Source organism: Manis pentadactyla, chromosome 19 (genome assembly GCF_030020395.1).
Source record: "Manis pentadactyla isolate mManPen7 chromosome 19, mManPen7.hap1, whole genome shotgun sequence".
In the NCBI taxonomy this organism is placed as follows: Eukaryota; Metazoa; Chordata; class Mammalia; order Pholidota; family Manidae; genus Manis; species Manis pentadactyla.
In genome coordinates this window covers 548,780-692,958 of record NC_080037.1, presented here as the reverse complement: position 1 = coordinate 692,958, position 144,179 = coordinate 548,780, and the positions used below count along the sequence as shown (strand labels likewise).

The following is a 144,179-nucleotide window of genomic DNA, read 5'->3' as shown; positions in this document are numbered from 1 at the left end:
GTGAAAGAATCGAACATAACATAAACTTAGTTTTGGAAGCAGAGTAAACATCTCAAATAGACCCCAGTTCTGCAGGCTTTTCTGCCGCCTCACAAAAGTGTGTTTTTCAAGAAAACTGGCTGCAGCAGTTACCGCGACTGCGAATAGCACCAGGAGAAGTCAGGCCGCGTCTGCAGGGGCTCCGCACCCAGCCGCGCTCCGCACCCTCTCCGTGCCCGCCCGCAGCCCTGCGCCTACCCCGATGGGATCGGTCTCGTTCAAGGGCACAGACCAGGAGGTACCGGGGCTACCCTGTTTTAACGGTATGACGCAGGAAAGTTTAATTTCCAATTGATAGATTACAAATCAGATAAATATCGCTTCTAATGAAAGCAGCATTGAACCTCTGGAAATGTTATCTACAGGCGTCTGGGGTTTATCAAAAGTCAAATGTAGCTCTAATCACATCAACATGCTAATTACAGGCAAACAATAAAAGCTTTAAGAAATGATGGTGCGGCTTTTATTACTATTGACAGTCGTCGAGGTACATTCATTTCGGGAGGTAATTGTCGGAGGACTTTATCCAGAAAGACTTGTTTGTATAATTAAGTGCGTGTTATGCAAGCTTATCTGCTGATCGGCTCCCCTAGTGCCTCGGAACACAGAAACAATCAAAAACGGGGGTCCCGGGGAGGCAGTTTCTCAGTAGTTCATTTTGTGAGGCCTATCAAAATAAAGCCCTAATGCGCTCTGAAAACCAGAATGGACCGGAGTGAGGGATGCGATCCACCAGGAAATAAATGGATGAGACGGTAGAGGAGAGTTGGAAACCCTTCATGATCAGCGATTTAAGAACAGGAAAAAATTAGAACAGACTGTGCATGTTTTCATTTGGAGTAGAAGTTAGGAGGCAGGATTTTTCTCTCTGTGTTCAAAATATTCAATGGAATGGGGTATTCCAACCTGAAAATACATGTGCTGTGGAATGAGACAAAATGGAAAATAATAATAAATGGCTGAAGGGACCCCCAACACCACTGGTTTTATTATTTTACTGTGGGGGATTATGTAACAAATCCCCCAAAGTGCCTAATTTAAAGTAAGAGTGTAAAGGTTTGATGACATCTTTCCAAATCTGCCTATAGCCACACATGCTTTTCTGTCCAAATAAGCAACAAAGGCCAACTTATATTTGCTGCCCTAAGCATATTTTTTCATTTTTCTTTAGGCTAGGGCACCTGTAACATGTTTTTTAAAAAATACTTCCATCTTATTTTTAATGGCAAACTGTCTGCATTGTGACTGGACCAGAGAGGAAAAAATAAACCTCTCCAACTATAAACTATTTTTGTGCCATAAATAATCACTCAACTCTAAGAGGGAGAAACCCTAATTTAAAAAATATCATTATTATATCGAAAGGTGTTGGACTGAATTTAATTCTTTCCATTCCTAAATGTTGGCCTCAGTTCAGTTTCCATTTCGTTCAAAGCAATTAAAAATGTGGCAAATCCTTGATCAATTTTTTACCCTTAAACAGGGTCAGTTCTGAAGTTGTCACATTTTAATGGATTCAGAGTCAGTCTATGCAAGAGACAATCAAATGTTTGCTTTTAAAAGCCCTATAAAAAGTAAGAGCTTTTAGCCTTTTGAATGCATTAATAAAATGCTAATGACATCATGACCAAGACCGCATTTGGAGGCTCCCCAAAACTCCAAATGACTGTTGTGAAAAGAAAACAGAATTTTAATCAAATGATCTGTTATTTTAATGGCCACTTACAAAACAGGAGATTTATTGAGAAGCATAAAGTTTGTTTGCATGAGTGAAGGAAAAGCTTTTAAGAATTACCTTCTTCTGGGTTTTCCCCCCAGTTCCTTGCAACATAATACTACCAAATATTTGTGAATTGTGACTCAAGTCTGCAGTCTGATTTCTAGCAGAAAATAAAAGGCAGGCTGGAGAGAAAAAAGTGGTGCCAATTTGTCTGCCCAGCTCTGATTATTGAATGCAGGATTTTTTTTCTTTTTTTTTCCAAGGCAGAAGGATTTGGTGGGAATGTTTCTCCTTCAGGGTGAGATATCTGATATCCATCCTGAGGCCAATCATAAGGCCGAACTTTCATGTAAAACAGCACAAAGGGAAAAAAATAAGTCTTTGGGTAAAATTCTCAACTAAATTTGCAGCAGATCTCCAGTTTCTCCTGGGCAATTATGGCTCTTTTTACCATTTCTGACTGCAAAACGCATTGATTTTTTGAAAAGCTATTTCTGAAAACTTGAGAGCCTTCAACCTCCCACCCACCCTCCCCCAGCTCTTCTTCCTCTCTGGCACTTCTGTTCCTCATTTCTGTCTCTCCTGCCTACAAGTGCCACCCAGTGACCCCTGGTACTGATTAAAGTTTCTCGGGTGACCCCTGAATGCATTTTATTACACTGGCTGGTCATAAAACCTGCTTCAACTGTGCGCTTCCCCACACCCCTGCCTCTTCTGCAGAGAGCCCACAGACAGGCCGACCTCAGGCAGGGCAGACGCCAACAGTCACCCCGGGAAGGGCCGAGGGGGCTGGGGTACCGCTCGAACACGTGCGGGCTGCCTGGCAGAGGGGAGGAGATGGCTCCCAGTGAAGAGAGACGCCCACGAGGTTCTGGCAGGAATCAGCTTGACACCAGTGCAGGTGGGACATGGGGAAGTAGAGTGTAAAGAGGGAGAAATAATCAAAACCCTTGGGTGTTTTGTTCTCTTCTTTTCCTAAAATGATGTCACAACACTGAAATAGCTTGCAAGGTGAAAGCTAGGCATACGTAACACGGGTCAGCATAAGGCGCCTTGAAAACAACATGCTCCCAAGACGAATCCCAGGAACACATCTATTTGGGTCTGGAAAGCAGCGTGGGTGTCTGGAAGCCTTGGCATAGGCACGTATTTACTGCGTCGAGGTAAAAATACGTATTATTGTATTTACATGGCTCAGAAAGAACCAACTTACGGCGCGGCTCACCTGCTCGTTTTCCTGGGTGGCCAGGTGTCGCAGGAAGACAAAATCTATGAGAGTCACAGCCCTCCGTGGGTGGAGTTGCGTGGCCGGGAGAAGACATGGTGACTTGCGGGAGAGGCCAGGGATGTCGGCGTGTGAAGGCAGAACGATGCCGTCGGGAATCGAAGTCCGCCCGCGTGGGGCTTTCCCCAGCACGAGCACTGAATGTACTTGTGAGTCAGGTACGATTAAGCACTTGGAAATAGAACGTGTTTTGAGCCCCATTCCTATTGGCAAAGCCTGAAAGTAAGTCCGCAGGGTGGGTGCTGATCCCTGAACGGGCGCAGGACGGTCTGGACGTTTACCGGGAGCACGTCTGTTCAGTCCTGTGACTCAGAGGCAACTGGTTGCTAAGCAGGCGACATTTTAATTCATCACAATCCAATTCAGATTAATACTAATTTAATTCCAGTAAAATATAGAGACTTTGTTCTATTATAGCTCTATTCCCTCCCCCATACCTAGTGCTATTATTGTTATAGACTTCCATCTTTGCATGTTATAAACCAGTAAGACAGTGGCATAATCATTGCTACATACAATTTTATGTGTGTGTGTATCACTTTCTTATCTATAATGCATAAGATAGTATGTAGCAATAATTACACCACTGTATTATTTTGTTTATAAACATATACATATATACATACTCATCTGTGTGAATGTGTACCTGTGATCTATATGTATAAACAAGTCCTCAATATTGACCCACAGTTACCATTTCTGTTACTCTTCCTTTTTTTCCTGTGGATTTAAATTCCCTCAGATGCCACTTCATCTCAGCCTGAAAAACATTCCTTTATTCTTTCTTATAAGGCAGGTCTGTTAACACAAAATCCTTTTAGCCTTGGTTTACCTGAGAATATTTCCACTTGCCTTCATTTTCGGAGGACAGTTTTGCTGAATATAGAATTTCTGGCTGACAGTCACTGTTTCTTTCTACACCCTGAGTATGTCATTCACCTGCCTTCAGGCCTCCACCGTCTGTGAGCCATCAGTCCCTGATGCCATCGACGCTGCTCTGTACCTGGTGAGCAGCTCTGCTCTTGGTGTTTTTAAGATTTGCCATTTCTTTTGTCATTCAACGGTTTATGTCTGTTTGTGGATCTCGAATCCTTCCTACCTGCAGTTCATTGGGTGTCAATGTTTTTCATGAAATTTTGGAATTGTCTGGTCATCACTACTGCAAATATATTTCCTGGACCTTCTCTCTCTTGTTCTCCTAAACTCCCACCACACATATGTGTTAAGCTGCATGGACCCCATGTGTCTCTGAGACTCTGCACATTTTTATTTAATCTTTTTCTTTTCTGTTCTTCAGACTGGATGAATTGTGATGATCATTGTTCAAGTTCATTAAATTTTGTCTTCTACTATCTCAACTCTGTTCTTGAGTCACTCTCATTAATGTTTTCATTCCAGTTATACTCTTTAACTCCAAATTTTCCATCTGGTTCTTTAAAAAAATAGTAATTTCTATATCCATATGCAAAATCCCTGTTGATTCATTGTTGCCATCTTTTCTCTTAATTCTTTTAAAATTCTTAAACTTTAATTTCTCTTAATTAATTGATTTACCTTGGTTCTTTGAACATATTTATAATAGATTCTTTAAAGTTATTTACCTGCTAAACCCAAATTCTGGGAACATGTACAAACAGCTTCTAATGATTGCTTTTACTTTTCCTCAGTCGTCTGTTCTTCCTATTTCTTTGCATGTCTTGTGATTTTTAAATAGCAATTCTGGATTCTAATGTTTTTCCTCTAAAAGTTGCTGCTATGACTGATTTTTGATTGTTTGTTTCTTTGCATAATAATTTGCGTCAGCTAAATCTGTGAGTGGGACTCCCCCTGCCCCACCACCAGGTCTGTGGTCACTGTTGTCTTTGCCTTCAGCTGGTATTTTTTTAGTTCCTGATTTTTAAGCCTGGCTTTCTAGGGGTGGTCCTGCATAGCCTGAGTCAATGCCAGAGGTCATGCTCAAATGCCTTAAACCAATAAGTCTTTTGTCTTCTGCAGATGAATCTGTGTGTGGATAGGAGGGCATATTCCACATTCAGTACATTTTAAAGTCTGATCCATGTTTTACTTTCCACCAAGTCAGTCTTCTGAGTGCATATGAGCAGCTTCAGGCTCGGCAACGATGCAGGAATAACGTGGTCCTTCTAGTCCTCGCAGGGAAGTATGCAGCTCCAGCTAGGCGTGAGCTTGCCCACCGTGACTGCAAGGTCAGGCCCCTCTAACTCCCCTACCCCCAAGTCACTCACACTGGCAATGCCACTGGGTGTGGGCATCACCCACTGCCCCACATTGGCAGAAAAGGAATCAGTTCTCACAGCTGCCCCCATCCCACCCCCGGCAGAGCCTCCCTACTGACCGAGTCGGAAGGGCAGGATGGAGATCACCAGGCTAGAATGTCACAAATCCTGAATTCACCTGTTTTCAAGAAAAAATGCTTCTCAGATGGCTGTCTTCCTTTAGCTGATTTCCAGAGACTAAGTGGTTGTTTCTGTCGATTTTGTTCAGATTTATAGTTGCTTCTCTTCTGCTCACTTTACAATGGCTAGAAGTCAACTACATTTTCAAGAAATTTAAACACTAAAAAAAAGTCCTTACATTTATCTGAATTTTTATAATTCCCAGTGCTCTTTGTTCCTTGGTGTAGATCTTAATTCCCTCTGGAGTAAATTTTGAAGTGCAAGGATGCTGGTGACAAATTCACTCCATTTTTTATGTCTGAAGTGTTTTTATTTCACTCAAGGAGGTCTCATGATACATTTACCCTTAAATTGTTTTTGTTGTTAATCTCTTGTACTCTTTGAGGCTGATAAGTGGTCAGTTTTTCCAACCCTGCATGATTCCAAATTTATCTCCTCTCTGTAATCCTTTTAATTTGTTTACAAATTAGCCAATTTTTTTCTTCTGAGTTCACTGTTTTCTTAATAATGTTTTGACAAAAGCAATCAGCAATGGCCAATATTCACTTCTAATTGCTTCTCCTAATCTCCTCTGCCGCACACGTGATCTGGTCCAATGCCCACAAAGGATAGTTTTAACTTTGCTTTGCTTTTCGGTCACTGAATAAATTTCTCTTTCTTCCCTCTGATGTCGATTTTCTCACTGCCTGCTTCACACTGACGCAAGGCATCTATTTTAGATATTTTGTTTCAGCAATACCTCGTTCCAAAACATTAATCTCTGGATTAAGATAATGAATGTGGCTGCCATGAAAGGAAAATGCCAAAATATTAAAGACTTAGCAAAATAAGTTAATTTTTCTTCGTACAAACTTTAACATGGCTTGGTGGCCCTCCTTGTGCGTGTAGCTGTGCATCTGGGACATGCAGCCTCCAAGTGTTTCCAGGCCAGGGAAGAGAGAAATGCAGGAGGCACATTGCTTCTTAGCTGCTTCATTTGCACTCACTCTGCCGGCCAGAACTTGTCATGGCCCCAACCCAATGCCAAAGATAGTTGGGAAATGTTGGGAGACACAAGGAAGAAATTGGGAGAAATAGGAGATGTAATTATTAACTAATTGTCATTATTAACTAACTGTGCTAATGACCTAGCACAGTGTCATTCACATTTTCTCTATGGCCACATCCTTCTCTATATAAATGTATATATGCGCAGATGCCCATATATCTAAGCATCTTATCGTTGTTTTATAAAAATGGAAGCATATTGATATTTTCTGTATCTTTCCTTTAATTTAAAAACATCTACTGGAAATCTCTCCAAATAAACTGCTAGGCCTCAAATTCATTATTTTTGATGACTCCATATTATTCCATGGTGTACTGGTACCACGATTTATAGTTTCTTTACTTCATTATTTTATTTTTATTTGTATCAGTTGTGCTTCACAATATACCCAATCTTATAAAATCCATTTTTCAAAACTGATGGGCTTTTCCCCTGAATGTGCTAGATTTCCACCAGTGCAGTTTACTGGGTTTAAGTGTACATGTCTCATTAGTTTTAATGTTTTGTCAGATCAGTGCCCACAAAAACTGAAACTATTCACATTTCCCCAGCGATGTAGGAACCTATGTCTCCATGGACCTGATAACAGTAGATGCTTCAACACTTTTCAATTTTGTCAATTTAATGGGGAGTAAAGAGAATTAGGGGGATGCCTGTTAAAGTAAGAATATCTTCGTATGTCGGCCATCTGGCTGCCTCTTCATTTCCTTTGCTACTGGAATTAAATCTCATTTTTGTTGATGAGTAAGAGCTTTTTATTATCATAGTTAGTAAATGTCTGGTGATCTTCTGAACATATTTTTCCAAAATCAATTTTATACATATATTGCATATACTCATGTATGCACTATTTAATATTATAATTACAATATATGACATATCTTTTCACTCAAAAGTTTAATTTTTGTGTTATAAAAATGACATCCTATGCTGCTAAGCCTCTCCTACCACTAGATGCTACCCATCATGTATTAGATTTTCTTGCCATATTTTACTATTTTTGATTTATTTAAGGTTTCAACCCTTGGTGTGACCATCAGACTAACGGATCCTGGATCTGGCTTTTTTGCATGTAAATGACCCTGTAGCGGAGGGAGCTGCTGACGTAGTGATGATGATGTCAGAGGGATGAAGCATGACCGTGAAAAGATTTTCCGGAATTGCTTTTAGTGGGGCGAGCAGCATGTACAATTAGGAATTTTCTACAACACTGGAATGTTCTCAAAATCTCAACTGTTCAAAGTTTCTGTAGCAAAGCATCAGCTGGATGATAAATAATGTTTAGTGAGGAAGACAGGAAGTTCTGTCCCAACCCTGTGGACTTGAAGGTTTCATAGTCTGACAGCCGCCTAAATGGAAGTCTCGTCTAGTAGGTTGGTCAGAGGATGAACTCGGAACAATGGATTTTCATTATTTTCTACTTGCCAGGCTTCTCTAAGAGACTTTTTTAGAGAAAAGAGAGCAATGAGATTATTGTCCTGTATTTTACAAGCATAGAGTCTAAATGTTATAATGCCAAAGAAATAATTGAGATGAGAACTCCAACAGGACTCTAAAATTTGAGGGAGAAAGGCCAAAAATCCAGGCTTTGCATGCAAACCTACTTAATTCCCAACTGGGCTCTGAGGGTCTGCTCCCCGGGAACTCCGTGCTGACCTGGGCCTCACGCCCTGTGCTGGTGTCCCCAGAGGACGTCAGATGTGCGGGATTAATGGACAGTACCTGGCACACCACATAACAACTGTGGCAAACCTGTGTTCCCGCCACAGCATGGAGAAACACTTATTTTCTGGGCAGAGATATTAATGTCTAGACTTTCAAGGCTGCTGTTACTATTCTGGGGAAAAAAATGCATCATTCCATTGAATCAATAGGTTGTCCTGGACTCATCTTGAACCCATCTCATTTTACTCTCTAATTTTAAATTTCTTTGTTTATTAAGCTTCTCTTGCAGAGAGTTTGAAACATGAGTTTCAAAATGAACTTATTATTAACCTCAAAGAGCACTGGGTCCACTTATACATGATAGGAATATTGAGCATATAATAATACTACACATTTAGTTATAATCTGTCTACTTTCAAAGAAAGGGTTTGAGGTGTGCAATTCAGGGTAAATGGACGAGATTCAATCAGCCTTTTCTGTCTGGGAATTTGAGAATCTAAGTGTCCCCAAAGAACACCAAACATGGCCCTTTTCTCCAGGCTGTCACACTGCCCGACTCCCAACGCGTGTGACACTCGGGGAGCTCACAGCCGTGCTGTCACCGCAAGTTTAAATTTGATGCTGATGATATCATAACCAAGGGAAATAATTTTTTAAAATATCACAGCCGAGCTTTCAGATTACGTAAACTGTCGTTGAGCAGTGAGTCCCGTGGAGCTTGAACTACTGATATTAAAGGGTACGCAGCGGGGGGTGGTTTTCTTTACTGAAGAGTGAGCTGTGTCATACGCTGTGCAGGGCAGGACACATGTTACCCCATTTAACCTCAAAATAATCCCATTAAGTATTATTATCCTTGTTCCATACATGAGCAACTGAAGGTTTGAAGAGATCAAACACCTTCCCCCAGATCTCGCAGCCGGCAAGTGACAGGGCGGGGGAGGTTACTGCGTCTCCCTGATTCCAGATCACGTGCCCTTCCCATGACGACTGGAATGCTTGGAATTCAGATTAAGTTCCATTTTGGCCTGGATTGAAGACCCGCTCTGTCTCAGGCATCCCTCCAGAGTCGACTGAAGTAAAGGCTAATGAAAACAGCTGGTCCCTTCCAACAAAGCACAACACAGCAGCAAAACGCAGGGTCTCAGCGCTGGACAAAACGATGGGGAGATGAGAGCTCTCCTCCCAGACCCCCCTCACGGCCGCCATGATAACGGGAAGCCTGCCGCGACTTCGGTCCTTATACCTTCGTTCAAGAAACTCTCTGGAAGGACAGGGGAGGCTTATACATGAAAATAATTCGCACTCTGGTGTCTTGTAACTAACGCCTTCTCATGCGAGGAGAAGAAAGGCCGTCAGTACATTTTTGGTGGGTGGAAGGCAGTGCAGTAGAGAATAAGAAGAATAAGAATAGAAATCTGGAAATGAAAGAACAATCTATTTTATCTCCTGCTTGGGTCAAACCTTAGACACAGTACGTGGGGAAAAAGAAGAAACTAAGATTCTGGTGTATTTTTCTTTGGGCAATCTAAGTGTGTGCAATGAGTCTGAAATTCAGAAACCATGTTCTTGAGCTGTCTGAAGATAATCATAATGTTTTTATTCAATTCCACTGGCCACTGACGATTTGTATCATCTTAAAAGTTAAGCATTGGCATCAAGATCTCTTCTGAATTATTTGCTTTTATAATTTTCATAATTGTATACATAAAAGATTCACTGAAAACTAGGAGATTTCTTCCCCTCATCCTTGTGAATTTAACTTTTGAACTATCATTAAGTTTGAAACCCAAATTATGGATTTGACTAAGCTGGTACGAGACAGCAAATTGTGCAAAATTATAGGGGGAATAAAACCTAGTGAGTTATTCTGTCTTATTGACTTTCCTGCTCAACTGAATATTGGAAAATAAAGCGTAGTTAAATATAGAATGTACCACAGACCATAGGGGTTAAAAAACAAGAGCCCCATTCTGAGCCCTCCCCATAGCCAGCAAAACGCAAAGTTCCATTTCTAACAACTTTTTTCGAAGCCTCTAAAAATTGCTGTGCTCTTCAGGAAGCACTGCTGAGCCCTGTCGCAAAGACACAAGCCTGTGGAGTTGGCAGCCTTCTTGTGCATGAAAGACAAATGTCTGGCTCTGGGCCAAGGAAAGCTAACGTGATCGATATCACATTCTTGAAGCACCAATGGGCCCTTTGTCCCAGGACTAATGCTTCTGGGAGATGTGCCAGAAGATTCACGCGTGCACATATGTGCACACACAGCAACATGTTGATTCAGGAAACCCAGTCACATGGAAGATCAAAAGCACAGCATGATGGCCCAGACTCTGGCACTGGTCAGCAATACCTCAATGTCCACCTCCAAATATGAAGGCAGCTTAAAGAGTCTACAGATGGAAGATAAACAGAAATGAAAAAAATGTGCTCCACTGGCTCATTTTTCTCCCGTGTCCTTCACCCGCCATGAGCGGCCCTAGCCCTGGTGCTCTGCCCGTCACCCCCTCGCACACTTTGAAGTATGACTCTCCCGATCCCTGCAGAGTGGATGCCAGCCTGGCCTCATCTCACCGCTCCAAGCCTCTGCCCTCCAGCGAGCCCGCAAGTGTTTGGAGCCTGTACTGAAGGGTGCAAGGGAATGCGACCCTAGACCCAGGTCCAGGCAGCTACTAGAACGTGTCATGTGTCTGGTCTTGAGTGGGAGCACACTGCCTGTGTAAAGCCAGCTGAATGACCTCAGTTTCCTTGGGAGACAAGGGGCCCTGCGGCTGATGAGAGGACAATGACACACACGAGGATCATTTATCTGAAAATCAAGGCCATATTTGGGATGGAAAAATATGCATTTAGTGGAGATTTATCAGAAAGGTCCAATGAGGACTCTTGCTTCTGTTGTCCTTACAAATAAATTTTAAGGATACATGGAGCCAGGGGGGAAATGGGTATTCAATTTAGAACTTTTTCATCCGTTTAATATCTGCTGCTTTCCTGTTTGCACTTTTTACAGTCTTTGTTATGAATAGCTTCTCATCACATTTCTGTGAGGGAGATCATCATAACTGCAACCTTATGTTGTGGAACGGCAGAAAGAAGTGACTTGGCAAAGGTCACACGGCAGTGCAACGTCCTGGACGTATCTGGAAGTCGTTGTGAATTGTGCGCGACAGAAAGCAGGACTCGGCTTGCTCCAGCCAAAGCTTCCAGCTTGTTCTGAAACTTGAGTCCTTGATATGGATGTGATGTCACCAAGAAGAAGAAATAAAACTTTAGTAGTAGTGCTTGAACAAAATCTCACTGGAAGAGTTTTGAAAATTACTGTTGCTATTGAGAGCATTAGGAGTAAGACAGGGAAAGACGAACTGCCCTTTATGCTGGGGCATTTGAACTGGCATTTAAATTGCAATAATGTCTACCTTTAGCTGCAGTGTACTCTTTGCAAAATTATCAACTCTGTGTTCTTGTGTAGTCCACGTGGCTGTGGGATGAACCAAGTCCGCGATTCTAGGCTGACGCTTAGCAATAGGAGCTAGAGGTGTAAATAGTTTTACAATGAACGATCATGAAGTTCATAATTTCAGAATGAGAGTAAGCCTTTTTTTCAGATTTCTCCCCAGCTGATGGCTATTCTTTTCCTACCAAAGAGAAGAAGGAAAACATCATCTCCCACTGCAACACAGAAAAAAGACCGAAAACACAGATGAGAAGAACATAAAGAACTATACAGTCAATAATTTTCAGAAAGTACCTAAAAGTACCCGTTGCCAGGTCCATAAATATCCTTGTAAATACAGTTTTGATTTAAAAAACTTACTGTTTGAACTTTGAAATATTTGAAGTGGAAAAACAAGAACTTTACACAATTAATATTAAAATTCTGATGTATGGAAGTAAACATTTAAACCACGAGGTACAGGATAAAACCTTACTGGACACGGAAAAAGCGCCCTAAAGGGAAGTGTGAGCTGAACTAGACAAGCCACAGGCACGTCGCCCTCGGCCAGATCTGTGCAAACAGACTTCCCCAGGGGTCCTGCAAAGAGGAGTTAAGTGCTAACATTCTGCCTAGTTTGTGTCTCTAATATATTTTAAAAATCAATTCTTAGATATTTCAAACAGTATATAGAAAATGGTATGCTATCTCCAGCTACATTTCACGAACCTTAGGGTCTTGCCCTGTGTGCTTTAGGTCTAATATTTTATAAAACAGGAGACAGACCAGATACGCTGGAGACACACAGAGAACACACCCTGTGACGCGCGCACCGTGTCCTCCTGACTGAGCTAAGCTAGACCCTCTGACCTGGCAGCGACCTGCCCATCAAATGCCAAACCTGACGTGCCCGCGACGGCTGCATCCCTACCCTAAACAAGCTCGCCACGGGCTCCCTGCTCCTCCTCCTCTTCCTCCCTCCATGTCAGCGTCACGAGATCGGGGACCTTGTCTTTTTACAGCAGGACTGGCAGTGTTTTGGGGATGAATGAATGAATGCGCATGCCCTCTGCGGGAGCCCTGACGGTTGGAAGCCTGATTCCAGCACAGGTCTTCCTAATTAAAGTCCCGAACCATTTCCACACAATCACACAGCTACTCAGCCTTGGTCAGCCGTCCTTGTGGTTATTTCCTTCTCACGACGCCTGGAGTGCATACGGCAGCTGGGGAACCATGGCTCAGATCCGCCGGGCTTCTCCCAGGGAGGCCACGTCCCCTCCCCTGCACTCGGGTGGGCCTGATGTGTGCGACCTCTTGGCCTAGAAGACGGAGGGGCGTGCAGTTCCCACCTGCTGGCGCCCCGGCTCACGGGGGTCCTGGGTCACCAAGGAGTCCGGCTGCCCCGGGGGCTCCGTGCCGCAGGGAGACCCACCCAGGCGGTCGCAGGTGGGCGTTCCAGTTTACAGCCCCCACCGGGTCCGCCTGTGAGTCGTCCCGGGTGGGTTGTCATACGTGCGGCAAGTCCCCAGACGATTCTGCCCCTTGCTGTTCAGTCGCTCCCCGCCATTTAAGCCTCCAGCTGAGGCCACGTGCGGAGCAGAGGCAGAGACCACACCCACTGCGCTCTGCCCGGGGGTCAAAAGACACCTGCGTGGGGGGGGACGCCACAGTCACGTGTGAGGCCGGGGTTCCGGTGTTTAGAGTGATGGGTCGGATAAACAACATCGGAAAGTAAGACCTCTAACCAAGCTGACGATTATCTGGATTTACCACGGTTAAAACTCACCACAGGGGATCCATCATCCAAAGAAGAAATACTGCTTTCTATTCTGTTTGGCCATTATTATACTGCAAGAGGTCTAGAGGAAAAATAAAAAACAGAAGATTCCAGAAGATCTAGGCTCTTCTAAGTTTTCTGATTCCAGCAGATCGTCCTGGAGGACCGCTCGCCGAGCTGCCCGCCGTGACCGCGTTCTCCAGCCCAGAAGCCCCCCGGGGCCTGTGCAGTTTAGGCCCAAGACCTCCTTGCAAGGATAGACACTGACAGCTTATCAGCACCAGAATTCCCAGCAAAGACTCTTCGTATGTAAACAGGCGAAGAGTCCGTATAAATGGACCAATATCTGGGTTTTCCTGAGACCTCTCTGGCCTTTTCCTCTCTGTCTTCTATGGGCCACTTGTAGCAATGATCTTACTGTATTATTATATTCTAAGTAGTATTTCTCTATTTTCATTAAATTATATATTTCTTTTGGGCAGAAATAGTTCTCTTTATTTTTTTCCTTTTCTGCGGTACTGGGGTCTGGCATTTGGCATATGTCCAATAATTATTTGTTGAACAAATAAATAAATCACCAGGAATGACCCATATGGTTGATGGGGAACAATATTTTGAATGAAGGGAAGACCCACCAGTATTATTCCTGACTCTCTGCACATTTGGTGTGTCAGGTGTGTGGCTTTGAAGAATCCCATGGTTTATGGTGTATTTACCTTCATGTAGTCCTCCTTTCTGGTAGACCCAAGTTCCTGCCCTGTATCATTTTCCTTCTTTATGGACAAGTTTTTTTTAACATTTCGTACATGGCAGGTTTCCTGGCAATGAATTCCCTCAGTTTTTGTTTGAGAAAATCTTTACTCCTCTTTCACTTTTGGAGGATAATGTTACTGGACAAAAAATTCTAGATTCATAAGGTCTTTTCTTTAATCACCTTGAATATGCTCATCTGCTGCACTGTCTGCCGCTCATGTGGTCTCTGAAGGGAAGCGCGATGCAGTTCCTATCCTTGCCCCTCTGTAGGGGAGGTGTTCTTTTTCTCTGTTTTTTTTCCAAGATTTTCTCATTGTCCTTGATTTTCCAGTTTGATCAAATATGCCTGGGTATAGATTGTTGGTTTTTATCCTGCTTGGTGTTCTCTGAGCTATCTGGAGGTGTGTTTCATGTCTGTCCTTAATTTTAGGAAATTTAGGTCACGAGGGCTGCAAATGTGTCTTCTGCTCCTTTCTGTCCACCTCCTGGTGTCCCCGTTGCACAGCTGCACCCTCTGAAGTTGCCCCACGGTTTGTGGACGTTCTCTTGTCTTCATTCTTTTTTTCTCTTTGCATCTCGGTTTCAGAAATCTCGATTCCCCTTTCTCCAAGCTCACTGGTCTCCTCCTTGGCGCATCCGCCAGAGACCCCACCGTGGCATTCTTCCCCACTGGAGCAGGCTTCCCACCTCTTGTGTTTCCTCTTGGGTCTCTCGGAATTCCCACCTCTCTGCTGGCATCACGCAGCTATTCTCCATCCTGTCCACCTTCCCCAGTAGAGCTCAAAGCTCACTAACCACAGTTGTTTATCATTTTCAGTCTAATGACCCCAACATCCTTGCCATATCTGACTCTGATCATGACGCTTGCTCTGTGACTTTGAACTGCATTTGTCATTTAGTGTGTCTTGGACTTTTCCTTTGACCTGAGAGCTGGACATGACATCCTGGTAGAGGAGCCGAGACAAGCAGGCCTTTGGCGTGAGGGTCTATGTGCCCCGTATGTCTGCTGCAGCCATGGGCGTGAGGCTGAATCTCCTCTGGTTCCTGCATTTCTCTCCTGTTGTCTTTGGGTTTTCTCATAGATTTCCTCTTAAATAAAGTCTGAGGAATGCAGGTCTTTGGATCATACTCCCTGGCTGTTTTACAGGAGCCCTACTTTAGGGTTCGGGCAGGGAGCCGGTGGGGTTGTGCAGCCCTGTGGTTAGGCCCTCCAGCAAGCCTTGCGTCTGGGCTGTGACCTTCCGAGGGCTGCTGGGTTGGCCTCAGTTGGGAGTCTGGAAGCCTGCAGGGGCTGGAGTTGGACATTTCCCTTCTCCCAGGTCAGTCAGGATCTCACAAAGCCCCAGTTGGTTAGGTTCTGGTAGAATAATTTCTCGTGAGCAGAGCCTGGTTGAGAAGAACAGAATACTCTGGACAAATTTCTTAACTGTCAGTGTTCCTCTCTACCTGCTAGAAAAACAAGGATGTTTTTGCTGGATCTTCACCGTGAGAACCTGGTAGGGCTCCTGGAGGTAAAACTCACAGAATCATGGGTCTCCCGTTAGGGCGGGCCCTGGGCTTTTAGTGCTCAGACATGTTCCCCCTGAGCCCCCAGCGCTTGTCACGCCAGCCTGCACTTCCTTACCCTGGTCTTGTCCTCTGCTCCTGGGCTTCGGCTCCAGCACGCTGTGATTCTGTGCATTCACCTGCTTCTCCAACCTGGGGCACAGCGGTTTGCCCTGTGACCTCAATTTTCTGATGAATCTAAAAACAGTTACTGATTCTCAGTATGCTGAGCTTTCTGCTTGTTGTGGGGACAGGAGTCATGGGGTCCAGGCTCCTCGCATGCTGGGCCAGATGCTGGAAATCTAACCTGTGATGTGTGAAATCATAAATTCCATTGGCTAGTTGTCCCCTAAGGTAACAGTGAGAGCTGTTCACTCATCTGTGGCTAGGTGGCGCTGTTCCTGGAAGTGGGTAACTGGCTCCAAGGTCATCTGCAAGTTCACACTTAACTTCAGTCCCACCACATGGGTTGAGCATTGTGCTTCAGCAATAGTGCTTGTATTTGGTGCAAAATCAGAATAGAGATTCTAAAATCAGTAGCTGCTAAACAGTCTAAAGAGGGATCCCTCCTGGCGTGTCAAATGCCATGGGTAACTGTTTCAGGTAGATAATGAAGTGGCTCAGGAATGTCTGCCTTTTCTGGGGAAAAGCATGGACGACATGGAGCCGTCCCTAGAAGGCTGGCTTCCTTTCCTTAAGAACAATTACTTCTGAATAAGCACATCTTGCCTGGGGTAACTATAACATGCTGACTAGGACACGCAGGTCTCTGGAAAACCACTGCAATTTCCAGCAACTTTTTCTCTTTTTACCAGCAAACGTGATGTTTTGACAGAATAGAGAGTCTTCCATTGGTCCATCCTTTGCTGGCGCAGGACGTCAGTGATATACGAGCTGCGTGCGGGTTCTGGAGAGCAGGGTCCCCACGAGGCACCGGGGAATTCCAGAGGCACCAGATTCTAAACTGAATGGGTTTAGTTTATACTGTTCTCAGAAGATAAAAATAGCAATTGCCAAGGTTCCATTAGATCATATTTCACCAGTTCTTCCCCCAGCAAGATGCTGAAGCTGCTACTGGATACCTGGGTGTGGCCTCCCTGCTTACATCGCCTGCCTGTAAGTCTCGGTTGTCACTCAGGGTGTATGATGGCGTAACTAGCTTGAGGGACAGTTGCCTTAACTGGGCCTAGAATGATATTTTGTGATATTTAGTAACCTTTTTCTCCTTCTATTTTCCACCTTCCCTGCTCCGAATTCAAGGCTGGTAATCCTGTTCTCTTTGCCTCAGGAAAGGTGAGACAGGGCAGGGAAGGAAGCAAAATAGATCGAGAGTCATTTTGCATGTTGTTTTCTAAAAAGCCATGCTTTTGCTGAGGAGGCAGAAAGAAGGAAATTCAATAGCATGGACAAATGAAAAGGTTTCCACTAAAGTGAAAATCCCCTAACTCCCCACCCTGCCAAGGAGCCAGAGGGTAGGAAGAGCAGATAGAGACATGAGGCCCCTGGGGAGGGAAGGCCCACGTCCTGCTTCTCAGCAGCACAGGAATCAGGCTGAGACCTCCACGGGGAGACGGAGCCCAGGAGTCCCACCGAGAAAGGTTCTATGGCCCAAGCATGCACAGAAGCAGGGGTCCATGGGTGCTGAAAGGGCCATGCGGGCAGCAGGGTTTCAGTGGCTGTCGCGTGGCAGGAAGACTGAACGAACACAAACACCCCCTCAACACCTTCACCCCATGTAAAATCCAGGGGCTGGTAGCCCAGGATGGAGAAACCATGAGGACCTAAGGCTTCTTTATTGCCTTGTAGATCAAAAGCTTAAAATATGAGGCCAACTGACGTATGATGAGAGAAAAGGGAGTTGCAGCGTTTATTGGACCTGAATTATTTGTAGACATATTCACACTCTTACCAGATCCCTAAGCTCTTCCTGTGTAAAAGGAAAGGTACCCATGTAGCATTCAAATTATTTCAGAGAATTGTTTCTCTAACTCTTTTAATAAAATTTACCATCTTCAGAAAATTAATAAATATAAAACACACATGTCTTCAGAGAAATATACTTTGTTGCTACAAAAACCACTTTGGATGAAATCCAAACTAACTCAGTATGAAAACTGTAGGAACTCAACAGGAGCAAGAAAAAGCAATGTTGGAAGAGCTCAGAGGGGTCAACAGTGCAAATAATGAGGTGTCACGGTCCCCTGATTACGGACGGTGTCGGACTCGGCCTTGTTTTTATTATTTTTAAAGCCGTTTCTCCTCCAGCCTGTTCCTGCTCTTTAGATGCTCTTGGTGCAAATGTTACAGCTGCCGTGGAAATCACGTAAGAATTTGCTGCCATCATTAACAATTCAGCTTAGGAATTTTTCTGTGTTTTTAAAAAATCATCTGGGACATTTTTAACCTCTCACCAATTGGTTATCTAAAATCTCCAGTCCCCCTTGCCCCTGGATCCTGGATGTCCCATCTGCTGGAGGCCCAGCATCGGGCGTGCTGACTGCGATGGGGTGAGCTGTACCCCTGTGCCCCCCTCTATGACTGTGTAGAGGTGATCACGTCAAAATGATGTGTTTCTGTGAGCGGTGTCCCTACAGAAAGGGGAAATTCAGACACAGAGACAGAACTGTACAGAAGGAAGATGAGGAGAGACCCAGGGAGAAGACGGCCAGGCCTGGACAGCGGCTTCCGTCACAGCCTCGGGCGGAGTGGCCCCGCTGACGCGGTGGCTTCCCCCATCCCACCCCGGGGCCGTGCGGGGTCCGGAGCCCGCGATCCGCATGGCCCCGGGCGGGATGGCCCCGAGGCAGTCCTCACCGACGCATCCGCTGCAGCTCACGCTGCACCATCTCGGAGGGCGGGGACTACACGGCTTCTCCTGGGGCTCCAGGCGCAGTTTTGCTTTGCACTTATTCACTTGCAATAATTATGATCAGTCTCTTCCAAAAACATGATTCACTATTGTATTTACTAGCAAATGCTATTAAAGAGATTGATCCCCACCACACCCGTATCTCTCCTATGAGAACCTTCCTCTGAAATTCAGTTTCGGTAAACCTTAAAGCCAGGATGACGGTCCACAGCCAGGCAGTTCCCGAGGCCCCGCAGGTGGAGGCAGGCTTGCAGGGTCGCTCAGGAGGAGGGCAAGCCTCAGGGTAGGTGCGCACTACGTGGTTCTTTCTGAAACAGGCTGCCCTTCCCCACAGATTTCCCCCAGCCCCCAAACATCTCTCCCTCCCCAGGCCCTCTGGCCCCTCGGAACAGGGGATGTTTGGAACATGGGCTTCAGCTCCACACACCTCACAGACGGTGCCGTGCTGACTGCGTGCAGGCCCTTGCGCAGGGGAGGCGGCCGAGTGAAACAAACAAGATGTGCTCTCTGGGTTTGGCATTTTTCAATGAACATTATCTTTGTGAGACATCCATACCGTTGCACATAGCAGCAGATAGTATTCAATTATATAAATATAACACTATATCCACAATATTTTTGTTGTATTGTTGTTGAATGTTTGGGTTATTTGCAGTTTGAGTATGCTACAAAGAATGCTATTATAACTTTTTAACATTTCTTTGGATGCATGGTTTATAGATTGAACCATTCTTGCATTCCAGGAATAAATTCCAGTTGGGTAACATATACAATCCTTTTGATATGCTGCTGAATTCGGTTTGCTAGTATTTTGTTGAGGACTTTTGCATCTTTGTTCATAAAAGATACCAGTCTGTAGCTTTCCTGCCTTGTAGTGTCTTTGTCTGGCTTTTGGCATATTGTATTTCCGTGTTATTTCACCTCTTAGTATTTTCTAATTTCCCTTGCGATTCTGCTTCGATCCACTATTCATTTAAGAGTGTGTTGTTTAATTTCCACAGATTTATGAATTTTCCAGTTTTACTTCTGCTGTGGATTTCTATTTCATCCTGTTGTGGTTGGAGAAGGTAATTTACACTACATCTGTCTTTTAAAATGTCTTGAGACTTAATTTGTGGCTAATATTTGGTCTAACTTGGAAATACCCCATGTGTCCTTGAGAAGACTGCATATTCTGCTGTGATCTGGCAGAGAGCTCTATGACATGTCAGTCAGAGGTAGATGGTTTATGTGCAGTTTTAGTCCTCTGTTTCTTTTATCTTCTGTCTGGTTGCTCTGTTATTGAGGGTCAAGTATTGAAGTCTACTGTTACTGTAGAGCTACCTATTTCTTCCTTTAATTCTGTCATTTTTGCTTCATATATTTTGCTGGTCTGTCTTAAGGCATGTAAATGTTTATAATTGTTATATATCCTTGCTTCATTGAAATATATAAAAATTTTACTAATATATAGCATTCTTCATTTATTTTATCCTATGTTGATTTAAAGTCTATTTTATCCAACATCACTATAGCCACCTTTGCTCCCTTTTTGTTACTATTTGCATGGACTGTGTTTTTCCATTGTTTCACTTTCAATTTATTTGTGTCTTTGGATCAAAAGTCAATCTCTAATTATAGATGGCATATAATTGTATGATAAGATTATATTTTCTGTCACTGTCTTTTGACTGGAGAGTTTAATCCATTTACATTTAAAATAATTACTGATAAGGAGGGACTTACATCTATCATTTTGCTATTTTTTTCTATATTCCTTACAGCTTTTTTGTCCCTCATTTTTTGCATTACTCTCTTCTTTTATTTTTTTGTAGTGAAACATTCAAATTTCTTTCTCATTTCCTTTTGTGTATATGCTATAGCCATTTTCTTTGTGGTGACCATGAGGACTACATTTAACATCCTGAAATTATAACAAACACACTAATTTGAATTCATATCAACTTAACTTCAATAACATACCAAAACTCCGATCCTTTACAGCTTTGTCACTGCCTCTTCCAGTGTTGATGTCACAAAATTAAATCATTTACATTGTGTGTCCCAAACCTAAATTAATAATTCTTTTGAAGGCATTAGTGTCATAAATTATGTATAAAACCACATGTACAGTCACAAACCAAAGTTGCAATAATAGCAGCTTTTAGACAACAGTTTTTTGAAAAAGACTTTAGTCTCTTAAGTCACGTAGAACAGAAAAAGTAGTATTGCAAATCATCACGACTATCATCCTAGCTTTTATAGTTGCCAGTGTATTTAACTGTATTGCAACCTGTATTTCTTCATGTGGCTTCAACTTAGTGACCTGGTCCTTTCATTTCACTGCAGGACTCTGTTGAGCATTTCTTGCACGGCCTTTCTGGTGATAATGAACTCCTTCAACTTTTATTTATCTGGGAGTGTCTTAGTTTCTCCCTCACTCCTGAAGGAAAGTTTTGCTGGATATAGAATTCTTGATTAACATTTTTTTCCCTCTAAGCACTTTAAATGCATCAGCCCACTGCCATCTGGCTTCCAAAGTTTCTGACGAAAACCTCTGCTGATGATCTAATTGAGGATATCTTGTACGTGATGAGCCACTTCTCTCCTGCTTTCAAAATTCTGTCTTTGTCTTCACTTTCTGAAGTCTGATTATAATGTATGTTGGTGTGGGTCTCTGAGTTCATCTCTCTTAGAGTTCATTGAGCTTCTTGGATGTTTATATTCATGTCTTTCATTGAATTTGGGAAGCTTTTGGCCATTATATCTTCAAATATTCCCTCTGCCCCTTTCTCTTTCTGCATTCCCTCTGGGACTCTCTCAATGGGTAAAGTCTCCTTGATAGTGTAGCACAGTTTCCTTAAGCTCTATTCACTTTTCTTCAAACCTTTTTCTTTCTGTTCCTCCCACTTGGTAATTTCCATTGTCCTATCTTCAAGTTTGCTAATTCTTTCTTCTGTCTGCTCAAATCTGCCTTTGAATCCCTCTAGTGAATTTTTCACTTTAGTTTTTGTACTTTCCAGCTCCCCAATTTCTTTTGGTTTCTTTTAATGATTTTTATCTCTTTATCGACATTCCCATTTTGCTTACACATCACTTTTCAACTTTCTCCACATCTTCCTTTAGTTTTCTGAGCATCTTTAAGACTTTTGTTTTAACATCTTTGTCTAGTGTGTCTTCCATTAGGTCTTTTTCAGGAATGTTGTCTATTTTTTACTTTGAATGAGCCATACTTTCTTGTTCATTTGAGTGCCTTTTGATTTTTTTAATGGAAAACTGGACATTTGAATCTAATAATGTGGTGACTCTGGAAATCAGATTCTCCCTTTTCCCAGGATCTTCTGATTTTTGTTACTGTTTTTGTTTTTATTGTTATTGGCTGTCTCTGTTTCAAGGCCCAGCCTGAGATGTTCAGATCATCACAAGTCTTCCAAACCTGCATCTTTCCCTGGATATGCATAATCCTTTTCTAATTTTTCCCATGTCTGTAGTTGCTTTTGAATGTCCTAATCTTTAATACCTGTCACCCAGAAGGTGGAAAGGAGAAAAATGGAGGGGAAAACAGGGAAATAGCCATTTAAATCCCCCTAGATATCCGGGGAGAGGAGGATAAAAATATTTCAGATCTTCCACTTGCTCTTGACCATGTCGGTCTGCCACAAACTACAGCATCTTAGCCCAAGGTGGATTAACTATTTGCCAGTCACTCTGTTAGATCCTTACCTATGTTATCTCCCATTTTCTCAGCAGTACTTTGGGGTGTGGAGGTTCAGAGAGTGAGGCTCAGAGGGACTCAGTAACTTGCTGAAAGTTTTTAAGACACAGAACTAAGGAAAATAAGTCCAAGACCTTTAAAACCTCTACTCTTTCCATCATACTAGGCTCAAAGTGGGACATAATAGACAATCTATTCACAGTTACAGATCAATGATGAACTCCTATTTATGTCATTTGGTCCAAAACAACATAAACTTGGATATCTGAGATCCCATATAGTAATTTTTAATGAAGAAACTGAAACACAACAGTAATTAAAATTAGAGAAATCACTAAATCTCACTCTTCAAACTTTGAAGGAAGTAATTCAGACTTCTACTATTAAGGGACAGAAGACAGTCAAAAGAACAATTCAAGGTAGAGGAAAGGATCACAGGGTGAGTGACAAAAGGAAGTATTTTTAAAGGATGTATGTTGGGTAGTTCTTGTACTTTCAGTGCAGAGCTGGACACCAGGTTCATGAAAACCAAGGATATATATTGTTTAAAAGAGGTGAATAGTGACTTCACAAAGTGTTGAAGGAATAGGTTCATAATCTGCAAAGTGTTGAAATAATACACTATTTCAGACTTTTAAAAAATCTAAAAATCTATAAATTCCATTATGTAAATTCTTCCTTATCTGTAGTGATGAAAAGCAAGGAAAGAATGGCAGAAAAAATGTGACAACTGGAGGTAAAGATATAATCACAAACTGGTCTCACATATAGTCATGCCTTTTATACGAAGTTCTCCATATATGCATTAGCTCACTGCTGCCTTTTGAGGTAAGCAAGAAAAGAGTTGCTGAAATTTGTTACTACCTTTCACTGTGGAGCAGTAAGAGGTACTGATAAAAGGAAGATCTGGGTGTGCTTAAAGAGATAAAAATAGGAAAAAGGGAAGGAAAAATATATTCCTAACCTAATGAGTATCCCTGGACAATAGAAGGTGCAGCCAGCTTTATTTAGCATGGCTGTTTACCTGTGAGCTCGTATTATAAGAAAACAGGAGAACTGGGAGGTGACAAGAGAGAGAAAATAAGAGATTACAGAAGGACTCAAGAGAGGAAAGCAGGCAGAGAATGGAGTGTGCTCTGCTCAGATCATGAGAGCAGCAAGTCAAAGGCAGTCCACAGTGGCACATCCGCCGGGTGCACTATAAATAAACACCAAAGTCAGCTGAAGGACCTTGTGGGTTTCAGATGTGCCAAACCCACCCAGGCCCAAAGCATTCTGTACCTATCCTGTAAGTCTCCACCCTGGCTTTGCTTGGCCTAGAAGCAGCACTCCAGGGCCCGAAGCCTGGGGAGCTTACAGAGGCAGCAAGCCAGCCTGGGACCTCAGTTCAGATGTCCTGTGCAGAGCCAAGAATCCAGTATCATGCAGGTCCTATAACTCTCAGAGTGTGACACAAAATCCATGAGGCTTGGCCACTCCAGTGCAGTACTGAAGGGTCAGCAGCTTTCCCAGCAGCTCGGCTCAGCATGCGGTTGACGCCATGACCCTTCCCAGCTCTGAGCTTCTCAGTCATCTGCAAATGCCCATCCTTAAAGGACTTCTCTAACATAGGGAGAGAGCAAGAATTTTGCCTCCTATTCTCTTGTGGATCCCAGAAGAACCTGTACCTTCAGCTATCTGAGTGTAAGGGAAAGAGCAGAGGAAGAAAATTAACCTTTGCTGAATACTAACTATGATAATGCATTTTTCTTTTGTTTTTTTTTTCCTTAATTCTCCCAACAGCTGTTTGTGGTACATCTGAATCTGCCTGGTGAGTTGTGCTCGAGTTTCTCAGGACAGGACAGAGACTCTCTGGCACCTGCAGATTCGCATTTCTTCTGAGGGTGTTTGGCACCTCATCCCGACCACTAACAGTCACTGTGTTCACATAATGTGACACACTGTAATATCGCAGCTTCACACTCACATGCAATGTTGCCTGTTCATTTGCTCCAGTATTACTTAACCAGTTCCAATTCAACAAGCACTTGTTGACTATTTAGTGACAGGATCAATGCTATCTGATAAAATAGGCAGGTACAGTGAGATTCCCCGGTATTAAAGAGGAAAGAATTTGGGGAAACTTGTAGGTTTCCTGCTGGGGAAGAGGAGGAGCACGGGAGATTGAATGAGGTCAGTTTGGGACACATTGTATTTAAAGTTCCTTATGAATGTCCACATGCAGCAAGAAGATAGCAATTCCACCCTGGCCTCCCCTGGGATTTACAGCACACTAAGTACTGTGTTTAATGGCTTGCATACATTCCATTTAATTCTCACAAATATACATGGTAGGGCACTGATCAGCCTTATTGGAAAGATGCTTTCCCTGAGGCTTAGAGGGGTAAGAAACGTGCCCAGTTTGCCCAAGATGACAGTGAGTAGGTGGCAAAACTTCAGATTTAAATATCTGACTCCATGACAAACAAGTGACGTGTACTTAAGCCATGAAGAGGTATGAGGTCTTCTAGTGACCACCTGCTCTTTGGGAAGGACAGTGAGGAGGGCAGACAGGAATGGAGGACATCAGTATTTACAGAGTGAGCAAAAGAGAAAGAATGCTTTACGAACACCAAGAAGAAGTGGTCAGAGAGATGGAGGACCAGGCAGCTCTCTCCATTACGGCAGAGGCAGCGAGCACAGGAAGGCCTGGGAGCAGGTCTTTCATTTGCCAATGCGCAGGTCACTGTTTTGGGGTTTGGCTAAAGCTGGCTCGGTGGCAGAAGCAAAGTTGGTGCCCTGTGGTTTGGGGGCAAAGACCCAGTGGAACTGAGCTAGGTCCCACCCCAATATGTGGGGCCTCCCAGCCTGTAACAGACAAGTACCTGTGTGCCTCTTGGAAGTGCGTTTCTAGTCCAATTCCTTTGATCATTGCAAAATTTCAAAACAATCCAATAGAGCTCGTGGATGGAGCTGAGGGTGGGCACCGGGCATTCAGCCACACATGGGAAGGCCGTCCCTGAAATGCCGCATAGGGCCACAGGAACGAGAATGGGAAGTTCAAAGGAGAGCTTCGTTCAAATCTGGCATAAAACCTCCTTCTCAGAAACATTTTGGATGGAATCCTGCAGAATCCATGTCGCCTCTCACTCTTCCCCCCCTTTTCATTGTTAATGAATATATACTAGATTGTCGGCCAGGAGCTGGAAAGCATTTCCACCCCGACAGCGTATTATTTGCATGCGGCTGGTTTGGAACCTGTGACCCGTCACACGTGATTATGGTGTCAGCTTATTAACATGTCAGGGAGCACAACTCCTGGTCTCCACCTCAGAGGCGTTGCTGCGCGGGGCGTGGGACGTTCTGCTGGCCAGATGAGGCTGAGTCCTGCCAGCTGCCCGTGCCAGGGAAGCCCTGGCAGTAATCAGTACCAAACCTAAGTACGAACAGGACCACCCCGGGGGCGCATGGCTGTGAGCCAAACCTCCTTCCTACCTTGGTCCGATCCTTGGCAGCCCAGCCCCGCTCCCACTCCCTTGGGGGGGGGCGTCCAGAAACGCGAGTTATTTTAAAGAGGGCAGGGCAGGGAGAAGGGCTGTAAAGCTGCTCTCAGATGCTGGAAGGATCGGGAGGAGATTCCGGTTAGTGACATCACCAAGGGCTTCGCATTTTTAATAAATATTGATGGATGGATGAAAGGCAAAGCGGAAACCGAGAAGAGCCCTACACGTGCTCAGAGATCCTGAGTGGAGGTCACATGGGGAAAGCAGAGGGCCACCGCGTTCCCCGGGCCCTCCGGGTCCCAGGCCGGGCTGTCGCCTGCTCGGGAGCCGAGCGCGCGCCCCCAGACGGCTTCTCTCCTGACATCTTTTTGCCAGATGGTCGTTCCCGAATTCTAGAGGTGTTCGGCCCTCCTGGTTCCTGCAACCTGAGCCGAGAGAACTTGGAGGCACCAATTGCGCCTTCCCTCCAGCCCTCTAGGAGCAGGGCCTGGCGCCTAGACGGCGAGGGGAGGCCAGGCGCCGTGACCCTTGGCGCTGGAGAAGGCGCTGCCGCCCGCCTGCGGCGCCCCAGGGAGCACCGGCGCTGCTCCGGGGTTGCCTGGGGGCCTCGTCCCGCCAGCCAGCTGGGAGCGGGAACCGACGGTTCACCATTTACGGGGTGAATATGCTCTCCACTCGGTCTTGTGTCCCTGTAGGTTTTTAATTAAAATCCAGAATCTCAACAAATTACGAGTGTTATGTATAAACATAATCAGGGTGTGGATCCAATCCGTTATAAACTGTGAAGAGAAAAAAGAGGAAAAGACAAAAACCCCACAAATACCTAAACAAGCAAAAAAAAAAAAAATTCTACAGGGTCTTTGCTTCAAAGAATTGCTTTTTGGGGACCCTGCCAGCGCTCCCCCGCCAAGCCCATCCAGCCGCCCCGACTTCCTGCGGTGACTTGGGGTCAGGGCTGGAGGACCCTCCGACCCGGCCTGGAGCCGAGGCCCCCGGGTCAGCCGGGAAGGAGCGGCCTCCGGAATCGTGGGGCGCCTGCCGGCTGCTCGCGCTCCCGCGGCCCGGGCAGGCTGGGCTAGAAAGCCCGCCGGGCGTGCGGCCCTGCGCCTGCCTGGAGGCCCCCGGGCGCCCAGACCCTTCCCGGCCCGGAGCCTGGAGGACACTCTTCCGCCTGCGTCTCAAAGGCCGCTGCGGCCCCGGGGGCCCGGCCTCGGGCGTGGGGAGGGCCCCGGGGCTGCGAGCCGTCCGGGGCGTGTGTGCTCGGCGCAGGCACGTCCCGGGGCTGCGCATGTGACGCGAGCGGGCCCCGTGTTTGTCGGGGCCGTCGGCGGCTGGGCTGCTCGGAATGCTCGACGGAGCTGATGGCACCGCGGCCGGGCAACGCCCTCCCCGGTTCGCCCACTGTCGGGGTCGCGGGCTTACCCGGCCCTGTGTCCCAAAGGGCGCTCTGCCAGTGGCGGGGATGAAGGGAGCAGCGAAAGCACCGCCACGCGTGCGGGCGTGGGGACAAACCCGGAGAGGCCCTCGGGGCGGCCGCTCGGCCTCGTCCTCGGGTTCGGCCAGCAGAACGTCCGCCGAAGCTCTGAGGCGACGGGGTCCCGACGTGCCAGCCGGCTGCCCTGCCACGTGCGGCGCGGGGCTCTGGCGGGTGCGGGCGGCGTCGAGGGACACGGCCCCTCCCCGCCCGACGCGGACGCCCTGCGGCGAGGGGTGGAGAGAGGAGGGGGCGTCGGTGGGCTAATGATGAAAAAGCCCCTCCACCCCGGGCTCCTTAATTAAATGCACGGAGAAAAGCGGGCGAGCACATCTGGTTTCAATCTGCAGCCTTTGATGGCATCAAATGTTCTTCCCAGATCAGGGCTGGAGGTTCTGGGCGAACGGTGGCCGTTTGGAGCCCAGAAAACTTCACTCTCGGACCCCTTTCCCTCCAGTCGAGCTCCTCGGCTCTAGGAGAAAGAAAAAAGGAGAAAATCAAGTAATCACGGGAGAGGCAGCGGGACGCGTGCGTTTAAGAGCACCACGCGCCCCAAGGCGCGTCGCTTTCTGCCTGCAGAGTGACTCGCTCCTAAGCAGACCCTCCCCGCTGTGCCCAGACCCGGTGGTGAACACCGCCCACCACCTCTCGGTGCTCTGGCACCGGCGTCGGCACTGACCCTGTACCTGGGGTCCCCGCGTCCCCGTCCCCGGGCCTCCCCGCGCGCCCCTCTGCGCAGCGACCCCGAGCGCGGGCCCCTGGAGAGGCGGCCTCCCCGCCCCAGGTCACCAAATGGCTCGGGCGCGGGCGGCTCTGCGCGCTCCCGGACTCCCTGCCCCCGGCCCCCTAAATAAAGACTCCCCACCCGGCGGCGCAGACCCTCCGGCCGTGCGTGCCCCGCGCCCTCCGACCCGGCAAGCCCAGCGCAGAGCGGCGTCGCGGTCGCCCGTCACTTTGGTGCATCATCGGTCCGCCGCCTCCGGAGGCAGGCGGGCCTCTCTGGGCGCCTGCTCCCCACCTCGGCCTCCCCTACGCTCGCCACCCCCCGCCCCCAGCCCCGAAACTGTTGTTAGAACTGCAGTAAATGCTGAGAAAAAGGCAGAGAGAAAAGAAAGTTTGCGAGAGTCGTGGATTTTTTCCAACAAGTTCCCCGCAGCTGTTATCAAAACATGCAAATGAGATTTTCCAACAGGATCTTAAACAAATGTGGAGGACTTAATGCCGGAGCCACATAATCAGCCCGTTTGAAGTGAGTGTGGGTCTCGGCGTGTCTTTCTGCCGGGATACTATTGCCGGGGAATGATAATTAGACGTTTGCTTAAAAATCCAGCGGGCTCCCTCCCTGCTCCGCGCCTCCGCCCCCTCCCCCGCTCCCCTCCCCTTCTCGCTCGCTCAGATGTTGGCAAAGCGGGTTTTCTTAATCAGCCTAGTTTTCGGTCCGAGGGAAAGGCGGAAGGAGATCGCTGCGGAGAAAGGGGGTCTGTGCAACGTCAGGCCCCGCGCAGAGGCCCGGCCGCGTAATTACAGGCCCCCATTAAGTGGAGATCGGCCCTCCCGGGGGTCTCCAATTCTGCTGTATTCCCCACAGAGCCTCCTCTGCGTGCCAGTCTGTGCCTTTTGAAGTGCCAGAGAGCGTCTTGATCCAACTGGGAGGAAAAAGGAGCCCGGCGAGCAGCGGGGAGAGGGAGGGGGGCCGCCGCCGCCCTCCCCCGGGCCCTCCAAGCCCTTTTCTGCCCCTGCGAGGAGTAAAGTGAGAAGCCCGCTCCCCGGGACATCTGCAAGACATCACGCCCTCCTCCCGAAACCTCAGCCACTCCTGAGGATCCGCAGGAGCGCGGGGAAGGCGGAACGCGCGCCCGAAGACGTTTTAAAGCTGGAACAAGCCTTCTTCTGTTGGTGCCTGAACTCTTGCCTGGGAATAACTTTTTTAACCTTAAAAAAAAAAAAAAGAAACCGCTTTGATTCTTCTCTCCCACCCCTTCGCCTCTCCTCTTGTCCGCGACTCCCCCGCCCTGCCGGCCTCCCGTTCCTTCCTGCCCCTTATTATTATTATTTTTAGTGCGTGCGTGTGGACGCTTTTGCAGAGCTGGAAGGACTTTTTTTTTCCCCCCTGACTTGAGCGCACGGTGACTTCTTCGTTTTATTTTTCGGCGTGGATTCTCTCCTCGGACCGCACCGGGCTTGGCGCTTCCGAGGCCGCGGAGGGGCTGCTGGAGCGGGGCGCCCGGCCCTGCCGAGGGGCCCCCGCCCCCTGCCCGCGTTTCCTCGTCTCCCCCCTTCTCTCCCGCTCTCCGCTCCCCCCTCTCGGCCCCACGCGGCTCCTGTCCCCCCCGCGCGCCCGCAGCGTTTGGTGTCGATTCGAGCGGGAAGAGGGGGGCGGGTGGGACCGGAGGGGGAGACCATGACCTCCAGCTACGGGCACGTTCTGGAGCGGCAGCCGGCGCTGGGCGGCCGCGTGGACAGCCCGGGCAGCCTCGACGCGCTGCAGGCCAAGAAGAACTTCTCCGTCAGTCACCTGCTGGACCTGGAGGAAGCCGGCGACATGGTGGCGGCGCAGGCGGACGAGAGCGTGGGCGAGGCCGGCCGCAGCCTGCTCGAGTCGCCCGGACTCACCAGCGGCAGCGACACCCCGCAGCAGGACAGTGAGTGGGGCGCGCGTGTCCCGGGCGAACGAAAGGGAGGAGAGGAGGGCCCGCCGAGGCCGTAGCCGGGGCGGCGCTGGAGGGGGGCCCCAGGCCCCGCGGAGCCGACGCGGCTGCCCTTCGGGCGGGTCGGGCGCGGCCGCAGGACCTTCCCACGCGGGCCACAGGGCGAGGCTGGGGGAAGGTCCCCGGGTGGGCAGACTCGGGGGGCAGCACGGTTTGGACAGGCAGCGAATTCAAGATTCTGACCTGAGCCGGGGGGCTTCTCTGGGGTCGCTCAGACCGGCTGCGGGCGGACGGGACGGGAGCGGGGCGGGGGGCACAGCGCGCAGGGAGCGGGACCCGCGCCGCCCCCACTGCCGGGGACGCAGGGCAGCGCTCCGCGCCGTCCGCGCTGTTCCTCCACCTGGAAACGGCGCGGGGGCCCCAGCCGAGGCCCGGGTAACTCGGGAAGACAGCGAGACCCTAAGCGCCCCGAAGGACACTGAAGGGGCCCTAAAGGGGCACGACCATCTCCGACCCCGCACGACCCCGCACCGGAGATGCGCGCGGAAAGCGCGGGCTGCAATGGGGCCCGGCTCGTGAATCTCTGCCTCTCGGCGCCGAGGCCGCCAGAACCTCCCCTTCCAAGCCTCCCGACGGGTACCGCGCCCCGGGGGAGGCCTCGCCCTGCCTTATTAGCGCGGCCTTACGACGTGGCTCCACCGTAGCCGTGCGTCCCGGAGCCCTAACCGGCTTGTCACCTGCTCGCGGCTGGTGACCAGGGCTGGATATGTGGGATTGCGGAGTCTGAACTGGGCTGGAAGTGTTAAAATGACGCAGATCCCGAATGTCATTATTTGCTAGCTGCTATTTTGTCTTCGAATTTGGAACCTGTGGGACCATTCTATGGTTTTCCATGAACTTCGCCACAGTCAGACTCGCAGTAAGTGGACAAAACAGCAGAAGGAGGCAGGCCCAGGAAAAGCCGGCGGGCCGCTCCAGGGCCAGCCGCGGACCCTCGCCCAGCTTCTGCGCCCTGGCCTCGCTCCCTCAGCGGCCTGAGCCCAAAGCCACGTGCGCCACCCACCCTTCCTACTCCCGGAGGCCGAGGGCCAGGGAGTCCGGCCTGGCCTGTCACTAGGACAGAAGGCCCCAAGCCCCGGGTCAGGCAGGGCGAGGCAGGGGCGCAGGCTCGCGGTTGAGGGTCTTGGGGCTCCGGCTGGGGGCTGGCCGCCCCACGTAACTGCCCGCGTTGGTGTCCAGCTCCAAGGAAACGCACTGCGAAATGGTGTGACAGCTCGCAGCGTTTTACGAGGGGTGTAAACATACAAAGAGTGGGGAGAGAATTCCGAATTCCCCCAGCCTGCCACCCGGCGTCCGCATGCTGCACATTTCGGCAGTTCACATCTTGCGGGCTAATGGTCCCTGTTCGGAGGCCTGGAGGCTGGGCCACAGCAGTGCCCAGTGGCGTGGGGACACTGCTGCGGGGCGACCAGTCTGCGGCGGCGGGCCAGCCGGTGTGGCTCTGCCCCAGGAGCCAGCGCAGGGCTGCGGACAGCGCGCCCGAGGCCGGCGGCCTGAGCGCGTGGCGGCGAGCGGGGCTGCGGCGGGGCCACTCGGTCCTGCCGCTTGGCTCGGGGGACCCGCCACGAGAAGGAAGCCCAGGGTCGGGCAGCCTGCCGGGAACGCCCCCAGCTGAGGGGAGGCAGCAGGGGCCAGCGCCACCAGGGCCACCTGCGCACATGGCGTGCGCCGGGCGCGAGGACTGTCCCCGGGCGGCGGGCGGAGTGCAGACCTGCGTCCCCGGGACTAAGAGGCCCGGGGCCAACTGGATCCCAGACAACCGAGGTTCGGAGGCCGGCCAGGGGGCGAGGGTGCTTGAGAAGGGCGGTGGACGGACTGTCGGGAAGGAGGTCGCAGCAGGCAGAGCAAGATGACGGGGTGCAGTGGCCCACCCGGGGCTGGGGAAGTGGCGGCCGAACGCACCCAGGACGGGGCTCGCTTTCCAGAGAGGGCCGGGCCTGTTCTAGAGCCGGCGAGCCCTCAACCTCGAGGGCTTCCCCGTTTCTGGGATGAGAAAAGGAGGGGCTGGTAAACCGGGCAACAGCGACGTTCTGGAGGCCCTCGTCTTCAGTTCGTGGGTACCCGGGAAAAGGCTGTGTCCTCGGAAGAAGGCAGGGCGGCTGGGGCTGCGGGGCCCGACGGAGTCAGGGGAGGACAGGCGTTCCCAGGAGGAGCGCAGGGCTGGACTCTGAGCCCAGGGACACAGGGCACAACCAACGGTGAGCGGCTTGCCTCCTGCGGGGAGTCCGCCCCAGGGTGGGCAAAGATAACCTCCATGGCAGATGAAACTTAGAGTCGCCTTTCACTCTGCCAGCTGTATAGGAACTGCTTCTCCCTAAATTGTGTTTTCTGCTGAAACCAGTAAAACCGACTCCTTTACACATGCAATATTGGATAATTAATATTTCGAGTTTTTGAATCACAAGTTGGGCCGACCTTTAGCAAAGGGGAGCTGGGTGGGGGCCAAACAGCGCCCGCCACCGCGTTGCGCCTACCCGTTGGTAGATTTCACTCCACTTTCCGCTCCGTAGAAAGATTTCTCTCCCCTTTGATTCCCCCTGCCCAGGACACTTCTCAGACTTCTGGGTTCAAATACTCTAAGTATTTAAAGAAATGGTTCTCTAACGCTGTTGGGAATCCGGCGGCTAATAAGGGAGTGTGGACTGTGAAGGGGGGCGTAGAACTGGGGTAGCCAGGGAGAGAAAGAGGAACAGGCCGTTAAACAGGCAGGCCTGCTCCTAGGAGGTGCAAACGACGGTGCATCCCGCTGTCATTTCTTAATCGGAACTTCTGCAAACTCTTAAAAAAAAAAAAAGCGCCTGCCTTCCATGTTCCCAACTTCTAAATTAGTGAAACCAGATTGTCCTAATAAGACCTTTTGTTGGAAACACATGTAGTCATAAAAAGGTAGACGGAAAGTCAATTAGACACGCGCGCGCACACGCACGCCCACAGGTCGGCGCAGAGTGCGCCCCGGGCGCAGCTGGGCCCGGCGGCGGCGGGATGCAGACGCCCAGGGCGGCGCGGGAAATGGGTTTGTCACAAAGGCAGAGGCATAAACGCGGCGCGGGGGAGTCGCCCATCCCCACCGCGCTCTCGGCCCCGCGTTGCCACCTCCTCCTGGCGGGGAAACGCCCAGAGAGCGCGCACCTTCCCCAGGGTGCTGCCCAGCGGACCGCCGTGCAGATCCCCGCGCAGCCCCGGCGTTCGCCACACCCGTGGCGCCAGAACTGTTCAGTAGCCCCGCGCTGCAGCCGGGCCAGCACTCCGAGTTCGGTCCTCGATTATCTCGATTGGCAGTGAGGAGGGACAGAAATACATAGTTACAAGGGTAGCCTGGAAATGTTTCTCTTTAGAGGAGGCAGTGAGATCCACGGCAGTGAGACCAAGGGAGTCACTGAGCTCCCTACGACGAATGTCAAGAACAAGAGGCGAATCCTGTTTATCTTACAGGTGGGGACAGGGGCCTAGGCGGCCACCTTCTCTTATTATTTGGGAGAAATTGACAGTCCAGTGACTCCCATCCGCTTTGGAGCGCAGGGCCATTTGGAGACTGTCCAGGCAGCGACTGCGGCCTGTAAAGACTGGGGCCTCAGGCTGCCAGGACTCCCCCGGGGCTGCAGACCCCCTGCTCTAGAAGCCAGTGAGCCCCCGCCTCCACTGTCCACCCCTGGGGCTCTTGCACCGGAGGCAGGCCAGCCCCTGCCTCTTGGTCAGCGACCTTAACCCTCCCCAGGCAGCTCAAGCCAGAGCCCATGTGTCAGGCGCTCAGGGGTGGACCACACGGGTCCCTGCGGTTGCTTCATCTTCCAGGGCGTCATTTTAGATTCGACACGAGTGAATAAATCGTTTCCAAACCAAGATGCCCTGACCCTCCTGCCCCCCTCGAAAACACCCAGCAACTTCAGAATGGCACCTTTCCCTGTACAGACTCAGATCAGCTCAAGTGTGAGCTGTGACTGCTGTCCCAGGCCAGCAGCCACGTCTGGGGCCTTTTGTCAGTTTTAAATATCTGTAGATTTTCAGCTATTGGTCACTAGACCAATTTGCTTTATATTTTGAAAGATGTATTTCTTTTACAACTCCACTCTTAGACCCTGTTTCCTGTGCCCTTCCTCGCAGGGCAACCCCCTGAGGCCGACCTCAGCTGGGGAGACCGGTTACCTACACAGCCCTGGGCCATGGGTACGGGGAAGTTTCAAACCCTTCTGGGCACTGCGACCCCTGCCTGCCTTCTGCTTCTGGCCCAGCCCCTTCCCCGCTGAGAACTTGTATTTATTTTTCACCCTTCAGGAGAGATGGGGTCAAAGGAAGCCATAGAGGGTACAACTTTTAGAAGCCAGGGTGTGTGTGAGAGGAGATAAGACTTGCATTTTGCTTATTTTTCTTTCAGGGAATGTAAGAGTTTTGGGGGTAAGAAACTTCCTCAGAAGAAAAAGTAAAATGTGGGGCTCAGCAACCTCCATCCAAGCCATGTAAGCTCGATCCACAGAGTGTTCCCCGGAGCTAGAGATCAGACCTTCCCTGGAGGTACTTGGATAAAGGGCCAACTCCTGGTGGCCACTCGGTGGTGTCCAGACATATACAGAACTACCTGTGAGCTCGGGCCATTGTGACCCAAGTCAGTCCTCTCTGTCCAGTTCTGTTTTATTTTGATCCATCATTTTGTTCTTTACTCTCATTTCAACAATACAAAGAGGATGTCGGTAGCATTATTTATCCACAAGAATTTGAGTTCTTGTGAATGAAGTAGTTTGGTGAGGAGGCTAACAACATTCAGTTAAAAACCAGTGACCTCAAACATAATAAGTAGTATCAACAATCTTGGTTTCTCTAAAGGCAGTTTCTTATGAAATCAATAAATGTGAGGATACATTGCTGAGATGTCAGAGGATAGACAGTCATCAGCGGGTTTATGTCCCACCTGTGGAAGTTTCCGGGTAAGAAGTCTCCACGGGGGTCTGAGTATTCATAGGTCCTCTGTGTAATTTGTCTAATTTGGGAAGGCAGCCTCTGGGACCTGGTCCTACAGAGAATGATGGCTGTCGACCTTAGGATTAAGGCACACAAAAAAATCACCATGTTCTGCTTGTCCTGGAACCATTTTGTTTGAAAATATATCTGGGAAGTTGGTTCCAGGGGTGATCACCACTTTAGGGGAGGGACAAATGGTGGCTGATGAGGACAATTTTATGAAAGAAGGTGAACATGTCAGGGCAAATCAGTCACAAATGAGTCCTCAGAAAGGTCGGAGGACAGGGGAACCAGGGATGTTCCCACAGCTCTCACGGGGGAAGGAGAGGCCAACGGGACCCGAGAGCTGTCAGGGTCCGAGGCGCCGGCCCCTTCGCTGCACCTGGTAACCAGGGGCTCAGATCCCGAGGACTTTGGGGCTCACTGCTACCATGACTGATTTCCCCAGACTCAGCTCAAGTGAGGAATGGATTTGTGTGTTAATCTGAATCCCCAAGGCCCGAGTTATGAGAAAGGACAGGGCAGGTCCTCTGATTCCTGTTTTGTGTGCTCTGGTGGAGTCCTTTGCAAGGACTGGGAATTTTGCTAAGGGGCGTGCAGGAGGAGATCGTGCCGGAGCGGAGATTGCGCCGCCCTGGACCGCAGGCTCTCTTTAGACCTCACTTTTTGGGGGACTGGGGAATAGAAGGAGTAAGTAGGGCGAGGGAAAATTAATGCCGTCATTCAGTAAAGAATTTTAACTTTCAGAACGGGGCCCGTAGTATCTTAGATTTTCCCGTCCCCCACCTTGGCGGGACAAAGACGCCAGCGCCCCCGCCCCGCAGCCGGGTTCCACGCGCCCTGGCCCAGCTCTGGCCATGCGGGCATGCCTGCCGGGAGCGCCTCTCCTTGCCTTCTCCCTCCCAAAGGGGAGCATTCCTTCCAGGCCGCTGGCACCTACCCTGCCTTGGACTTGGGGGAGAGAGACTTGCAGGAAAACGCCCCCTACAAGCAGCAAAAGGTGGGAAATACCAGTGCTGTGGGGACTCTGCCCGGGCTGCGTGAATATGCGCTCGGGGCCTCTTCACAGCAACCTGGAGAGAGCTGGGGGCACGCTGCCTTCCTCTCCTTAGAAGTGAGGCTGGTCCGAATTCCAGGGTGAGCAGGAAGGGGGACTAGGCAACCCTGGGTCAGTGGGTGCTGGCGCTGGTGCCCGGGTCCCACGGGGAAGAAGTTGGGCCGGTAGAAGCAGGTGAGGCATGTCCGCAGGTGAACTCCGGGAGTCTAGAGCAAGACAGGGCTGAGCTGAGAGACGGAGGGCAGGCTGTTAGCGAGGGGCTGCAAACCTGCCCCGGAAACCCTCACGGCCTGTGGAGTCCCCAGTGAGCGCAGTGTCACGTTGGGGCTGGGGTGACCCTCTTTCCTGCAGAGGTAGACCAGCAGCGCCCCGGGTCTTGGGGGATGCCTGGAACTTGGACCCAAGGCCATTCCCATTCCCCAAACTCGACCTCGCAGCAGATCCCTCCCTTTTGGGGCCAGAATTTCAAGGGACTTACAGGACTTAATGAAGACAAAGCCTAGCCCTGCTCTATAAATCTTGGGATTTTTTCACTTCTGACTTTAACCACATGCTGATGTCAGAGGAAGCAAGACAAGGCTATATGGGGAACAGCAAACTGCCAGAATGACTGTTGTGTCATCTTAGTAGCCATAGTTCGTGGTTAACCCATACCTTCCAGGATAATCTGAGCTGGGGTGGTCACAGGAAGCAGAACCCAAAGGAAACTGCATTGCCAAACACGTCTGACAGTGAGAGCGTCCACCCTGTTCACATCATGACATTTTAGAGGACCTCACAGTGCTGGGAGGTGCTGTAGTTATAAATAAGCATAAAACCAGATAGGTATTGTCTCAGTAACCTAAATATGTGTAGGGACACCAAATCTTTACAAAGAGGATTCGGATATACGTCTTAAAGGCCAAGGGGTCCATCTCAACCAACATTTGAGCCAGGATATGTTCAGTTTAATCAGCCTGACTGTGGCAAAGAGAAAGGCCTTGCCAGCCCTTCAGACAGAGAGAGCCACATTTTCTTAAGTTTCCATTATATTTATCCACACAAATTCATGCTAATGTGCCAAGGGCTTGCCCGAACCACCTCGGCCCAGTGGGAGGGAGGGGAATCGTACCCCAGCACCTGCTCCTGGCTGCCACCCTTCCCTTCTCTGCATTCCCCCCTGTCCCTGCTGGCTGTCCAAGATCTGGGCGCCACAGAGAAAACTGGTGTCTGGAGGCCACAGAATCCCCCTAAAGGCCATTTCCTGGAATCCTCAGGAAAGGAGAGGGCTGTTGAGCTCAATGATATGTAATGTGGGTGTTGTCATGCATTATCCTGTCTGATCATTCATTTTATAATAGCCCAGTTAGAGACTTCTTGGGAATAGACGTGGGGGGAGCTGGTTCCTGTTGATTCTTTTTCAGGAAGGAAGTTCATAAATACATGAAGTTGAAAGTTCCAGTGGAAATAGGTATTGAATCTAAACCTTTATACTCATTAATCACCATTATCCAGACTGGGAGGTGACGCTGCCTAATTACATACATTGTGACTTTTCTTTCCATTTCTTACCAGCGCCACCTCCCTAAATAGAGCTGCTAGATGCTTGCCTGTGCTCAGCCACTGTTTAAGAAGTGGTACAATGAGCTCCCCACCTTTATGGACCTGCTTGCAACCTAGCCTAAGTACTGGCCCTGTCCCCTCTCCCCCCCACTTTGTACTCTGCCTAGGAGGTCTCCTCTAGGCTCCCCATTTCAGTGACCATCTGTTTATTAATGACTCCCAGCTTATATATTTAAGGCCTGCCTTGGTGCTGCAGATCCATATACATGCAGTTACCTATCAACATTTCCATTCGAACTTTACAAAAGGGTTTCAACCTCAAAAACAACAAAAAATGGCACTAATGAGCTTCCTTTCCCCAATCTGATCCATATAGCTTTCCCCGTTTTCCTGTACCACAGTATTTGGGAGTAAACTCAGAAATTTCAGACTTACCCTTGACTCCTCCCTTTTTACCTCTGTCTAATGCGTCTCCAAATCCCAGCACGTTTATCTTCTAAAGCCAGGTGAGCCCACCTCCTTTGTAAATCTCTGCGATGTCTCACTGGCACTGCTGAGCCAGCCTCCTGACTGGATGTCCCTGTGTCCTCCGTGGTCCTCTCTGGGCAGGGGCTGGACAGAGTGGACCCAACAGACCCTCATCCATATGTGCTGAATGGATAAGGCATGAGTGAATGCTAGAACATTCTTTTACAAACTCATTTTTCTTAAATCATGGCTTGCTTTCTCTTTAAAACACGCAACTGTTTTCTATCCTTTTCTACATCAGGACAGAATTGTCTGTTTTGCTTTTTTTTTCTTTTTATGTCACCCGATAGTCTCTATTTCCATCCCTGCTCCAGCAATCTGCCCATTCACGAAGTGCGGATCTAAACCTCTTCCCCACGTGCGCGCTAGGCTAGACCGTTTCCCCAGGTGCGCCCGGGTCCCTTCTGCTTCTCTGACTTCCTCGTTTAAGGCCGGCTCCCCTCACGCGTCCCAGCGGCACTTCCTCCGCTGCTTTTCAGATGGAGCAAAACCCTTTTCTCAATGCTTCCTGGAGAAAGACTCAGCACCTTCACAAGTACTGCTCAATTATTTTCTAAATATTTTATGGTTGTTCATTTACCTTGAGAATTTTCTTAAGATTAGAGAACTTCTTTTGGGAGGGTGGGGTATATTCCACCTTGCGTGTAACAAAGCTACAGGAAGCAAATAAATTAGATAAAATGTTTTGGCATAGTGTGGTTCTGCTGTTTTTGCCATCTCCAGCTGCAGGGAATTTTTAAAAAATATAAGACTACTACCAAGGTGCAGTCCATACTCTTTTAAGCAAACATTTTAATTTATATTGAAAAGTTTACAGGGGAAGGTAGTCATCTGTATTTCACCATCCTGAGGTAGGCACCGTGAAGAGTCTGGTGTTAATATATTTCCTTTGTATTTTTTACAGAGTTTTTATATTCACATTCTTTATCACTGATTTTTCTTTAATCAGTGGAGGAATTTTTAATCCCATCTGCAAAGATTGTGTTTCCCCCAAGTTAAGAAAATACACACACATTGAACCCACTTGCTCTCATCAGGAAAACTAAACAAAAAAACATACAAGCAACAAACAGAAGCTCCCCGAGGATTATTAGGGCTGCGACATCTCCGTCATTTCCCAAGGTTCTCAAGTTCCAGCGGGTACATGTCCACATGTCCAGCAGAGAAGGCCTTCACAGTGTTTTTCTGCTGGGCTGTTCTAGCTGGGAACCTTCCCTAGACATGAGCACATGTCTCCTTTTGAGATTGGAAAAGACTGCATAATACCTAAAGGACATTCCGAGAGCACAGATGGAGAGCTACTGCTCAAGAAATTAGTTTTTACGTGGTTTAGTAAGGAAGGGCTCTACCAGATGAGCAGGGGAGAAACTATCGTAAGGGACTGAAAGTTTTCTATTATTATGGATCCCTGGATCTTGAATTTTCTTCTATTAAATGTTACAAGACTCATACATGCTTTTGGGAAAAAAGAAGGAAAGTGACATTTATTTCTCTGTATCTTTGTAAGAGAGAATGATTGGTGGGGGAGGAGGGGTAGATGGGGACACATGCCAGGACACAGTAGAGTGTTTTGACAGAGAAAGAAGCACTTAGAAAAATCAAAGATAATCATTTATCCAGATGTGAAAGTCTACAGCACCCCCGCCCTACTGAAAGTGATAATTACAGATAAAATATAAATTGTTACTATGAAGTCTATTTAAAAATTGTTCCCAGGCAAAATGACGTTAAAACATTTTCCTGATGAAGGCAAATATTTTCTTTAGGGAAGGTATTAGGAAGTAATATAAAATCATGTAGAACAAAATTTTAAAATTATGAATTAGATGTATCTTAATAATTAATCTTTCTCTTCTCATGAGAAAAGAGGAACAGAGAGAGTAATCCTCATGTTTGAGGATAAAAACCACCCTTGCCCAGTAAGTCTGCATTTCCCCATGTTGCCTGTTTCTAAGGAAGGAAAGGGGAGCCACCCAGGCTTCGCCTGCAGCCAGATGTGCTGTTCGGCAGCTGTATTCCTCAGATTCCAGGGAAGACCACAGGATGAATCCCCAACACATTTAAGAAATAAAACGGAATTTTGTTCATTAATCACGAAACTGAAATCTGTAGTTTTGTTATGCATATTTCAACGGCTGAATCCCTTCTGACAGGAGACGGAAAATACTCTTACTCACATTTGACAGTTAGGGGTCTGTGCTTAGCTTCCCTCAGGGAAGGAGAGGTTTTCCTGGTGTGGTTATTTTTACTGGGAATATGTGGAGTGCTATTTAAATTTATATCCTCTTTTTTTTGAGTTCTTTACTCCAACGTTCTTCTTTCTCGGTGGAGAGAGTATCTGTTGTCTGCCCTGTTGGGGTTTTTTTTTCGTTTGGAGATTCAGGGCTGCCTTGAACGGTGAGGAAATTCAGGCTGAGTTTGGAAAGGCCTGAAAGTCAGCTTATTACAACTGAATTAATATACTCAGACTGCTGGCTTGTTTAATTCCGTTCCCTGATTATTTGTATAAATCCATGACTTGGTCTTCAAGAATTAATAGCATGAATAATATGAACAGTAAAGTGAGATAAAATATGAAACTGCTTCCCAAACTCTAGGAACATATGTCCGTGCTATTACGTTTAATGAAGCCTAGTTCTGGAAAGCAGCTAAGGACAGCATAATTATTTTCATTTTACAGGGAAGAAAACTGTCCTGGACAATTTGAGTGAGCTTCTGTTAGGTGACTGAATCTTTCTCTCCTGATCCCATTTTAATTTTTGTCATCCTATCCAACCATCTTTGACATCAGCCTAATCCTGGTAGATGCATTATTGCCAGTGAAACAAAACCGCATAGGAAGAAAGCAGCTCACGAATGGCCCCAGTGAACAGCTGGCCCTTGGTTCCTCCGGCTCGTGTCCTCCTCTGTGCGGCGGGCACGTAGCCACTGGGCCATCTTCCACGTGGGAATGCAGCGGGCCCCAAGCCCACTGAGAAATTAAGGGCCAAATGTATGTGCATTATTGTACTGGAGAGAATCATGGAGACTTTAAAAAATGAAGCTATCAAATCAAAATAAAAAAATAAGGATGTATTTCAGTAAATTCATACTCTGCTCTCCAAAAGCTAGGATCTTAATTTCGATTTAGGGACATGAGGCATTGCAAATCATTTTACTGTGAATTCAGAAAATTCTGTGTTAAATTACAGTTCTACAATTTATTTACTGTGGGCGTTAATCGGATCTCTAGGCCCTCTTTTCCTCACCTCCGAAACTGGCATTACTCTCTGTCACACAGATTTCTTGTTGGCCATACCGAGATAATGGCCACAGAGACCCAGGGCCCCACATCCCCCCGCTGCAGAACCCACAGGAGGCTTGTCCTTCCCTGCCCCACACTTGCACAGCGGCTCTGACAAGTGCCACTTATTCCAGGCTTGGATAGCTATCCCATGTGGTTTCCCAGAAAAAGTTGGAAGCCATGAAATGCCACTAAAATTAGGAATATTCCCATATTCCAAAAGGCATGCTTTTACAACATGTCACTTGCTGAGTGACTAAGTAGACACCTGTTTTTGATCTGCAGTTGGGAACTGTACAGTCTTTAGTGACATGCATGAGGCCACACCACAGGCTCCTGACAGTCCCTGGCTGCGGCCACCTCCGTTGGGCCATCTTTCTGCTCTGTAGCAAGAAACAGCAGTGTAGTCTTAACACACTCTGAGATGGTACACCAACCATTCATGCGCCTGCGTGCTTCAACCATAGCCATTCACTGTGGACTTTCTGGTACCTGAAGAAGACAAACGCCCTCCTCCAATTTAGACACTGAATTTAATGGAGAATGTACAACACATGCTTAGGACACCAGGTGCCAAGACTTCTTATCACAGACCCGACACAGACAATGAGTTTCCAGACCGACCACGTTCAGTTTTCTCTGTTGCGTGATGTGTCTGACAGTGCTGTCTTACCACTCCTCTGAGAGTTCTGTGGGGTTTACTTTGCATGTGAATAATATTCACTATGTTAACTGTGATCATACATAGAGTGGCCATTCCTCTGTTGACTTAGATTTCCTAACAGTAGGGTAAGATCAGCATTCTGTCGTCATTGAGGCGTGAGACCTGTTTTCACTTGTGTTGCTTTGAAATCGGACAAACCTGCAAGTTGTGCAGGCTGCGTTTCTATGTCATGAAGCCCCCAGGACTCTTAATCTTTTTGCCAAGTGATTAACAAGGAAATCTCCCTGGCATTCCTTAGTAATATAATAGGCTTGCGGGACATGTGGAGAAAATGTGTCACTGTGGTTGAGGCACTCGGATGACAGTTTATCACACGCTAGTGCCCTCGTGGACCAGGGAGGTGGTTTAGCAAACGCTTTATGCAAGAAGCAGACTATCTGTTGGAGATGAGGGGCACAGCTCCACCAGCAATATCAGTTCATGGAAAAGTGTGTGTTTGCTAAAGTGCTGGGTGTGCTTTATGGTACTATGTGGGGTCTCTGCTGGGATGTGGGGAGCTGGACACTGTCCTCCTTCAGAGGCACGGGGTCCTTCCTAGTCCAGGAAAACCTGCCTTGGGTCCTGCTCACTTCATCTCTTTCTTGTAACTCTCTTCCATATGCAGTATTTCTCATGATTTAAAGGAAAAGAGAAATAACAGGCAGCCTGATTATTCCTTTAATGTGCTTATAATCTAATCCTGTGTATCTTTAAAGCATGATGCCTGGTTCACCCTCACCAGAACAAACTGAAATGTCTTAACATGCAGATTCCAGGGCCCCACCCATTCCAGTGAATCAGAGTCTCCGCAACATGTGCATTTTAGTCCCTGATGGTTTTTATACACCTCAGAGTCTGAAACCTCAGATGCGGGCCGAGTTCTCTCACAGGACTGGTCTTGAACGGTGAGTTCCTCCAGGCTGTGCCCCATACCTCGGGGGTTCCACTGTCACCTACCACCCCCTGGCAGTCTTCTCTCTGCAATCAGTGGATAGTTTGAAGACACGTGCGGAGAGGCGGGTATTTTATACATCAGAACACACACATATCATGGTGCTTTTCGTATTGTAGGTAACTTAATAGCAGCTATTGAATAAATGAACATGTGAACAAACAAACAGGATGTTAAAAAAGGAGTACGAAGCACTCCCTGGGTGCTTGGAACTGCTTAAAGTGCTTCACAGAAAACAAAGAAAAACACTTCCAGGCAATTACTGGAGGTTGCAAAAATCTGAGCAATGACTAATTTAGGTGATTGATAGCTCTTATTCCAGAACAAAACGCAAGTGTCAAAGAAGGGTCTGTCTATCACACAGACACGAACATTTGCCATTTAACTTCAGTTTTAAGTTTTCAGATGAGTCTGCCACATTTAGGAAGTTATAGTTCAGTGTTTTATACCTTCTTTTCTTACAAAGTCCTTCCTTACTTTCTGATGGCTGTTTACTTATCCTCTACATGGTCTGAGAAAGCCAAGTTTCAATTTATCTTTTTTTTTTAGACACTGAGCATGGGTAGGTTGTATTCGAAATGTCCACAGAACTTGTCCAGGTTTGCCCCATTTAAAGACAAATCGATTCCATTAGTGGGGACTAGGCTTGACGCGTGCTGAAGTCACATCTCAAATACCTGCTTTTAAGGTGTGCTCAGGGCTCCCTACCCAGGTTGGTTTTCCCTTAAATATCAGGCTTTGCCTTTTTCCTACTGAAGTGTATGCACTTCACAGACTGCTGTCCCAAGCGCTGCATGGGGAGGGGGTTTGGTCTCTTCATTGCCAGACCATTTAACTAATTAAGGAGGAACTTCGTTTAGAAGAGTGGGGTTACTGTGATTTCGGAATGCTCAAGAAAGAGAACAGGAACTGAAGGCCTGTGCAGGGATGAGAAGGAGCCAGGGCAGAGGGCAAGGCTCTCCTGCAGCCCATCTGCAGCAGGGGCCCCTGCTGAGTTCCTGCCTCTAAGCCTGTCTGGGGTCCTTGGGGGACATGAGCTTTGCTCTTGTGGCTTATGACATCACTGGACCCCCCTTGGTGGAATTGCAGCATCATGACTCACAGTTGACCGCTGTTCACTGTGTGTCTAACCGTCGTGGAGCCCACTGCCGCACGCCCAGGGGAGCTATGCGGTCACGCCCCTGCGAGCCTTGTTGCGTAACCAAGTACGTCAGAGGTAACCCCCCAGGCGTAACTGCATTCCATACGTGCAGGAACTCAGCAGCGGCCCCTGCTGCAGGTGCTGGCCAGTTTGGTCGTCCTGGAAGCGAATCCATCACTCGCCTTTGCAGCAAGTCTGCTGCTGGGGGGACCGTCAGCAGGAAGCCTGGGCCCCGGCTCACATGCAGGTTTTATGATGGTTCCGTGACAAGATAGCCCCCCACGGGGCGCTGACTCCTGCAGTGTAACTGTGGGAAGGGGCTCTGCTCCTATTGGCTCATGAAGATGGGAAGTGGGTCGATGAGAGAACGAGGCTTCTGAGCAGCAAAGGGGATTTGGATGGGACCCCACATCTCTTTGTGTTGCCCTGCAGCCCACTTATCGAGTGCCTTTGGGTCTCTCAGTGGGGAGGGAGAAAGAGAAGGGGATTAAGGTTTCCTGACTCTTTCCTAAAGGACAGAAATTAAGATTTATTGAGCATCCCTCATGACCAGGCACTGCACTGGTTGGTTTATACTTAAGTGGTTTAAATTTTCACTATAATGCTGAGTGGCAGATAGTGTCACCTCCCCCCATTTACACACAGGGCTTTGGGACTCAGAGGAGTCCCATAAAAACTTGCCTGAAACCTCAAAGTCAGTCCCAACAAAGCCAGAACTTTTCCTGAGCCCTCTGGTACCTGGTATTCCATGAGCCTCTCATTGATGCCCCAGAGGCTAGAAAATGGGAAGTTCATGGGTGAATCGAATGGCTTTTCTGTGAAACTTGTCAATGGAGCTCCTGTCACTGTAGTTCTGGGATGTGTATTGGGATTGCAAGTGGAAAAAATGCAAATAATCCTTCAGAACATTGTATCTTTGCAAGGAAAACCCCATGATGGCCCCTGGATACTTCAGTGATCATTGAGAGGTCAACAACAGGGCTCTGCACCCTTGAACTAAGCAGTGAGCTTGAAGAGGGCACTAGAGAGGACGCGAGGTGGGCCAGCGAGCTCCCCTGCAGACACAGAGGTGACTGACCGTGGCTCTGACCTTGAACGTCCCACCCATCCCCCCAGAGCTCTGACCCTATGAAACTGGGAGGAGGCCTATCCGACTAGTCTGTCGTGAGCTACATCAGGTGTATGTGGCTGTTCCTTATTGTCCTCACAGGTAGTAGAGGACTTATAAATTAGGTCAGGGGTACTACTGGGTTAAAATATTGAAAAACTAAGGTAGGTCCAAAATTTCTGGTTGAATTCTTTCCTGCTGTGGGCATTTATTTTTTATTTTTTGAGCTAAGAATAGGATTTTATTTGGAAGATTCGGACAGTCTGATCTGGTTGTCTGTAAGTAGAAAGGCAGTTTTCCAGATGCAGTGCTGTAAGCCTTGGTGATTCGTTTCTGGGGCATCTCTGGAAGACCGTAGGGGTCAGTGTGTGATACGGGTGAACTGTTGGGGTCAGTGTGTGACACGATGGACCGTAGAGGCACCACGAGCAGCCGGAATGCTGCATCCTGGGAGGAAGCGGCTTGGTGGTCCAGCAGTGATGGGGAGAGGGGTGCCTCTCCTCTTTATGTACAGGACCAGCACTGGGCAAAATAGAACTAGATGAACTTACTCTCTGGGCAGGCTTTTCCAACACCTACCCTGCCACGGGCGCCTGGAGTTGGTGCTCCTCCTGGGAGCTCACATCACCCACTACGGTGTGGTCACATCGGGAGGGTCCTCGGACGGCCTCCACCATCCTGCATGCCCTCTTCTCTGGAGTCCCCGTGTGCAAGAGAAACAAGCCCACCACAGCTGGATGCAGTGATATGCTGAACTGCCGTCATCTGGGTAAACATATAAACCCTGGGCACCCCCAGGCCCCGGCTTCTGGGATATTTGATAAAACCAAGGTGGGGCACCGGGTTTCAGTCTGTGGGGATGCAGAACAGACTTTGTTCCACTCTGTCTCTCTCCCATTTTCTTACAGTTTTGACAAATATGAACCTGCTGTGTGCTAGCCCCTATCGTAGGCTCTGGGGACACAGCAGGGAGAAGACACAAATTGCTTCTTCTCATTTGTAAACCTCCGTTCTCCTGGGAAAGAGAGGTGATACCAAGTAAATAACAATCAACTGGGTAACTAGTTCCCTCGTAACTTTGCACTCAGATTTTACCTAATTTGTTGGCCTTTGCATGGTGGGCTTCCTGGAAGCAGCTGTCAAAGGCCTGGGAGTGGCTGGACACAGGGCTGGTGAAAGGGAGCAGCTTTCTCTGCGGTCCGCTCGGAGCTCCAGCTGCTGTGTGCGAATGGTCACGTGGCCACAGGCCAGAAACCAGGCAGGGCCTGCTCCAGACAGTGAAGCAGTGGTGTGGCCCAGACGGGCTTGAATCGGCACCACCTCCCTTCACCTGCCAGGTGGCTGATGAACTCTGTGCTCGGCTGGGCTGGGCTGGGTACCTGCGCACAGCCTCTGCCAAGGGCTGGCCTCTTGGGGGTGCGGTGGGTCTCGCAGGGCCTCACTCAGCCCACCCTCGGGGCTTCAGCTCCCCTTCCTCTGTCATCAGTGGTACCTCGGCCGCCAGAGGGACCATCCAGCCGCTCCTTGTGGCCCCTCATAGAGGGGACCTGCTGTGGCCCAGAGGTGGGTCCCGATCCAGCCTGAAAGAAACCGCTAGTCAGAAAACTGTGGGAAGGAACTCTAGATGGAAACATCTTGCATTTAAGGAAGACTTTGAGCCCCAGGACTTTCAGCGTTCCGCAGCTCCCAGCACCGTGAGAGTCAGGAAATGCTTCACTACCCACGTTCCACAGGATTCTGAATCTCCCAACACTTTTCACGTATTTCAAGTCATTTGGAAAATGATACGTTACAGTTGCTGTAAACTTGTAATTGTGCAGCCAGTCAAGCAGATCATGCAGAAGAGCTCAGTATTTGAAAAGAAAAGCTGGGCTTCGTATGAACTGAACCTTAGAACAGGATGATAGGGCCTGGCTCCAAACTGAATTCAGAGACAAATGCTTCACACATCTCTTAGCACAGGGAATCCGATCAGTATCTTTTCCTGAAGCCAATACACTGGCCTTACCACCGGCTTGCTGGTGTTTTTGTTCAGCCTATCTCTTCTTCTGAGCTCCCTCTGATGCCTTCTTTCCTGTCCTGGAAAAAGGAGTAAAAGAGATGGGGTCAGGATAGCCCGTGTGCACCTGCTGTGCCAGACCACCAGCCCTGCCTGCCTCCCGGTGCAGAGGGACCCAGAGGACCACGTGAGGCGGCGAACCCTGGTCACGCTGCTCAACCTGGGGAGTCCTGTCAAAGGGGGTCCAAGTCTGGGCAAGGGGATGACTCGGCAGCCCTCAGAAGGCTCACCCCAGCCCAGGGGGGTGTGACAGCAAAATGCAAGGCACCTTTAGAGGAAAGATGACCTAGGAGCTAAAATGCTTTCACCCAGACTAAGAAGTTTAAAGAAATATTTGTTTCGATGGAGAACACCAGACTTCGGAATTTGGAATCAGAAAATCTCGCTTTCAGCTCTGCCTCCATTCGTGCCCTGAGCAGCGCTCTCGCCACTGTTTCCTGTCTGTGTAGCAGAGGGATGGGTGCCCGTTGTTTCTGTCTCCTTCGGTCATGGGGCCTTTGCGGAGCCCACGTGGAAGAACGGGCATGTGTGGGACAGGCCCTGGAGGACCCTGCTGTGACCCTCCCCGACAGAGGGCCCTGTGCTGCTAGCAGTCAGAGGGTGGGTCCCTGGGGCCAGCACGGACCTGGGAGGGGGGCCCTGTGCAAAAAGGCAGCATCCTGAACGTGGCAGAGTTTTCTTCACAAGTCAGAATAAGTGAATTCGGAACAATATAAACGTGCACGTTTACCATGAACGCTGAGCTGTCCAAGCCCACAAGACGCCTCTCAGGCCGAGGGTGAGGCCTGCCATTCCCTTGGCAGCAGATGGCATTGCTCCACTCGCTACAGTTAAAAATACAGACCGTGGATCTGGCACCTTTCACCAACATTAGACTCACTTAAAAATGATTTGAAACAACATTACACTTAAAAAGGCCTGGTAGATTTTTAGTCAAGGGTACAAAAAAACAACTTGCTGTCTGTGTTCCAGATATTTTTTTTTAAATATGGCCTGGTGAGTGGTGCATGGCAGCTGGGAAAATGCTGGCTTGGGGGACTGAAACCCTAAGAGGGCAAAGGTGCCCAGCCCTGGCTTTAGAACCCAGCTTTTCTTTGGAAGGAACGATGGTCCCCGGAACTGGGGTTGGGGATGCAGAGGAAGGGGAGCATTTCTCATCCGAGTCACCCCTGGTTTTCAGCAAGGTCAAGAGTCTGAGAGTCCTCTGGTGCCACGGGACTAAGGAAACGTGACTTTCAGAGGTCAGTGATTCCCGACTCCTTCGCATTCTAGCCAGAGCGGGTAACCTTTTGATGAGCACGGGGGACAGAGTGGCCTGAAGAGATGACAGCATCAGCGGCAGGAGACACGGGGTGGTGGCAGCTGGTGGGCTCGGTTCCACCAGAGGCATTTCCAGGACAAGCAGCCACCTCTAAACTGCCAGCATGTGGATTTCTCGCCGGGTGGATTCCTTTAAAATCTGCAGCTGACATCTCTGACCTCTGCACCCCAGGGGAGCTTCACTGCAGATCAGAGAGACGCCCCTCTGTACGTCCAGAACCACTTGGAAACACAGCCTGGGCAGAACCTGTGAGTCACGTACACCTCCTACAAGAGTGAAAACAACGAAACTGTGTCCTGTTTTCCAACTTGAATGCAGAAGGCTTTTGACGACCTTTGTTCTGGGAACAGAACTCACCTTCCTTGAGCACCTGTCAGTGGTTCGCCCTGCTTCCCTCCGCTGCTTAGACTGACCCAGGACTGATCAGACACTTGCCCATCTCCGTCCCAAATGCAAGTCATTTACATTTTCTAACAGTAGCCTCTTTTAAGAGTAGTACACAATTAAACATGAAGTATGATTTCTGTGATATTAAGAGCTTTTTCTTAAAAAGGTCTCCTTGGCCACTTAGGATTTTTTTTTTTTTAAGTCAGACTATTGTGAGTGAACAACAGTGTAAACACTGAGCAGGTAAATACGTGACGCCCCACGACTCCTGGGACTTCGCCCTGCTCTGTCCTGCCCGGGGCCAGCTTTGCTCTGCAAGGAGGGCCGGCCCTGCGGACTGGACGCCCGCGCTTGGCTGCCAGCCACTTCCCTCATCTTTTTCTCTAAGTGAGGGTCACAGCGCCTCCCCTGTGGGGTCGTGAGCATTCGTGAGATAAGGCACTGAACATGGCCAGCGCTGTGCCGGGGAGTCATTTTATACTAAGTACTTGATCCGTGTTTTACATTGAGCAGACGCTGTGGAGTCCTTTATCACTCAGCCATAAGAACTGTGTGGATACTTCCCTGACATTCTGGAAACATCTGGAAACGATTTAGTCTGAGGACGCTTTAGGTAACTACAGGGACTCATTCTTAAAATGAATATATAGTCTCAGGAGGCCCTGGGGTCAAAGGGCAAGTGACCAAATATTTCTACTCAATCCAGAAAGCTTTGTGGTGAGAGAAAGGAGACAGAAAGAGGGGGAAGGAACAGGGGAGGGAGAGAAATAGATTTTGCTTAAAGCTAAGCATCAATACTTTTGTTGAGAAGCAATACAGGCCCACTTTGTGATTTAGAAGTCAAAGCATCTAAGTTGTCCGTTGTTTGCTGAGTGACTTATAAACCCATTGTCAACTTCTCTAAAAATTCTAATTATTTTATCTAGTAACCTAGAGATCTTGGGAGATAAAATAAAGCCTAGAATCCCTCACGGACTTTGGACCCACAAAGCCAAATAAAATGACTGAAGGGAACAGTAACACTCAGGGTACATACACTGTGCACCAGGAAGTCTAACATCACACGGTGTTAGGAGGTGTCTCAGCAACCGAGCTACACTTGTGGCAAAATCAAGGTATCTGATTTTCTCCCACTTTTTAAAAAAAATGCTTTTATTTAAGCAGTCCTTTCCAAAAGGCAATAGGATTTTTTAAATTTGAGCTTGAAGGTAACGTAAGGTCAGGTATGTTTCAAAGATTTCCAACTTCTGGCCCTTCAAAAATAATTTCAGATTGTATTATGCTCAGGGTTATCCAGACAATAGAAATTTGTTATTCAGTAACATTTTATTTTTAAAAATCTGGGTACCTTTACATACTTAGGCAAGTGAGGACATTTAAATAACCCTCCTACTATTTGCTCAGTAAAATGGTTTCAGAAAAGAAGGACATTATTATAGAACCGAAATTTTAAAATATGGCTGCAATCTCTACATAAAACAAATGGGTGCACTTAATTCATGAAGCTCACTGTGCGTTCTTAGGGCTCCCACTGCATCTGGGGCCTCAAGACCTTCATTGTTCGGGGCGTGGCTGACCGGAAATATCTGACTGGGGCACTTTTTTCATTCTGTGTCTTCACTAAATCATCTGACTTCTTCATGGAGACTCATTTGATGGTTTTGTGGAGACCTAAGTCCCAACAGAAGGCATCTTATTCTTCAGCTATGCGCCCTTTGGTTCTAAGTGTGGCCATAAAATCATCATCATTTACATCAACAGCAAGCTGCACATCGGAAACCAGATGAAAAGCTAATCTGGGCTAAGAGTAGACATTTAGACTTTCTTTTTCAGGAATTACTGATTTGAAGTTGTGCTGAATCCATCAGGATGTACTTTTCCTTGATCCCCTGGTACCCAGGCCCAGATACCCCAGCTTCTTAGGGGCAGTAATAGGGAAGCTTTATTAATTTCCAGTTACTTGAAAACACCTAATGAAAATATATGTTACTCTCTACAGACACAAAAAACCCTTTAAGATTCTTAGGTTGGATTGGTTTTAGTTTAATGTGACCGGTGGGGTCTTGTATGTGGACCGACTGAAGAACCAAAAGGATGGTGAGTGGTGTTCTAGACGCACAGCTGTGCGTGTGTGCAACGCAGCGGGTGAAACACGGTCTAACTGGCGCGAGGGGCTTTAAATCATGGAATCTGTGGGGAGAAGGCCGTCCATGGAGCTGAAAAGGTTGAGAAAATACACATTTTTTGTGAAGATGTGGGTGGAATCATGGCTGCACTTTGAGGGAATTTTGTGTGTCTAATCCTGACATTTGTGACCAGAAGTCTGAGCCAAGAAGCATGTGATTAAAAAAAACTTGCAGGATATGGTTCTAGGGTCCTGATATTTATCAGCTTAAAAAAAAATCATTTTCCGTTTTTAGGCCTTTTTCTTGCTTCTGGACACCGGGTGGCGATATGGGGTGCAGTGTGCAGAGTAGGGGTACCCAGGTAGGACGACAGTGACGTGTAGTGACAGAGGGGGCATGTGGGAACCTGGACAGCAGATGGGTCAGATTTAATACTGTGTGTGTGTGTGCGACAGACACACCAAAAAAGGGGAGCTCTTCAAATCCTTGATTACCTTTCCGCTGAGAAGGACTGGGCTGGCATTCGTCGTCTGAACTGAATACTTTTCTCACCAGATTCCAGACAGGATTTTATTTGCAGTTACTGACAGATCTCTAGCTCTTGGCCCATTTTTGGTTAGTGTTTCATTCTGTATGAGATTCTCCCCCTTCCCTTGCATCCATGCAACATGTACGGAGCAGCGACGGTGCCATTCACTGTCATAAACAGCGGAAACGTGTCATAGAAGGTCTGGGTCCAGGAGCTCACAGCCTAGAGGAGGCAGGGGCGCGAGCCTGAATCGGTGCTGTGTGGGGTCCAGAGCAGACTAGGGTCAGGGTGCCGTGAGGACGGTCACAGAGACCAGAGCTGCTGGCCCAGGGCCCCAGGATAAATGTCCTGGAAGATGTGAACTTGGAGCTGAGCAGGGAAGGCCAGGTGGGGGTCCCCCACGGGGAGCAGGCTGGGGAGAGAAGGAAGAGTCTCGTGTGGGGCGTGTATGAGAAAACTGCCTGGGGCTCGGCTTTCACTTGCTCGTCCTGGGCAGTGTGATCAGGAGTCACCACCAGGCTCTCAGTGTTTGAATTTGAAAAAAGGGGGCAAAACACGACCACCCGCCACCCGTCAGGTGTGAGAGTCTGTGTGATGTGATCATAATGTAATTGGGCTTTGACTCTTCACATGTTCTTATTAGGTGGATGGCATAAACACGCGCCACCTGAGTTACCGGCCAGAGATCCTGAAAGTGTGGTTCAGGGACAAATATGACTGGGATGAAATTTAGAAAATATTCAGAGAGAAAGAAGCTTCAGGAAATGTAAGCACCTGGAGAGAGAAGAGGAGGCGGCTTGCAGGGAGTGGCGGGAGTTGAGAGGGCCTTGGGGGGGGCGGGGAGGCACCTGCTGGGCGCAGCAGCACCCGTTCTGGTCTGGGGTGGCCGCGGGGAGCGTGCGGGGAGCTGACCACACATCTGGGAAACTCCTGCTCGGAAAGCATCAGTGGGGTGAATCAATGACCCAAAGCCCATGCGCGGGATGCCAGCTGCCAGCAAAACTGGAGTTGGGGTGTTCAGCTCCTTAGCCACAGAGAAGGGGGGTGTCATGCCTCCGGGGGGCTGCTGACCAGCCAGGCCCGACCCTTCCCAGGGAGTGTCTGCACCAGGTCGCCGCCTCAGTGGGTTCTGGGAGGTGGTCTCCTCCCCTCTGCCCTTCTCACTCTCTCTCCGTGGTTCGCCTTCACTTCAGGCACCCCAGCCTGGCACTCCCCTCAGTCCCCTCCCTTCTCTTTCCACCTCCTGTCTCCCCTCCCCTCCTCCCGCATCCCTGCTTCATTTTCCCCTTCTTCCCCCCATTCTTGTGTGACAGATACAGTACCAAAAACAAATAAGGAGCGGGAAGGCCTTAGCCCGTGAGCCCTGGGCGCTGACCAGCCAGCGCAGGTTTCGGGCCCTGGGGCCTTTGTTGGGGTGAGCGAGGCTGCCTTATGGCGACATTTGTTCAAGAAATATTTAACACACCACTGCGTGTACATGTGTGTGTTCACTCTGAGAGGCTCAAAGTTCCTTGTCCTTCAAGAAATCAATGAGTTGATCCTTGGGTCTAGAATCTATACCCTGGGTTAGATATGCACACAAATAAATACAATATCAAATGGAAAGGGATGCTACAAGAAAGCAACAGAGTTAGTTTTATGTTGGCAGTCCAAAAATGGCATAGGAGATACTCAGGTTTACATTTCCAAGAAAGAATATTCATTTATATTATCATTGCCCATGATCAGGAAGCCCTTCCTGACAACAAACATGCCTTGTGAGTTAAGAATCTAAGTTTTTATTTTCCCATAATTGCAACACTGTTGATTAAGTTATCAGTTTGAAGCATTTAACTCAAGAGAAGAGCCTTAAATCCAATAAATGGGATGGCTAAAACCTACTGAGATATGTCAGAATGCAGCCAACTCTCCACGATGCTGTTAAAGGACAACCTTACATCACTGTTGAGTTTAAGCTTCACTATAATAAGCATTATAACCTAACATTATTATTAAGTTGCTGTATTACATGTATTTGATGAAAAATTAAAGCTTTTTATATTTCAGGACATTAGTATTCTCTTATTATTTAAGAGTTGGCTTGTCCTAATTGGAGAATTATTTTGTTCAAGATAAGAAATGATAATATACACCAGGTATTGAGGGTTGAAATGGGTCCCATAGAGAACTTTTTTGGAAATAATGAGAAGAAACCCTTAACTACCTACCTAATTAACTCTCCCTCTCTCTCCCTTTCTCCCCCCCCTCCCTCCCCCCCCACACTCACACACCCCCTACCTCTCTTATACTTTTCTGCACCTGGGACTTCTGGAATTTTTATGTCATCAAACAGGCTTACCTTCTGCAGAAAGCCCTTGACCCCGAGGTGTCTTGGGAAATTTTAGGAGCTGGCTTAATCCTACATATATTCCAGGCAAATTGTGACAGCCTTATTGCTTTTCATCATCAAGTGATTCTGGAACTTCTCCTAAAGAGTCGGGCATATTAACACTGGCGTCTTGGTTCGGTTCCAACCCAACTTTCAATTTATTCCTCTCAGGAAGAGCCTTCTTCCCCACTCCTGTGACCCAAGCCGCTCTGGGAGACTGATATGTGTGTGTGCGGTTAATATCTGTGGAGTTCTCAGGAGACAGAAGCTCTAGAAAAGCCAAATACGATGGTTTTGTTGTTATTACTAATCACAGGGCTCCACCTCAAAGGAGTAAAGGTGAGAAGAGCTGAATTAGCATTGATAAATGATTTGCAAAATAGACTGTGCCGTGGAAAGGGTCTAAATGTTACTACAAAGTGCAGACAGCATGCAAATGTGATTAAGGAGGTTGGGTCAGAGGACACATGCTGGAATACGGGTGCACTTGGGGTTGGTGTGATGAATTCCATGGTGATGTAACTTCCTGCACATGCGTGCAGAGCCGGCCTCCTGGAGACAGGCTGCTTGGTGGGTGGTACAGCCTCCCTGCGAGGCACCAGCCTCTCACTGCCCTTGTGTAAAGTTCTGCAAGTGCGTGGCACACAGTGGAAAGGCTGGATCAATTCTTTAAATGAACTTTGCCCCAAATAGTAACTTACAGAATCTTTGAATTCAGAGTTGAAAGATAGCTCATCAGTGATGGAATCAAACCTTTGGCATCTGCAGGGCCTTTGCTCGTGTTTTTGGTGGACAGAATCCAGGCTTCTTAAAGCTCTTCGTAGGCAGGGAGTGCATCATCTCACAGAGCGGCTGTTTCCTTTGCAGGGTGGAGGCTGTCATATAAAATTTTATATGAAGATTATATGTGTATGTGTGTGTGCATCTGCAGTATGTGTGCCCACCTAGAGGGGGCACATTCCCTACACAGCTGCATTTTCTTCTTCAGAAGCTAGTCACATGGGCTAAGAAGTGTGGTCATACTTACGGGGGAAATGAAAGAGCTGGAATAGTATTAGAATCTGGGAACCATGCCCCTAGTATTTACCAGTGCTCTAAGAAAGCATGTTTATACTTTTAGAACCAAGATCATCTTTTTTTATTGATACAGGAACTTCCATTTCACAATGGGAGCAGACTGTGAATAAAACTTCACTGGTTTTCTTTCTCCTTTTCCTATAGTAAGCAAATGCATTCAAGCGCAGGAATCGAATGAGTGATGGCTGTGCTTGAAATGTCCCCATGGATAAAAATAAAAGTCTGATAACGTCTAAGGACTTTTTTAGTTGTTAAAATGACAATGGACGTAGTAGCCAAGAGGCCACAGGAGGCATCAGTGCTTCCAGTTCATCCTTGGGTCTCTTCATGCAATAAGCTAGGAACGTGGCTGAGCCGAACCATCCAGTCCTCTGGCCTTGCGTGAACTTGCCATGGAAGCATCTAGTTCACCCACGGGGATGTCTTTGGGGGCCTGATTTACAAGATGTGTGACAGTAGAATGGCTAAATTCTGAACCTCTTATTTGCAAAGCGAATCACCCAGGTCAACTAGTCCTCTGTGGAAATGCAGCAGGAACGCGAGCTCCCGCTCAGGCCTGTGGCTCTACCAGCGGCTTCCCGTGTCTGCATTACGGTCGCAGCCCTCAAAATAAGGTGCTGAGGGCTTAAAACACCTGAACAGCCGGTCCGTTCTCCCACCTCTTTCTCAGCGACACCTTGACAGACAAATTCGATGCTGGTGTCACCTGTCAGCTCACAATCGCTTGGTGGGAGGGGGTGCCCTTGGGTGGAAAGGTCCTTCGGTCAGGCTGGCATTAAGCACGCGTGTGGGACTCTGAGCCGCAGCCACACAGGGGAGAGGGTTTCCTTGCGAGTCGGGCCGAAAGCCTCGATTCTGTCCCCAGCGCTGGAGTTCTTCTCCCTTGACCACACCTGCTGCCCGTCAGCCGTCTCCCTGTCGCTCAGACACTCCTCCAGCCGATGGGAAATCTGCACGAGGCAGGAGGTGGCAGCTTCCTCCCGACCGTCCTGACCCCACCTTCCTTTCCCTTCTTCTGGGTAGAAACTCTTTCTCCCTCTAGTCTCTGGACCTGTTCTGGGGCATCCGTTGAAGCAGTAGTATAGTTCAGGATCAGAGCCATTTGGGATGGTATTTCTGGGACCTTCTAGATGTTCAGTGTGGAGACGCAAAGGACAGCCCTGCTTTCCCCCAGACGTCAAAACATGAAGGGTTGGCACCTCAGTTTGCCCTCTCTGCAGTGGCGGGCGTGTCCAAAGACCAGTACACAAGAGAGGCAGAGATGATGGCCACGTCACACCTGCACCGGTGGCCCCTTCGAGGTGCGAGGGGGGCGGGAGCAGAGGGGAGAGCAGCGCGTGGCGGGTCCCGGGGCCGCATGGCAGAGGCTTCTCGCCTGCCCATCTGCGGGGCGGGAAGGCCCCCGGGTGCTTCCCCCCCACTGCAGGGCGGTGGTCGGAGCAACAGGAGCCGGGCCGGCGCTCACACGTGTGTGCTGGGGAAGAGGGGCGGCCTTGCATCCCGGTCCCAGGCTGCCTTCTCTTGCCTGTCCCCTCGCGTGTGGTGCCCGGAGAGGATGTATTCCGACGGTCATGGAAAAGGGCACGGGATCAGCCGGCAGTCCGGAGGGGAGGTGGCTGAGACTTGCCCAGCCCTCTGAAGTCTTTTATAAGTACAAATACCTCGTCCAATGACTCCTACGAATCCAATTTTCCAGTTAAAAAGGGGCAAAGAACACATTTTGCCATTTGTACTAGAGATTAGTATCTTTATTTATATGCAAATTACTTTAAAAGCTAGGGAAGCCTATAAAATTTTAAATGCTCCACACCAGGGGGCTTAAATTGAGAGTCTTTGTCAAATAAAATAGATTTTTCAAGATCTGCTTTGAGCTACTTTCTTTGCATCTAAGTTCAGCCTCTCTCAGAGGAAGGAAACAGTAAAGTTCTCACAGAGAAAAAACGTTTACCACTCAGTAAAAATCTCCGGGCCTCTCTGTATGGAGGCTTTAATTTAGCTCCACTCACTCCTCCGTGAGTTAATTTAGAGCACCAATAAAAGGAGATTATTTTTGGACTGAGACTGCCCGGCACATTCTCTGAACCTAATAGAGCTAAATAAAGCTATCCGGACGCCTGTGATCTTTGGAGGAGGTGGCCCACAAGTGACAGCAGACTGAATGGGGTGGAGTATGTGCTAATGCGGCGGGACTGGGAGCTTCACAGATGAATGGATCCGCTTAAACGCCCAGCGACGGCAAACGCTGCGGAACGTGGGTGTGCACTCGTGTGTGAGTGCAGAATAACCCGGGACTTGTCTCTGGTCGGCACTCGCCTGGTTTCCACTGGCGAACCACGTCCCCTCCTCGAACCTGTTGCTTCCTTGCCAAATGGGAACCCTCTCCCTCGAGGTGTTATCTGTCGGATGCGGAAAATTCATGCATTCGCAATCACCTTATCAGTACAGTACTTAGTTTTGATTTTTCCCTTGTCCATACTGCTATTTTTTTCTCTTAATAAGTCTGAGATAAGTTCATGCTAGGAAATGAGAATCTGGAAAAGGCAATAAGGGAAAAATGCCTATTGCTGTAGCGCCCAGCCTTCTGATTCATTTCCTTCCTGCTTTTGCTGAATATTGTTTTCGATAGTTAAGAATGCACCGCATGTGTAACTTGCATTCATTTATACATAAAGATACATATATACAGGTGTTCTTTCACATCATGAAAAAGCCTTTATAAACATGCATTTTAATACTTTCCAGCTTCATTTTTATCAACTGTCATCATCATTTATCCAACACCATGTACCGAGCCTTACATCAGTGATTTATACATATTACTTTATTATACTTTGTTCTTGTGAAATAGTGATATTTGCACAGAGACAAATATAGCCAATAAAAACAAAACTTTGAAGAGAATAATAATATTAATCTGTAACCTTTGAGAGAAATTCCAGGACCATTTAAACTACTTTAACGGGCAACACGAGGACAGTAACTGGCCATGTCCTTGGGAGTATGGAGCTGAACAAGGGTACACATGTGTATCTTGGGAAAGTTTTCTTAGCACTTATATAAGCACTTGAGAATAATTTTTTTTTAAATGTTTGAGTCTGGAAGACAGAGCATCTCTTTGTTTTTCTGTCCCGAAGGAATGAAATCATTTAAAGATGGGTTAATGCCTCAGTGAAATGCTTAAAAGTCTTCTTCCAAGAATACATAGGCACCATTCAGGGTGTTCGAGAATCACAGTAGCCTTTTGCTTATTAAAATCCACCATTTTTCTGACCATTTAGCTTCTAAATGAGGCAGCTGAGAGGAATAACACCATACTATTTCTTTAGCTTTCAGAAATCAATCTTGTAATTTCCATTTTTATCAACAGAACACATTCAGAGCAGAACTGGAGCAAGGTGGCTGCCAGCTGGGTCGGGCCAGCGATTCCTAAGCAATGGCTCACATGCCCACCACATCTCTCTGCCGCAAGCCTGGGTCTCAGGGCCTCGGCCAGCCCAGTTGGAGGGAGGGCAGCGCTGGACAGCAGGGTGGGCCCGCCAGGGAAGAGGGCCGGCCAGGGGGTGGAGGGCTCTCTGGAGAAGGGGCTCCTGGCGCTAGCTCCCTGGTCCTCCCTTCAGAGATGCCCTCGTTACCCTGTGCGCGGTGCTGACGGTCTGTGGTCCTCCATCAGAGTAACTGACAGTGAGGTCTGCACTTTCGCAGCTAATGATAAATAGGGCTTTTAGAGGCTGTAATTTCTTGTTTAACTGATGCCAGTTGCAAATACTTTGTGCTGAGGAATAATTTCTCCCTGCCAAGTAAAATACAGTGGACGTCTGTGGCGCGATTTGCAGCTTATTGTTACTCGCAGCTTGCCTGACAGAGCGCTTTCTATGCGGGAGATAAATGCTCAGGCCGTCTGGCTGCCAATTTCAGTACAGAAAAGACTTTTCTGTGGAAAAAGCTTTTCTGTTTCTCTGGCAAACATTAATAAGAGTTTTTCTTTTCTTTTCTTGTTTTTTCACAAAACTCTGAGCGAGATAAATGTCTGGTTTCTTGAAACAAGAGGGACTCTGAGGTTTTAAATGTGCCCCACTTCTCTCTCCCACCCTGGGGCTCTGGCGTACACACAGCACCTCCAGGTAAATGGCAGGCAGGGGTCTCTCCCCACTTTCCACAAATGGGGCTGGCAGCTGCCCACTGCAAGCCTGGAGGGGCCATTAGAGCAACAGGCTGGAGATCGGCAAAGAGGAGAGAACTGGGGTTCCCATGGACCCTGGGAAGACAGGCTGGCTTGGTTTGAACTGGGGTCGCTGCTTTTACAAATGAAACAAAGCCACACAGAAATGCAATGAGAGATACCTGTTTGCCTGCAAGTAGAAAGGTACTGCATAGAAACGGATGAATTTCTGGGGTGCCTATATAAGCAATCATACTTTGAATGTACTAGAGGAGTTAGCAATGAAAAAAATATCCTAAGGTCAGGTTTTTGTTATATGTGATATTATGTTTTTGGAAATTTTCTTTTTCTTATGAATCAAATTGCTCAATGTGAGCCACCTCAGGAGCCCAGGAGCTCAGGAGGCCCTGGGCAGAGGCGCTTGCCTCTGGCTAAGAGCCCTCGGTGGGTCGTGTTCCAGCAGGCTCCCATCAGAGGCGGGCAAGGACTTCTTGGACCTGTATTTGGACCATTTGGAAAGCCTATCAGAGCTTAAAAAAGTATACTTCTTTGTGTCCTGAATTGTGCTTTGTACCTTTGCTGGCTTGTATTCACATAGGCCCCACAGCTGGAGCGGAGAGCAGGACAGTCCCGAACAGGCCTGGACCTGGGAGACGAGGAGACGATGGGCAGAGGCCCGTTAGGGGCAGCAGGAGGGAGGCGCCCCACGGCTGGTTGTGACCCTCCAAATCTCGTGCCTGGCCAGCACGGGGTTCCGTGTAATTGCCAGGGTGCTGTCTAAAAAGGCCAACAGCTCCTGCCACCCCCTCCCCGGCCAGACCCTTGATCTCTGACCCCCCGGTCTGGCCTGCTTCCCTCCAACTCCACCATCTGTTCCCAGAGCCCCAGACGCTCAGCTGGGGTGCCACACAACAGTCACCGTCACATCACTTACCAGCCCCGTGTTCCCAAGACGCCCACTTCTCTATCCTCTAACTCAGGATGTGGACATGCTCCTTCCCGGGGCTGCAGGAAGGCGCAGGCGCGGGGCAGGCTGCGAGCAGGCGGGAGAGACGGCTCTGTCTGTCTCCCTGCTCCACCCATCGCAAGCAGTCTTTCCCCTGGTCAAAATGTGTATTTTTCCATCAACATCCAGTATAATTACTGCCTCCTGTCCCGTGACCCTTTCCTCACTATTGTGATATGGTTCACACCTCCTTCATGCCACAACCTTACAGTGTTGGCCTCCATTATGTTACTTCACTCACTTTCTTGAACTGACTTGTTTATGTATCTGTTTTCTTACTAAACGGTGAGCAACTGGGGGTGGAGGCCTCTGACCCGTCGCCCACCAGCCAGTCGGTGTTCAGTTAACACGTGTTAGACCACAAAGCAAGAAAACGCAAGCCAGCAAATCTGAGTTCATTTGTCATTGCAACTTAATCTTAATTCCATGGTGTAACATCTCAGATACGTCTCGGGGACGAGCTCAGTTTGATTCTGGGCATCTGATCATTCCATCTCCTTCCACCTGTACTCAGGCCAAGCACTGTGGTTGCTGTACTCGAGAATGACCATTTGCCAGACTGGCCCCTGGAGCTGGCCTGTGGGAGGTGTGCATGAGGGAAAAGAAGACCCACTTTGCTGCCGACAAGAGTCAATTTCCATCTCCAAAGGATTAAAAAGAGAAGGACCTGGCTTAATTTCCCAATGGGGCCGCCAGGTCCTTAGATGCAGGGGCTGCTCCGTGACCATGTCTGAAGATAACAAATTCTGGCTTGCTTTCTCATCTTTTCCATCGTTTTATCACATGAGCAGCCTCTGAAGGGTAAACACGTGAATTTTTAATTTTATTGTGCTAGCACTTTAGGCAAAGACAGTATCATATGGCTCTTCCATAAATGGCAGTAGTGGAGTATTTCAAACAAATCGGGGATTCCAGAAAGCTGAGTTGTGGCAATTCTCTGATTTATGGTGCTGACAGTAACGGATCGGTGCTGGATCTGTGCAATTATCATGCTCCCTCTGGCCTCGTGCGCAATCAGCTTTATGTTCTCACGATCCTGGGAGGGATTTGTAACTAGTTGATGGGGAGAAACAGAGTATCTTGGGGGCTGTAAGTTCAATTCTCAACTATCCGTCAACTCAAAGGTTCAGAGGCATTTCTCTGCATTAACCACCTCTTATGGGACTCAGGAACGCAACCCAGTCATACCAAGAAGTTGGTCTAGTCATCATTTATTTATTTCTATTTCTGGGGTGAAATTATGCCTGACACAATCTCACAGATTCCTGGCCACTTCTTAAGAGTTCTTCTACTTTTTAATAGTTTTAAGAAGGAAATTCATAGCCTCTGCATTCTCGTTCAGCCTCGGTTTCTTCATCTGTGATGTGGGGATAATCATAGATGTGCTTTTAGGGTGGTGGAATATGAAATGTTCTGTGTGAAGCACTTAACTGTTGTTCCTGCCGAGCAGCAAGTACTTGGGAGTTGTTATTAAGAAATGTTTATTACGTGCCTACCTGGGGATCCATGTTGGCCCAACATCACATTAGATCTTGGAAAGTACGTAGGAAGGTGCAAAATATTGCCTCTGCCCACACAGAGTTGATGATAGTAATGCTTTACTTACATTCCTGGTGTTTTGGGGAAAATCATTTTATTTGAACCTCACAGTAATCCTTTAAGATATTCAGGACTTTTTTCTTTCATTTGTTGGTAAAGAAACTGGAGCTGAGGAAGGGTGGTGAGGGTGGTGGGTTTTCTGAAAGGCACTGTGGGACCGAGCAGGGCTGGCGCTCCGGTCCTGTCTTCTCGCGTCATTTCCAGGACACGCCTGTCCTTGGAGTAGCTACTGAGGCTAAAATACAGGTGAAGACAATGGGACCATGTACAACAGTGGCTACATTGTATCAGTCAAGCATCTGGTGCAATTAGAGTTAAGAAAAGAGAATAATTAGTGACCTAGTGAAGCTGGGGACAGTAGAAAGAAAATAATCGTTGTAATCAAAGGTAAAGATAATGAACTCAACCACTGATAATTTTTTGTTCTGAGTATTATCACACATTGGTGTTCTCTGTATATTACATTAAACAGATTTTACCTTGCTTAGTTTTGCTAAACTGTATTAAGTTATTAGTACACTTTTTGTTAAAATCGTTTTGTGCTCTTTTCTTAACCATAAATACCACAGCATGTAAATGAAATAGCATATGTGAGATTTTTATGATCTTTGGAAGAAAGACATCATATAAATACAACCTCTGGACCCTCAGAAGCTATGAGCACAATTACATTGTCTCCAGCAGTGGAATTGCATCCTCTCCAACTGCACCGGGAATAATGTGGGGAACATGGATTTCTCATTCTTTACCTGAGGTTCAAAAATCTGTAGGCTGCAGCTAACTTCTGGCTTGAGGCCATAAAAAACACACCACGAATATCCATCATACGTGAAGGTTGGCTGGGGCCAGAGGATGGGACTGGGTTACTGGCCGGCGGTCACGGCCGTGCTCACGACAGGGCAGGATTGGGGCGAGCTGGCCTTCCCAGCTGTGCCGGCCCCTTATGGAAGCTGAGAGGCGAGATGGTCTGAAAGCCAGGGGCACACGTCTCCCGGTCTTTGGTCCTGACGCCCCACAGGGGCCATCTTGGAAACTCACCTTCGTGGCCATAATTGTTGAAACAAACAAAATGGACGCGATTTGCCCAGCAGATGCTCCCCTTTCTGGATCTTTCCTTCTGGAAGCGGCATCCACTTGGAATCCCACTAACAGGCCTTGGTTCTGTTGTTGCTGGATCCTTTGCAACATTATTTTTCCAGCCCTGACAAGCAACTGCTTTGGAGAGGAGCCCGTAAATCTTACCCAGAGCCTTTGTTCTGGACTTTGAGCCATACTGCTGATGGCTCTGAAGGCCCCCATGTCCCGGGATGCTGGTGCGACACTGCCGCTGCATGAACCCTCAGCGCGTAACAGGAGGGCGAGCTTGGAGCCCACCCTTGGTGCACGCTGCTCCTTCCGTGGTCAGGCTCCCGCTCTGCATCCACGCCGTGCAGCACTTAAGACCCCACTGGTAGTGTCCTCGGAGTCTCAGCCACCGGCTGCGCAGATGACGGCACTTGGAACCTTACGTGCTCTGCCTTGGTTTACTTAAATTTTAAATGTCTGAAATATCTATTTAAAATCCTTTTTTTGTTTGTAGCTGAGTCCAACTGGCACTGACACCACATGAGCCATTGTCTGGGAGCTCCTACCTAGAAGCTCGTATGTCAAAGCGAGTTACCAGACACAGCTGGCATGAGACTAGGCAACGATGGTCGGTCTCAGCAGTGTTAGTGGCCATACAGAAAGCCCAAACGAGCGGAATGTACAGTGCCACACGTGGTCCTCTCCCCTGTGGACGGTCGGATCTGCTTCTAGTCTTCATGTTTTCAGCAGAGCTACAGTTCAACCCAGGATTCTCTGAGCCGGGTCACACATACACCCATATACACCCACTACAGACATTTTATGAGAAATATGTCCCCCAGATTATTTAAGAATTCCAGAACTTTACAAAACAACTTTCATCTCTTCTGTCTTCTCAGTTGTTTGAATACCTGCTAAATAAATCTGAACATTTTCTTTAATAATTACCTAAAAGAAAATAAACATCCATGCAATGTTGAAATAGCCCTGATGTCTGCAAAGATCATCAGTGACGTTATTTAGAACATCAGGAACACTGCGCATTTGGCTACAGAAACGTGTATTCATGGAATTACGTAATAGCTAGTTTATCCATTGTTTAATTCATAGATTCCAGAATTGGAGGTCATTAGCAAATGAATATGTTATTCTTTGGTCTTTGGGCGTACAGACTTATCCATTGGTCAAGTATTTGAAGAGAAATTTATATTTTAAAATCCGGAAGAGATGTTTGAAGCAGTCTAATGCAATGCCTTATTTGACAGCAGTAGAAATGGAAACACATTTGGCAAAGTTACCTTTTTAAGATCACGTGACTGGAGAAAAACCACATCCCTTTTTAGAGCCAGACAGGTGAGAACAGAATCCAGGTTGTCTGGCTTCAGGGTTTTTTTTTTTTTTTTTTTTTTGGCCACCACTATATAAAATTGTGTTTATGATAAAATTCTATGAAAAAGCTTTTAGAGTTATTGGATTGTTGAAAATGTGGGCAAGGGTATAAAATCACTGTGTGTCAATCTGCCCCGAGGCTGTAACTAATTAGAGATAAGCTTGGATATGAAAAGTGGGCTTTGTCAGGTCGAGAAGTTCACCATCCTGATACCACCTGGTGGCCTCCCAGGCTTAGTGGCCATCAGAGCGAGTGTCCCCTTGGCCTAGAGAAGAGCTGGAGCTGGTGGTAAAACTGGCAGTCTGCAGGAAAGAAAGTCATAATTATCCTCTTCCCAGGAGCTTCTCCCCAAACCGAGAGGATATGAGGACGGAAGCAGCGCAGCGATGCTGTCAGGGAGCTGGGGCCCCACATTAGAGGCCTTAGCAGAGAAGCCACAGAACAGAGCATGTGAAGGAGGCACGTCTGAACAGCAAGAAGGCGCAGGTTTCCTTGTAAATAACTCCTTCTTTCGCTAGATAAAAATTTCAAAACTGAAGGTTAAGATTACACATTTGCCTAAATCAGTTACCATGCCCACATTTTCCTTGACTGGTTTATGGAAATGTTGTGTTTATACAATCTGATTTTCCAAACTCTCTTCTGCCTACACATCGAATCAGTATATATATATTTTTAAGAATCCCCTGAGTTCATAACAATCTTCTGGTTTATTCCTAAAATACTTTATTTTAAAGGTGCTGACTTCCCAGCAAGTTAATCACATGGTTAAACTCTGTGCCATTTTAATCAGAATTGCAGAGGCACAGGAGAGCTGGCAAGTGACAGTCCTACTGATGGCTGGGGAGTGGGTTTAATCAAACACCGGTCTGTCCCCATTTGTCCTTCCTCTTGGTTCAGCATATGGCTATCAAAGTTCTTTCTTGAAAGTAATTTACCCGTTCGAAAAAAATCTAAAAATAGGGAAAAACTAAAACACACACACACACAAAGACAACTCGAGGACACGGAAGCAGGAGCGCCTGTGCCGGCATTTCAGGCCATGGAAACAGATGCCAGGGAAGAGCACAGTTCCGGTGGTGGGTAAGAGGCGACTGCCCTCAGCCCTGAAATCCTCCCGTTCCGGCCGCCACCTCCTTGGAGGGGTGCAGCGTGTCTCGCCGTCTCTGCCCCGCCCGGCCCCCTCCTGTTACAGCTGAGCAGTATGACTGCTTTTCCAGCTTCCAGGTGACAGGCTGGAAGTGGTGGCCTTGACATGAGTCACAGTGACATGCACGTCACTCACGGGCTCCCCGTCCAGGTGGACACAGTCGCCTATTCACGGGGAGTTCTCTGGGGCTGCTCAGCCACAGGGGACATGACTCAGTGGAACAAGATCATTCCATGTGGGTTTCTGGGGGTTTTGCCCAAAACCCTTTCTCGTATGATCTTCATGCATCAGCTTCCTTACCAGTTAAAACAGTCACAGCTCCCTGGAAGGAAATGACATGCAGTCAAGGCGTAGGTGTGGCTGACAGGCGTCTGTCGCTCTCTGCTGAAGAACGAACAAGCCAGCTCTTTTGCCAGCAAAAGGGGACAGCAAACGCGGTGAGCAGGGAGGACTGAGCCAGAGAGGACGCGACCTAAAGCAGACGAAGGTGTTTTGGAACACGGAAGTAACTGTACTCGGTCATGTCTAAACTGGCCAATGATTCCATCTGCATCAAAGTCAAATGTTTATTGTCAGGCAAAGGAAGACAAATACCATAGGCTTTCACTTACATGTGAATCTAAAAAAAAACAAAACAGAAATAGACTCATAAACATAGAGAGCAGACGGGTGGTTGCCATAGGGGAGGGAAGGGGGAAATAGGTGGAGGGAAAAATTAGTGTCTGGATCTGGGTGATATGATCTGAGTGCCTACGTGTGTCAGAATGCACCAGGCTGCAGCCTGAGTTTGGTGCGTTTCCCTGGATGCGCCTCAGTGAAAACAATAAGAAAAAAGCTTGGTTTTACCTTCAAAACATCAAGTTAAATCAAATAAAAAACCCAAATCAAACATTTGCTGAGTGCTTCTAAGATGTGTAGGGCTCTGTGTACACACCTTGCTCACCTGCCCCTCAAGGCTGGGGAGATAACCACCAACCTACAGTTGTGCACAGAGACAGGGCAGAGACCTGCATAGCTGGGTTCCACCTACAAACAGGGCAGTGTCCTTCATGATGGAAGGTGTGTGTGCCAGGGCTGTGCACCTGAGGAGGGCGTCTGGTGGGCTGCATGCAAACCGCCCAGGACGTGCAGGTCAGGCCTTTGCACCAGTGCAGCCTGCGCCGCCTGGAGGCATCCCCAGAGGAGGGCCTGAATGCCCTGGGTGCAGATACGAAGCTGGGACCCGCTGTTCACAGTCAGAACACGCCCTGCCCTCAGACGCTCCCATCTGTGTGAGGCAATGAACATCCCGTGTTAGGGAGCAGGTGGCTCAGGTGCCGGAGGGAGCACCGTGAGGGGAGGTGACTTCTGCTGGGTGATGGGTGAGGGTCCCTAGGAATGGCGGACAAGCAGCTGAGGCTTGGAAGGGAAGCTGCCATCAGTATAGAGACTCAGTGGATGGGCAAGGCCTAGGGTGTGCAGGGCAAAGACAGAGGGTCAAGAAAGGACATAAATGGCAGACACGGGAATGTGCTTCGTCACCCCAGCCGCAGCTGGAGTCGGCTGAGTGGGGCGGCAAGTCCCAGCACGGCTAAGGAGGGGGTGCTGAGCTTCAAGCAGGACCGAGGCAGCCCCATGCCGAGTGCCTCCTGACCACCACCTCCTCAGGGTCTCTGTCCTCCCCTGCCCACCGCTGGCTCCACTGGAATGTCTTCTTGCAACAAGGCCAGTGACTTCTTTCCCCCAACCAGGCAGACTACAAGTAATATTTCTGTTTCTCAGAACACCTGCTTGCCTGGCGCGGGGCAGGTCCTCAGTAAACATTTGTTCAAATGAATGAATGAGGTGAGGAGACATGAAGGTCGAGATTCAGTGTGGCCCTCGTTCGTGGCACTGGTTTTGAGATTCCTCTAAGGTGGTCGGTGTGGACTGTGTTTTCTAGGAAGTGAAGGCTGGGAGAAGGAAGGGGAGAAATAGCAGTTACGTCATATCTATTTCATGAATGTGAAGGTGAGAATAGCTGTGTCTTAGAAACCTCCCAGGCTTCTTTTTCTCTAGACTGTGCTTATGGTGAATTAACTTCTTTTTGAACAAAGATTCGTGTTAATTTCAGTTTGGAGACTTACCTCTGCAGAGCGCTCTGGGCCTGGAGGGGCAGGTCAGTCCCCTGGGCTTCCCCCGGGTGTGGGCAATCACAGGACAGGCCTCGTCCGTGTCATCCAAAGGCCTTCTGAAACATCGACGAAAACAAAGCGCCATGACAAGACGTCACGATTCACTGGCCTTACACAATTACTGAACATTTTCTGTTGGGCTGGAGACTGAAAATAAAAAACAATCCTAAAAACCCGCAGTGCTGGATTTCAGAGGGATCTTGGGCACCCCGGCCAACCTACAGTTTGGCCAGCACAGGCGCTGGTTCCCAGCATCACAGCTTCGCTCCGCAGTCCTGCTGCGTGAGCCCCCAGGCTGCCAGCCCAAAGCCCTTTCCCCAATTGCTTCATAAAGGAATTTAAAGCAAAATAGAAGGAACTATGTGTATCAACATTATGATTTGAAACACATGCATTATTTCTATCTTGAAGCACCCATTTCACAGACAAGAAAGTTGAGACGCAGAGATGCTCTGGTGCGCCATCTCTCTCAAAACAAATCAAGTCTACCCTTCGGTCTTTTGTATTCTTGAAAGAGAATTTTAGTTCCCTTTCCCTTAAACGTTACTTAAGAACACCATGCTTCTGATGTTGATGTTGGCGCGTTTCAATCTCCACATTCGTTTGATGTCAAAGAGCAGAATCGCACCTGGGGGGCTCTGCCTTCTCTCCTGCCCCCCTCGCTTTGTGCAGGGTCACAGAAGAGCCTCAGCTCCATCACATTTCTTTCTCTGCTCCCCAGGGCTTCCTTTGCTGCTGGAACCTTGGCTTGTCCTTCTAGGTGAAGGTGAAGAAGTTTGAGGGGGTCGGAAGCCATGGGTCCCTGCTCATGTGTTCAGATGCCCCCTGTCATCCTATCCTTGTTCCATCATTGCTGTCCTTCCCAGATCTGACCCTGCTCACTAATGGTGCACGCCTCCTCCACTGCTATTTGCTTTCAGTGTGTTTTTCTTAAAACCTGCTCTTTTCAAACCACATTTTTCTTTAGAACATTGAAATTTATCACCAAAAGAACGAATCATTAAAAAGAGGGATTTGACGTGGTTCCCCTCCCATGAGGACACCAAGTTTCTACTGCTAATGTCAAGACTGCATCTTTCACAAGATGACAACAGCCTCGCTACAAAGGGGGAAGGCTGCCAGGAGCCGGGGCTTATGCTTGTCTGGGGCTGTTTGTCGCCCTACACGCCAGCCCTTCCAGAGGGACCTGGAATTCTGCAAGGCCAGAGAGCCTCTGCAATCTGTCGGAACTCTCTCTTCTCCCAGAGCTTTGTCCTCCTTGATTCCTTTTCACCCTTTTGGAATTTACCAAAGTGCTCAGACATTTAGGAAAAAATGTCACTGAATAAATATTAAGTAATGTGACCTCACTTTTGTGTTTTTAGATGTGTGACAACCAAATTAGTCTGCCCCAAGTGAGCAGGCTGAGAAATCACTGGATTTTCACAGCCTCTGGCCTTCTGCCTTTCTTCCTGTCTTTGCTTTTTTAACACTTCTAATGAGATTACTTGTTGAAGGTACCAACTGCTCACCTGTCTTTGAGAGCTGGAATCGGCCTGCTTTCTGCATTTCCTGCAAGGTTTGAATCAAGAAAGGAAAGTGGTCTGGTTAGGAAGCCAGGGGTTGACTGGCAGCAGAGAAGAGCCCCACTCGGGGCTTTGTGGACTAATGGCCACACGTGGCTCTGTGTCCGGTTCTGGGTCCAGCTCCCTGGACCTCGGCCGCGCTCCCATCAACCAGACTGAGCCACAGCAGCGTATGTGACCGGCCTGCGCTTCCTCCCCATAGTGATAGAAATCCCCCCCCAACAGGCCACACCGACAGGGAGCAGAGGGCAGACAGGGTCCGAGCAGCGGTCTGGCCAGCCCTTCCCCAGCGAGGGGGCTCGGCAGCGGCAGGAGCCTGGGGGCCCCCCTCCCGCCTCGGCCCGCCGCGGGCCAGACTGCGCTGCGGCATGCGCCCTGCTCTTTCAGATGAGCCTGGGAAGCGGGCGGTCTTACTTCCACTGTGTTATTTCGAAAGCCGAAGTCAGGGAAGGGGTGTCTCACCCGCGGCCACACGGCTGGTGAGGAGCAGAGCCTGCCGAACGCCGTCTGACCCCGGGCACCTTCCCTCTCTGCGCCTCTGTGCCCCTCGCACCTGCAGTTCCGTTGGTCTGGTTGATGCATGCTTAGTTTCCACGTTTCTGGGCATACAGAAATGAACTGGAAATCAAGCAAGCGATTTATCCACAGAGAAACTTGGAGTCTGTGATGCATCTGAAGCTAGATTTTGTGTCTTTATGGAAGGAGGCACTCTGTTCAGTAACTACAATAATAATTTCAATGTAGGAATAACTCATGCCTGATTACTGATTTGTATTTACCGAGCATTGATAAGAGCTTCAACTAAATACAAGCATAAACTCTGTACTCTGAAGTTTCTCCAAAATAGACTCAGAGTCCCATGGCAAATGCTGACGGGGGGACGTCATCCACGTGGTCCCAGAGAGCATAGGGAATGTGTGAGACGAACGAGCCAAGCACAGCCTGACCCATGACGACAGCGCGTTCTGCCCAGCGCCTCTGGTTCAGTGAGGCCCTGCAGGGACTGCCGAGCCTGCTGTGGCCGGCGCGGGGCCCTCAGCAGCCATCCCGTGTGCCTGTGGGCCGTGTGTCAGGCACATATTAGAAGGGTGCTGTCTGAATTCCAACTGGAGCTGACTTTGCACCCAGAGAAACTCAGATGCGTGCTGAGGCTGCATCTCACTGCTTTTCTCAGGCCTGACAATGAAGGCTAAACCCTTTTTAGTGGCTTTTGTCATTATACTTCCCCCCAATTTCCCAAGGGTTGCAGGGCCTGAGCTGCACAAATCCCACTAAAGTAAGTAGCTGTTGTGCCGTGTAAGCTCCTTTGAAAACATTCTTCAGTGCCCATAAAATGATCGGCGGGCTGCTCTTTAGATCTGCTCGCCTGCCATGCGCTCCACCGAAAAGCAGATGACAGGCTTTGATGTGGCGGCTGGTTTCTGCTACTGAAGCTGGCACTGTATCTCTTGCATCAGATTTCTTTCTAAATCGATGTTGCTCAGGCATAAGAAACACGTTTTCCTTCAGACTTTATTCCTAAAGTATGTTTTTGCTGTACCTTTAAATTCTATTTGCTAACGGGTGTGGGGCCCCTGAGGCTTGCACCACCTACTGTCAGCTGAGGGTCTGGTCTGAGGGAGTTACCAGGCCTGCCCAGTGCCCGCCTCGGTGAGCGATCTGCCTGCCGCCTGGCCCCAGGCTTGAGGCTGTCTGGCACCCTCCCTTCAGTTCAGCCACAGCAGCTGCAGGAGGAAACCAGAGTGGAGTTCACGGCAGAGCCAGGGGTGGAGGCCCGACCTGTGCCACGTGTAGTTTAATGCACATGGGGCATCCTCCTAGAATGGGGCGCTCTCTTCCCTGGAGAGGCCTCATGTGTTTTCTACATCCTGACCCACTGGAAACACCGTTCTCTTTAGCATCTTGTTATCGTGTGTATTCCTGTTCATTTAAAGCCCTCATTTCTCTTGGAGCAGCTTCTCCAGTGAGGAAGAAAAATGAAGGACTCCTCTGCATTTGCAAAGGAATTAGAGCCACACAGCTTCTGCTGTCTGGGAATCTGATGACTAACCCATTTGAAAAAAGAAACACGGGGAAAGGTCTTTTCTTCCACCCCAGGAGAAACTATCCACAGAGAAAAGATAATGCTGAATGAACTACTAGCTATGCACTGCTAGGAAGAATAATGGGAATCAGAAATTCCAGGGTCTTAATTTTCTAGGGCTGCTTCTGCACCCCAACACCACTACAGGCTCTCCAATGTTTACTGTCATTTAATTGATCAAGAGACCTTATGTCTTCTCTGTAGGAGAACCTCAAAGCTTCGAGGTGACGTAGAAAGAACTGAGTCGTAATTTTTAGTGAGTATCTACGTGCTAAATGGCATACAGGAACGTAGGGGGCAGAGGCAGCAATACGGGTTGGCATCATCAGCTGTCTTACGGAGGAGGTGAGATTTGAGATGTGTCACAGGGAACAGACTTTGAGAAGTGTCCTAAAATGAAATGGATGTGGGGACAAGGTGGAGGAGAGGCGTACCACTGCCCTGAAGTCACCCGGCGCATGTTCAGTGGATGAGCAACGATGCTGGCAGGCCACCGGGAAGGAGAACTCAAGGACGTCTGGGTGAGAGAAGCTCTTCTCCACGAGGGTGCGTGGCTGCTCATGGCTATCCCGGTAGGTAGGGCGAGACAGAACACACGGGGTCCCTCTCCGAGACCCTCTCTGTGTGGCCAGTGTGGGAGCACCTGTGTTTCCCATAAAACTCTTCCCAGGACAGGGGTTTTCACTCGTATCACTGGTGCTTACTGTCCAGTTACAGTGTGTGTCCTGTCATGTGCACCCCAGAGTGGAGGGGGTCAGGGGTCAGAGTGGAGGGGGTCAGGGTCCTGGCTTCCAGCTCTGCTCCATGCTCAGTGTTGTGATTTGGGAACTCACCCAGTCCTCTAGTCGTCAAGTAAGCGGTTAAATTAGACAACATCCCGCAGTCCCATTCAGTGCAGTATGTTGTGACCAGACCTCCAGGGGAAATTCACCTGCTAACTGGCCACCTGGCTGTGTTCATCAGAACGTGTGGCCCTGCCTGCATGCTCACAGTTTACTCAGTCGTCCATTAGGGCCGTGAAATCCGTGAGCACCTGGGGCCGAAACATGAATTTGATGCAGATGTTCCCTTGCGCCGGGGTGTCCTGCAGCTTGGTGAGCCTGGCCCCCTGTAGAGTTCCGGGGCTCAGGAGTCTCCTGGGGTCCCATTGGACATCTGGACCCTTGGACAACAAGCCTCAGCCGGCCTTCAGCAGAGCTGCTTTTCGAGAAGGACAATCCCCCAGTGATGACCATACACTTGTCCTCTCCCCTGTTTAACGAAGTCCAGATGCCAACCACAGCACCCACCGCGGGTCCTTCCCACGCTCCGTGTCTGCGAGCCTGCGTGTGTTCACGTGCCTGTGCGCCTCCTGTCTGTCGTTCCTGATGACGGGGAGCTCAGTTTGTGCTTAGTGAGCAAGGGCAGCCGGGGCCCCTGGGCTGCCAGTGGCTGCCGATTCCTACGATCCCTGTGCTTTGAAGGACGTTGGCCAGACCCAGACCCAGACCCTGTGGTTTGTGTATCTTTCTCACCTTCAACCTGAGCTGGGCGGTGTTTTCATTTGTTAAAAACAACAACATTCACTGGGAAACGTTTGTTGGCACCGTTTCAGGTCGTCATAGCTATTTATTCTCTGTCAAAAACAGTAATTCTCCATCTCCCTTGCTCCCACGTCGGGGGCCCGCTGGTGTACGGCGGACAGCCAGTGGAATCCGAGTGAACAGTGGATGATTTCAAAGGACTACTGAGAGATTATGCAGCAGGTTGTAGAACCAGGAACAAACATGAAGTGTGCCCGTTCTCGATCATGGCTGGTGGTACACAAAGAACTAGGCTCACAAAACAGGATAAAGGATTTGGAATGTGCGGTTATTCCTGAGAAAGCATTTGTTTTGAGGGAAGAAAACAAATCATGAGATTGGCTTCCCAAGGGATTTCCTTTAATGATTAAAAATGATAGCCTGTGGTCCAACTGGTCTTAATCAGGGGTGGTTATGGATTGGAGGTAAGGAGTTTTTGCACTTACATTTAATACGCGCATGAATTGCAGGTGATGGTGCCATCAGAAAGGGGATGACCTAGAGAGACCTGACGTGCAAGATGCAGGGAACCAAAGACAGGAAGACTTGGGACAGAGGGTGGGAGCTGCCGGCAGGCCTCTGAGCCTTCGGAGAGGAAAGGGCACAAACACAGGGTGGCCTCTGACAGGTGTCTGGTCCCAGCTGTTTGGACTCTCCTGGTGATAATGTTGCAAACTAACTTGGTAACAGCCAAGCAACCGAATAGTCAGGGACGTTGGTTAGAATATTCCAGGCCTTGACAGACCCCCAGAAATCAAAACAATTGGCTTTCTCTCAGGGAGCCACTGACCAGCATGCTTACGTAAAGTATCCGGGTGACTTAGAGCAGGGTCCCCAGCTGAGTTACCCCAAACACAGGAAGCCAGACAGATGGCCAGCCGGGAGCACAGCCAGGGAACTGAGAACAGGTATTGGCAACTTCTTGGTTGAATGTGGTGGACATCTCTATTTGGAGCTTCAAGGGCTGGCCTGGTAAGGCAGCACCCCAAGGAGGGGCCCCTGATCAGAAAGACTTGGGGCCTCGGCTGCTCAGCCCTGAGATCGGGGCGAGGGGCTCCTGGATTCCGGCTGCACAGTGCGCCCACCGGGACGCAGAACATGCCTCCTCCTGCAAAGAGAATATACACTTGGAGCTCGGTGGAGGTCTCCTTAGGACACCATGGCTCACGCGGGTAGTTCTCCCGAGCGTGTTCACAGCCAGGGAGGACTGGAGACCTCACCTGCTGGAATCAATGTTTGAGAACTACCTCTGTGAACGGGGATCACGGGCCACCCCTCCCTTCTCCGTCTGCACCTCGCTCCTCGGGTTTTCCCAGGGCCATGCTCTGGCACAGCTCTCAGAAGCACGAGTCCAGCTCATCAGGCTGAGCCTGTGCCCAGGCCTTGGCAGCCCCTCGGGGCCTGGGGGTCATGCCTCCAGCTGACATCCCCTCGTTTCCACATGCGTCGTTCCTGCTGGGCAGAGTTGGGTGGCAGGGCGGGGCATGCCTCTCTCTGATTGCCCTGGGCAGGCTGGGCGACTGGTTTGTAAAGTATCCAGGTGACTTAGAGCAGGGTCCCCAGCTGGGGGCCCCCAAACACAGGAAGCCAGACAGGTGCTGCTGGGGGAACGTGGAGAAAATCAAAGAGAACTTGACAGGTAAACACAGGGTCATGATTCTCCAAAAGCCGCTATGCTCCCAGGGCCCCAGAGCTCAACTTCCGGGTGAGACTGCTTCAGATGTCCCTCAGTGCTATTCTCTGCTCTTGGTCTGACAGGGCGAGTCCCAGGCCATGGTCTGCTTGGGGTTGGGGCTGGTGAGACCTGGGCCGAGGCCCCTGGAGCCTCGGTAACAGTGCGGGGCCTTGAGCAAGTGCAGTCAGGAATCACCCACTGTTGCCAGGAGAATGCACAGTACAAAAGAAACCGCCCTAGTCCCTCTGAACCCCGTGCTCCTCTTTAACTGCATTTACGTTTGGGTGGCTGTGTTGAAGAGAAGGAACAGGGCACAGCTGGTCTCCTTGGCTATAAACTACACGAGTGAACATAATTTCGTCTAGGACAAATACGCTCCACGCAGTCTACTCGGCTTTCCCCATCTCCAGAGTCCAGAGAATGTGGGCAGCTGCGGGATTTCCCTGTAACCCTCTGACAAGCGGGCTGCAAGGGCTGGGCACGAATGTCCCTCCGAGCGCAGGGCTGGTCCCAACGTGGAAGCCGGGAGCCTCAGCGCTGCTGGGGGTTCTCGGCCGTGAACCTGGGCGCAGAAACAGGCTCCCTGCGCACAGGGCGAGGAGAGCACGCCAGGTCCCCGTGGCCTCGGCCCCTCATCTTCGGTTCTCTCCGTTACAGACGACCAGCTGAACTCAGAGGAGAAGAAGAAGAGGAAACAGCGGAGGAACCGGACCACCTTCAACAGCAGCCAGCTGCAGGCCCTGGAGCGCGTCTTTGAGCGGACTCACTACCCGGACGCCTTCGTGCGCGAAGACCTGGCCCGCCGGGTGAACCTCACGGAGGCCCGGGTGCAGGTAACCGGGGTCCCTCCTGAGGCCCATGGAGATGCACCTGCGGGTCCGGCCGGGTGTGGGTGCCGATGGGATTGCGGACGGGCAGCGAGAGGACAGAATCACCTCCTCGCCCGGCAGCAGGGCTTTTCTGAACGCACGTCACAGGCTCCAGGCAGCACAGAGCAAGTGTGCCGAGGCCCCACTGCCCCCACCCTTTCAGGCTCACCCAGGGACACGGCCCATCGGAGCCCTGACTCTGTACCTCCAGCTTTCAACCTGAGCTTGTGGGCTGCCCAAGAGCTGAGGTCTCCATCCCCACCTCAGACTTCGGGAATTGAACAAACCTGTCACAGGGCTGTGGACACTGTGGGGGTGGGCAGTGAGCTCAGGGAACAGACCCACCCCTGGGGGCTATGTTAGGACCCCATTCGAGCCCAGGCCGCCTGGAACAGCATGGCAGGGAAGTGCACCCATACACACATTCTTTTCAATGAACACATTGGAAAAAATCTTTGGAGATTTGTGACAATTTGAAAAAACACTTTCTCTAGCTTACCTTACTGTCAGAATAGGGTGTAGAAGACGTGTTATGGGTAAGGATTCTGGTCAACAGTGGGCAGTTCATAGCTTCCTTGTGGGGTGTCAACAGTTACCCTCAGGTTTTCGACTGTGTAGGAAGTGGTGTCATTCCAGGCTCAATTGCGGGCAGTCTGGGGTTTCTGTGAAGCAGGGCAGGGCAAAGAGGGAACAGCCATTCTAAGGCTGATGCCATGACAGGCCAGCTAGAAGCCGGACATCTGCAAGTACTAGAAATGATGGAGACAATGCTATGAAAGCTAACGCCCCCCGGGCCCTTGCCCAGGGTGTGTTCCGAGTCCTGGACATGCGCTGTTTATTCTCACCCGATCCGGTGAGGTAGGTTGGCATCTCCATCTTGCAGCTAAAGAAACTGAGGCTCCCAGTGGTTAAGTATCTTGCCCGAATCACCTTGCTCAGAGGTGGCTAAGTGGGGAATTGAGTCTGGATCCCGTGTTCCTGCCTGTAAGCATCACCGGGGACCCCAGACAGCAGCTTCCTGGAAGCATGCCTCCCCAGAAGTGCTTTGCTGTCTCTGCTGAGAGTCAGATCTTACTGTCTTCATGCTGCCCACGGTTGGCTGCTGTTTTGATGAGTGGGAGCCCAAATCTGCCTCCTTCCTGAAGAAATTATTGCTTGTATGTCTGTCTTAGGTTTGGGCTTGAGAGATTTCTTTCTGCAAATGATAAGCCTCTTGATGGACAGGCCTTGAGCTGACCCCGAAGGGCTTGGGGGTGGGAGGGCTGCTGACCCCCGAGGCGTGGTGGTCCATGTTGGGTTGAGGGAGAGGATCCTGAGGCCCCTTCAGCCTGATGAGAAAATTCACAGGTATTTTCCCCAAAGGGGAACCAGCTCTTGCCTACACGTTCCCCTGGGGAGAAAATCCTGGTGGCCAAACGGGACAGGAGCCAGGTCCTGGGGGGCCACTGAGGGTAGGACAGGAGAAAGCGGGTGGGGGCCCTTGTTCCAGCTCAGATGTCTCCATGGGGGCAAAATGCAGTGTGAGCCACGACCCTCCAACTCCAGCCTTCTTTGTGCCTACAGAGCCGATCACAGCCTGACAGGTTCTGTATCGGGCTGTGCGGGGCCAGCCGCCCACGGGATGGGAAGTCCTTGAGGCCAAGTCTTACCATCCTTACAAAACTCACTCTTTTTCTCTCCTTGTTTCCCCTCAAACATTTATGAAGCAGCTACTAGGCTCTTGGAACAGTTTTTGGCCTTATGGGATGGGATGAGTAGGACTGGCCTCCTCTGCAGGAACGTTCCATAGGAGGCAGGTGTGCAGAGTTAGGGTGCAGGTCGACCCCTGCTCTAGAGGCTGAATGGGAAGCAGGGCTGGGCGGGAGAAAGGGGCGCCCGCACCTGCCCCAGCAGCCTGCAGGACAGCTCCGTGTAGTCAGGACCCTGAGCACCAGCTGCCCAGTGACAACTCTAATTCTGTGAGAAGTCGTGCTCTGCTCCAACCTTTTACGCAGGGCGCGCTGTTGAACTCGAGTCCCTAACATCTGTCTTCCCATAGCTGGACAAAGGGGAGCTGCCAGGGCCACAGAGCATGTGGTAGGACCAGATTTGGTGGCCCTGAGCCCGCAGCAGGAGCTGGAAGGATAGAGGCCTGCACACGAGGGCCAAGGGGCTCAGGGTGGGGCTGGCTGGTGTACAAAGACCCCACCCTGAGCAGCCTCTGTCTGCTGGTAAGAAGTGTGTGTGTCATTCTGTGAGTGGTGCGCAGTCAGGGGTGAGGCAAAGCCGGCCACTAATACAATTCTGTTTGCATGTAAAGCGGCAGCTCTACAAGTGCCATGAAGGGTGTCGGGATGAAAGAGCTGGGAGCCTGCAAAGCCAGGCAGGAGTCAACTTCTACTTTCCTGACCCCACACGGGCCCGTGAGCCACACACTCACTGCACGGGGCCCAGGCACATGGTATTTTGTGCACGTTGCCTGGAGCCACACACCTGCCCCACCGCTCACCACGGAATTTCTTTCTCCTGCACCTTGTTGTGCATTTCTCTAACTGTACCCACAGTACTTGCTTTGCAGTTTCTCCGATGTACACAGCTTTTTCTATGAGACTGAGCCACGCACAGGCAGACAGCAAGTCTCAGCTCTCTTCCCAGCACACAGCATGGGGTCCGGAGCCAGGCAGGTGTCCCGTGGAGGTTTCTGTAAGGAGTAAGTGAAGGAATAAAATCCCACGGCCATCCAGGAGCTATCTGGTCACGAGTCAGAGGTCCTGGGACACAAACTATCAGCCGTTTACCTGCATACTACTCTGTGGAGCGCATGGTAACTAGGAGGAACGTGTATAATGTGCCTGTGTGGGTCCCTGGCCCTCACAGCCCGTACTAGCTGGTGGGTTCATGCCCAGCTGTGGCCAACCCTCCAGCCCTGCAGTTAAATGGACCCCAGGCACGGCCAGCCTTCCCTGTTTGCTGGGGTCTCCAGTTTCTTCCCAGGGCCTCAGGAGGGCACCCTGCCTGCCTTCAGTATGCCCAAGGGACTGCGACTGATGGCCCGCGTGCTGAAGCTCAGCCCTGGGCCCGCCATCCTGCCCTGCCCTGGGGGCCCCTGGTCAGACCAGAGTGGAGCCTTCCTAGAGGCTCTTCTGCCTCCTGTCACTTCCTCCCACCCCCAGACCCCCGTAAGCTGTTTGCTCCTTAAATCCTTGTCCCAGGGTCTCCTTTTGGGGGAAGATGGGGGTTTTCCTTAAAGTATCCCGTAAGCATTATGAAGCAGACGAAGTTTTTGCATTTTGAGGGATTTTGAAAAGACCTTGAAAATGTCATTGCATCTGGGGCAGGAGCCTCATGAGGGTTCTCTCTCGTCCTGACTCGGCACACCCGGCCCCTGGATCGGAACCCCGGGGCCGGTCACAGCCCTGTGGGTGGCGAAGATGGGGAGCCCGCCGGGACCTCACCCCCAGGGCCTGTCCTGTGCTCACCTCCGCTGCTCACACCCTTCTCCTCCGGACGCCCTTCCAGGTGTGGTTTCAGAACCGGAGAGCCAAGTTCCGCCGCAACGAGAGGGCCATGCTGGCCAATAAGAACGCCTCGCTCCTCAAGTCCTACTCCGGGGACGTGACCGCCGTGGAGCAGCCCGTCGTGCCCCGCCCGGCGCCGAGGCCCACCGACTACCTGTCCTGGGGGACGGCCTCTCCGTACAGGTGAATGGCGGGCTGCCCTCCCTTGCTCCGCTTGCGCTCGGTGCTCGGCGCCCGGTCCCGGTCACAGCTGTGTGTGCGGCTGGCCGACCTCTCTTACGGGGTTTACCTCTGCAGAGACGTTCAACTTGCTGACATCCCCAGATTTTCACAGGGGATTGCTAGTTGCCCCCAGGAGCAGGGTTTGGGGCAGAAGAGAGAGGGCAGGCCCTCAGCAATCCCCTCCTGGACTCAGGAACTTTGCAAAGGTTTCAAAGATGGGGACAAATCCGAAAGGAAAGGTCATTAAGCTACGCCCACCGTCCCTCTCACAACCACTCTGGGACAGAACTTTACTCCATTTTCAAATTTAAGGTAGATTTACCTTATTATGTCAGTGGAAATGTAACGTGTAAGGCTCTGGGTGCAGGATGAAGGCGGGCCTCACGCAACACAGACTTTGAATTAATAGAAAAAAAGGAAGGGAGGGAGACAGACTGGGGAAGGGAAAGAAACTCAAGGCCACACTGATCATTTGGGCTGGTTGTGGCCAGATTCTTTGGTAGTAAAAGTGGGGATGCCTCAGGACCCCAAATGCTTTCCTGTCGTATTGCTAAATCTTGCCTTTGGGGATCAGTTTGTGATGGTTTTTTAAATACAAAACCTTGTTCTTTGGGGATCAGTTTGTGAGGGTTTTTTAAATACAAAAACAATGCATCATTTACTCTAAATTTTCATATTAAAAAAGGTGAAAGTTTTTAGAGAAGCAAATAACAGAGTGCTATTCCAATCTCTTGGGGGAGGTTTTAACCTCCACTTACTATGCTGTTCAGAAAGGATTAGTTACTGCCGGAGGGAAGCCGGGTCGTGGCACCTGAAAAGTGCCGCTCTTTGGACCTGAACCTGACGACTCTTAGAAAGCAGATCAAGGCTGTCTGTTCTCTCACTGACTGAGTGGCAGAAAAAGCCACAAATTCACTGTGTATACTTGTTTACTGGTTTAGGGTTAATTAATGGATTAAGGAGTGGTCTTAAACTAATTACAGGATAATCATTTTCCCCCTGAAGGTGAGCTCCTGATGTGAAATGCCACAACTGTGAAATGCAAATTATTTTTCAAAAGTTGGTCGCTCTAAACAAAGCGAGTCTTCATGTTCCAGATCAGTTCCTTGAAAGAAACACCCTAAATGTATTTGGAAAGTTCTTTTAAACCCCCCATTGTGAAACAGGCCTGAATTATTTTGGTCTTAGGACATGCCTAAAGAACTGGGCGTTTCTGTCGCTCTCAGATACAGTATACCTGAGATCAGTATGCGTGATTGGTCGTGTCTTTGTGTCTTACTTAAAACTTACACTCCTCTCCCATATGATTTACTAAAAAACATTTCAGAGACTGCTGTGAAATCACATATTTTAATATTTTAAATAACTGGGAGATCGCTTTGTTTCTATGATAAACACTGATAGTTCATAGCTTCACTAAGTGGCTTGGGAAACGGATGCGCTTCAAAGCTTGGTGTCTAAGGTCTGTGGTTTGAACTCAGTTGTGACCAGGAAGTGTTACTCCATTTTCTTTCTGGGTCCTACTTAGAACTTCTCACACCAGCTCTGAACAGTGCAGGTGGCTGTCACCGGGCCCTTCCAGTGGGAGGCCGAGGGCAGCACACTTGTGAGTGGGGATGAAATATGCCCTGATTTTACGCTGGGTTAATATTAATACCAAGATCACCTGGACCTCAGTAGAGGTCCTGCCCCAGTGCTCAGCATCATATATTTTGTGCATGGGCATCTAACTGAAATTATTGACATGCAATTCATGTGTACTTTTTGGGGAAGTGTTCTATATTAATATGAAAGTTTATGTAGAAATACCAGATGTATTTTTTTTAGAAACACTCATATTTCCACCATCTTGACCTAACTAGCTTGTTTATTTTTGCCATTTGAGTTCAGTATTTTATAGAGGGTAGATTTAGTATACATACAATTTTATATTCTGCTCTTTTCACTTAAAATCATATAAGTACTTTTTACTCATTTCATGGTATACTTTTATATCATTTCTCTCTTAGACACAGAGTTTACAAGAAATAATTAAAACTTTCATAGAATCTGATTTTTCATATTATGTATTAATAAATTTATCTCCAGATGTACATAAGAAAGTGATTGTTTACAGCAGTAATTTAATCAATAATAATGTTTTTGACCCAGTGTTGACTGAAGTGTTTACATTTTGATTAATTTCTAAAAGTGGCAAAAAGCTATTCTGTTATTTGGAGATTTTCTGCTCTGTTTAGAACCAAAATATGGTATGATTTCACATTTTCAAGCTTGGTAGGAAATACAAGTCTTGTTGAGGAAATACAAGGGAGAAGCACGGGATGAAAAGCAGAGGGAACAGAAGCCTTTCTGTTATGGGAAGTACCTTGCTATTTCTGTTGGTCCTGTTATGCCATGTTACTGTCTCACCTGTGACATTCGTTAAAAGGCACCTCTCCTGGTTAATCCAGGGGGTGCTCCTGTGCGGTGGCCCTGGCCAAAGAAGAGACTGAACACTTGCCCGAGCACAAGCCTTCAGCAAGAGATTAGGGCCCAGTGCCAGATCCGGCTCCCGCCCAGCACAGTGGGCCACCTACCCATATTTCCATGCAAAGCAAACCTTACATACATTGAACATAGGAAACCGCGTAAGACCGTGAAACTACCTTTTGACTCGGGGCCTGTGAGTCGTGCCTGCAGCCGAGGCCACGTCCCGGGGCCCACAGGCCCCCCTCGGGGGGATTTCTGCACCTTCCTCACTCCCCCCAGGGACAGTGAGCAGATTTTCTGTCAGGAGGACAGCGTGCTGACCTCCACAGGTCTACCCTGGAAGGAGGGGGAAGGGAAGTGAGGGTTGAAGCAATTGTTTGCATGTGGTTAGAATTACGGGAAGGGAAACAGCCAACACATTCTTGGGGTGTCTTTTATATCCAGCATGGTGGCTGTATAATTTCTCATCCAAACTGGGACACTCTTGAGAGTGAAGAGGCGGGCCAGGCATGATCACACCAGGAAAGCAGGCACAAACCAGGATGGTCCTGGTGAACAGGGACGTGTGGCGCACTGTACAAATAACACTCATGATCTTGTTGGCCCCCCAAGCCCATTAGAGCGAGGATACCAGGCGGGCCGCTGAGTCTCCGGAGGGGGCAGAGCGTCCCTAACGCGGACAGTGCCACCCTGAAGGGAGCTATTTCGGGCACATGCCCATGCTCAGCCCCGAACTTCTCCCAGGCTAAGTGAGACTCACTGGCCGCAGGGCACTGTGCCCCTGGGGCTGCAGCGGTCAGACGAGGCCCAGACGCTCCGTTTGAGGTGAATGGCCAAGAACCCTTTCCCCAGGGATGTCCTTTCTTGGGAGAGACGGGGCGGCCTGGGCCTGCCGCCCCCTTGCCAGAGGGAGGGCTGCCTGTCCAGCACCCCATCCTCCCCCCTGCGTGTCGCGGGCACGGCGCAGCCTGACATCTGCGGGACGCGTTTGGCTCATTTCTCCCTTTCACACTTTCAAAAATAGATCCTCATCTCTCCCAAGATGTTGTTTACACGAGGGGCTTCATAACGGATTCTAACGAAGACACGGAGAAGGTAACTTGTCGGGGGGCAGGGCGGCTGCTGGGGCAGCACTACATGGGGACTGGGTGCGTCCGAGGAAGCGGGGTGCGCGGGGCCGGGGAGGTGAGCCGTGAGCCCGCAGGGGGGGTGTTCTGTGGGAAACCACGCCCGTGAAGCTCAGGGCAGTCCGAGAGCCAAGGGCAGGGTCTCCAAGGTTCCCAAGCCCGTGGCCCCCTGGCATCGCGACATGACCCACACCTGGATGCAGGAAGGGCCTCTGAACTCCCGCGTGACACCTGGGCCGGTGACACTCGCACCATCTCTGTGTGTTGAGGATTTGATGACAGGAAGGTGCAGGGCAGGGGTCGGAGGGGCTGTGTCCTCGTCCTGGCTTGCCGGCCCCCAGGCCAGATGGATCGTCCATCTCCTACGGAGACTTGTGTCTAAGATGGGGCAGTTGTTTCCCTACACACGTCAAAGGGGTGTTTGGATCCTGTAAGGAATCAACATGCATTTCCAAAAAGAAGTACAAACACCCTTGGGATGACAGAAAGATGCAAGTCTCTGTGTATAAAAATTTCTCTACAAAGCAAAGTCACAAGTGTCAAAGGGAAGGCTTGTAGATGGAATGCGGTCCAAGCACGTCCTCTTTAAGAGCTAAATGTACACTTAAAGAATCATCTCCTGAATTTTAAAACAGAAGTTAGAAGTGTTTATTCAAATCACAAAAGATCGCTTCCAAGGGGATTCGTGGGGTTGCTCTTTGAAAGTCAACTTACCTAGAAAACCTACAGAATTTCCTTAGAAGGAGCAAGCACGCCTCTGCTTTCCTAGTTATGGCAGGACAGACGCAAGGCGTGGGCTCTGGCCTCCATGCAGCACATTCTGAAAAACTGTAGCACCGCGGCCTCTGGAGAAGCCCCAAGCCCGTGCAGCCCCGGGGTCTCAGGCAGACACACGGGCTTCTGGGACGGCACTGAGGTGGCGTTGTTACTGACCGTCCAAAAGGGCCGACAGAAAACAGAGCTAGGGCTGGAAACCGAGTCAGGCGATGTTCACCCCCAGCTCTCCTTAGTCACATGGTGACCTGTGGGACCTTCATTGTGGGAGATTGGGAAGCAGGGTGCAGAGGTCCATGTTTCTGGCCCTAAAATCCTACACAGGGGATTTTCCATACTTCTTGGTGTTTGGTTGTCATTTAACACATCCTTACTTGCAACAACCTCTCAGGGATGGCTGAAATTTCCAAAAAATGATCTGTCTCCTGTGGGAAAGGCACTGCAGTCCTGCTGGTGGTCAGCGTCCTCTGTGTGTGGCTGAGGTTCACGTGTTAGGAATCTCCAAATAGGAGATGGAAACACTACGGCTTCCTTAAATGTGGCAGCTCTACGTGCGCCCAGTGCAGATTGACTGAATCAGCAGATGGGATGGAGCCTCCCCTTTCATCTGTACATCCTCCATGCACTGTATTCAGCAGTTAAATTTCTTAGTCACAGACACAAAGAACTTTACATTCTTAAAAGCTTGATAGAAGCAGTACCTTAGGCAACCCCTACAACCTGGTGCAGAGCCCAGCTCAGGTCTGCATCCTGCTCCTCAGAACGCAGGCCACCTGGCAGGCTCTCTCGGTGCTGGTCAGCTGGCTCTGGTGTTGTCTTGTGCTTATCTGCACAATTCACTTTATTTCAATCTCCCATTTTTATCCCAGGAAGCTCAATCCTGTATAGGAACAAGTTGCCCTTTTACATAGTTTGAATGACCCTATAAAATCGGTTGAAAACAATATCATGAATATAATAGCTGATTGTCCTCACTGGTTTCTGTCTTGCGAGGAAGCCTTTCAAGGCTGTCTTTCCTGTCGCAGAGCTTCAGAAGTTTTGATGACATGGAAACAGGTGCTCATGAACAGCCATTCAGATGGCGGCCACTCTGGCCTCTCTGGTGCTTGTTCGCTGAGGGAAGCGGCGCCTCTCCACCTGACTTCTGCCGGTGTCCAGGCATGTCTCCAGCGCTGCTGGGGGTGCCACTCACTCGTTCTGTCTCCTCTGACCTGTACTGAGTCTAGCCTGTCATGGCTGGACGGCCCCCGCCTGCCTGTGTTCCCCGTGGCTCCAGTCGAGAAGCTGGACCCACGTCAATCCGCTGGGGGCCACGGACTCGTGATTCCGTGGAATGTGCTCGTCATATCACCGTAGGCTCCACCTGCAGGATTTGTCTCCTAAACGTTTAAGAGGCAGGGAATTAAGGCTGCCTCTGTCCTTGTGCCACTTTTTATGGCTGTGCAATGTTAGAATAAGTCAGGTCAATTTTTGAAAGTTTATAACTTTCCTAAACTCCTTGGGAATTGCAAAATTCACTCATTAATGAAAGCTGCCTTCTCATCCTCAGGCCCCACTGACTTGAGGGCTGCCCATGCGGCGTGTCACATGGTGTCACACTGTCCCACTGAGTGCTGGGACCCAGCGATGCTCTAATAACAGCGCCACAGTGCAAGTGGACAAGGGCACTTACACAACTCTGGGGGCAGTCTGCTGTTTAAGGGGGAAGTCCCAGTGATGATCTGATCTCCTATGCAAAAGAGAAACCTCATTTTCAGTAACTGGGTTTTAAGATGGAGTATGTGCCAACATTTGTTTGGGGATATTATTATCTGGCCCATGACAGAGAGAATCGTCCTACTTCCAAGAATATAATATGTTACTGCGCTTCATCTTCAGACTAGGATATCAGCTGGTGTTAGTAAACTATGATGTATCTGTGGCAAAAATGGCTGTCTGATAGATAAAATCAAAATCACAGCTGTGTAGACATTTCTAGAAAGTGGTGACAACATCTTTGCTAAAGCCATCAGGTTACCCTCGTCTGCTGAGCAAATGGGCTGCAACTTCGACATCAAAAAGGGGAGGATCTCCATTAAATTGGACTTTGCTTGTCCTGCAGCTCAAAGGATGGGGAACATGCCACTCAGAACATTAGGCCGAGTCTGTGAAAGCCCACATCCATGCCGACCTGTCCACCCCAAATCCATTTCCTTCTGCACGCCTGTGAGGTCTCAGCCTTCTGTTTTCAGAAGCCATTCCATTTCATCCTCAGTACTTAACAAATGGTACAGATAACTTGGAATTCCAGCTTCTCTCCTGTGCATTTAAAATGGTAGCACAGCCCACCTTTAGGGCCTAATTTTCTTATAGAAGCCTGGTTGAGAAAGGCTGATTTAGTTGATTTTAGAATCTATAACTTAGGTACATGTCCCAAGTCCAATTGCCTCTTTTCTATGCTCTGCAGATCTTCGATCTCTTTGAAATCTTTGGTTTCAGGATATCCTAGGCATTTCTTGAGTATAGAATTTATGTATTTGCATATATTTTCAGTATAGTCATGCAGGAATTAAATGATATGTCTATGGGTTTTCAAAATAAATGAAATTTCTTGGTCTACTATTAAAAAAAAACCAACTTGTCCCATTTTAATGAGTTGTTCCAGCCATTTATCTCAGTCCTCATTGAAGCCTGCCCTCACTGGGGTTCCTCTCCTGCCTTTGACCTTGGTGGGCAGTGGTAGAAATGGCAGTCAGCTCTGCAAGTCTAACCTGCACTAATGTTTGTTCATTTTTTTTTGTTTTTACCATTAAAGTTATTTTTTGGTGGATCTAAGAATATGCCATCATCAGCCCCATTTTGTTATGTCCCTTCTGATTCTCCTCATTCTATGAAGAGAACAAAATTAACAGAAAGGACTAGTTCCTAAGACTGGAAGCATGTGTAGGACATTTTTGGAAGTCATGACAGCGGGAACGTTAAGCAGCCATCAGCTTAACCCTATGCTAGCCGGTTCTAGAGGGTTCTCAGCTATTTGTCTCTTCTTTAAATAAGTTTTTGAACACCAAATATGTGCTCGGCAGGATACTAGCTCTGGAGATAGGGCGGTGAATAAGGCAGCTGGCGGGTCTGTCTCTGGAGCTTCCAGTTGAGGAATTTAAAAAGTGCCAAAAGGGAAATTACAGGATGTCACAGCAGAACCGAACTGTGTGACACAGTTAAGATAATCTACCCAGAAGTGAGTAAGAATGAAGCAGGCAAAAATGAAATCTGAAATGGAAGAATGCAGGATTCCTTTGGAGCCCTTCCGCGTCTCCGTCCTCTGCCGTAGCATGCACACGTACACACGCCAGTGCTCTAAGGATTTTAAACTAAGGGTGTGTATTTCTGGAAAGACCAGTGATCTGGGACTAATTACGTTTCTTGAAGCCTAATTTTCTGGGTTAATTGTAACTGAGCTGAAACAGGCTATTGTGAGTCTTGACTAGCTGGTGTCCCAAATAAGTACCAGTAAGAGAGTTTCTCTCTTTGCAGAATAGTCTTATTTTTCTCTCCTTCTGGTCTGTCACTTGATCCCCAGAATCTCAGACTCCTGTATGGCTGACAAAACTGCCCTGGAATGCAGATAACAAGATATGCCACTTAGGAGTCGACCGACCCCACGCTAGCCCTCGGTTCAAAGGGATTTTGTTAATCTTAGAAAAAACTAGAAACATTTTCATTTAATTAAAATGATTTCCCTTTAGTATAACTGTTTAGTATAAAGTAATGTATAATTTGTGTCCAAGTCTAAGAAAGCATTATTTATTCCTCTAAAATAAATTGACGGATGCGATTAACATAAAACCGTCAAATCACAAGAGCCCATCAGAGGTGTTCCTACGTCTTAATTACGGTCTCTGACAATGAAAGACAACTATGGGTTTTTCTCAGTATGAAGGTGGAGAGAAACAATTACTTGGAGGTCAAGATTCCTGAAACTGGACATTTTGCTAGTTTATCTAGGAGATTTAAACATTTCTAAAATATTACTGACCCAAAAGACATTGTGAGCCACTCAAGTGCGTTAAGAAGCTATAAAATGCAGGCCGATAGGGATGGGAGCCCTTGATCTGGCCGTATTGGGTCCCCTCGACTAGTGCATCATGGGTGGTGGAGAAGTTTTCTTGGATTGTGTCACTGGTTCTCCAAGTCCGCTATTCAGTGTGGCCTTTACTGATGACCTGAGATGTGTTAGGGTGAAAGCCCGCTAGCAAGAAGGAAGAAGGCAGAATTCCTGTCCGTGTATTTTCGGAGACTGGCGTCTCTTCCCTGTTGTCCTGCAGGCTGGCAGTGCAGGCACAGAGGTGAAGGGCAGCTGATGGAGCACCTGCCACCCCACATGAGCCGCTCTCTTCTCACCCCAGAAATAAACGGTTACTCACTCTGTCCGACACAGCAAATCCCGCCCCGCCCCGTGGCCCCTCTGTCCGCTGCCCTCCCTGCCCTTCAGAACACCACCACCCACCCCAGTGCCTCACGCTGGTGAGCATGGGGGCTGGAAGGGGCTCCGAGGCCATGCGGGGCCAGACCGGCAGCACCGTGGTACTAACCCCTTATTCTCCCTGCTCTCTCCTCTGTCCCCGCAGCACCATGGCTACTTACTCGGCCACGTGTACCACCGACAGCCCTGCCCAGGGTGTCAGCATGGCCAACAGCATTGCCAGCCTGAGACTGAAGGCCAAGGAGTATAGTTTACAGAGGGGCCAGGTGCCAACAGTCAACTGAGGAAGCATAAGCAAACAGGCCTGAGAAGAAACCAGAAACCATGAGACACCTATCCTGCTCCGTCATCGCTTCATCTGCTGGAAAAAAAATAATAAAACAAACAAAACCAGATCTAAGCTATTGGGACCATGGCAGAGGAAAGCAGGAGAAGAGAAAAATGAAAATGAGTTTAACAGGTGTCCCCCCGGGGTGCCACCGACACTTGTGTCTGTGTGTGTGTTCATCGTGTTCCCCTTCTATTTGTGCACCTCGCTTAGCGGACCCCGGATTTCCTCGGCTGGGCTCAGCCTACTCGCCCCTGTGATTTTAAGGGCTTTAAAACATCCGCAGCAGCCAAAGGAACCATTCACATATTCAGAATAATTGTCTCTAGCCTCCCCAGTAACCTGTGTGGGCCTCAGCGCCTCACCCCCCCACCCCGCCCCCCGTCCTCTGCATAGAAGCTCTCCGAACTGCTGAAAAGCCAGTCTTTCTGTGGAATCTGTACCAGAGGGGATGCCCTTCAGCGCTGTCTCTGTCTCCAGTGGTCCCTGTAGGGGCTTTTCATCAGCTGCTGGGGAAACCAGTGCATACAGCCTCTGGTCGCTGGCCCGCCTGACCCAGCGCGTTTGGCTGTCTGCTAATTGACTCCAAGCTCTAAGCTCTGGAAATAAGCTGTAGATTTGAGCTCTAAACTATAGATGATAAATCACTACCCCCACCGCCCCTCACCTCCATCTGAACAATCAGCCATCTTAAGTTAAACATATGTGTTATTTTTACGTGATTTGCTGTCACAGGCTATTTGGTAAGAGATATTTTTCACTTGAGAGAGGGAGAAAGTTTCTCCACGAAAACAAAGACTGAGTTACGGAAGGCATGGCTTGCATCTCCTTGGTGCCTTAAGGATAGTCAGATGCACACCTATATATAGACTGTATATATTTATATATATTATATATATATATATATATAAAATATTCTTGCAAGCTTGAGTTTGCAGTTTTGCAAACATGACAAAAAGCAAAGTTCACGCCATCACCGCTGTTCTTATCTCTACAGTGATGGGATATTTTATTATGGACCGTGTTCCCTTTCTTTCCCTACACAAAATTCTTAAGGCAACAGAGCAATTGATGGGCGACTGAATGAGAACAGCGTCTCATTCCCGCATCAGGGTGCTCGGTAAGTTAACACAATGTGAGGCTGTAAACGTGCTTCTGAGCTTGGAGCCCGGGCTCTGCTGGGGAGCCGACCCGCCCCGATCGCCCACAGGAATCACTGAGAGGAGGGAAGGCCGTGTAGCCATCCGCCCCTTCTCTACCCAGTGAGAATCGGAAAGACACACATGTGTAAGTGGAATAGTTAAAGGTTTGTCTAAATTCCAAAACTTCCAAAGGCAGTTGTGGGCTGGCTTTCTTTTCTAATATTCTGAGAGAGTTTAGTGTCGAGGGACTGGGAGCCAGGACTGACCCTGCTTTGCATCCTTCCCTTTGTTTCCAGCCGCACTTTTCTAACTTGCCAGGTGGACTTGACCAGCCACATTACCATGCGGTGCCTCGGTTTACCTTTTCGCCAAGTGGGTCTAATGACGCCTACCTACCTCACAGGGATGTTGTGAGGCTCTGCTCCTCTGCTCCTTCTCCCCCATCTTCTCTGTGTGTCCAGCACTTAGGAGCCGTGCGAGGAAGAGGACTAAAAATGTATACCATGTTAATGGAAGACATGGCACCTGGAAGCCTTGTTTTCTAGCAAGGAGATGCTACCTTGCTGTAAATACTTATAACCTTGTATGTGGAAATAAGAAATAGGTCTTTATTGATAGACCAGACCTCTCAAAGATCATATCATTTGACCAAAGAATAATTAAGACGCACAGAATAATATTTGACTTATCTTTTCATCCTAACCAGCTTGGTTCTAACAGTTTCAGCTGTCAGTGATGAAAAAATTTTAGAGGGATTTTGGCCAAATATACCAACCTAGTGTGACAAGCAAGGAGTTTTGAGTTTAAGATGCACTTTTCAGCACACACTGGCTATTTGCCTGATGGAGCTAACAATGGTGGTTAGTTTTTCAATCAAACAGCCACCAACCTGCAAATGGATTCGAATGTTGATTCTGGACTTCTTTTGATAAGAAGGAGGCCCATCTAATGCATTTTGCTTTCACCAACTGACTCCCTCTTTTTTAAACCTACTTACTATTAAAACATTTCTTACTGAATGGTTCATGTGGGCTGGCTGAACAACACACATTACTTATTTCCTAAAGAGTCCTTCGACTAATTATTTGGTCCCACTTTGGTTGTGGATTATCAAATTACAAAAGAACCATGTATCCTAACAAATTTAAACACCCTTTGTGAAGTGACTGCAAGTTAAGAAATTGGTGAATTTTGGGGGTTGGGGTCTGGGGAGAGTATCTAAAAGATGATTTGGGCTTTCTTGCAGGGAACAGAAATCATACCTGAAAGGGTTTTGCTAGGAAAGGGGATACTTAGCAGAGGGAATAAAAGGATATCATGTGAAACAAAGTCATTTAAAGATTTCTCCTGGACATCCATTTTCAGTGGTGGGCAGAACAGCCTGAACCCATAACCCGAATGTAGGTGAAACAAGGCAGTTATAACCACCATCTGGGCACCTAGAGGCTGGGCACCTAGAGGCGCATCACCAGGGCTGGTCAGCCAGAAGGACACTCCGTTCTGGTGAATTCAAACCGTGGGCGCCTGTTATCTAAGCACCTGATCAAGAAGTATACACACGGTGCAGGCACTCAGTTTTGTTCAGTTATTATTGATTTAAAAAGAATCAAAGTTTGATATGTGATTAGGAGTAAGGGAAGGATTTGGAGCAGTAGCCTTCTGGACCCTAAGCCAGGTGCCAGCCATGGGCCAAGGAGTTCACAGGCAGAGCCGTGTTCGTCACGTCACCGGACACAGGTCCAGACGAATACTCACGACCCGTCTGCGTCCCCAGTCCCTTCCCAAACAAGGTGCGATCTGTAGGATATTTGGTGTGTCAAATCAAAGCAGAAGAGGTGACAATAAAAAACGGAATGACATTTAGGGTATAAAGGTCTCGTAAGAAATGTAATATGTAAGTTATATCTTGCTTTATGATGTAAAATACACATTGTTTGTGCTAGAATAGAAATGATTCCTTTTCAATAAAAAGAAGGATGCTACCATGTCGTCTCTTGTCACAAACACTGGAGTCTGCTGACCCCTGTCTCTCTGAACTTCAAGAACAGATCTCATGGGATCTGAGATTGCATTTGGGGAGAGTGAAGGAGGAGGGACTTATGAACAAGGGAACTTTCACAGGAGTGTGATATTATTTCCTAAAAAGGGGAACAATCTATTGTTCCCCAAAAACAAAGACAATGGCAGGAGGAAGTGGGAGGCATTTAGGGGACAATGGTGAGTGCAGAGCGGAATGCTTACAAGTCTAGCCAGCTTCACCCAAATCTTCAGCAACCACAGTGCCAGGTGTCTATGAAAACAGGACTTCATGTAAAGCACAGCCTTTTTTTAGGATGAAGAACCTACGAAGTAAAATTAAACAACCGTTGTGCCCGGCGTTGGTGTGGAGTAGTGGGCGTGAAATTCGGAGATTTGGGTTGTTTTCATACGGATTAAAATCTGATTTGAAAGGGAAATCTGTTGTGGCCAAATTTCTGCAGCAGAGGAAGGCAAGCATCAGTGTCACACAAGCAGAGCAGGTGGGAGTCCCGAGGGCGGGAGGGGCTTCACGGAGACCCTGGCCGGACGGGCGGGAGAAAGAAGCAGAGTCCACGGCTCGCCTGTTGGGGGGCAGATGGGAAGGGGTGCAGGGGGGCACCGGGGAGGGTCTGAGGCCAGATCCACGTGAGGCGCACCAAAGGGCCTGGTCTTTTCCTCGGGCCGGGAACCCACGGAGTCATCAGCCAGAACAAAAGTGCTGCAAGAAAGGCCACCTCAGCAGCGTTACTGTAGTGACAGAGTGAAGATAAACGAGAGCTGAGCAGGGCAGGGCAGGCGGGGAGGGCCAGGGAGTGCCGTGGGGGTTGGATCGGGGCTTCAGGGCAGCAGGAGGGTCCAAACCAGGGGCCAGCGGAGGCCCGGGAGCCTCCAGGGTGGGGAGATCTGCTGCAGGCGGCCTGGGGGTCCTGGGCGCGAGGGGGGCCCTGGGGGTGACCTGCTGCAGGGGACCCCGGGGGCCTGGGCATGAGGGGTCCCTGGGGGGATGCCGATGGCGCGGGGAGGCCTCTCGGGGCTGCAGTGGGGGTCAGGGCGGGGCTCCGAGGGCCCAAGACCCCAGTCGAAAACCGCTGCCACTGCACGCTGCACACCCAGCAGAGCCCAAATGTTGGGCCCTCCTCCGCCAGGCAGGCTGGGCACCAGAAACGCCAGGCACGGTCCCTGCGACGTCCAGAGCCGCAGTTCCAAAGGGTGAAGCGCAGTCACCTGTGACCCTGGGGCGGGAGCAGACGCGGCCTTGCTGGCAAGAGCCGTCACGGGTCCCACGCAGACCAAGCAAGTTCCCTCCCTTAGCCTGTTTGTTACTGCAGCTCAGCCGCAGGGGCTGATGCACCTCCCACCTTCTCCTCTCCGCTCCCTTCCCACCTGCATTTCTAGGCCCTTGCTACACCCATAGACCTACAGCTCTCCACGGCCACACATGCTGATTCTTCCACACTGGGCACTGGATATTGTCACAGTTGTCATGTGGCTTCTCGTGGCCTTTGGGATTACACCGAATGAAGTAACGGGGTGTTACAGCACAGGAACGCGCTAAAAATGCTTTCAACAAATTAATGCCTGACAGTCTGGAGTTCCGGAGAATATCCCAAGTGTTAGACTGGTTATAGAAGGACAGCACTCCTACAAGAAGATAGCCAGGTCATCTACAGATTGAGGGCATCTGAGAACTGCTTCTTAAGAGGCAGATACTTATTTGCTCAGTGTCACTCGGCTAAGCAGAGGTAAGATAAGGCTAGCAAGCTGGGCAGCGAGAGAGACCCACACATGTGTCCAGGACGGCATGGGCAGAAATGTTGATTACAGAAAGGTTTGCAAAAACAAAATATTGGAAACAAACGAAAAGCCCATCAATGGGAGAATAAACAAACCGCAATTTGGTCGCACAGTGGAACATTATTCAGAAATAAAAAACTAATGCGTGAACCACAGCTACGCATATCTGTTTGGATACCTCTCAGAAACATAACTTCAAGGGGAGAAAAATAAGTTGCCAAAGGGTACATGACACTATTTACCTAAGGTTTAAAAGTGTATGTAGAAGTCATGTGTTATTTGTAAACACACATAGGTGGTAAAGATATAAAAAGGATGCATAGGGATAAACAACAATTTCAGAAGAGGCAATTTCTGAGTAAGGTGGTATGGGATAGGACTGGGGGTAGGCACCCTGACAGCTTTAAACACTTTTTTTAAAAAAAGTATGAGAAACATTGAAGTTTAACAAAAGTTAGTGGTAAGCTCCCTATGTGCATATCGATCTCTGTGCATGCTGTATTTCAAAATTTGTTAAATGTGGAGAGAAAGAGTGGGCACATGCATCTTGTAGCCTTGGCATGGGAGACTGGGCTTGGGGTGAGCATGTTTGTGTGACCTAGATTTTGTTCTAGGAGAGGAAGGATGTAATATTTTAAGAAGAGTAAAAAAATCCCTTGTAAATAACTTAACTCAGCCCATCAAGCATTAGGCATAGAAGAAGCAATGTCCCTGAAAGATTTCTACCCAAATCTCTCCCTCAGTTCACTTCTGTACAAAATTCCATCCTTCACAGTAAGGCTTCCTGGAGTTGCCGGTATCTGGGCTGCACGAGGTAATTTCTACCCTGGAGTTACTACTACTCACTCTCAGGAGGAATAGGACATGGCTGATGCCTGGCTCCCAGCACAGGAGAGGCAGGTCGGAGGTCCCACAGGACAGCACCCATGGGCGGGGACTCTGCCGGGGACTCGGGGTAGCCTGGCGAGATGGGAAAGCACGGACCCTGCTTCCAGCCCCGCCTAGTCCCCCGTTTGGGGTGCAGCCTTGGGAGGGCGCCTGTCCCCAAGGGGTCCTTCCTGTCCTGAGGACCAGCACCTGCCTGGGAGCTGGGCGGGGGCTGAGTGGCCGGCTCACCCAAAGACTGACACGGTCGCACTGGCCAGCTGTGTCCTCTCATCCTCTCAGGAGCAGCGGGAAGAGCCCAGGAAGGTGGTCAGGAGGCCCTGGCTGTGCCTCTTTCCCATCTCACTCCAACACCAGACCAATTACTGACGGTTGAGTGGGATCAAAAACCCCCTGCGAATATCCTGTCCACGAGAGATGCGTTGAACAGTGGAGTGGATCATTGAAGAAAACGACTTCAGGTGAAAGCTAGGCTAAAGAAGCCGGTGTATCTATGCTCCTGATGGGTAACAGCCTTTGAGGCAAAGGGCGCTGTTAGGGGTAGGGAGGGCCATTACATGGTGACAGAAAGAGCAAGTCGACCCCAGGTCACAACGGCTTCACGTAACACTTAAGAACACCTAATGACACAGCCTTAGAATCTATAAAGCATAAATTGACAGGATCACAAAAAGAAATCTAGAAGTCTGCCATCACACTTGGAAATTTTAACGTAAGTTCCCTCAGCAAACGATAAAGAAGTTAAAGATCGGAAAACCCTGCAGAGGAACTGAACACGACAATTGACCAGCTGGATCCGAGTGAGGAGTGGTGATGTAAAGCAATTGTAAGTATCAAGGAACTCATATGTGGAACACTGTTCTACTGTAAATTAAATACAGTATCATTAACAAAAGAACAACGATGGGGATTTCAGTGTTGTAAGGAGGGAGGTGAGAGCATTCTGTCTGTGGGAGCAGGGGCCCTGGTCACCAGCACTCCTGGAGGCATCAGGGCGGCGGGCGCCATCCTCACGCCACTGCACTGAGCTCGTTGGACCGTGGAGGCTGAGGACGTGCCTGAAGGTACCGTGCTGAACTGTACCAGGAACAAGGCCTTATACTGCATACCAATAGTCTGACGATCTCGGCAAACATTCAGGCCAGCCTGCACACAGTTCTGCTCTAAGACTGAGCCTGAAGGGGCAGAGCTGATGGGCTTCCTGATGGCTGCGTGACCCTCTTCGTCTTAGACATTAGAATCCGTACCTGCAGGATCCCAGGGTGTGAAAACTTGCCTTTCCACCTACCCTGTATCCAGACATAAGGTCCTTGAGGATCCTTTAGAAAGGTGGACCCGGCTTCGTTTCCTGGAGAAATATCTGTGTTTGGTCTTTTGGTCCATCCAAGCCACCTGCTGAAATTTATTAAGTCCAGAAAACTACAGAATGGATGCTCCTGGGAAAGAAAAAGAGAGGGGATATGGCCACAGGAGAATAGGATGTGTTCACTATGCTCCATTAGGTTGGGAGGATTAGTAACCTGGTGGGTCAGGATATTGTAAAGTACTTGTTCATCCTCCTTTATGGAGGCCTTTTAAAAATTAGGAAATTTATCACAGCAGGATTTCTGTACTCCTCTGCTTAATGGCTTTATCCTCAGACTGGCAACTAGAAGCTGAGAATGTCGAGGATTTTTTTTTTTTGTAGATACTTATTTTTTTATTGAAGGGTAGTTGACACACAGTATTACATTACATTAGTTTCAGGTGTACAACATAGTGATTCAACATTTATATACATGACAATTCTAGGTACCAGCTGTCACCATACCAAGCTGTTACAATATCTTGACTATATTCATTACATCCCGGTTACTTATTATTTTACCATTGGAAGTGTATATATATATATATATTTTTTGTGAGGGCATCTCTCATATTTATTGATCAAATGGTTGTTAACAACAATAAAATTCTGTATAGGGGAGTCAATGCTCAATGCACAATCATTAATCCACCCCAAGCCTAATTTTCATCAGTCTCCAATCTTCTGAGGCATAACAAACAAGTTCTTACATGGAGAACAAATTCTTACATAGTGAATAAGTTCTTACATGGTGAACAGTACAAGGGCAGTCATCACAGAAACCTTCGGTTTTGCTCATGCATTATGAACTATAAACAGTCAGTTCAAATATGAATACTCATTTGATTTTTATACTTGATTTATATGTGGATACCACATTTCTCTCTTTATTATTATTATTTATAATAAAATGCTGAAGTGGTAGGTAGATACAAGATAAAGGTAGAAAACATAGTTTAGTGTTGTAAGAGAGCACATGTAGATGATCAGGTGTGTGCCTGTAGACTATGTGTTAATCCAAGCTAGACCAGGGCAATAAAACATCCACATATGCAGAAGATTTCTCTCAGAACAGGGGGGGTGAGGTTCTAAGCCTCACCTCTGTTGATCCCCAATTTCTCACCTGATGACCCCCCTGCGACTGTGCCTGTCTTAGGTTGTTCCTCCCTTGAGGAATCTTACCCGTCTCTGGCTAACCAGTCATCTTCCAGGGCCCATCACTTTCTTAGCAGGCTGAAAATACAGTTGCCACATGACCACTCCTAGAGATTTATCCTGGAGAAATGAAAACCGTTGCCTGCATAAAGACCTATGCACAAACGCGTATAGCCATTTTCTTCACAGTAGCCCCAAGTGGAAACAACCTGAATGCCCGTGACAAAAGGGTGATGCTGCATGGTTGCACGATCTCAATGATGAAAAGAAACCACTGATCCACAACAAGATAGAGTCTCACAAACATTATGTTGTGCGCAAGAAGACAGAGACAAGAAGAGTATATTTGATTCCATCACATGAGACTCTAGAAAAGATGAACCCGACCTATTGGGCTGGGGTCTTTGCAAAGGTTACCAGGGGTCTTTCTGGGCTTCTGGAGCTGCCCTCCATCCTGACTGGGGTGACGGTCCCATGACCGTACACATCTGCTGAAGCTTATCAAACTCTACCCATAAAGTATGTATGTTCTCTTATACAAAAGTTGTGCTCCAATAAAGTGGATTAAAAAGTAGTATGATTGCAGAACCCTAATAAAAAGGTGGAGAAACCAATGAGGTGTGTGGCAGTAGAAACAGAAGCTTCTTGAATGACCCTGTGATGTAAGGTCTGAGTTGTAGCAAGCAGTTATGACCTGTGGCTCTTGAACTGCACAGTAATGACCAGCTTCTGGTGTGTGTTGATTAATTGGCTTAATTGGCTTAATTAGACACCCATATCCAAAAAAAATGCCCACTACAACTTCAGAGAATATTATATATTCAGAATTGCCTCAAGGACTAAAGGAGTAATTGCCTAAAGGACTAGGGCCTGCAAACCAGCAATTATAACCATTATTATGATCTTTATTATTGTTTTTGTTTATATTTATACTTATTTTGGTGAAAAATATATCTGCATGTTCACATTGAAATACCCTGAAATTTAAGCAGTCTGTTGCAGGGAGGCAATAAAGTTAGCACCAAATACAAACTGAGTATGATTTTCAATATGAGATAAGGTACTTCCATTCCACACAGATGTGAATCATCCTGTCAACGGGGGTCTCACTTTATATCACAGATGACAATCATAAGGAAAATCTTGGGTCTTACTTTAAAAAATTAAAATTCAAAATGATAGACATCACACTGTGGAATATGGAAGCCAGAGGATGATTTAGGTAGAACTGCAGACTGACCCCTACTGATTCTGTTGAAGGGATCACAGCCAAACGGCGCAGTCAGGTGGGCCCCAGAGACCAGCCCACACAGGTGAGGCACCGTACACTCTGCAGGTGGCGGCTCACCGATGCAAGTGATGGAAAAGTGACTTCTAACTACATTTCATTCCAAGTGTGAGTCAGATAGCTCTAGAAGGATAACTTTTAAACATGCTTTTTACACTATTCTGATATATTTTCAATGCTTGAGGGGCATTGCACCGAGACGAACAAGGTGCCCGCTTCTGGGGTGATTTCTTCTTTGCAGGCACTGTGCGGCCTCCAGCTCTCAAGTTTCTTTGAGTTTCCAAACCTTTTATGGCCAAATCGAACTCAAAAAAGAAAGAAAGAGAAAAAAAACACAACAACGTATTTTGCATGCTGGGCAGCCCTATCACACAGATTTCAGAATAAAACCATTACTGTTGATGAACTTTCCTGATTTTGCTTCAGGCCCGGACACACAGCTTTGAGAATGGCTCCAAGTCATGCTGCCCAGCTTGAACTTCAAAGTTGTCCAATTGCTAAACCAAACATACCTGGGGTTTGCCAAGGAAAATAATCTGTTTTTCTATTTCCTGTCCTCCATCAGGGTACAAAACATAAAACAAGCCAAAATTCCCCCACAGTGGGCTTGTAGTCTTAAGGAGACCATTATTTTCTACGCAGAAAGTCCAATATTTCTTCCAGAACGAATTTTCTTGCTGACCGCACTGAACATCGAGAAATCAGTGACAGCCTTCTTGGGAAAACCTGAAGGAGGAATTTGGCTTTGGGAGACAGGAAGTGGTTTCTGTTGCTGTAAAGGCCAAGAGAGAATGGCATTTCTGGGCCTCCCCGTCAAGGTGTGCGAACCGCCTGAGAGGTGGTGAGGACTCCTTTGAAGCTTGCCAAAACCTGAGCAAGCTTCACCCATCAACTCCTCATTTGAGGACGGAGCTAGGACAACGCTGACAGGCTTCTCTGCATTTTCTCTCGTTTCAAGGAAGAGGGAATCAAGTTGGGAAAGATCAGTTCAGCACTTTTAAGAAGTCTTTAGCACAGACATATTTCATCCATTAGGGTAATGTTTTCCTCAGGCTTGTCCAGGAATAAATCCCAACCTTCTCCCCTTAAGAGCCCAAACACACAGCTGATGTGTTTTCAGTTGGGGCAATGAAATGCTTAAATGGGAAACACATGTCTACACGGTCGGGGAGGACATGCTAGTCTTGTTTATGAGGCCCCCATTTAGCAGTGATCTGACAGCCACAGAAAGGGTAAACAAGCAGCCAGTAATTAGGTCCAAAATAATAGTTCTTCCAGGGAAAATAGTGGGATTGAGATCCATGTAGGACATGCATTACCTAATATGAGGTTTAAGGCTGTTTATTTCGAAAGAAAGAAGTGCTGGTAAAGCCTTATGTAGGGGCTGCTATCCTGGTTCCTGAAGCACAAATAATTTGACTAACTGCTTCCCGCCCCCGCTCATGGGCCTGGACCCTGCTGTCTTACACACTATTTCCATGTGGAAACGTCTGCCCACTGTTTCTTCACCATTATTTTCTTTTCTAAATCATGAGTCCCAAGTAAAATCAGCTGAGAAACTGGGAAAATGGGGAGAGAAGTGTTTATCTCCTGGGACAATCAAAATTCACCAATAACACAGAGAAGATGCCCAGTCACAGAAGTCTGAGGACATGTGGAGTGGGGTGACCACAGTCAGCCTTTCAGGGTCCAGGACAGGAGCACATACAGATCATCTAATCTGGTAGCAGTTACCGTGGGACATGCGTGTGGTACGAGGGAATCATTCTTGCAGATAAAACTAACATTAGTAAGTTTAATCAAGTGGAATATGTCGTACAAATCCTACGAGCAGTGTTTCTAGAAATAACAGGTTTTGGATGCAAAGCAAACCCTTAAATTGAGAATATTGACATGGGATTCTGTGCACTGCTATTACCTCGTTGAAGATCTAACTATTACAGTTACATAAATACCAACCAGTAATGCTTCCTGGGGCTTTCCAGGGTCTGGGCATTTGGTATAGACTATCTTTCCTTTTAGGACCACCAAACTTAGTATCTATTCTTAGTTGTTTATAAACATTAATAAATTAATAATAAATACATTTACTAAACAACACTTTTTAGATATCCATAATAATGAGCAAAAAGTATGAAGAATGTTGGAAGTACTTTAGCAATAACATATGACTTTGGGAATTCCCAGGCATTCTGATTTCTTGTTCCCAAATCATAAGATTAATGTCTGTTGGGACTTTGGAGCAGTAGTCGTAGGTGAATTTAGGAAGAAATGTCATTCTGCAGAGGAATACTGGGGTCCTGGGTCCAGTGCCCTGCAAAGAATGGTGCAAATATTTTGGGTTTGGGAAGCGGAAAAGCCAGATATAAGCCTTCCTTATTCCTAGATACAGGCTAGATACAGAGACTTGCAAGCTACTGGGCAATGGGGATTTGTTAATACTCTATTGTTGAAACTATCAAGTAAGATTAAGGGTTTCACTTTGTACCCTTTATGCCCTTTTATACCCTTTTAGATAAACAAGGGACATAAATTCAGGCAATTATCTCAAATATTCTTTGCTAAATTTTGAGAGCACATGTTTAAAATTGGGAAGAGCAAAAACCAGGATGGAGGGATGACCAGGAAATGGGTAGAAAGAGCTCTGTCCCTCGTTCCAAGTAGAGAAGAGTCTTCTGCAGAATAGGATCAGGAAAGGGCACGGGGACCGGCGTGGGGATGGGCTGATGGGCTTTGAAACCTCGGGGATTTCTGGAGACTGCCTCTGACCAGGCCCCAGACTTAGAGGCTTTTTTCAGTAATCAAAAAGCTTTCACCAGCCTGATGGGAAAACACAGAAAATGAGATGAGCCAGAACAGAAAACCGAAAGTCAGCTGTGGCTCAAGGATGCTACCCAAATACTTAGTCATTGGGCCGCCTTAACTATAAGGTTTTTCCACTGTTCCAAACTCCAGTCATCGAAGCACCATTTGATACTTTGTACATCTGTATACCATCCATACTCTAATTTAATACTTTTCTTTAATTCAGTATGCTTTTTAACTTAGCCTTGTCCCAAACAATAATAAACATGAAATCACTGATTGATGTGCAAACTTTATTTCCCTAAAGCATATTTGCCTATTACATATATCATAACACATTGGTACATAACTATTACACCAAACAAAACTCCATATGTGTACTGCCTAAACTCATCTCATCTACCCCAGACCACCCTTTGGGAAAGACTCGTAAAGACCATTTTCACTGATTTACTAACAAAGCCCAGAGGATGTGTACCCTGTCTTAAATGCGTAAAGGGAAGCAGAGCTTTGCAGTCACCCAGGACCCCACACGAGGAGGCACCCATGCTTGGTTTAATATTCTGCTATTGCCTTCCTGACATTCTTAATCATTTTTTAACAAGAATCCCCATATTTTCATTTTGCACCAGGTGCTACAAATCACATAACAGCCCTGGAAGGAGGGAGGATCTAAAAAGGTTGGCATCGGCACATGGGTCAGTGGTGTCCCTGAAATTTGTTTTCCATCAACAACTTTTGGCAAAGGATCATTAAGTGGCTGTTAGAAAAACCACCTCCCCAAAACTACACAAGACACCCACAGGCGGTGAGACAGGAATGTCAGGCGTCGGTCACCTTGTGTCGGAGCACATGTCAGAGCTCTGCTTGGGGAGTTCCGATGATATTCATTAACCAATTAGATATTCCAAAATTAAGAGCTATGTTATGGATAATAAGTGTGACAGCAGATTAGAAATGGAAGCTCCTCTGCGGGCAGGAGATGGGAAGGGAGAGGCTCACACAGCTGTGTTTAGAGCCCGTTACGGGACGCACTGCATCCAGCTTCAGCCTCTCTCTCCAGCTCCTCTGACCAGTGTCCCCGGATACAGACCTGTCCCTGAAGCTGACAAAAGCCGCTCAAGAGTGTCAGAGGGGCTCACATACATGTGTGTAGACACCTAAGCCGTAAAGCAGGCAAGGAGCTGTCAGCCCTTGACCATGGTGGGCCGTGTCCACCTGCTCAGCGCTGCCTTGGTCTCCCCTCAGTGTGGGGCACCCCCAGCATGCTTCATGGAAGGTGTACTAGAAGAGGGCGGCCGCCGGGCCCTGAGCACACAGCTCCTCATGAAGGGGCAGCCAGAACCCTGTGCTCTACCCCCTTCTAATTTCTCCTTTCCCCAAAATGGTTTTGTAAGCGTCTCTCGGTCTTTGCATGCGTCACTCCGCCCTGCCCTTTTGCCCAGCACACCCTTCTCTGCAGGAATGTCATATAGCCTTGCTCACAGGCCACCTTGTCTGTGAAATTTGCGAACTGTCAGGCAGAGGTCGCTCGTCCCCGCTCCGCCTCCCCACGGCCTCCTGCTTCCTCCTTCGTGGTTGCCATCATTGCCTGGCACGGTGCCCGCTGTCCTCTGTCCGACTCAGTGCTCCCCGTGGGTCTGTCTTTCATCCCGAAGGAGTGGTTGGTGACACGCAGCTCTCCCCCTATGCTCCATATAGTCACTGAAGGAGCGAGTGAATGAAGTGTGTTCTTTGGGCCCCAGTGTGCCATGCCGTGTAGAAGTTTATTTATCTTAGAGCCTTCCTGGTCTGTCCGAGTAAACGTAAGCATCTACATGGCACCATCAGGTGAAAACTGGAAACACTCAACCCTCCAGATGTTTGGTGTCATGTGGATAAACCCCCAGATGATGGACTGAATTTTTCAGTGTTCGTTGGAGTGATTGGCATCATATGTGTCATGAGCCCTTGTACCCCCTCCTCAGTGGGCTTGCAAAGCTCCCTACAGACCCAAACTAGCTGCTAGCGGGATGCACGTTCATCCGTGCTGCTCACGGGACAGCTGGCAAGTCGGTGCCAAAGGGGATTTCAGTTCACTGGGCTCCACTGTCACTGGAAACTACAATTTATTAGGACCCACATGTGCAAAGCACATTTTCAAGTGAGAGACATCATGACAAACATTAGCTGATGAGGACATTTTTTAAGCCGCAGCATCAACTTCCCTGCTGCCTACCAAGCCACTCCGTGGGGATTCTGCCCAAGGGGCGACCAGAACACTGACAGCACCGGGCTACCGTGACCACACCCACTGCGGGCAAGTCCTGTTTCCCCAGCCCCCAGCCTCTGCCAGGCCCTGCTCGCCGCCTTTTGGCCCAAACTCCAGTCGTTAGCCTGCCTCTGTGACTCGGTGGTTTGAGGAGTCATTAAACCTCCATCCCCTGCCGTTCAGGTGGGGCTGAAAGACGGTGCCTGAGAACCACCTCGGGAAGCTCCCAGGCACACAGACATGTGGGGCTTGTGTCACTGTTTGCCTCAGTGTGGTTCGCTGGATTGAGCGGTTCTCTCCTCAAAAGCAAACTTGGCTTGTGTCTGAGCAATTGTTGCTCGGAGTGTCCAGATGTGACAGCAAAATAACAAAAAGTCATGAAAACTCAATAAATGGCAATGATGGAGATTGCGATGCATAGAAAACAAGGAAATTCAACCTGAAATCTTCCAGAGATTTCTGAGCAGGTTCTGAGGGAGCGAATGAATGAAGTGTGCTCTTTGGGCCCCAGTGTGCCATGCCGTGTAGAAGTTTATTTACCTCAGAGCATTCCTGGTCTGTCCGAGTAAATGCAAGCATCTACATGGCACCATCGGGTGAAAACTGGAAACACTCCTGCTGCAAATTCCAAAGCCCTGCTACCCTGGTGCCCCCTCCGGGGAGCTGCAGGAAGACCTAATTTTTCCTGTGCTTTTATGTGACTCTCAAGGTGGAGGAGCCAGTGCATCCAGGTGGTGCACAGCCTGGGGGTCTCCCAACAGGGCCTGTGGGCCAGCACTGCAGGCCAGGCTCCTGGGATGAAAGGCGGCTGGCCTGCAGATAGAGCATTGCCCTCTTCCTGGAAGCAGTGACAAGGCACTGGGCCTGGTGGCTTTCCCTGAACAAACACGCTTGGCCAGTTACTTCCCTCAGCTCCTGAGAAATCTGAGAACACAGACATTTAAAAACCCCGCTTCTCAGGGAGAATATGAGTTCCTCATACGGACTCAACAGGTAAGAGTCGGAAAGGATGCTCCTTCCATTCAAACCAGCAGGGGAGCGGCTGTCTGACTTGCACAAAGGTGCCATGCAGAGGCCCCAGAAGGACTGCGCATCAGACAACGTCTAAATCCACGGTCCCCGTGCAGAGCCCTTCTGTAAGGCATTGTGCAGATTTCCCAGGAGCAGGTGAGATAAAAAGGGAACATTTGCTGAATATCAGGAATTGCTTTTTAAATATTCCAAAAAAAATCCTCTTAAGCTATTGTCCTTTCTAAGCCTCCCCAGCAGCCCCCAGGAGGACGGAGCCTTGGGGCACTGGGTGTAGGTCACTGCAAACTCTGCTTGTCTTGCTCACCTGAGCCAGTGCCTGGGAGAGACCATCATGGACAGACAGTGACGGTACAAGGAAGATTCCTAGTCAGTGTTTGTTGAATGAATATAAGATACATCTGCAAATCATCAGCATGTGATTTTTGCTTTAAAAACTGACTGCAGCTCCTTTTCAGAAATGCAATGTGAAAATATTAGATAAAATTATTCTTTCTATGTCTTTTCATCTTCTTTTGACCTCCTATCACCTCTTCAGAAGCTCCTCCTCATGCTCATATGCTTCTCCTAGGCTGTCTTTTCAATCTTTCTCCTTTTGCACATCAATATGCTTCTCAATTCATGACTTAAAATTCTCTTGACCTGCAGCTCCATCAGCTGAATCGTTCATCTTCCTCCATTTCTCCATCAAAATTCTCCTGTTAACTTTCTCCTTCCATTTCCTCACTGTGAAGACATCCTACACAATTTCAAAACCAGCTTGCCACCCACATGCTACAAAAACTTATTCTACTCTTGAGCATCTCCAGTGACTTGGTAATCACTGACTTCCATGGACTTTTAAATCATCATTATTATAATTTTACTTTTATCACTGGTAAGAATAAAAATGCTGTGTCCATATCCAGAGCCACAGTCAATTAGTTTTATAGTGTAAAGACCCTAAAGGTCCTTGGACTTCAGTTTCTAACACACAGCTTTGCCACGACGTGAGATGAGGCAGACGCGCTGTTAGTGTTCTTGGTGACTCGAGATGGATTAGGGAGGGCCCTGCTCTGGAGACCCTGCCATCCGCTGTGAAGAGAGATCTCTGCACATGATTTAGAGGTGGGCAGATGAGTACCTGAAGGGCCGGCATAAAAGCTTTCGGAAACCTAGGATGGAGTGACTCAGTCCGAGTGGACAGGGAGCTGCATTTGGGAACCACCTGTGGAATGATAGGTGGGAGAGTGAAACTGATAAAGAGGTGACCTTTGAGTGGAGGCAAAAGGTGGATATAGCAGCAGGAAGGTGAGTCCAGGCAATGGCTCTTGAGTGTACATGTGGTGCAGAGAAAGAAGGTTCTGGAAAAGTAGGCAAGAGCTATGCTGCCTGGGCATCTACACCATTATTCCATCGGGACCAATGCATAAAACTAAAGTTCTAGAATGGAAATAAAGAAAACTGGCGTGGGCATTTCCTGTCTCTCCCAAATTGGATTTTAACCATAATTCACCTTTCTTCCAACTTCCTGGAGCACAGTTGTTCTTGGCAGGAGCCCCTTTGCCCCCAGGAGACACGGGGCCGGCGAGGTCCAGGGATACTGCTGGTCAGCACAGCTGGGAGAATGTTCTGGCACCTAGTGGGCAGAGGTCAGCAAGGCTGACAAATGTCTCACAACGCACAGGACAACCCCATGTGGCAAGAATTATCTGGCCCCAGAGTCAGCGCTGAAGAGACAAAAATCATTTGAGGAGAAGGTCATCTCTTGGCTTCACTACCACTGGGGGCACCTGGCTGTCATTTGATCTGATTCTCTAATCCCTCCACTTTGTCATCCCTTATCTCGGTACTGAGTGACGCTTCCCGAGACCAGTTTGCGTTTCCTTTTCTCGGTCGTGTGCATGGCATGCACAGTTCAGTATGTGGACGGGAGTGCCTGGGAGTGTCTGGGAGACAGAGGGGGGGCTGTCCTGTGGAAACATAATGTCTGTACAAAGGCTTCCCTCTTCTACCTCACCTCCATCTCCGGGAGGCGTCTGCTGGCCCTTGGGTCCCCACGTGTCCCCTAGGGCTCCTTATTCGTGCCCGCCTCTCTCCCCATCTTCCAGGGTAAACGGTCACACTGTTTTTACACATGGAGGAATCAGCCACCTGTCTGCTTCCCAGGCGTCTGCCAGGCAGCCATGCCTGTGAGGTCTGCCCTTCAGAGGATTTTCCTTAACAAGGTCATTCCTCTAGAGAAACCCTGGGGCCCCCAGGATGGCAGAGTGGGGAGCATAGGGCCCAGGGGATGGGGCAGCAGCTCAGGAACACTACCCACAGCATCCCCAGGGGAATGGGGGTGACACCCCCTGGAGGGGGCAGAGGATGGCATCCCAGGTGGGTGGTGGGAACGAGAGTCAGGGAGGGAAAACGCAGCAGGCATGTGACGGTTACTGGGCAAGGGCGCATTCGTGGGCATATATGTGCTGCTGTGTTAGGCAGGAAAATAGGTATGAGTGGGGTAGGAAGAGAATAAGGCCATAAAGCCCACTAGAAGGGACTCAAAAAGTTAGCCAGTTAAAACTAGAAGCCCAGAAAAGACTCAGAGCTAATAAATTAATCAGTTAATGCTCAGAAGGCCAGGAGTAACGTGGCCAGAAAATGTCTGAATATTCCCCACATAAAGGAGGGTATCTCAGCATAACCCATGTCTTTATTGCCTTAATCATGCAGACCCAGCTTATTTTTAAACTTTACCTCTATGCTGTTTTTCCTCCTTCAGCCCTAATCAAGTAATTTGCAATCTGGGCAACTAATTTATCATGCAGGCCCAGCCGTAAACAACATAGTAAAAGGCAAGAAGGATTCTATCTTAAGGATAAGATTGCATTTTAAAACCCAGGAAGTTAAGAAGTAAGATTCTTAACTTACTCTTTAGCAAACAGACAATGACTCAGCCCACCTTGCAGCCGGGCAGGTGGTTGTGTTTGATATGTTCCCAGACCAAGAAGCCGGCAACTCAGGGAGAAATCAGAGCAGTAAATTTCTGGTGTTAGGTTAATTTTAAGTAGTCGGGGACAACTTGACAATTCTGCACCCCCAGCCCTTGGTCACATTCCTGAAAAATCCTTAAAAGGGGGCACCCTTGACCTTTCAGTGCGCTCCTCTCTCTGGGGTCACCTCTCCCTTCAACCTTTAGGGCGCCTCTCCTCCCTGAGGTCGCCTGCAGTTTTTCTCTCTTTAAGTAACTTTAAATAAAACTTTTATTCTGCTTCACTGCTGTGTCTCTGCCCTTCAGTTCTTTGTTGCGGTGGGACAAGGACCAAGGAAAATACACAACGCTGCCCTAACACTTGCAGATTTTCAGGTGTAACTGAGACAGACTGGAAGCCAGGGGTCCTCCATGGGCAAGTGGGTGCAAAGTACAGGACAGCTGTGCATCTCTGTAGTCCAAGGACTCCAGATTCCAAGGACTGTCATGTCGCAGATGATAGAATGGCCAGGTGTTGGGGTGACAGGCGCTCTCCCAGATGTACTTTTAGGGCCCAGAACCATTCCTTACAGCGGCAGCTAAGTGTGACTGTTCACAGTGCATTAGTATATTTCATTTAAACAGAAGAAAGCACTTTCTGATTAGCTATATAGAAAATTAACTGAAGAGAAGCTAATGTTTCTTAGTAGTTTATTATAGCTTGACCTAAGTGACGTGACCCCAGGGAACCCCTCTTCTACTCCATTTTGTAGCTGTGTCCTGGCTGTGTGTCCCCCAGCCAGAAAGGAATCCCTAAGGCCAGAGATCTGCTGGCCCCTGGGAAGAGAGGAGAATCTGGTGCTTTGGAAAGCTGCTTCCTGCCAAGGCTTGGAGAGCCTCCCAGCCTCCACACAGCCCTGAGGGCTGGAAATACGCATGGTGGGACGTGTCATAGTCACGGGGGAAACAAGGACATCTTCCTGATGTGCTCAGAAATAAGGATACGTAAGTGCATATGCACATCATGCATGTGCATACACAAGTAAGTGTCTGCCTGCCGACGAGAGAGGCAGAGATGTGCTGGAATTCAAGAGAGAAAACAGTTCTTAGTTACTGTAGAGAGAATAGTTGAATGTCAAAAATGCATTGCTTATGTATTTACACAAAATGTCCATTTATGAACAATGTACGTTAACAATGGTGTGCTAATTAAAACAGACCACTGAAGCATCATTATTTAACAACACTTTTTAAGCTTAGTTTTCGTTACCATCTGAATTTGAAAATAATCTGTTAAAGATAGTTGATGATCTGAGTGAGTACTCATGTCCTTCACCCTCGAGTTAAATCAAATGACTGAGATTTTTGTTACGTCTTCTCACGGTCCTACTTTATTCTGACGAGCAGCTCTCCCTTCTCTGAGATGGGGGGTGTGGCTGAAAGGGCACCAGAGGCAAGTCGGATGTCCAAGTTTCCATCCCAGCTCTGCCATGTCAGAGCTATTTTTGAACCAGAGTAAATGGCCCTGCCCTGGACTTGAGCAACCTCATCTAGGAAATGTGACCGGACAGCCTCTCAGCCCCAGCAGCTCCATGACCCTCTGGGAGTCCTGCCCTTCCCTCCGGCTCTGCTGTCTCTGCTGTCACCCCTCTGCCCTTTCAGACAGGAATGCTGCCACCCTTGACCATCTGCTCTTTCACCACCTTCACTTTCTGAGCTTCAGAAGCCATGCAGGGGTCCTGTCTACCAGCCCACAGAAACCTCACCTTGATTGCTGGGGCAAAGGTTAACACGGCGATGTTACAGGTATTGGCGGTGACGAAGTCCAGGGAATGACCTTGGAGGGTGTGGTGGAGGTCAGGGGACAAGGCCATCGCGAGTCGCTGCCTGAGAGGCCACTGCCTTCAGAACTGGAGGACTTGGGCAGGTGCCTACAGGCCCTCGGTGAACTGATTCTAGCTTTCCAAGCCTTTACTTCATCACCTGTGAAATGCAGGTGTGACCTGCTTCCTGCCTACGGCAGAGGGCTACGGTGAGGACCCAGTGGGGCAACGATCAGGACGGGCTTTGTGATACTGCACCGATGTACAAACACGAAGATTTTACTGCATTTGTTTGGTGCTTGGCTACTGTGTGTGAGGGAGGGGATTTGCTGAAGATTTCAGATTTTAAAAGATTTAGGGAGCTATTTAAGGATTTCTCTGCCCTGCTTTTCCAGCACCACTGTGTTGTTCCTGTTGTTTATGACAACGCCTGTGTCCTTTGCCTGATCGTCGCTGGCCTCCAAGAGCTGGTGTGACCTTGTCTTTCTGCCTCCACACCCTACCCTCCTGCTGTGCCGGCCTGGCCACGATCTCAGGGTATGGTGTGACCCTCTGCGCCTCTGTGCCATCATTCACGCCCTTCCCTCTGCCTCAGTTCAGTTCCCACCTCTGATTCCACTGGAAACATTTGATTCCGCATGCCACCCACTCCAGAAAGACTTTTGCAAAAGTTCATCATTCTTTTTGCAGGGGTTTTATGGCACCTTTATTCCTGAATATATATACATGTAATTATTAATCAAACTATGATTAATTGTTTATGCATCATTCCCCTGGACTGTAAGCTCCTCTCTGGGAATCATGTCCTATTTATTGTAGTGGAAATGAACAATGAATTCTATCCTCATAAGCAGCTAGTAATTATTTATGCTTAATGCATATTTGTTGACTGATCAAATGGATGCGGAATGATGGCAGGCTCCATAGGCGCAGGACACCATGCCTAATGCTGTGCTAGATATTTAAAAAGGAAACAAACAGTGAGTGTATTCTCAGTAAGACTTGACCCATTGGAAGATTCCCATCTCAAAGAATTTCCTTGCTGAACCGGGAATTGCTGGCAGGTAACAGCAAGCAGAGTTGACACTCCAGCTAAGTGCAACCAGGCAGCAGTGGACAGGTGGGGAGACCAGCCTGGGATGAGAAGCCCTGATTCCAGGACAGCTCACGTGTTAGCTTTGTGACTCCAGCCACCTTGAAACATCGCCGATCATCACTGTCCTCATCTGTGAGACATGGCATTTGGGTTACGTGGTCCCCAGAGCCCAGCCCAGTGTTAACACTTAGTGATTATTAAACACTATGAAGTCATCTGATTTGCTGTCAAACTCAAAGCCAAGTTGTGCCAAGGAGACCCGCTTGTGAATTTCTCGATGGCTAATAACCTTGACCGGACAATATAACTGTTCACAAGAGCTCTAATAAAAAATTATAATTCTTTTCTCCATTGTCTAAAACAACATGATTGGCTCTGCAGATTATGCACTGTTCTCAGCTCAGAGTTCCAACACGCTTTATGCCCAGCTCTGGTTTAGGAGGCATGAATAAACATGCATCCTCTTCAGTCTAGATGGAAAATGTGTGCACTGGCTCTGCTCTAGAGGGAGTGGTTAAAATGCACATCCCTTTCAATCTGGATGGAAAATATGACATACTTCAGGTTAATCTCCAACCAATGTGCAGAGAATCACTTCTGGAACCATGAGAAACAGAGAAAAAATTCCCCTGCACAACTTCAACCAAATTGGAATTGATATTTGTTGCAGAGCCTGGAGACTTGCCTCTTGGCAGAAGTAGATTTTTCTCAGTTGGTTTCAAAGGTCTGATGATATGAGGCAACAGCTGGCCTTGTAACTCCCAATGGACTGTGTCTGAGTGACCATGACTCCCAGGAGGGACCTCAGCAAGCCTCAGAAGACAGCCTCACTCTTTTTAAAAATCATATGTTGTCTTGGACATACATGCCCATGATTGGAGAATCTGGGATCAACAGGGGGGACATAGAGAGAAACAAGAGGAAAGCTTTATTTGTCTGGGGTAAAACCCAAACATCTCATGATCTCACTTTATCCAGGACTCTTCTCCATCCCACGAAAAAAAGCAGCACAATACAAGGAAAAACCACAGATTTTGGAGATAGTCGGCTCTGGGCTTAACTCTCGGCTCCTGACATTTACAGCTAAGTGGCCTTATAGCAGGTACTGCGGTCGGTCTGTTTATCTCAGAGATAGGAGCATATGTTTCTATCACACAGAGTTGTAAATTGGGTGTTTTGCTGTGTAAACCATGTAGATTCCTTATGTGCCAGATTCCCAATTTGATTATAAAAGTTCTGTGCTGTGATAAAGGGAGGATCGCCATCTTAAACAACCTAAAGGTGCTTTGGAATTGAGGGTGGAATTTTTAGTGTCAGATGCAGAAGAGCTAAGACACATGGCCGCCCAGCGATCGCCACGTGGAGGCAAGGGAGTGGTTGTGCACGCCGTTAGGAAGGACATGCCTGCTTCCTGTGCTTACCAGGGCCCCACGCCTGGTGTAGTGCTCTGCTGTCAGCCCCTTGGAATTCTCAATAACCTTTTAACAAGACGCCCTGCATTTTCATTTTGCACGGGTCCCACAAATTACAGGTCAGTCCTGAAACTTAGGAAGGAAACTCAGTGTCCCACGCATGCTTGCTCAAGCTTATGGGAAAGGATGACACATGTGCGGACATCGCCCTTCCTTACAGCAGGAGCAGGGATTAGCATTTGTGCATTTGGCTTCAAAGGACAAAGTTAATTCTGAGTTGGTTTTGTACAATCTCATGTGATAGATTCCACATTTACATACGTAAACATAGCAAAGATTGGAAGAGAAATCAAAGGCTGGCAAGACCATTCACACACAAAAGCCCTCCAACAAAAGGACTTTTCACCTAGACCCCTTAAGGGTTTTAAAGGTGAGGATAGGGTTTTCAGTGTTATTTATAGAAAAGCCAAGCGGTGCTGCGGTCCAGTGACTGCTAATTGCAGGAAAGGGCTGGTTGTCCACGCCTCTGAGGAAGGAGACGGGGCAGGTTGCTCACCAGCTGTGCGACTTTGGGGAAGTTGCTAGACCTGACTGTGCTCAGGTTATCGTCTGTGGTTTGGGATAGCAGCTATCTCACTAGGTTGTTGTGAGGATTCTATAACCAATTATGCATAAAGTGCTAAGAACGCAGACTGACATGCTGTGCGCGCTCAGTAAGGATTACCTGTATTATCACCTGCAAAATCAAACTTAGCAACGTTCCACTTTCACTTGCAAGTGTATCTACCTGCTACGTCAAGGGACTTGATTTGGAAACCTTTCAGTCTAAAATAATAAAAGTAACTGGGCTTTACAAGTCATACCCATCTAAGAATATTTTAATATATGAAGGGAAGTATCAATAGATAGCTTAGCAACTGTGGGTAAACATGTACATGTAAGTCATTTGTCTGTGTATGTACACACGCACTTACCTATGTGACGTGGGGGAGCAGTAAGATCCGTGGCTGAATTAGAGAGGCGCTAACTGTTGGCTCACATTTTAGGAGTTTAGACCGTATCCTGAGGGCATGTTGAGTCATTATATTTGTAAGCAGTTAGGGGCATGATTAAGTTATAGTTTGAACATTTACTCAGAGTGCAATATGAGTAATGGATTAGAAGGGGAAGATTATTGTAGGTGGGAAGACAGAAGGCTGATATAATCCAGCCTAGGGATGATAAAGACTTGACCTAAGGTAATGGTGATAGTAATGTGATAAGTGGATAGAATCGCCAGATGCCAAAGAGGTAGAAGAGACCCCGAGGAAGAAAGAGGGGGGAAGAGGCAGGAACAGCCACCTGTGCGGCTGGTGATAAATCACGGATACTTAGAGTGGTGAGTAAAACAGGAGAGGGTGAGGTAGTAAGGAATTTGATGTGGGGCCTGGTGAGGCGAGGTGTCTTTGCAACATAAAATAGAAATTTTCAATAGACAATTACATATATACATTCAAGATCTGGCTAAGAGATCTTGAGTCAGGAAACAATTTGAGAATCTTCTGCATAGAGATGGAAAGGAACCTATGAAAGGAAGGGAGTGTGTTTAAGAGGAGAAGACTTTAGGATTTAGGGAAGAACCTTGAGTTAAACAAGGCAAATGGAAGGAGAAAAGCTCGTGAGAGTAAGGAGAGGCAGGAAGATGAAAGGGAGACTGGGAGGGCATCACATCAGAGAACGAGGGAAAGGATGTGCTTCAGAAATCGGGGAGCAGCCAAAAATGGAGTGTGCAAACATGATGTGAGGTGAGGCTGAGGTTTGCCCATTAGAGTCCGTGCCCAGGGCACTGCCACTCTTGGAAGGATCAGGGCACTGGGAGTCACCGTACGTGTCACTGAGGAATGAGTGGGATGTGAGGAGGAAGGCAGGTGAATTCCTGCGGACAGTGGTGGACCCTCCACACACATTCTACTAATAACAAAGGAAATCGAAAGAGAGAAAAGATAAAATCACTCCTGGCCCATGCCTACCACATAATACGGAAACAGAAGAGGCAAAGTCCAGTTGACGTGGACATGGAGAAATGGGTGTGCGAGGTCAGCAGGGTGGGCTCCAGAGCTCACAGCAGTGTTGAGTCAGGCACGGCCTGAGCAGAAGGCAGGACAGTTTGGTGGGGCCCAGGTAACACCAGCCGAGAAGCACCCTGGAAAGAGGGGCACCACGCTGGGGGGAAATGCTGAGGGCGGCTCAGAGGGCCCAGCGAGCTAAGGCACTGGGCACATGGGAGCAGAGGACAGCGTGCAGGAGGCCCCACAGGGGTGGGGGTGTTTTGGGGACCAAGGTGCCTTAGGAGGCTGGGTGTCAGAGGTGAAGCATGAAGAATACGAACCCCAGGGTTTCACGGACCCCTCCAACTACTCATTTTCTATTTGTCTGGTTATGGTTCTCTTTCTCTTTTTCTATCTTCTTCTGGGTTAATCTTTTTAATGATTCCATTTCCTCTCCCGTGTTGGATTATTAGCTGTAACTCTTTGTTTTCTTATTTTAGTAGTCACTTTAGGGTTTGCAGTGCACATCTTTAACTTACCACACTCAGCCTCTACGTGATTACATCACTTCCCAAACTGACCACCTTGCACGGGCATCCTTCTCTTCCTTCCTCCTGACTTGGTGCCATTGTTGTGATACATTTTACGTTTTCAGACTTGTAAACCTCACACTACATTATAATTTTTTTTTTTTAAATAATTATTTTTTATTAAAGGGGAGTTGACACACAGTATTACATTACATGAGTTTCAAGTGTACAACACAGTGGTAGAACATTTATATACATAATTCTAGGTTCCAGCTATCACCCTACCAGGCTGTTACAATATCTTGACTATATTCCTTATGCTATACATTACATCCCGGTTACTTATTTATTTTACCATTGGAAGTCTGTCCTTTTTTTTTTTTTTTTTTTTTTTTTTTGTGAGGGCATCTCTCATATTTATTGATCAAATGGTTGTTAACGACAATAAAATTCTGTATAGGGGAGTCAATGCTCAATGCACAATCATTAATCCACCCCAAGCCTAATTTTTGTCAGTCTCCAATCTTCTGAGGCATAACAAACAAGTTTTTACATGAAGAACAAATTCTTACATAGTGAATAAGTTACATAGTGAACAGTACAAGGGCAGCCATCACAGAAACTTTCGGTTTTGTTCATGCATTATGAACTCTAAACAGTCAGTTCAAATATGAATACTCATTTGGTTTTTATACTTGATTTATATGTGGATACCACATTTTTCTCTTTATTATTATTATTTTTAATAAAATGCTGAAGTGGTAGGTAGATACAAGATAAAGGTAGAAAACATAGTTTAGTGTTGTAAGAGAGCACATGTAGATGATCAGGTGTGTGCCTGTAGACTATGTGTTAATCCAAGCTAGACCAGGGCAATAAAACATCCACGTATGCAGAAGATTTCTCTCAGAACAGGGGGGGTGAGGTTCTAAGCCTCAAATCTGTTGATCCCCAATTTCTCACCTGATGGCCCCACTGCGACTGTGCCTGTCGTAGGTTGTTCCTCCCTTGAGGAATCTTACCCGTCTCTGGCTAACTAGTCATCTTCCGGGGCCATACAGGGAAATGTGAAGTTGGTAAGTGAGAGAGAAGCCTTATTGTTTGAAAAAGTTAGCTTTTTACTTCTTTGCATATTTATGCCCTGTGGCTTCTATGCCCAGCATTCGTCTTGAGGTATCTTTACCACTTGGAAGAATTATGATACTCGGTAAATTTGATATGAGGCACGAATTCTATTTAAGGGTTGTAATTAGGAGGGAAGAAGAAAAGCTATAGAAGTAGCAGGAGGCAGAAAACATGGGAAGATTGATTATTTCTTTGACATATCTTCTTGTAGAGTAACTTCAGCATGTATAGGTTTTAAGCTACTACTTAAATTGCGCACACACATGAACATAATAGGAGTATAGTTACATAACCAAAGCATATCTGTAATTACCAGCCATCTCCAGTGAAACCAAGAAAACCAGTTAGGCACCTTAGGCATTTGTGAAAACTTATCTATGATATGGTGGATATTGTCCAACTGAACTTAAACAGTCTGAGAGAAATCAGACAAATTAAAACAACCCATTCCTGGGGACTGTTCACATGCCATATGTTCTTTTAACAGTAAATAGTTTGTAGTTGTAAGACTTTGGAGCGCTACAATTTGCACTTCTGCAAATTCTTGGTTGAGTTCCAACAGTATAGATCCAGTCCAATTTTGTTGTTTTACTGTATGCACAGGCCAGCTTAGATATCTCCTTCCTCATTCCCATGGCAAGTCCAGGAACTGGTGGGATGAGTGCATCTACAGCTGTAGCAGTGCATGGATCTTTGTTGGGGTTTTTTGATGATCATCTTCTGGCATGAGTCTTCCAGAGAGTGCAGATGTTGGAAGTTCTTTTTCATATCGTATCTTAGTTCATTTTCGGAGTAGCCCAATTAGGCTTTGATTCTCTGTATAAACACAAACAGACCCTTTGCCTACACTTTTATATGCCCTTTATACCCTTGTGTAGAACTCGTTGGAGGTTACCACACAGGAACTGCCTTTTTTTTTTTTTTTTTGCTATCACTAATCTACACTTACATGACGAATATTATGTTTACTAGGCTCTCCCCTATACCAGGTCTCCCCTATAAACCCCTTTACAGTCACTGTCCATCAGCGTAGCAAAATGTTGTAGAATCACTACTTGCCTTCTCTGTGTTGTACAGCCCTCCCTTTTCTCCTACCCCCCCATGCATGTTAATCTTAATAACCCCCTACTTCTCCCCCCCTTATCCCTCCCTACCCACCCATCCTCCCCAGTCCCTTTCCCTTTGGTACCTGTTAGTCCATTCTTGAGTTCTGTGATTCTGCTGCTGTTTTGTTCCTTCAGTTTTTCCTTTGTTCTTATATTCCACAGATAAGTGAAATCATTTGGTATTTCTCTTTCTCCACTTGGCTTGTTTCACTGAGCATAATACCCTCCAGCTCCATCCATGTTGCTGCAAATGATTGGATTTGCCCTTTTCTTATGGCTGAGTAGTATTCCATTGTGTATATGTACCACATCTTCTTTATCCATTCATCTATCGATGGACATTTAGGTTGCTTCCAATTCTTGGCTATTGTAAATAGTGCTGCGATAAGCATAGGGGTGCACTGATCTTTCTCATACTTGATTGCTGCATTCTTAGGGTAAATTCCTAGGAGGGCAATTCCTGGGTCAAATGGTAAGTCTGTTTTGAGCATTTTGATGTACCTCCATACTGCTTTCCACAATGGTTGAACTAACTTACATTCCCACCAGCAGTGTAGGAGGGTTCCCCTTTCTCCACAGCCTCGCCAACATTTGTTGTTGTTTGTCTTTTGGATGGCAGCCATCCTTACTGGTGTGAGGTGATACCTCATTGTAGTTTTAATTTGCATTTCTCTGATAATTAGCGATGTGGAGCATCTTTTCATGTGTCTGTTGGCCATCTGTATTTCTTTTTTGGAGAACTGTCTGTTCAGTTCCTCTGCCCATTTTTTAATTGGGTTATTTGTTTTTTGTTTGTTGAGGCATGAGAGCTCCTTATATATTCTGGACGTCAAGCCTTTATCGGATGTGTCATTTTCAAATATATTCTCCCATACTGTAGGGATCCTTCTTGTTCTATTGATGGTGTCTTTTGCTGTACAGAAGCTTTTCAGCTTAATATAGTCCCACTTACTCATTTTTGCTGTTGTTTTCCTTGCCCGGGGAGATATGTTCAAGAAGAGGTCACTCATGTTTATGTCTAAGAGGTTTGTGCCTATGTTCTCTTCCAAGAGTTTAATGGTTTCATGGCTTACATTCAGGTCTTTGATCCATTTTGAGTTTACTTTTGTATATGGGGTTAGACAATGGTCCAGTTTCATTCTCCTACATGTAGCTGTCCAGTTTTGCCAGCACCACCTGTTGAAGAGACTGTCATTTCGCCATTGTATGTCCATGGCTCCTTTATCAAATATTAATTGACCATATATGTCTGGGTTAATGTCTGGATTCTCTAGTCTGTTCCATTGGTCTGTGGCTCTGCTCTTGTGCCAGTACCAAATTGTCTTGATTACTATGGCTTTATAGTAGAGCTTGAAGTTGGGGAGTGAGATGCCCCCTACTTTATTCTTCTTTCTCAGGATTGCTTTGGCTATTCGGGGTCTTTGGTGTTTCCATATGAATTTTTGAATTATTTGTTCCAGTTCATTGAAGAATGTTGCTGGTAGTTTCATAGGGATTGCATCAAATCTGTATATTGCTTTGGGCAGGATGGCCATTTTAACGATATTAATTCTTCCTAGCCACGAGCATGGGATGAGTTTCCATCTGTTAGTGTCCCCTTTAATTTCTCTTAAGAGTGACTTGTAGTTTTCAGAGTATAAGTCTTTCACTTCTTTGGTTAGGTTTATTCCTAGGTATTTTATTTTTTTTGATGCAATTGTGAATGGAGTTGTTTTCCTGATTTCTCTTTCTGTTGGTTCATTGTTAGTATATAGGAAAGCCACAGATTTCTGTGTGTTGATTTTGTATCCTGCAACTTTGCTGTATTCCGATATCAGTTCTAGTAGTTTTGGGGTGGAGTCTTTAGGGTTTTTTATGTACAGTATCATGTCATCTGCAAATAGTGACAGTTTAACTTCTTCTTTACCAATCTGGATTCCTTGTATTTCTTTATTTTGTCTGATTGCCGTGGCTAGGACCTCCAGTACTATGTTAAATAACAGTGGAGAGAGTGGGCATCCCTGTCTAGTTCCCGATCTCAGAGGAAATGCTTTCAGCTTCTCGCTGTTCAATATAATGTTGGCTGTGGGTTTATCATAGATGGCCTTTATTATGTTGAGGTACTTGCCCTCTATTCCCATTTTGCTGAGAGTTTTTAACATGAATGGATGTTGAACTTTGTCAAATGCTTTTTCAGCATCTATGGAGATGATCATGTGGTTTTTGTCTTTCTTTTTGTTGATGTGGTGGATGATGTTGATGGACTTTCGAATGTTGTACCATCCTTGCATCCCTGGGATGAATCCCACTTGGTCATGGTGTATGATCCTTTTGATGTATTTTTGAATTCGGTTTGCTAATATTTTGTTGAGTATTTTTGCATCTACGTTCATCAGGGATATTGGTCTGTAGTTTTCTTTTTTGGTGGGGTCTTTGCCTGGTTTTGGTATTAGGGTGATGATAGCTTCATAGAATGAGTTTGGGAATATGCCCTCCTCCTCTATTTTTTGGAAAACTTTAAAGAGAATGGGTATTATGTCTTCCCTGTATGTCTGATAAAATTCCGAGGTAAATCCATCTGGCCCGGGGGTTTTGTTCTTTGGTAGTTTTTTGATTACCTCTTCAATTTCGTTGCTGGTAATTGGTCTGTTTAGATTTTCTGTTTCTTCCTGGGTCAATCTTGGAAGGTTATATTTTTCTAGGAAGTTGTCCATTTCTCCTAGGTTTCCCAGCTTGTTAGCATATAGGTTTTCATAGTATTCTCCAATAATTCTTTGCATTTCCGTGGGGTCCGTCGTGATTTTTCCTTTCTCGTTTCTGATACTGTTGATTTGTGTTGACTCTCTTTTCCTCTTAATAAGTCTGGCTAGAGGCTTATCTATTTTGTTTATTTTCTCGAAGAACCAGCTCTTGGTTTCATTGATTTTTGCTATTGTTTTATTCTTCTCAATTTTATTTATTTCTTCTCTGATCTTTATTATGTCCCTCCTTCTGCTGACCTTAGGCCTCATCTGTTCTTCTTTTTCCAATTTCGATAATTGTGACATTAGACCATTCATTTGGGATTGCTCTTCCTTTTTTAAATATGCTTGGATTGCTATATACTTTCCTCTTAAGACTGCTTTTGCTGTGTCCCACAGAAGTTGGGGCTTAGTGTTGTTGTTGTCATTTGTTTCCATATATTGCTGGATCTCCATTTTGATTTGGTCATTGATCCATTGATTATTTAGGAGCGTGTTGTTAAGCCTCCATGTGTTTGTGAGCCTCTTTGCTTTCTTTGTACAGTTTATTTCTAGTTTTATGCCTTTGTGGTCTGAAAAGTTGGTTGGTAGGATTTCAATCTTTTGGAATTTTCTGAGGCTCTTTTTGTGGCCTAGTATGTGGTCTATTCTGGAGAATGTTCCATGTGCACTTGAGAAGAATGTATATCCCGCTGCTTTTGGATGTAGAGTTCTATAGATGTCTATTAGGTCCATCTGCTCTACTGTGTTGTTCAGTGCTTCCGTGTCCTTACTTATTTTCTGCCCAGTGGATCTATCCTTTGGGGTGAGTGGTGTGTTGAAGTCTCCTAGAATGAATGCACTGCAGTCTATATCCCCCTTTAGTTCTGTTAGTATTTGTTTCACATATGCTGGTGCTCCTGTGTTGCGTGCATATATATTTAGAATGGTTATATCCTCTTGTTTGACTGAGCCCTTTATCATTATGTAGTGTCCCTCTTTATCTCTTGTTACTTTCTTTGTTTTGAAGTCTATTTTGTCTGATATTAGTACTGCAACCCCTGCTTTCTTCTCACTGTTGTTTGCTTGAAATATGTTTTTCCATCCCTTGACTTTTAGTCTGTACATGTCTTTGGGTTTGAGGTGAGTTTCTTGTAAGCAGCATATAGATGGGTCTTGCTTTTTTATCCATTCTGTTACTCTGTGTCTTTTGATTGGTGCATTCAGCCCCTTAACATTTAGGGTGACTATTGAAAGATATGTACTTATTGCCATTGCAGGCTTTAAATTCGTGGTTACCAAAGGTTCAAGGTTAGCCTCTTTAGTATCTTACTGCCTAACTTAGCTCGCTTATTGAGCTGTTATATACACTGTCTGGAGATTCTTTTCTTCTCTCCCTTCTTGTTCCTCCTCCTCGGTTCTTCATATGTTGGGTGTTTTGTGCTGTGCTCTTTCTAGGAGTGCTCCCATCTAGAGCAGTCCCTGTAAGATGTTCTGTAGAGGTGGTTTGTGGAAAGCAAATTCCCTCAGCTTTTGTTTGTCTGGGAATTGTTTAATCCCACCGTCATATTTGAATGATAGTCGTGCTGGATACAGTATCCTTGGTTCAAGGCCCTTCTGTTTCATTGTATTAAATATATCATGCCATTCTCTTCTGACCTGTAGGGTTTCTGTTGAGAAATCTGACGTTAGCCTTATGGGTTTCCCTTTATAGGTGACCTTTTTCTCTCTAGCTGCCTTTAACACTCTTTCCTTGTCCTTGATCTTTGCCATTTTAATTATTATGTGTCTTGGTGTTGCCCTTCTTGGATCCTTTCTGTTGGGGGTTCTGTGTATTTCCGTGGTCTGTTTGATTACTTCCTCCCCCAGTGTGGGGAAGTTTTCAGCAATTATTTCTTCTAAGATACTTTCCATCTCTTTTCCTCTCTCTTCTTCTTCTGGGACCCCTATAATACGGATATTGTTCCTTTTGGATTGGTCACACAGTTCTCTTAATATTGTTTCATTCCTGGAGATCCTTTTGTCTCTCTCTATGTCAGCTTCTATGCGTTCCTGTTCTCTGATTTCAATTCCATCAATGGCCTCTTGCATTCTATCCATTCTGCTTATAAACCCTTCCAGAGTTTGTTTCATTTCTGCGATCTCCTTTCTGGCATCTGTGATCTCTTTCCGGACTTCATCCCATTTTTCTTGCGTATTTCTCTGCATCTCTGTCAGCATGTTTATGATTCTTGTTTTGAATTCTTTGTCAGGAAGACTGGTTAGGTCTGTCTCCTTCTCTGGTGTTGTCTCTGTGATCTTTGTCTGCCTGTAGCTTTGCCTTTTCATGGTGATAGGAATAGTTTGCAGAGCTGGGACGAGTGACGGCCGGAAGGACTTCCCTTCTTGTTGGTTTGTGGCCCTCCTCTCCTGGGAGAACAGCGGCCTCTAGTGGCTTGTGCTGCGCAGCTGCGCGCAGACAGGGTTTCTGCTTCCTGCCCGGCTGCTATGGAGTTAATCTCCGCTGTTGCTGTGGGCGTGGCCTGGCTCGGGCAGCTACTCCAAAATGGTGGAGTCGCGTTGGAGCAGGAGCTGCTGGGAGGCTATTTATCTCCGTAAGGGGCCTCCCTGCTCCCTGCAGCCCGGGGGTTAGGGTGCCCAGAGATCCCGGATTCCCTACCTCTGGATTAAGTGACCCGCCCTGCCCCTTTAAGACTTCCAAAAAGCACCCGCCAAAACAAAACAACGACCACAATAAAAAACAAGAAAAAAAAATTTTTTTAATTTAAAAAAAAAAAAATTTTTTAATTAAAAAAAAAAAAGGTGGTCGTTCGTTTTTCTTTATTCTCCGGTGCCAGCCTCAGGCTTCTGCTCACCGGTCTTTCTGCCCTGTTTCCCTAGTATTGGGGTCCCTGTCCCTTTAAGACTTCCAAAAAGCGCTCGCCAATACAAAGCAGCAAAAAAGCAAAAAAAAAAAAAAAAATGGTCGCGCGCTTTTCTTATGTCCTCTGTCGCCCAGCCTCCAGTGCCTGCTCATTGTTCTTGCTGCCCTGTTTTCCCAGTATCGAGGGCCCTGCACTCTGTCCCGGATGGCTGGGGCTGGGTGTTCGGCAGCCCTGGGCTCCGTCTCCCTCCCGCTCTGCCTGCTCTTCTCCCGCCGGGAGCTGGGGGGAGGGGCGCTCGGCTCCCGCGGGGCCGGGGCTTGTATCTTACCCCCTTCGCGAGGCGCTGGGTTCTCTCAGGTGTGGATGTGGTCTGGTTATTGTCCTGTGTCCTCTGGTCTTTATTCTGGAAGGGTTGTCTTTGTTATATTTTCATAGATATATGTTGTTTTGGGAGGAGATTTCCGCTGCTCTACTCACACCGCCATCTTCCGCCCCCTCCCTATAATTTTTTAATTTATAAATTTTCTTTAAAACTAAAATTATCTTTTAAAAACATTTAAATAATAAGAAAAAAAATTGTTGTAGGTTTATCCACACGGTTACCTTTTCTGGTGCTTTTCACAGCTTTGTGTAGACCCATCCTTCCCTATGGTGTGACTTCCCTTCTGCCTGATGGAACGCCTTGGACATTTCTTGCAGCGTGCATCTGCTGGAGGCAAATTCTTTCAGCTTTTGTGCATCTGAGAATCTCTTTCTTTTTTTTTGAAGAAATAACCTTCATTCTTGAAGGATGATTTCTCTAGGTATAGAATTCTAGGTTGACAGGTTTTTTTCTTTCACTGCCTAAAAGGTGTTGCTCCACTGGTTTTCTATTTGCATTATTTCTCACCATAAATCTGTAGCCATCCTTACCTTTTTCCTTTATTTGTTTCTTTGTTTTACAGATGTTTTTATGCTTCTCTCTTGGTTGCTTTTCTGTGGTCTTGAGTAATTGGATTATGATGGACATTGGTGTGATTTTCATCACAAATCTTGTGCTGGAGTTTTTCTTAGATTCTAGGATCTATGAACTTAAAATTTTCATCAAATTTGGATTTTCTTGCTTCTTTGCATGTCTTGGAGTTTTATTATTATTATTGGATTCCAGATATTGTAAATTCTATCTTGTTGGAGGCTGAAAATTTTGCATTACTCTTCATAATCTTGAAGTTTACCCTGTCATGCAGTCAAGTTACATGGAAACATTTTGCCCTTTTAGGTTTTGTTTCAGATTTGTTAGATTGGACTGGAGAAGTGCTCAGTCTAAGGCTGATTGTTCCTCAGTAATGCGACAAGTTCCTTCTGAAGACCTTATTCAGTGACCCTGAACATGGGACTTTCCAGTCTGCCTGGTGGGCATAATCTACTAAACAGTTTATGGTATAGAAAATTGTCCTCAGGAATGAATATTGGCAAAAACTTCAACAGAACATTCCTGGTGAAGTAATGTAAGTCTATAACAAGTATAAATATAGATACATTCTGTATTCTCAAAGAAAAAAATTAATCTCAACAGTATTTTGTTTTGGCAGGTAGATTCTGAACCTTATATAGAGCAATAAAGGGTAAAGAAGAGACTTGTGGTTCTAAATATAAAGATTAGAAAACTACTTTAAGGTTAAAAAGATATGGTGTAGGGATGGCTCATCGATAGCACAGATTAGACAGCTCACAGAATAGAGTAGGCATATGTGGAATTTTGATACATGATGGATGTGGTTTGACAAATGACATGGAAAAGGAGAAATTATTTAATAAATGGAGCCGGAGCAGTTATAATTCACATCAGAGGAAAATGAAATTGTTGCCATGCCTCAGGGCATCGCAGGAATCCACTCCAGAGAAGAACCCACCTGTCCAACAAGGTCATGAGAGGAAAGAGAGCAGGTGGCCAGCTGGGGGAGAGCACGGGGCTGCAGGATATGTTTTCTGGTTTTAAAGATCTGAGAAACTGGGCCTTTGGGAAGGCGTCGGGTAGGGAGGGTGGTAAGGAAAGGAACGCGTCCCTGAGCAAGCAGGTGGCCATTGGATGAACACCCAGGGGCAACGGGGGCAGGCAGGGGCGATGGAAGGACTGGTCCACTCATGAGAGAGAGGGCTCAGTGCGGACAGGAACACAGATTTGGCTCAGATAAGAGGGGGTCGCTTCTCATCACAGGCCTGAAGGGGGCCGAATGCAGCCCTGGGCAGGCTGGCTTGCCTGCACCTGTACTTCAGTCAGAGACAGTCCCAAACCAAGGGCAGAGGACACACTGGCTAAAAGTCAGACATAAGTTTCCCCAAACTCAAAGGGAAACAGTGTGTAGATGTGAAGCACAGGTGCCATCTGCTTCCTTGCTTCCCCTTGGAGCTGCTCCTGACCCTGGCCCCGTGCGCTGCCTTGAACGGGATTTCTGTGACCTCAGACATCACGCCTGGCCTGTGTGTGAGCCAGCAGCAGGCGGAGGCCAGTTTGCGCCCTGGCACCACGCACAGGCCATGACAGCCTCACACAGACTCCCTAGATTCCGGGGCGTCAACTTCCACCTCTACTGAGTAAGGCTTCTCCTAGTTCAGGTTCTCTGTTGTGAGTTTTGGAAACTGCCCAGCTCACTTGAGCTCATTGGGAGGATATGGGGCAGTCCAGGGGCCAGAGGGGAAGCAGCAGGACCAGATTCAGGGAGGGCAGAAACCAGGGCAGCCCCAGACATCCACAGCCCCTCCAGCATTATATTCAATGTTCAGCCCTTGTCAGTGTGCTTGGGACCCAGATTCTAGAAGTTTAGGTCCAAATAGCCTGACTTAGAATCTTTGCTGTTATCCAGCCAGAGGGGGACAGAGCACCCTTACCCATATTCCCATCAAACTGCAGAGCAGTGTTGTTAGGAGCAGGATAGCAGGTAGTGGCTACACGGAAAAAGCCAACATGTTTACCATATTCCACGCCTGTGGCTATCCAAGAGTCCTCATTTTTATTCCTATGCCTGAACTTCTAATAACACTTTGGCCTATGAATGTAAATACTCCACAGTGAAAACACCCATCTTCTCTCTAAAGGTCAGTGACCTCCACTGTGTCTGCCTCCAAGTCCAAGGTCTCAGGGTAACATGCTTCTCCAGCTCTATGTCAGGAGCTGCAGCCTGTCAATGGTGCAAAATCGTACAACAAATGATCGCGGCTTTCTGTCACAGAGCAGTGCATTTCCACTGGCCCATCTCCTTCCTCTCAGAGATCCCCAGCAGGCTGGAGTGGAAAGTGAAATCCATCCAAGTAATTGACCCAAGTTCTGAACCCGGGTTTGTCCGACTCCAAAGCCCTCCTCCCCTCCCATCACAGACAGGTTTGGGCGCCGTGAAGGAAATGTCCTTCCTCAGAGGATCCCATCAGGAAGCAAAGCCTTGGGGCATGGAAACGAGGCTTGAGGAGAGCTTTAGGCTTCAGACAACAGAGGACAGAGGGCTCAGGGTTGCAGATGTATGAATAGGAGTGTGAAGTATGTTTAATTATTGGAAAGAGCTGGATGAACAGGGCTTTCCTGATTTCCAAGCTATTTCATACTTTATACTTTATAAGGAGCTTAAATGACTATTTCTTCAACCATCCTTGTGCCAATAGGTAGTTGTTTTGATTATTTTACTGGGAAAGGCTTTGACTGACACAAGTTAGTAAGTCCTTGAAAACCTGATTACACCATTCTAAATTTCCTTCAAGCCTCTAAACCTATGAAGTAAAAATCTGTTTATATAGAGGTAGGGTGGTATTGAAATCGACTAAGAATAAAACAAATTAGATTCTCCCCTTATGTCAGCAAAGCAAAGCAAAGACTAGTTACATTGAAAAGTTATTGCTTTTTTAAAAAGAGCCATAAAAAAAGAAAAAATTCCTAGAAAGAAATACAGGACATCTGGGAATGGAAAAAGGCTTTTAAAGCAAGAAGGCAATGAAATGCCCCTGCCAGTGGAGTTGGGAATGCCCAGGCACTGCTTGAGCTTTGGTGATTTGGGGCTAGTGGGGCCGGGGGTGGGGGGCTTCCAGGAGGTGATGGCAGTGAGTGTCCAAAACACTGAATTTCCTCTAAAATCTCCTAAGAGCACTTCCCGCCCCCTCTTCTTCATGCCCAGCAAAGAACAGTGCCAGACTTTTATACTGCTAGGATTTATTCCCACTTTAAATCTTGGAAACTGCACACAGGCATAAGAATTTTGGTCAATCATGAGAAAGCGTACTGTGTTTCAAAACAAGTCATGCAACAGAAGATTTAAGGAATTTCATTTTAGCCCAAAGATGTGAAATTTAAACTTCCATGAAAGGATGCTTGGAGGAAATGTTTAGAGAAAGCCACAGAGTGGGCTAGCCTCCTCCACGTGGCTCACTCTGATGTCAGGTGTGTGTCCAGGGTTCATGAGGGTCTCACACTTTCAAGTTGCACTTCGGTGATACTCAGATTTTACTTTCCTTGAGTGTTTAGATCGCCTTCCACGGCTGGCTTGGTAGATATTATTCAACTTACACTTTGAAAGTGAACAGATATCTGTTGAGACCACAGAGACTATTTTTCCCTTTGTTTTTAAGTTTTTGATCAGAATATTTAGAGCTTGATGGCTTCTAGGAGAAACAAGAAGATCGAAGCTCGTGGCTACAGCACCCAAATCCTCGAGTGTCATCTCTGCCCATGACTTTTCAGTCAGTGATCGTACAACACGAGTTCCACAAGCGAACCTAAGTCCAGGGATCACGCAAAGTGTTGCTGACCAGTCGGATGAGCCCTGAGCAGTGAGGGTCGTGCTGTAGGGGGGTGGGCCACGGTTGGTAGGATGCCAAGAACACCCGTGAACCTCACTCTCGCAGAGTCAGCTGAGAGCTGGGGCTGCGTTACCCACTCAGAGCACCCCACTTGCATTGCTCAGAGGACAGTGTGGGGAATGGCCCAAAGCTCCAGGTGCAAACAGACCCTTCTGGATAAGTGGGGGAAGCCGCTTCGAAGAGGGTGAATGGGTGTGTGGGAACAGTTCGTTGTCTGGAGCTGCCGGCAGAGCGGGCTTCCCCCTGCCCTGCTCACCCAGAAGGGTATGTGGGTCGTGCAGACCCTGAATGGTTCACATCAGACAGAGAAGCAAGTCAGCGTCTGCGGAATCAGGTCGGGCACTGCTGAGGTTTAGGAAAGAACAGGGCGCCTCCCAAGAGGGGCTTCAATGGGGGGTAAAGCATTGGGGTCCCCAGCCCAGCAAGGTGCTGGCGGTTCATGGAGCGCGTGGAGGGCAGGAGGGTGCGGGGCAGTGAGAAGGGCCAGGAGGGGCGGCGGCTTTGGCAAGGGGCTCGGTCCACCTGCTGAGACTGACTCAAGGGTGTCCACGCTCCCGATGTCCCCAGGGGGGTGGAGGGAGGGCTGCTCAGGGCAATCAGCTCAGGCTGACCGGTGGGATCAGCTTCCCAATGGGGCCGTCCTCCTGGGAAATGAACCGCTGCTGAAGTGGGCAAACGGGGAGCCAGCCCATGCCAACTGAGTGGGCACAGAGCGTCGGGCAGGGGCGGGACGCCCCACACACCCTCCACTGGGGCCCGACCGTTGTCACACAGGCTCCAGGCGTGGCCGGGCAGAGGGGGATGTAAGGTGGCCACACAGAGCCCACCGGCTGAGGCCGCGCCTGCCAAGGAGCAGAAGGGCGCTCACCCACCTGGCCACGGGAAGGCCCCGAGGGCGGCTCGAGCCAGGAATGGTGGGTGGCCTGGAAGGAAGCTTCCTTGGGGGCCTGAGGTGCTTTGGTGCCGCAGGTCCCTTCGGTGGCCACTTGTGATTGCCGCCTGCACCTCTGGATTTCATGGGGATGCTGATGCCCCTTGGGGGCACCTTCTCCCTGTGCAGGCATGCCGTCCTGGGTGTGCTGCCCGACCCGGTCAGGGCGTCCATGGCATGTCCAGTCAGCGTCGCGGAGGCCTGGTGTCATCACCCGGGTCACTTCTCTGTGTCACCTTTCGCACTCAGTGATGAAACCGCTTCTCTCTTCGTTGCCTTTTGCATTTCAGTCCTGTCTTAGCTAGACAATGAATGCTGTTGTTTGTCTACCTAAATTTACCATATTGCTCAGCACCCAAGTGCACCTGACAAATGCTTTTCAGGTTGAATTTTCAACCTCATCTCCCTATTATGATTATAGTCTCTGAATACAACTACTAAGAAAAGGGATATTTTGTTTCTGAATCTGTTGTCTTCTTTTCAAAAAACAAAATGAAAATTTTCTTTTCAAAAAGAAAATGTACCTTGGGCAAAACATTCACAAAAGAGAAGAAGCCACGGCACGTGCCGGCTGATGGTGTGTTTTACTGTCACATGGTTGCATTTTATATCCCAGATGCAAACAGAGGGTGTTACAATCTAATATAAAAAATAATTCCTTAAAATGAAAATGGACCTCAAATGAACTGAGTTATACACTTCTTTGGAGGAAAGACGGCTGAAACCTCATCCTCTCCCATTTTCTATACGCTCTGAACAGCGTAAATCCTAACTGGACTTTGATCCGTTTCTTTGACGAATCATTCCTCTTCACGTCTCACTTCCTGAGCCCTCCTCTGAAGCCCAGTTTGGTGCTATCCTGAACGATTTTCAAAACCGATTTAACTGCAAAACTGGAGACCACTTGAGCTGTGGAAACTTATTGCCCACAATCATTTATTCTTGCTCATAAAAAGGAAGATCTGTTGAATATAATTTATCTAGTAGGCTCAACTACATACTTAATATATTACCTAATATGTTCAAAGAATAACGAAAATTGATCGATCAATAACAATTGCCATTTATTGAGGAAGTGTTACATTTCAGGGACGCGATTAATAACTTTACCTGCCCACCCCTGTCCTACTCTTCACAATCTATGGAGTGGTTCTTCTTAGTCCTATTTTGTATACAGGAAAGCGAGGCTGGAGATTTTGAAAAATGTACCTAGGAAAGAGGAAGAGGTAGAATTCAAACAGGGCACCCATGGCTGCCTGTCTCTGGCCTTAATTTCTCTGCTATCTAAAAATAGTTGGCATACCTGAAATCCAGAACCTGCTGCCTGTGCCACATGTCAACAGGTAAGGGAGCATGACTGGCAGGTGAACGCCCAGGCCTGGTGGACAGGTTGCCGTAAGGTCACCAGGCGTGCTTCCTAAGCCTTTGTTTGTGATTTGATGGAAAGAGTAAAGGTATTTGGAGTCACAAAATCCACATTTAAGTCCTAACTCTGGTGAGTTTGACGGTAGCCCTCCTGCCTGCAGAACTGAGAGGATCTGTGCTTCAGTCATTACAGTAAGACACTGTGGTGGAGGTGGGGGCGGCTCAGCTCCAGCCTAAATGAAAGTCCAAAATGATTGGCAAGCGGGTGGGAGGGGTTGACCGGAGAGCTACAGCGTGGCACTTTAGAACCTTCTGGCACATCTGGGTAAATGTTAGGATGGTTTCAGCATATGTCCAACATATGTCCAGGGAAATGAGAAGCCATCAGGGAGAAACTCATCCTTGGGAAAGAGGGATCCAGGGGTAATAAATCTGATCAAATCATTAAAAAACTATTGTAAAGGCGGCAAAACTCTAAAAAGGATTTTGTGCCCATCAGTAGAAACTGTCTCCTAACCTAAGCCTCCCCTGAACTTTAGACCGAAAACTAAGTAGAGCATAAAAACCGAAAGATGTGTTTACTAAACCCTTTACTGAACTTCTTGGCACAAGAAAAGACCGCTTGGGGATTCTTCTAACAGAGCAAAACAAAAAACCATCTCTGTTCCTCTCCCACAAGCCGTCAGAACTTGGGGAGCTCAGAGCTTCTAGAAAACTGTGTCCAAAGCCTGGGATGCTCTGGTGGCACGAGAAGAAAATGCAGTTTAGGGCTGGTTCTGTGTCAGCGGGACTGGGCAAAGGGGGCCTGGAGAGCGGGTGGAGAGTTTCTGGGTGTGCCTGTTAGAGTGTGTCCAGAAGTGGGTAGCATGTGACTCGGTGAGCCGAGTAGACTGGAGGCCTCCATGAGGCAGTGGGCATCCTGGCATCACTCGATCCCTTGAGAGTCCAAATAAAGCAAAAAAGGCAGAGGAAGGACAAATTTGCTGTCTTCTGTTTGAGCTGAGATATCCACCTCCTCCTGCCCTCTGATATGAGCCTCCTGGCTCCTGGGCTTTTGAACTCACATTCAGTGGCGGTTCAATGCAGAAAGGGTAGTCTTCTCAATGATTGGTACAACTGGACGTCCATATGCCAAAAATAATGAACTTCCACGTCAGCATCACACCTTTTACAAGAATGAACTCAGCTGGATCGGAAGATGGCGGCATGAGTAGAGCAGCGGAAATCTCTTCCCAAAACCACATATATCTAGGAAAATATAACAAAGACAACTCTTCCTAGAATAAAGACCAGAGGACACAGGACAATATCCAGACCACATTCGCACCTGAGAGAACCCAGCGCCTCGCGAAGGGGGTGAGATACAAGCCCCGGCCCCGCGGGAGCCGAGCGCCCCTCCCCCCCAGCTCCCAGGGGGAGAAGAGCAGGCAGAGCGGGAGGGAGACGGAGCCCAGGACTGCCGAGCACCCAGCCCCAGCCACCCGGGCCAGAGCACAGACACAGTGCGTGCCCAGGGGGCGCTGGATGCTAGGGAAACAGGGCAGCAAGACCGGTGAGCAGATGCCTGAGGCTGGCGCCGGAGAATAAAGAAACACGAGCGGCCAACTTTTTTTTTTTTTTTTAATTTAAAATTTTTTTTTTTTTTTGTGGTCGTTTTGTTTTGGCGGGTGCTTTTAGGAAGTCTTAAAGGGGCAGGGCGGGTCACTTAATCCAGAGGTAGGGAATCCGGGATCTCTGGGCACCCTAACCCCTGGGCTGCAGGGAGCAGGGAGGCCCCTTACGGAGATAAATAGCCTCCCAGCAGCTCCTGCTCCAACGCGACTCCACCATTTTGGAGTAGCTGCCCGAGCCAGGCCACGCCCACAGCAACAGCGGAGATTAACTCCATAGCAGCCGGGCAGGAAGCAGAAACCCTGTCTGCGCGCAGCTGCGCAGCACAAGCCACTAGAGGCCGCTGTTCTCCCAGGAGAGGAGGGCCACAAACCAACAAGAAGGGAAGTCCTTCCAGCCGTCACTCGTCCCAGCTCTGCAGACTATTCCTATCACCATGAAAAGGCAAAGCTACAGGCAGACAAAGATCACAGAGACAACACCAGAGAAGGAGACAGACCTAACCAGTCTTCCTGACAAAGAATTCAAAATAAGAATCATAAACATGCTGACAGAGATGCAGAGAAATACGCAAGAGAAATGGGATGAAGTCCGGAAGGAGATCACAGATGCCAGAAAGGAGATCGCAGAAATGAAACAAACTCTGGAAGGGTTTATAAGCAGAACGGATAGGATGCAAGAGGCCATTGATGGAATTGAAACCAGAGAACAGCAACGCATAGAAGCTGACATAGAGAGAGACAAAAGGATCTCCAGGAATGAAACAATATTAAGAGAACTGTGTGACCAATCCAAAAGGAACAATATCCGTATTATAGGGGTTCCAGAAGAAGAAGAGAGAGGAAAAGGGATGGAAAGTATCTTAGAAGAAATAATTGCTGAAAACTTCCCCAAACTGGGGGAGGAAATAATCAAACAGACCACAGAAATACACAGAACTCCCAACAGAAAGGACCCAAGGAGGACAACATCAAGACACATAATAATTAAAATGGCAAAGATCAAGGACAAGGAAAGAGTTTTAAAGGCAGCTAGAGAGAAAAAGGTCACCTATAAAGGAAAACCCATCAGCCTATCATCAGACTTCTCGAAAGAAACCTTACAGGCCAGAAGAGAATGGCATGATATATTTAATACAATGAAACAGAAGGGCCTTGAACCAAGGATACTGTATCCAGCACGACTATCATTCAAATATGATGGTGGGATTAAACAATTCCCAGACAAACAAAAGCTGAGGGAATTTGCTTCCCACAAACCACCTCTACAGAACATCTTACAGGGACTGCTCTAGATGGGAGCACTCCTAGAAAGAGCACAGCACAAAACACCCAACATATGAAGAACCGAGTAGGAGGAACAAGAAGGGAGAGAAGAAAAGAATCTCCAGACAGTGTATATAACAGCTCAATAAGCGAGCTAAGTTAGGCAGTAAGATACTAAAGAGGCTAACCTTGAACCTTTGGTAACCACGAATTTAAAGCCTGCAATGGCAATAAGTACATATCTTTCAATAGTCACCCTAAATGTTAATGGGCTGAACGCACCAATCAAAAGACACAGAGTAATAGAATGGATAAAAAAGCAAGACCCATCTATATGCTGCTTACAAGAAACTCAACTCAAACCCAAAGACATGTACAGACTAAAAGTCAAGGGATGGAAAAACATATTTCAAGCAAACAACAGCGAGAAGAAAGCAGGGGTTGCAGTACTAATATCAGACAAAATAGACTTCAAAACAAAGAAAGTAACAAGAGATAAAGAAGGACACTACATAATGATAAAGGGCTCAGTCAAACAAGAGGATATAACCATTCTAAATATATATGCACCCAACACAGGAGGACCAGCATATGTGAAACAAATACTAACAGAATTAAAGGGGGAAATAGACTGCAATGCATTCATTCTAGGAGACTTCAACACACCACTCACCCCAAAGGATAGATCCACCGGGCAGAAAATACGTAAGGACACGGAAGCACTGAACAACACAGTAGAGCAGATGGACCTAATAGACATCTATAGAACTCTACATCCAAAAGCAACAGGATATACATTCTTCTTAAGTGCAGATGGAACATTCTCCAGAATAGACCACATACTAGGCCACAAAAAGAGTCTCAGAAAATTCCAAAAGATTGAAATCCTACCAACCAACTTTTCAGACCACAAAGGCATAAAACTAGAAATAAACTGTACAAAGAAAGCAAAGAGGCTCACAAACACATGGAGGCTTAACAACACGCTCCTAAATAATCAATGGATCAATGACCAAATCAAAATGGAGATCCAGCAATATATGGAAACAAATGACAACAACAACACTAAGCCCCAACTTCTGTGGGACGCAGCAAAAGCAGTCTTAAGAGGAAAGTATATAGCAATCCAAGCATATTTAAAAAAGGAAGAGCAATCCCAAATGAATGGTCTAATGTCACAATTATCGAAATTGGAAAAAGAAGAACAGATGAGGCCTAAGGTCAGCAGAAGGAGGGACATAATAAAGATCAGAGAAGAAATAAATAAAATTGAGAAGAATAAAACAATAGCAAAAATCAATGAAACCAAGAGCTGATTCTTCGAGAAAATTAACAAAATAGATAAGCCTCTAGCCAGACTTATTAAGAGGAAAAGAGAGTCAACACAAATCAACAGTATCAGAAATGAGAAATGAAAAATCACGACGGACCCCACAGAATTACAAAGAATTATTAGAGAATACTACGAAAACCTATATGCTAACAAGCTGGGAAACCTAGGAGAAATGGACAACTCCCTAGAAAAATACAACCTTCCAAGATTGACCCAGAAAGAAACAGAAAATCTAAACAGACCAATTACCAGCACCGAAATTGAAGCAGTAATCAAAAAACTACCAAAGAACAAAACCCCCGGGCCAGATGGATTTACCTCGGAATTTTATCAGACATACAGGGAAGACATAATACCCATTGTCCTTAAAGTTTTCCAAAAAATAGAGGAGGAGGGGATACTCCCAAACTCATTCTATGAAGCTAACATCACCCTAATACCAAAACCAGGCAAAGACCCCACCAAAAAAGAAAACTACAGACCAATATCCCTGATGAACGTAGATGCAAAAATACTCAACAAAATATTAGCAAACCGAATTCAAAAATACATCAAAAGGATCATACACCATAACCAAGTGGGATTCATCCCAGGGATGCAAGGATGGTACAACATTCGAAAGTCCATCAACATCATCCACCACATCAACAAAAAGAAAGACAAAAACCACATGATCATCTCCATAGATGCTGAAAAGGCATTTGACAAAGTTCAACATCCATTCATGATAAAAACTATCAGCAAAATGGGAATAAAGGGCAAGTACCTCAACATAATAAAGGCCATCTATGATAAACCCACAGCCAACATTATATTGAACAGCGAGAAGCTGAAAGCATTTCCTCTGAGATCGGGAACTAGACAGGGATGCCCACTCTCTCCACTGTTATTTAACATAGTACTGGAGGTCCTACCCATGGCAATCAGACAAAACAAAAAAATACAAGGAATCCAGATTGGTAAAGAAGAATTTAAACTGTCACTATTTGCAGATGACATGATACTGTACAAAAAAAACCCTAAAGACTCCACCCCAAAACTACTAGAACTGATATCAGAATACAGCAAAGTTGCAGGATACAAAATCAATACAGAGAAATCTGTGGCTTTCCTATACACTAACAATGAACCAACAGAAAGAGAAATCAGAAACCAACTCCATTCACAATTGCATCAAAAAAAATAAAATACCTAGGAATAAACCTAACCAAAGAAGTGAAAGACGTATACTCTGAAAACTACAAGTCACTCTTAACAGAAATTAAAGGGGACACTAACAGATGGAAACTCATCCCATGCTCGTGGCTAGGAAGAATTAATATCGTCAAAATGGCCATCCTGCCCAAAGCAATATACAGATTTGATGCAATCCCTATGAAACTACCAGCAACATTCTTCAATGAACTGGAACAAATAATTCAAAAATTCATATGGAAACACCAAAGACCCCGAATAGCCAAAGCAATCCTGAGAAAGAAGAATAAAGTAGGGGGGATCTTACTCCCCAACTTCAAGCTCTACTATAAAGCCATAGTAATCAAGACAATTTGGTACTGGCACAAGAGCAGAGCCACAGACCAATGGAACAGACTAGAGAATCCAGACATTAACCCAGACATATATGGTCAATTAATATTTGATAAAGGAGCCATGGACATACAATGGCGAAATGACAGTCTCTTCAACAGGTGGTGCTGGCAAAACTGGACAGCTACATGTAGGAGAATGAAACTGGACCATTGTCTAACCCCCATATACAAAAGTAAACTCAAAATGGATCAAAGACCTGAATGTAAGCCATGAAACCATTAAACTCTTGGAAGAAAACATAGGCAAAAACCTCTTAGACATAAACATGAGTGACCTCTTCTTGAACATTTCTCCCCGGGCAAGGAAAACAACAGCAAAAATGAATAAGTGGGACTATATTAAGCTGAAAAGCTTCTGTACAGCAAAAGACACCATCAATAGAACAAAAAGGAACCCTACAGTATGGGAGAATACATATGAAAATGACACATCCAATAAAGGCTTGACGTCCAGAATATATAAAGAGCTCACACACCTCAACAAACAGAAAACAAATAACCCAATTAAAAAATGGGCAGAGGAACTGAACAGACAGTTCTCCAAAAAAGAAATACAGATGGCCAACAGACACATGAAAAGATGCTCCACATCGCTAATTATCAGAGAAATGCAAATTAAAACTACAATGAGGTATCACCTCACACCAGTAAGGATGGCTGCCACCCAAAAGACAAACAACAACAAATGTTGGCGAGGCTGTGGAGAAAGGGGAACCCTCCTACACTGCTGGTGGGAATGTAAGTTAGTTCAACCATTGTGGAAAGTAGTATAGAGGTACATCAAAATGCTCAAAACAGACTTACCATTTGACCCAGGAATTGCCCTCCTAGGAATTTACCCTAAGAATGCAGCAATCAAGTATGAGAAAGATCAGTGCACCCCTATGTTTATTGCAGCACTATTTACAATAGCCAAGAATTGGAAGCAACCTAAATGTCCATCAATAGATGAATGGATAAAGAAGATGTGGTACATATACACAATGGAATACTACTCAGCCATAAGAAAAGGGCAAATCCAACCATTTGCAGCAACATGGATGGAGCTGGAGGGTATTATGCTCAGTGAAACAAGCCAAGCGGAGAAAGAGAAATACCAAATGATTTCACTTATCTGTGTAATATAAGAACAAAGGAAAAACTGAAGGAACAAAACAGCACCAGAATCACAGAACTCAAGAATGGACTAACAGGTACCAAAGGGAAAGGGACTGGGGAGGATGGGTGGGTAGGGAGGGATAAGGGGGTGGGAGAAGTTGGGGGGTATTAAGATTAGCATGCATGGGGGGGTAGGAGAAAAGGGAGGGCTGTACAACACAGAGAAGGCAAGTAGTGATTCTACAACATTTTGCTATGCTGATGGACAGTGACTGTAAAGGGGTTTATAGGGGGGACCTGGTATAGGGGAGAGCCTAGTAAACATAATATTCGTCATGTAAGTGTAGATTAGTGATACCAAAAAAAAAAAAAGTCAGTTCCTGTGTGGTAACCTCCAATGAGTTCTACATAAGGGTATAAAGGGCATATAAAAGTGTAGGCAAAGGGTCTGTTTGTGTTTATACAGAGGATCAAAGCCTAATTGGGCTACCCCGAAAATGAACTAAGATACGGTATGAAGAAGAACTTCCAACATCAGCACTCTCTGGAAGATTCATGCCAGAAGATGATCATCAAAAACCCCCAACAAAGATCCACGCACTGCTACAGCTGTAGATGCACTCATCCCACAAGTTCCTGGACTTGCCATGGGAATGAGGAAGGAGTTATCTAAGCTGGCCTGTGCATACAGTAAAACAACAAATTTGACTGGATCTATACTGTTGGAACTCAATCAAGAATTAGGAGAAGTGCAAATTGTAGCGCTCCAAAATCTTACAACTACAGACTATTTACTGTTAAAAGAACATAAGGGATGTGAACATTCCCCAGGAATGGGTTGTTTTAATTTGTCTGATTTCTCTCAGACTGTTCAAGTTCAGTTGGACAATATCCACCATATCATAGATAAGTTTTCACAAATGCCTAAGGTGGCTAACTGGTTTTCTTGGTTTCACTGGAGATGGCTGGTAATTACAGGTATGCTTTGGTTATGTAACTATACTCCTATTATGTTAATGTGTGTGTGCAATTTAAGTAGTAGCTTAAAACCTATACATGCTGAAGTTACTCTACAAGAAGATATGTCAAAGAAATAATCAATCTTCCCATGTTTTCTGCCGCCTGCTACTTCTATAGCTTTTCTTCTTCCTTCCTAATTACAACCCTTAAATAGAATTCGTGCCTCATATCAAATTTACCGAGTATCATAATTCTTCCAAGTGGTAAAGATACCTCAAGACAAATGCTGGGCATAGAAGCTACAGGGCATAAATATGCAAAGAAATAAAAACTAACCATTTCAAACAATAAGGCTTCTCTCTCACTTACCAACTTCACATTTCCCTGTATGGCCCCGGAAGATGACTGGTTAGCCAGAGACGGGTAAGATTCCTCAAGGGAGGAACAACCTAAGACAGGCACAGTCGCAGGGGGGTCATCTGGTGAGAAATTGGGGATCAACAGAGGTGAGGCTTAGAACCTCACCCCCCCTGTTCTGAGAGAAATCTTCTGCATACGTGGGTGTTTTATTGCCCTTGTCTAGCTTGGATTAACACATAGTCTACAGGCACACACCTGATCATCTACATTTGCTCTCTTACAACACTAAACTATGTTTTCTACCTTTATCTTGTGTCTACCTACCACTTCAGCATTTTATTAGAAATAATAATAATAAAGAGAGAAATGTGGTATTCATATATAAATCAAGTATAAAAATCAAATGAGTATTCATATTTGAACTGACTGTTTATAGTTCATAATGCATGAGCAAAACCGAAAGTTGCTGTGATGACTGTCCTTGCACTGCTCACTATGTAACTTATTCACTGTGTAAGAATTTGTTCTCCATGTAAGAACTTGTTTGTTATGCCTCAGAAGATTGGAGACTGACGAAAATTAGGCTTGGGGTGGATTAATGATTGTGCATTGAGCATTGACTCCCCTATACAGAATTTTATTGTCGTTAACAACCATTTGATCAATAAATATGAGAGATGCCCTCACAAAAAAAAAAAAATACTCACTTCCAATGGTAAAATAAATAAGTAACCGGGATGTAATGTATAGCATAAGGAATATAGTCAAAATATTGTAACAACTTGGTATGGTGATAGCTGGTACCTAGAATTATCATGTATATAAATGTTGAATCACTATGTTGTACACCTGAAACTAATGTAATGTAATACTGGGTGTCAACTACCCTTCAATAAAAAATAATTATCTACAAAAAAAAAATAGAATGAACTCAAACTGGCTCATAGATCTAAATGTAAAAGGTGAAACTTTAAAATTTTTAGAAGAAAATCCCCATGACCTGGGGTTCACCAAGGAATTCTTAGACATCATACCAAATGTATGAGCCATTAAAGAAAAAGCTTTAGTAAATTAGACCACATCCGTATTTAAAACATTCACCCTCCAGAAGATGGGACTACAGACCAGAAAAAAAATCTTTGCACATCATGTATTTGACAAAAGGACTCACATCCAGCATATGAAGAACTCCCAAAACTCAACGCCAAAATATGAACAGCCTCATTTAAAAATGGGCGACTGCTGTGAACAGACACTTCGTCAAAGAGGGAATGTTGATGTCGAACAAACACATGAAATAGCATCCCACGCCCTTAGGCATCAGGTTAATGTAAATGGAAGTGACGAGTAAACAGTGGCCAGGATGAGGCAACAGGTGCTGAGGGTGCAGCTGGCTGGTCCCTTGCCTCGTGCCCCGTCTTCTCTGGAAAGCAGTGTGGCAGCTTTTACAAAGTCAAACACACTTAACACGTGACCCAACATCTCAGGTCTAGGTGTTCACTTTAGAAAAAGAAAAACGCAAAGCCCCACACATGGGTGTTGGTATCAGCTCTGATAGCCCCACGCGGGAAATGGCACGATCATCCTTGAACAACCCAATGGATCAACAAGTCAAATTTCAGCCACATGTGGCATGTTATTCAGCGACAAGACGGAATGAGCTATTGATACATGAGTGAGATGAACCTCAAACTCTCAAAGACATTGTGCTGCCCTAAAGAAGCCAGTCTCAAAACGTCAGGTCCTGTGTGATTCTAATAATGTGACAGTCCTGGTGATGAGCGGGGCTGGACTGGAGAGCGGCAGCTCAGAGGGGCGTCCCCAGGAGCATGTGGACCCACAGGTCAGTCCTGGTCCTGGCTGTGGCCGACTGCAGTGGTTCCACACATTTACCCATGTGGTAGAGTTCACAGAACTGCACATGAAAAAAGTCAACTTTACTGTATGTTAATAATTTTTAAAACCGTTAGGGCCAGCAGCCTCCCAAGCTGTTTGTGGCACCAAATGCCATTCTTGTTCTTGCGTCCTGTCCCCATGCTGCCTCTTTCCCAAGCCGACCCGCAGCCCGTATGCCCTAATCCACCGGCACACCCCTCGCTCACCAAAGCTGCTCCCTGGGCCCTCGCGTCCCTCTTCTCCCACCCCAGAAGCATTCCCTGGGAACCCCCATTCACTCTGCCCTGCCATGTTTTGACTCCTGTCACTCTTCCTGCATTCTTCCTGGCACACAGTCTAACACTTAGGTTATTCAAAAAATATTTCAGGTGCATCTATTGGCCTGGCATGACGAAAAAGCTTTTTCTTCAGAAAGCATGCAGATATAGAGGACCAACCCCAGACTGGCTGGAGCCGGAGTAATCAAAACGTTATGTTGAAAAAAGAGCCAATATTATTTCTCTGAGTGTGAGACTTTCAGGAGGATAGTTTAGGACAAAGTATCTGTGTGCATGAAATTCTGATTGCTACAAAGTGATTAATTGCAAAGTTTCACTGAAGAATGTACACACACACACATAATCACACGTACATGCACATCCACGCACACACCCCTGCTCTGGTCCTGTAATGACTGCTGTCCATTCAGAGTGACTGCATGTCATCAAGGGGAGGTGGGTGGCTTTCTTGTTTCTAGATTAAACAGAGCAATAAAATCATTTGCATAACTCTCTTATACAACCCCCAAGAGAGCTTCTGGGCTCTCTTCTAATGGAATTATCTTGATCATCTTTATTTTTGCAATCAAGTTCTGGAAGGAGCCAAGATATTTTGACATCAGTGGAGCTGCAAAATATTTTCACTCCAAACATTCTGTCTTCAGCCAGGTCTGTCTCTGTGGTTTTCTGTGTTGGGGGTGCTCATTCCACATTTACTCAGTCAACAGTGACTGACAACTTGCTGTGTGCCAGGTCCTGTGCTGGGTGCAGAGTAATTAGTAAGGTAGACAAGGCCCTGTGCCCACGGGGCCCCCAGACTAGTGACTGGGCAGACGAAGAGCTGAATTCACAGCACCTGAGTGTAGGGTGTGTGGGTTGTGCACCCCGTAGAAGAGGTGCCTGACCCTAGAAGTGAAAGTCAGAGCCATTTCCTGGAGGGAATGATGCTTGGCTGAGTTTTCAGAGTAAATAAGAGTTAGACAGGCCAACAAAGACGGGAAGGATATGACGGAAGAGAAAACTTGCAACATTTCACCCATCGCCAGGGATTCTGGTACCACTGTGATCTGACCTCCTAGAAACATGGCGTCCTTCTCTCACGGAGCCTTCCCACGCTTCTCTGAAGCACGGCGCCTCCGTCCTGTGAACTCAGCAGGAGGGATTGCCTGTATCTATCTTCCAGCGCTTCTGTGCCACCCTCAGAAAACAGAATATCTTTTCATAGGATGCCAGCTCTGGGTCTGGACCCCTCTGGTGTTTCACTGCGAACTCTCCTATCAGGAAGCTTTAGTTTTCTTATCTGTAAAATATGAGTAATAGTACCTACTTACACGCTGTTTCATAGGTTAAGTGATAATCAATGCAACAGGGCATTTGCTTAGAATGGTTGACGGGATATGTCTAAGCATCAGTATAAATATTACCTGTTACCAACACGTGTGCGCATCATGACCCCCCGACTAAATTGTGAGTTCCTGGAAGGTAAAACCAAGTCTTAATCAAAAAAGGCCAAGAGTTTTCTACATAAGATTTCAGTTCGTTCCCTCAACCATGCTGTGAGTCTGACACTTCTCTCCTTGTTTTGGTGTGAAGTCTGGGCACTGACGGAAATGCCCAAGGTTGCCAAAAGTAAGCAGAAGAACCTGATCCCTCGTCCCTCTCACTGTAAAGACTCTGCCATTTCCAGGACATAATGAAATAAGAGATGAAGTAAAAGTGTGTCACTCTGAGTTTTTTTTGTTTGCTAACAGCAGACCCAGAGATTGGCTGATTGAAGCCAAAAGGAAATGATTGGAAGGCCCCTAGTAGCTCTGGGTTGGCAGGATGGCCAGAGAGGGAAGCCGAGTGTCCGGGCCGCTGTGGCCCCGGTCTGGCTGCTTAGTGGGGCAATGTGCCAGTGTGGAGACTGAGTCCTGCCGTCCGCTGGGGCCCCCGCAGCAGTCTAACAGTCCCTGCTTCTCATGGCAGAGCTGTGGCTTCATGCTGCAGCTGTGGCTGTCCCTTAGCAACTGCGGACGGGGCAACAGGTGTCTGGCCACTGGGGTCTCGCTGCTGGAAACTCAGTGCCAGGTTTGCCCGCCCAGGGAGAGTCCGCTGCTGGGCAGCCCTGGTAAACAGTAGACGACAAACGTCCACCAATCATCCACAGGGCTTCCTGGGACCCAGGCCGCCCTTCCTCGTGAGCCACCCTCAGCCAGGAAGGGGAGGTCCCGCTCTGTCTGCTCCCTCGAGGCCTGTGGGTTCTGAGCCAAAGCCCCAGCATGAGTCCAGGAACGGAAGATTCAGGCTTCACGTTTGGGGCATTTCCGTGTGGACTTCTGGGGAACAGAGGCAATGCAGAATAAGCCGAAGAAGAAGAGGGCTGGGACTCCAGTTTTTGTGAAGGGATCGCAGAAAGCTCGGGTGAGGCGAAGCGAGGAAGAGGCGGCAGCAGACCCAGGGGAGGGGGGCAGGCCGGATCCCACTGAGGCGGACAGGCTAGTCTCACACTCTCGGGAACGAGAGAAGCGCAGACTCGCTCACACGTGATGCAGGAGGTCCTGCCTGGGGACCGTAAGAGAAGCAGTAGGGCCGGTTGGAGGACGGGCTTTGGGGTTCACCATTAGCACGCCTTATCCCAAAGGGAGGTTAGGGGTGCCTGCCCCTGCCCCGCCAAATGGCCCCAAAATTGTAAACTCCGTTGGAAGAGAGAGAATTTCATGGAGTTTTGCATCTGGACTCCGAAATTCCATAATCCAGCATCTGTGTTGGGAAACAGGAGCTGTTTTTTTTCCAGGTTCTGTTCTACACTTCGTATTTTACTTTTCCCTTCTCTGCCTTCTATCCATTTCTGAACTTACTGCTCATTTTTAAAAATCCTCTGACACCACCTAGCTCTAGGATCTGAATGCGGTGGGTGCCGAGTAGTGTTTGCTAAATTGAGTTTCAGTCAACAGGACCACATGTGGCCCATTTTACCTAAAATTCCATTGCAAGATGGACTTTTTATTTTTCTATTTGTGATGAAAGCGAGTTGGCAGGGAGCTAGCAACTCCTTCATCCCTGGAATCACTTTTATTATGTATTTGCTATTTTATAGTACAAACATGTTTCCAGGAACTTAAGAACTAGAATGTAGTTTTCTACCTCAATTCAATCTCTCTGTTTAGGAAATTTTATCAGGGAGAATTTGGCAAAATTCAGAAACTGGTTTAAAAAAAATTGACTGCAACTATTCTTGGGATAGAAGAGAAAGAGAGGAGAAGTATTTATTGAATCTCTTCATGCTGAACAGACCCATAACTGCTTCCAGAACCAGTTCAAATGAATTCTGCCTCTAGTACTATTTTATTCTGGGCTTAACGAACTTTAGGACCACAGGAGCGGGACTGGTTTGGCAGAATGTTTCAGACGATTCTCTCTTCTCTCTTGTCCTCTCTTTTTCTTAAATGGTTTGGGTCTTGGCAAAACCAAAAAGTATTTTTCTCTAGTGCTTTTTATTTTTTTGTCATTAATTTTTAACTAAATGTACATTTCAAAGGAAATGCAACCCAGCTGTTTCTTATTCCTTTGCACTCAACAAAATGGTACTTTGTAAAAGCTATTTGATATCCAAGAAGCCTCTAGCCCCTTAAAAAGAAGTAAGCCTTTCTTTTCTTTGAACCTAGGATGCAAACTTTGCCAAAAGGGAAGAATTTGGTTTAATGTAAACTCAAAATTTTAAGCAAGAGAGAGATTGCCAGCTCGGGAGATGTAGGTGTGCCCAGGTAACACAAACGTAACTTACTGGCGAGCTCTGACTGCATCCAGTGACATGGCTATGTTCGCTTCCCCGAGGACTTAGAAGGGAAAACTGCATCTGGGTGTGTGTGGAGGGCAGCAATCCTACACGTACGGCTGCTCTGGAGAAGAGTACCATGAACCCTAATTATTCAGGACTTCAGTATTTAAGAAATGCCTGTTTTCACAGAAATGGAGATGCAATTTACCTTTAAATTGTTAAAGTAGTTTACCAAATGAATGCAACTCTCAACAGAAATTCAGAGAGATGCTTAATTTACTCATGAGAGGAAATCTCTAAATTTTGGTAAGACCTGTTGACAACACAGAAATTTGTATTTTAATTACAAACTTTTAAACATTCACTAAAATAGATTGCTAAGGTTCCTCCACTTGGCACCACTTTGCCGGCCTAATTAGAAATTATTGAGTAATTGGAAGTTAAAAACATCTATTTCTCTAAAGACATTTTATAATGTAGACTTTCATTAATGAAGAATCAACTTTCCCATTTTTCTATTGCTCTAGATGAAATGTTATTGACAGTTAAGCAGAGATGCATAACAAATGTTCTTACAAATTTTGCTAAGAGAAAGATAAATTTTTCACATGATAAGCTGAATTCAGTAAGAACTATGTCGATGCTGCAGCAAATTTTGCCAAGGCATGTCATTTCCTGCTGACACAGTGTAGGGGCTTCTGAAAACCGCACCACGTTGCAGTATCAGGCTCCTTGGCCCCATCTCTGGCATGCTTTTGGTATTGCCGGGAACGTTTCATGCTTGGTTCTTTTGTAAAACTTGTGTTCTGACTGCGACTCGGTGCAACACGCATATACTGAGAGGGCAGAGAGCACAGGACCTCTAGGTCGTCTGGCTCCGGTGGGAGGTAGGTGAGCAGCCCATTCTGGCACAAGGCATTGCCTGCTTGGTTTGCAAAGTGTCACATGCTCTCTCAGCCCCAGGGGACACCGAGGGGGAGGGTCCTCAGGCCCCACTGACTGCATTTGCTGAGCTAGCACACGGCTCAGTTCTGGGGGAGACAAAGGGAATTTGGAGCAAATGCATATCAGAAGAGCAATGGTAAGAGGCTACCAGATTCTTAAACCGCCACGGCTGTCCCGCCTGCAGCTTCCCGAGACTCCCTGCTGTCCAGCACTGCTGTTGAACCCTGCGTAGACTGACGTCTGCATCGAGGTGGATCTGCAGTGTTGACCAAGGACAGAAGACACCCGTTCATACTCAGCCAGGCTGTTTTCCTGCCTTAGAGCATCTCCCTGGCAGGTGGGGGAGACGAACAACCTACACCCATCACTCCAGTCAACTGGCCAAATGCACACACCCCTGGTGCTGGGGGGATGCTCTCTCGGGACCAGAGGCCAGGGTGGGCCATGTCCTCAATGACCACCA

At 47.5% G+C, this 144,179-nt stretch overlaps 1 protein-coding gene and 1 long non-coding RNA gene across 3 annotated transcripts; both read left to right on the top strand.

Annotated features, from left to right (window-relative positions):
• The first annotated feature begins 28,963 nt into the window (after positions 1-28,963).
• On the top strand, positions 28,964-91,319 carry PRRX1 (paired related homeobox 1). 2 transcript variants are annotated; one of them, XM_036900973.2, is made up of 5 exons: positions 28,964-29,840; positions 75,105-75,280; positions 78,815-78,996; positions 82,529-82,599; positions 88,013-88,150. In XM_036900973.2, exons 1-4 carry the CDS (start codon positions 29,600-29,602, stop codon positions 82,581-82,583), a joined length of 654 nt encoding a protein of 217 aa, XP_036756868.1. In that variant the 5' UTR covers positions 28,964-29,599; the 3' UTR covers positions 82,584-82,599; positions 88,013-88,150. The 2 variants fall into 2 exon arrangements, with proteins under 2 accessions (XP_036756868.1, XP_036756862.1); XM_036900967.2 differs by lacking the exon at positions 82,529-82,599 and having other exon boundaries at positions 88,013-91,319.
• A 17,089-nt stretch (positions 91,320-108,408) lies between these two features.
• On the top strand, positions 108,409-110,108 carry LOC130681698 (uncharacterized). The gene is made up of 2 exons (XR_008994948.1): positions 108,409-108,649; positions 109,062-110,108. It is a non-coding gene; the product is annotated as an uncharacterized LOC130681698 (long non-coding RNA).
• The last annotated feature ends 34,071 nt before the right edge of the window (positions 110,109-144,179 follow it).

Excerpts from the sequence above, each read along its gene's own strand:
- PRRX1 (XM_036900967.2), top strand. The coding sequence starts at position 29,600 with ATGACCTCCAGCTACGGGCACGTTCTGGAGCGGCAGCCGGCGCTGGGC. Across the intron at positions 29,841-75,104 it reads CGACACCCCGCAGCAGGACA|ACGACCAGCTGAACTCAGAG; the intron begins GTGAGTGGGGCG and ends TCTCCGTTACAG. Across the intron at positions 78,997-88,012 it reads GGGACGGCCTCTCCGTACAG|CACCATGGCTACTTACTCGG; the intron begins GTGAATGGCGGG and ends CTGTCCCCGCAG.